Source organism: Chironomus tepperi, unplaced genomic scaffold, assembly GCF_022539635.2.
Source record: "Chironomus tepperi strain 1889 unplaced genomic scaffold, CSIRO-AGI_Ctep_v1 contig_255, whole genome shotgun sequence".
Lineage (NCBI taxonomy): Eukaryota > Metazoa > Arthropoda > Insecta > Diptera > Chironomidae > Chironomus > Chironomus tepperi.
The window spans coordinates 1-138,271 of NW_027226377.1; the positions used below are offsets into that span (position 1 = coordinate 1).

General features: G+C 32.1%; 12 protein-coding genes and 1 long non-coding RNA gene across 21 annotated transcripts; 8 read left to right on the forward strand and 5 right to left on the reverse strand.

Moving 5' to 3' along the window:
• Nucleotides 1-22: 22 nt before the first annotated feature.
• On the reverse strand, nt 23-26,451 carry LOC139091565 (hemicentin-1-like; the record flags this gene model as incomplete). The annotated part of the gene is made up of 34 exons (XM_070641700.1): nt 26,385-26,451; nt 25,840-25,959; nt 24,561-25,571; nt 24,098-24,242; nt 23,553-23,817; nt 23,014-23,410; nt 21,826-22,650; nt 20,328-21,312; nt 19,699-19,899; nt 18,499-19,549; nt 18,106-18,321; nt 17,952-18,042; nt 16,825-17,613; nt 15,180-15,320; nt 14,968-15,084; nt 13,673-14,671; nt 13,368-13,512; nt 13,034-13,298; nt 12,581-12,977; nt 11,654-12,466; nt 10,499-11,483; nt 9,848-10,048; nt 8,640-9,690; nt 8,258-8,473; nt 8,104-8,194; nt 6,886-7,674; nt 6,338-6,372; nt 5,297-5,405; nt 3,913-4,920; nt 3,709-3,853; nt 3,293-3,560; nt 2,376-2,769; nt 1,212-2,036; nt 23-574 (listed from the first exon to the last, which is right to left on the reverse strand). Coding segments are annotated over exons 1-34 (15,709 nt in total), but the record flags the coding sequence as incomplete, so codon positions are not given.
• A 2,677-nt stretch (nt 26,452-29,128) lies between these two features.
• On the reverse strand, nt 29,129-55,294 carry gw (trinucleotide repeat containing adaptor protein gawky). 2 transcript variants are annotated; one of them, XM_070641704.1, is made up of 7 exons: nt 55,137-55,294; nt 42,285-42,592; nt 33,213-34,761; nt 32,546-33,151; nt 31,098-32,482; nt 30,201-31,032; nt 29,129-29,938 (listed from the first exon to the last, which is right to left on the reverse strand). In XM_070641704.1, exons 3-7 carry the CDS (start codon nt 34,747-34,749, stop codon nt 29,925-29,927), a joined length of 4,374 nt encoding a protein of 1,457 aa, XP_070497805.1. In that variant the 5' UTR covers nt 34,750-34,761; nt 42,285-42,592; nt 55,137-55,294; the 3' UTR covers nt 29,129-29,924. The 2 variants fall into 2 exon arrangements, with proteins under 2 accessions (XP_070497805.1, XP_070497804.1); XM_070641703.1 differs by lacking the exons at nt 42,285-42,592; nt 55,137-55,294 and having other exon boundaries at nt 33,213-36,155.
• A 228-nt stretch (nt 55,295-55,522) lies between these two features.
• Nucleotides 55,523-59,230, forward strand: LOC139091573 (zinc finger protein 271-like). Of its 2 annotated transcripts, XM_070641710.1 has the most exons (9): nt 55,523-55,836; nt 55,959-56,562; nt 56,784-57,902; nt 57,968-58,015; nt 58,129-58,236; nt 58,296-58,347; nt 58,439-58,460; nt 58,525-58,627; nt 58,699-58,906. In XM_070641710.1, the coding sequence occupies exons 1-9, from the start codon at nt 55,678-55,680 to the stop codon at nt 58,770-58,772; spliced, it is 2,289 nt and encodes a 762-aa protein (XP_070497811.1). In that variant the 5' UTR covers nt 55,523-55,677; the 3' UTR covers nt 58,773-58,906. The 2 variants fall into 2 exon arrangements, with proteins under 2 accessions (XP_070497811.1, XP_070497810.1); XM_070641709.1 differs by having other exon boundaries at nt 55,526-55,836; nt 58,525-59,230.
• Nucleotides 59,231-59,497: 267 nt separating this feature from the next.
• On the forward strand, nt 59,498-60,780 carry RpL6 (ribosomal protein L6). Its single transcript, XM_070641705.1, has 2 exons — nt 59,498-59,595; nt 59,840-60,780. Exon 2 carries the CDS (start codon nt 59,863-59,865, stop codon nt 60,655-60,657), a length of 795 nt encoding a protein of 264 aa, XP_070497806.1. The 5' UTR covers nt 59,498-59,595; nt 59,840-59,862; the 3' UTR covers nt 60,658-60,780.
• Nucleotides 60,781-61,349: 569 nt separating this feature from the next.
• Nucleotides 61,350-64,823, reverse strand: ort (ora transientless). Its single transcript, XM_070641707.1, has 9 exons — nt 64,637-64,823; nt 64,182-64,326; nt 62,987-63,296; nt 62,808-62,929; nt 62,631-62,744; nt 62,281-62,410; nt 62,141-62,221; nt 61,874-61,968; nt 61,350-61,616 (listed from the first exon to the last, which is right to left on the reverse strand). The coding sequence occupies exons 1-9, from the start codon at nt 64,702-64,704 to the stop codon at nt 61,350-61,352; spliced, it is 1,332 nt and encodes a 443-aa protein (XP_070497808.1). The 5' UTR covers nt 64,705-64,823.
• Nucleotides 64,824-67,267: 2,444 nt separating this feature from the next.
• Nucleotides 67,268-68,821, reverse strand: nmdyn-D7 (nucleoside diphosphate kinase homolog 7). The gene is made up of 3 exons (XM_070641712.1): nt 68,536-68,821; nt 68,210-68,478; nt 67,268-68,133 (listed from the first exon to the last, which is right to left on the reverse strand). The coding sequence occupies exons 1-3, from the start codon at nt 68,539-68,541 to the stop codon at nt 67,278-67,280; spliced, it is 1,131 nt and encodes a 376-aa protein (XP_070497813.1). The 5' UTR covers nt 68,542-68,821; the 3' UTR covers nt 67,268-67,277.
• Nucleotides 68,822-69,156: 335 nt separating this feature from the next.
• On the reverse strand, nt 69,157-71,629 carry dup (double parked). Of its 2 annotated transcripts, XM_070641702.1 has the most exons (3): nt 71,458-71,629; nt 70,793-71,367; nt 69,157-70,639 (listed from the first exon to the last, which is right to left on the reverse strand). In XM_070641702.1, the coding sequence occupies exons 1-3, from the start codon at nt 71,536-71,538 to the stop codon at nt 69,319-69,321; spliced, it is 1,977 nt and encodes a 658-aa protein (XP_070497803.1). In that variant the 5' UTR covers nt 71,539-71,629; the 3' UTR covers nt 69,157-69,318. The 2 variants fall into 2 exon arrangements, with proteins under 2 accessions (XP_070497803.1, XP_070497802.1); XM_070641701.1 differs by having other exon boundaries at nt 70,793-71,629.
• A 110-nt stretch (nt 71,630-71,739) lies between these two features.
• On the forward strand, nt 71,740-72,409 carry LOC139091574 (U3 small nucleolar ribonucleoprotein protein IMP3). Its single transcript, XM_070641711.1, has 2 exons — nt 71,740-71,944; nt 71,998-72,409. Exons 1-2 carry the CDS (start codon nt 71,808-71,810, stop codon nt 72,407-72,409), a joined length of 549 nt encoding a protein of 182 aa, XP_070497812.1. The 5' UTR covers nt 71,740-71,807.
• Nucleotides 72,410-72,519: 110 nt separating this feature from the next.
• dome (cytokine receptor domeless) lies at nt 72,520-100,705 on the forward strand. Of its 6 annotated transcripts, none has more exons than XM_070641716.1 (8): nt 72,520-72,831; nt 74,133-74,410; nt 89,850-89,929; nt 90,008-90,135; nt 90,208-90,453; nt 90,531-91,647; nt 91,720-92,046; nt 92,123-94,431. In XM_070641716.1, exons 2-8 carry the CDS (start codon nt 74,343-74,345, stop codon nt 93,505-93,507), a joined length of 3,351 nt encoding a protein of 1,116 aa, XP_070497817.1. In that variant the 5' UTR covers nt 72,520-72,831; nt 74,133-74,342; the 3' UTR covers nt 93,508-94,431. The 6 variants fall into 6 exon arrangements, with proteins under 6 accessions (XP_070497817.1, XP_070497816.1, XP_070497819.1 ...); XM_070641719.1 differs by lacking the exons at nt 72,520-72,831; nt 74,133-74,410 and adding exons at nt 86,468-87,394; nt 88,686-88,773; XM_070641715.1 differs by lacking the exons at nt 89,850-89,929; nt 90,008-90,135; nt 90,208-90,453; ... (1 more) ...; nt 91,720-92,046; nt 92,123-94,431 and adding exons at nt 94,805-96,732; nt 97,072-98,240; nt 98,300-98,503; nt 98,580-98,715; nt 99,832-100,705.
• An 11,554-nt stretch (nt 100,706-112,259) lies between these two features.
• LOC139091564 (calpain-A-like) lies at nt 112,260-116,750 on the forward strand. The gene is made up of 7 exons (XM_070641699.1): nt 112,260-112,440; nt 112,495-112,862; nt 114,127-114,574; nt 114,910-115,602; nt 115,654-115,795; nt 115,853-116,211; nt 116,360-116,750. The coding sequence occupies exons 1-7, from the start codon at nt 112,393-112,395 to the stop codon at nt 116,633-116,635; spliced, it is 2,334 nt and encodes a 777-aa protein (XP_070497800.1). The 5' UTR covers nt 112,260-112,392; the 3' UTR covers nt 116,636-116,750.
• A 133-nt stretch (nt 116,751-116,883) lies between these two features.
• On the forward strand, nt 116,884-120,472 carry LOC139091576 (calpain-A-like). The gene is made up of 8 exons (XM_070641713.1): nt 116,884-117,029; nt 117,087-117,448; nt 117,510-117,957; nt 118,079-118,786; nt 118,838-118,979; nt 119,331-119,495; nt 119,552-119,679; nt 119,825-120,472. The coding sequence occupies exons 1-8, from the start codon at nt 116,967-116,969 to the stop codon at nt 120,104-120,106; spliced, it is 2,298 nt and encodes a 765-aa protein (XP_070497814.1). The 5' UTR covers nt 116,884-116,966; the 3' UTR covers nt 120,107-120,472.
• Nucleotides 120,473-121,334: 862 nt separating this feature from the next.
• On the forward strand, nt 121,335-124,533 carry LOC139091577 (calpain-B-like). Its single transcript, XM_070641714.1, has 6 exons — nt 121,335-121,415; nt 121,471-121,838; nt 122,598-123,045; nt 123,100-123,807; nt 124,047-124,188; nt 124,325-124,533. The coding sequence occupies exons 1-6, from the start codon at nt 121,368-121,370 to the stop codon at nt 124,531-124,533; spliced, it is 1,923 nt and encodes a 640-aa protein (XP_070497815.1). The 5' UTR covers nt 121,335-121,367.
• A 47-nt stretch (nt 124,534-124,580) lies between these two features.
• On the forward strand, nt 124,581-125,148 carry LOC139091569 (uncharacterized). The gene is made up of 2 exons (XR_011544524.1): nt 124,581-124,709; nt 124,768-125,148. It is a non-coding gene; the product is annotated as an uncharacterized lncRNA (long non-coding RNA).
• Nucleotides 125,149-138,271: the final 13,123 nt, after the last annotated feature.

A 138,271-nucleotide genomic window follows, 5' to 3' on the forward strand; every position in this document is an offset into this window, starting at 1 on the left:
CATAACAGCTCTAAATCATCACCTTCACGAATTGTGATATTTGTTTGTAGCTCTTTAGCCAGTGAATGCAACTTTGGCATAACCACAACTTCCAGGTGGAAATGACGTTCGTCAGTTCCTTCAGAATTTTCAGCAATGCATGATATTTTGCCATTTTTAGAATCAGAATCTAAATTGATGGAGTTTCCACTGCTGAGCAATTCCATATTATTCAACTTCCATTTAAATGTTGGTTCCGGAATTCCTGTAGCCAAACAAGTCAAGCTTTTTGTTCGATTTGAATAAAGTGTAATGTTGTCAAAATTTGATGATATTACTGGCTTCTGTACCACTGTGACATAAAATATTTTCTCTTCGGATCCAACTTCATTGTCTGCATAACAATGATAACTTCCAGCATCAGAGAGTGTAACTGATTCAATTGTTAATGCTGACTTATTTGAGATTTCTGTATTGTTTTTAACAAATTTAATTTGAGGAACTGGATATCCAGATGCATCACATGAGAGTTTTAGTTGAGTGTTGATTTCTGCTTTGATTGATTCTTCATCTGGAGATAGAATTCGTGGAAATGCTGGAAAAAGAATTGAATTTTTAGTAAAGAAGACAAAAGGGATTCTGCACTCAGATCAGGAGCGTATTCAGGGAGGAGAAGGATGAGTTAGGGGTCACAAAACCATCTCCCTCAAAAAATTTCTGGCTACGCTACTGACCATTGACTTAGATGCTAGAAATCTATATGAGTTCTATGAAAAAGCGTCCCGAAGAGTACAAGTCGGTTAGTCAATTTAAAATCCGGCCTAAGTTTATCGAGACTCTGGCATAATGTCGACGAGACTCTGGCATGATGCCAGCCAGAATTTAGCATGAGTTCGAAGAGACTCTGACATGATGCTGACGAGGCTTTGACATGATGCTGGCCAGAATCTAGCATGAATTTGGCGAACGAGACTAGCATAATTTTAACGAGAATCTGGCATGATGTCAGCTAGAATCTGGCATGATGTCAGCCAGAATCTGGCACGATCTAAGCCAGTATCTGGCATGAATTTGGTAAGACATGATGCCGAATTCAAATCAAGCCCAGCGCCAAGTCTAAATCACACCGGTCTAAGACCTGATTTTGGTTCTTATAACCGAATTGTACCATCCAGGCGAATTCAAAGGGAGGAACTTAAAAGGCTAAAATGACCTCATTATTTTAAACTTACTCTTTACTTTAAGGACGAAATCAACAGTAAAACTTCCATAATCATTAACTCCTTTACATTTGTATAATCCACTATCGTTAGGTTCTGCAATAAATTTCAATGAATCTCCATTTATGCTATACTTGTCACTTCCTTCAATTCGCTTAGAATCAATGTACCAAGATATTTCAGGTGACGGCTTTCCAATAAGCTCACATGGAAAATTGACTTCCTTTCCTTCAACAATTATTAATTCTGTGTTCGTTTCTCTTATACTTCTTGGTATGAAGTTGACATCCACTTGAATTGATCTGTTGGCCGCACGGACTATATTTTCAATAACACATTCATATTGTCCTTCGTCACTTAAAGTTGCACTGGTGATTTTAAGCACTGAATCATTGGATACTTCCTGATTATCTTTGAACCATGATATTTTAAGAGGCGGTTCCCCTGATCCTACACATTCAATAGTCACATCTTCTCCTTCAAGTATATTTAACTTTTCATTGATCTCTGCTTCATGTTCTCCTTTGACCAGAATTTTATCGACTTTAGAAGCTTTTTGAATTTTAACTTCGATTAATGCTTGATCCATGCCTAATGCATTCGTAATCTGACATTCAAAACTGCCTGCGTCAAACTCATCTGTGTTGCTAATGATGATGAAAGTGCTAAAGTAGTCTTCCTTCTCGTTTTGACCCATTTGAACTTCGTAGCTTCTTGAGTTATTGAATGTCCAGGAATAATTTGTTATCGGGAGGCAATTTTTGCATTCACAAAATATTTTGGCATTTTCTGTTTCATTTACCACAGCATTTTTGACAGGCGTAATTTTTGGAGGATCTAGGAATTATAAACAATTAAAATTAGAGTTCGGCCAGGAACTGCAGACTTGCATATGCTGGATTGTAAATACACAGGTCTGCAGTTTTTGGCTGAACCATTTAATTCGTCCAAAGCTGCAAGTCAACGTTTTTGTCAGCAGGCCTGCATTTTTGGACGAACATTAATTTAAAGCCAGTGGTGCGCAACCTTTAAGCTTTTACGGCACACAATATTGGTAATCCTAGACCGAAACCGCAAACGGCATGCGGTTCATAGCATTTCCACGAATTTATGTGTGCCGCGACACGCAGATAGTCCACCACTGCTTTAAGACTATAAATAAATTGCAAAAATTACCTTTTGGTGTCAGAGAAATTGTAAAATTTCTACTGACTTTTCCTAGTTCATTTTCTACTTCACACTCATAACTTCCTTCATCCTTTTCAAAAGCTTCTTGTATTTCAAAAATGCTGTCACTTTTTCCATCAATTAAAACTGGTTTTGTTGAATCATTTGTTTTATATGTCCACTTAACTGAATTTTTTGTAGGATTTTCTGTTGTTGAGCAATCAAGTATAACTTTAGATCCGTAAGTAATGGCATTTTCTGAATTATTAGTCAAAAACTTTGGTGCATAATTTATGTTTAATGTTATTGAGCTTTCAGTTGTGAATTCACTACAGTTTGCTTGACATTTGATGACTTTGTTGTTGTCTTTGGCGGTTGGAACGAATGAATATGGATGTCCATCCTTGAAAAAAAGAACCAAATATTAGGAATTCACTTTATGCAAATCAAGGTTTTCAATCTCGGAATTGGAATGCATTGAATCCCAAGATTGACCACAAGATAGTAAACCAGAGGTCGAAGTCAAATTAAGTTCGACACAGTTCTCTAGGAACCGATTGAAATGTTATACTTCACAAGAAACAGCAGAAAAAATTCCATCCAAATTTTAATCAGTTATCCGAGCAGACAAAGAGCATGAGTATGTCTACATTACTGAGCATCTTCAATTATATTGATTGAATTTACTCATGAGCAGTGGTGGGCAACCTGTGTGCCACCAAAACCTTTTCGAAATGAAGTGAACCGTATGCCGTGTACGGTTTCAGTTGACGCTTGCCACCATGGTGTATTGCGAAAAATAAAAGGTTGCGCACCACTGCTCTTGAGCATGTTCATTTGAGTGAGCATGCTCATTGTCTGTTTAAGGTTTTTATCGAACTCAAGTCGACTTCAACCTCTTTAGAAAGCCACCAAGCAAATATTACATTTTGTAAAACATTCCCATCTCTGTCAAGCCATGAATACTCAATTTTCTGTCCTTTGATTATGCCATCATATTGACATGTTAACTCATAATTTGAATCTTCGATCATCTTACTGGATGAGCTTGTTATTATTAATTTCGGTATTTTTGTGACATCAACACGAACTTGTTCAGTTTTACTTCCAACTTGGTTGACTGCAACGCACTTGTAAGTACCACTTTTGTCGTAGCTGAGGTTTTGAATTCTAAGGATGAGTTCTTTGTTGTGGCTAGAATTGAGGTAAAATGTCAATTTTAGAGGAAGAAAGTCAAAATCAGCAGTCAGGTGCGATCATGGCAACTGCACGTCTTACCATTGATACGGCGACGCAGTAGTGCCATAATGAACACGCTGTGCTGTTCGGGTAAGCTACTTACATCGAATAATGACTTTCTAATATTTTCCCATTAAATGTCCATGATATATTGACTGGAACTAAGGAATCGACGTTGCATTGCAATTCCAAATTTTGCTTTTCATAAAATTCCAATTTTTCAGCTATGATTTCAACTTCAGGTGGAGCTATAAAGAAGAAAGAGCTTTTTTAAGGAATTTAGGATTTAAAGATCCGGATTACTTACGTCCAGCATCTTCATACAAAATAGAGGATATAGTTCTTGATATTTTATGATTGCTTCTATCCTCTCCTTCCAGATATAATTTAAATGGATTTTTTGGCAGTTTAAATGGACTTGATACATAAAGTTCCTCATTTTGCTTAAATAAATTAATTACAATTTCTGTAGCGTTCTCATTTAGTTCCATTGGAGCAACTAGCAATGACACATTCGACAATTTATCAATTTCTGACGAATCCTCAATAAAAATTGATAAAATATTGTCAACATCACTAATTGGCTGTGGAACTGTTTCTGATTTATCATCAACAACATCTGTACTGAATCCATAGTCGAATTTAAGATCACTTTTTACACTTATAGTAACAAAATCATCTGCAGCACTAAATTCCCATGTGCCTTTCATTGGATACTCAAATGTCATGATCTTTATTCCATCCATTGTGAGATGTTCCTTAGCCTTAACAACTGACTTTTCTGGATTTTTAATTTCATAACTTTGATCCTTTCCAGCTGTGGTAATTTTAAGTTCCATTACTGTATCATCAATATCAAAATAAATATTAATGCTTTGACCATTTTCAGACTTGAATGTCTTTAAGATTTTATGGTCAGATTGGATATCCTTTCTAATTGATTTCAAAATATCATCAAAGTTGTTTGCTTGAAAATCATAAGTCAATCCATTGACAAGATTAGTTATATTGGTAAACACATTGTACCTGTCATCCTCAAGACTACGCTGATCACAGCTGTCTGATATCAAGACATTGATGACAATATGCTTTTTCATAATAATTGTTGAGATATTTTCAAAAAACTCAACATCATTAGCTGGTGCATCAGTAAATAAGTAGATGATTGAATTTGGAAGTGCTGCATCTATCCCAACTGTTAATGCAGACAATGCATTTTCTGGACAATCGAAATTCGCACTTGAAACTACTTCAACAGTTTTTAATTCCTGAATAATTTCAGTCACATTTTCAGTAATAAATGGCGCGCTTACGTCTAGAAATGAAGAGAGGAAGGAATAAAAATATGAGAATATGCTTTGCATTAATGAGTAAGATGTTGATAAGGATTTCTTGACTTGAAGGTCGCATCCATATGTGTAATTAGAGTACACGACACATGGAACAATTATAATCAATTAGCAATAAAAGTCGGTCAAAAGCTGCAGATCTGGTTTTATTGCATGTTAGATGCACAGGCCTGCAGTTTTTGGCTGAATCTTGTAGTCCGTCCAAAACTGTAGGTCTGCACTTTGTGTCTGCAGGTCTGCAGTTTTAGACGGTCCTTATATCTTATAGTCCGCCCAAGGCTGTAGATCTACGTTTTTTTTATTTACACGCTTGCAGTTTAGGACGGTCTTTAATTGACATACCCGGATCACTGAAGCTCACTAAAATATAATTGACTATTCTATGACTGTCTTGTGATGAAAAGTATTTCGCAATTTCTTGAGCGCCTTTTTTAAATGTATCCAATTTATCCTGCATGGATCCTGAAAAGCAGAATTTTTTAAGGAAATTGGTAAATGATAAAAAAAAATTTAATGTCTACCCGAGGTGTCGAAAATAAATACGAGGCTATTTTGATCAAAATCATACTCGGTTTTATGGCTTGGCAAACTTGACACTGCCAGGACACTGAAATATACTAGTGACAATGCTATACCTAATATTTTTGGAGTAATCATTTCTGATCTCAAATCTAATTCATCTAACTGTAGATTCAATTCTTAAAATAAAAATATCACTTAAAAAAATAACAACAAAATCCAACGATTCAACTATCTCGACTTAAACTTATAAACTGTTTGCATTCAACGAATCATGATACTTTTTCTTAGAAGAGAAATTAAAAATCTCTGAGAGCTGATGATGCTCTGTTATTAATCAATGTTTGATTCGCGAATCATCTCTTTTCAAAATAATTCAGGGGTATGTTCCTTAGATCCTTAGATTCCTTAGATTCCTTACTAATTATTCTGTCAGATACAGTCTATTCAGTTCCGGTTAAAATCCTTACATGGGTAAATTTTCGGTTCTTGTATCTTTCTCGTCTATTAACTACATTATTCATTACCTGGTTCCAACATCTCACGTTACCCAATACTTACTTACTTAATGGAACCATGCTTCGACTTAGAGCCTTTTCCGATTACTCAATACTGAACTTTAACGCCATCTGATTAGTGAGATTTGACCCCCCCGTCCGAATTGCAAATCAAATTTTGTAACCTAGTCAATTGAGCTATCAAGACACTTTAGTTTATTGTTGGTTTAGGAAAGCAACTTGAAGTATATAACTCATAGAAACAGATCAATTGAAGAACAAGTCCACACATTTTGTTTATTTTAAAAAAAAAACTGCTGATAACGCTTGGGAAAATACGCTACAAAAATCACAATAATGTGATTACGTGAATTGCACCACTGAATAATCTCTCGGAATCACCTAAACAAGTAGAAAATTTTGAAAGATTTTTTTTATTAATCAGCATTATAATTTATTAAGTTCAATCTAATCTACACTTCCATTATCAAATATTTGCAAATTTTTATGACTAATCGTTGCTTTACCAGGATATCTGACTGTACAACTTTGTATTATATTTATTATTTAATTTTATTAAAAATTTAACATATAGAGCTACTTGATCTGCACATATTGAAATGTCGTCATCATGACGCTGAGGCGGTAAGACCTACCGCACTTACTAATACCAAGTGCCAGATGGAAATGACTGAAATCACCCCGAGTAGAACAGACTGCGAATAGTCGATCTGAAGTCTAGTTGTAAACATGACATTCTATGACAAGTTCCACATATGTCAAGTTCACTACAAGACTAATCGCAGCTTGCTCCACTCGGACACCAATCTCTACGACGTGGTGACAACATCTCAATATGTGACGGTCATACTTAAACTAAGCATTTTATATTAAGCAACTAATTATATCTCTCACATCGCCTCCTGTCTGGATTATATCTCAATCCTTGTCTGCAAGATCTTTGTGGTCTTGCCTGTCTTGATTCTGCATATCGATCAATTTCATCAATATTGATTTCTGGTTTCTGTTCTGAATTTTTCATATATACATTTATTACTAAGCCATTCTTGGCTGAACTTTCAGATTCATAGTCTCTTGTAGTTGATTCCTCACATGCTGCATTCATGCAGTATTTTGTTTCATAGTAATGGCCAGCACATGACTTTCCATTATGTGTCGGTTCTGGATTGTTACAATATCTGTAACGGACTTGAATACCTCGTTCACATGTCGTGCTGCACGCTGACCAGTCAGTCCAGTCACTCCATCCACCATCAATATTGCAAACACTTATTTCACATTCCCGTTCCTCCACATCATTTCCACGACAATGAACGCCACCATATGAAGGAGTTGGTGAATCACAGCTTCTTGTCCTTCTTTGAATTGGCTTATCACTATCCAGCACATCATAACATGATGGACATTCACTCCAATCTGACCATGAATTCCAACCGCCATTAATTGGACATGGAAACTCGTTACATGATTTTCGTTGAATAGTTTCACCAGAACAATTGTAAGAAGTTGATGCATCCTCTAAAATGCAGGATCTTTTACGATATTGGATGCCACCGGAACCACAAGGAATGTTACATTCTGACCATTTTGACCACGGTGTATATTGAATTGGTATTTCAATCTTGACATGGAAGGTCTTTTGGATTTGTCCAATGTCATTTGATGCTGTGCATGTGTACTTTCCTAAATGGAATTAAGGGCAAGAGAATAAGGATTAGTGAGAATTTTAAGAAATGTTGGACAGCATAATACGGCATTTTAAAGTAGTAATTACGAGTCGAATTCAGCCGTCGAATTCCAGTCAGAGTTGCGAAACAGGTGCCTGTGACAGGAAAAAACCTTACAAATTATTGATAATTTGTATGGTTTTTCTTTCAAAACTGTACAGATTATCATGAATTTGTACGGTTTTTGTTTATCACAGGCACTTTTTTTGCAACTCTCGTTCCAGTCTGTCCAGATCACTTCATGTCTTGCCGTTAATCCGACGACGTAGCGTTGCTCTAGCGCTTCAATGTAGTCGCTAGGGTATCGCAACATAACCGCATTAACAGCAACACATGGAAGTGCCTTAAAAGCAACGTTACGTTCGATTATTCAGGGTTATTTTACCTTGATGGTTCCTATTAGCATCAAAGACTTTTAATGTTTGATTATTAACCGACAAAAAGTATTTATTCTCATTATTAAGATCACTTGAATTCTAAAATAGTAAATTAAATTAATTACTTAAAAAATCAAGTTAACAAGATATGCTACAACTTACATAAGTCCAGTGTACACTAGCTTCAGGAGATGCTGTTACTTTACATTCTAAGTTAAAAGCGTGATGAAGTTTGACAGTTAAATATTCATCTGATTGTTCATTTTCTGGTAATTCTGGAGGATATTGAACATTTATATGGAATATCTTTTGTGTAAATCCAACGGAATTGTTGGCGTAGCACATGTAGTAGGTCGAATCTTCAACTTCAACAAGGCTCTGGAAAATTTCAAAAAAAAAAAATAATTTAGACCAAAAATTTAGTGTTTGGCCAAGAACTGCCGGCCTGCATTTCTTGCATTTTAGATGCTTAACCTTGTAGTTCATCCAAGGCTGCTGACCAGCAGTTTGGAACAAACCCTATAAACAATTTAACTTGACTTACCAAAATGCTGACATCTTCGTCCACCAACGTACTTTCCATCGACGTCTCATAATCATCAAGCTTAAGCCAATGAATTTTAGGTCTTGGTGATGCCTCAACTAAGCATTCTAGTTCAACATCATTACCTCTTGTAACATTTATTGCTTCTATTTTTCCATAACTCATATCAATAATCGGTGATCTTGATGTCCTTACTGGCTCTGTGATTTTTGGCGGTGACAAAATGACGACATTAAAGATAATTTCAAGCTTGCCATCGACATTTTCAGCCAAACATTTGTAAGATCCAGAGTCCCACATAAGAGTCTCTGATAAGGTAAGAATCCTACGATTGTCAATGAACTTGATTGTTTCATTATTATAAATCTCTTGACCGTCCTTAAACCATTTGACTTGAGGTTTTGGATATCCTTCAACTAAACAATGCAATTCCATTGGCATATGCTCGAGGATTTCTAAATCCTTTTGTTTAATCGTGTTTTCCTTTTCAATGTATGGCTTCTGTGTGACATTTATGTTGACTGACTTCTCATCCCTTCCAAGTGCATTAAATGTATAGCAATTAAATTGTCTCTGGTGTAATAAATCCTTTGGATTCTTATAAATCATATCAAGCTTTAGCGTCTTTGAATCGATCTTGGTAAGCATTGAATAATATTTTTCACTGGACGTGCTTAATTTAAATGGATCCAAAAAGTTGATTCCATTTCCAAATTTATCAAAATACACGACATTGTCTGTTAAGTTGGTAAATACTTCATCAATTTTAACTCGAGATGTTGTTGTGTAAATATGTCCATTAAATGTCCATGATACAATTGGAAGTGGATTTGCTCGAACAGTACAGCTCAATTTTACTGATTTATCATCTTTGGATATTCTGTCTTCTTCAACAGCTCTTAATATCTGAGCAGGTTCGTAGACATCAAGAATGTAGTTGATTTTTGCTGATCCTAATTCATTCCTGCCTATGCATGTATATTTGCCTTGATCTGATAGTTTGATCTTGTCTATTACCAGATGATCATCCACAGCATCTTCAATTAATTCACTGCAAAATAGTACATCATTTAATTAATTGAATAGAGCAGTGCTGTCCAAGCTCTGGTAAGCTTCAACCGAAACAGCACATAGTATACGGTTCATGACATTCCCAACACATACTTTGGACAGCACTGGAATAAAGTATTAATTCCAATTTATCTTACTTGTCAACAAGCCAAATAAATAAAGGCTTTGGATTTCCGTGTATAGAACTGCATCTCAAAATCTCTGTGTCATCAATGTAGCTGAGGAATTTAGTTTGTATATCTACCGACTTGTCAACATATGGAGCAGAACGTACATCAACTTTGAAATACTTTAATATAACACCTTGAGTATTTTCAGCTGAGCATGTGTAAATGTCACTATAAAAAAATATTAAGGTTAGGGTTTGTCCAATAATGCAGGCTTGCAGTCTTAGAGGAGGTAGTGCAGTGGTGGACAGCCTGTTATTGCTCATGGTACACACTAGTGAAACCGCATACGGATCATGACATTTCCAACAATTTATGGCTGCATACACTAGTATGTCACGTCACACAGGTTGTCCACCACTGAACTATAAGATACAGCTTAAAACTGCAGGCCTGCAGCATCGGACGAACTATAAGGTACAGTCGAAAACATCAAGCCAACGCATCTAAAATGCAGGAAAATGCTCGCCTGTGGTTCTTGGCCGAACCTTAAGTAAAGGCGTCACTCACTTATTATGTTCGCTTCTTAGAGGGAGATTGGATTTAGTTTTTGCGTAACGTAATAAGTCAACGACTTCAAAATGGAACTAATCATGTATATAATATAAATTTAAATTTTACCTGTGATGGAACTGCAACTTATTAATTGATAAAACCTCTCCTCTGCCAATCAAATCGATTCCTTTACGCCACTCAACATTTGGTAATGGACTTCCATCAACTGTACAGTTCATTGTTAAGTTATCTTCCATTTTGAAATGTCTTTCATCTAAATTAATTTTGTTATTTTCAAAGTCACTGATGTTCTTATTGAAGTTCCAACTTGCTAAAACTTTTGGTGCTGCAAGAACTTTGACATTGAATGAAAATGTTTTGTTGCCTTCGTTATTTGATGCCAAGCATGTCCATAAACCGCTGAATGATCTTTCTACGTTGAAGATGATTAATTTTTTGTCAGCCTTCTTGAAATCAGCTACTTTTAAGGCAGTGTCATTGAAGGTCCAGTCAATAATGTTGTAATTCTCAAATGGACATAAAAGATCTAAGTCATATCCCTCACGAATTGTAATATTTGTTTGTAAATCCTTCGCAATTGGAAGTAAATTTGGGACATTTATAGTTTCAAGGTAGAAGTGCTTCTCGTCAGTTCCTTCAGAATTCTCAGCAATGCACGAGACTTTTCCACTCTTTTGTGTCGAACTTAATGTCAGTAGCTCATTGGTACTGAGTAAGTCTGCATCATTAAATTTCCATTTAATTGTTGGTTCAGGAAGTCCAACAGCACCGCATGAAATTTCTTCAGTTTGATTCGTATAAAGTGTGACATTTTTGAGACATGTTGTAATCATTGGCTTCTTCACGACATAGACATAAAATATTTTCTCGTCAGTTCCAACTTCGTTTTCAGCAATACAATGATAATTTCCAGCATCTGATGGAGTTACTGATTTTATTAATAAAGGTGATATATTCGTCAGTTCTGTATTATTTAGGAGGAATTTGATGGATGGCTGTGGATATGCAGTCGCATCACATGGAAGTTCTAGGAATGTATTATTCTCAACTTTGACGATTTCATCACTGGACTTGAAAATTCGAGGGAATGCTGAAAGCAAATAAGAAGTAATGACAATATTAATAATTACAATGATAATGTTTTGAGAACTAAGACTTGTCAGCTGGAGGCAATGTGATTATTGATCTATGAGGAAGTCATAAGAGCTGATGTGCCTCGCAATGGAATGTGTCGAGTTTTACAACAAAAATATTACTTACTCTTGACAATCCCAGAAAATTCAATCGATGCGTTACCAAATGCATTAACTCCAATACACCCATAGATTCCACTATCATCAGGTTCAGCTACAAAATTTAAAGATCTTCCAATAATCTCAAACTTATCGTCTGCTTTAATTTGTTTGGAATTGAACTGCCACGTAATATTTGGAGAAGGTTTACCAATAAGGTCGCAATTCAAAGTGACTTTCTTTCCCTCAATAACTGTAAATGCAGTTTCAATATCGATTCCTTTCCTGGGAGGATAATTCACTTCAAGATGAAAAGGTAATCTCTCCGCACCATATAAACTTTTTGTTTCACATTCATAATCACCCTCATCACTGATCGTAACTTTAGGAATATTTAAAATTGGTTTGCCGTCTCTAAGCCATGATACTTCAGGAATAGGCCAACCATCAGCAACACATTCTATTGTCATATTTGCACCTTCTAATATTTCAAAGTTCTTTTTGATTTCAATTTCGACATCAGTTTTGAGTAGAATTTTTTTAATTTTTGGAGATTTATAGACAAACAATTCAATATCAAGTTTATCTGACCCTAACTCATTTTCTAATTCACAGTAAACTTGTCCAGCGTCTTCAATTGAAATCTCGTCAATTTTTACAAATGTTTTAAAATAATCCTTTACTTCATCCTTGATAGTTTGCACTTTATAGTTCTTAGAATTATCAAAAGTCCACGAAACATTGGTGATTGGCAGGCAGTCGTTGCACTCGCAATAAAGTTCAACACTTGCTTTTACATGTTGTCTAATGAGTTTGCTCGCTGTTGTAATTTTAGGTTTTCCTGAAAATTTTGTATTTTAGTAAATAAAAATTAGGGTTTTGCTAAGAACCGCAGGCTAAACCTGCGTTTTTGTTTCCAGGTTTGTCTTTTACACTGAAAAGTTTAAACACTCACCTTTTGGACCTAAAGTAACGTTGAAGTTTTGTTTTACTTCCCCAACTGTGTTACTAACTACACATTCATATTCACCGGCATTGTTTCCAGAAAGCATTTCTATTTTAAATATTCCTTCATTTTGACCATCAATCAACTTCTTTTCTGTTGAGTCTTTTGCTTTCAAGAACCATTTTACTGGATTCCTTACTGGCTTTTCAACTGTTGTGCAGTCGAAACTTACACTTGATCCATACTTGAGATTATCAAGCGCTGATTCGTCTTTTAAGAATCTTGGAGAGTAATCCACATCTAATATTAAGGAATCCTCAAGTTCAAAGGCTTTGCTTATTGCTTTACATTTTACAAGTTGTTTGTCTTGGTCTAACTTAGCTGTGAATGTGTAGGTTTGGCCACTCTAAAAAATTCAAATTATTACTGAAAAGTTTAAATTTTTAATCATGTTGTCCTTACCTTCTGTAGAACATTATCATCTTTGTCAACCCAACTGTAGTCTATAGTCTGTCCTTTTGTGTCATCAAGCTGGCAAGTTAATGTGTAACTAGAATTCTCAACCATCTTAGCTGATGAACTTATGATCTTTAAATTTGGTGCTGCCAAAATATCAATTTTAATCTCTTGTGTTTCACAATGAACTTTGTTTACAGCTACGCACTTATAGACACCACTGTCCTTAAGTTTGGCATTTTTAATGTTGAGTTTTAGCTCATTGCTTTCACTAAAATGTGTAAAAATTAAATTTCGCTCGGAAAGGTAGTGCCTGACTCTTGATTGAAGTTTTACTCACCTTGATTCAATTTTCTCCAAAATATTTCCATTTAATGTCCATGCAATTTCAATAGGAATCTGTGATTTGACGACACATGATAGCTCAATACTGCCAGCTTCAAAAGCTTGAACTTTATTAGCTTTTACGGTCAATTCAGGAGCACCTATGAATAAAAGTTGAAAATAATATTGGGCGGAATAGAAAAGGAGTCGTTCACTAATTACGTAACGCACTTAGGGTTAGGGGGTTTCGAACTATCGCTACGCCTCAAGCAATAGAGGTCAAAAAGTTGCGTTACATAATAAATGAACCTATAAGCTTACTTCCAGTTGTTGCAACAATCGGAGATGGAAATGCCCTTTCAATTACATTCCCATTTGAGTCAGCTCCATATAATTTGATTGTGAATGTTTGATTTGGTACATCAAATGGATCGGATGCAAAAATATTGCCTTTTTGGTGCTTTAAAGGAACATTAATTGTAGTTGAGCTCAATGGGACAGTCACAATGTCTACACTTGTTAGTTCCTTAACTTGAGCCATGTTTGAAGCGGAAATAGATAAAATATTTTTTAAACCAGAAAGTGGTTGAAGATTTGTTTGTGATAATGTGTCAGCTGGTTTTAAACTAAATCCAAAATTGAATTTTAAGCTGCTTATTCCACTAATCACGACTGTATACGATGAACTTGCATATGTCTCAATTCGCCATTTACCTTGTTGAGGACTTGTAACTGTTAATAACTTTAAACTGCCCAAAGACAGTTCTGAACTTCCAGTTACTAAATTATTCGATGGATCGTAAATAGACAGGGTTGGACTTGGTCCTTTTACACTGACTTTAACCTGTTCAAGACTCATATCAACATCAAAATTTATGGTTTTAGTTTCAGCAGACTCAATTTTGATCGATTTCAAAATTACGAAATTGGGATTTAAATCTTCCTTAATTGGTGTAAAGGCACTTTTTACTTCACTCCTGCCTATTTCGTACATTTGTCCACCACTCAAATGACTAAGTTTGAAATACACCTGGTACTTCTCGGTATCTCTTTCATCACAATTACCGGTCAAGAAAAAGTTGACAGTGATTTGCTTCTTTCTAACCAAATCCTCAACTTCATTATAAAGATGAATATCTTCGGCACTAGCATCGGTGAAAACATAAACAATTGAATTTGGAAGTGCTGCAGTTATTCCTTTCTTTAACCCCATCATTGACATTTCAGCACAAGAGCCACTAGTTTCTTGTTTATTTTCAATTTTTTCAATATTTTTCAATGCATCATCTTTATTTCTGGCAATAACTGCTTCATCCACAACTAAAATTAGGATTAAAAAGAAGTCAAATTTGATGAGCTTTTTGTACGATTGTTGACAAAAATAATATTTTTTCCTTATCAATTCATGTAGTATGTTTTTTTTTTTTTTTTTGATGCAGATTAGAGAGGAAAAAGTTATTATCAGTAAACAATTTTTTAAAATATATATATATATAAAACTCAAAATATCAATTGTATTATTATTGTACCTATAAAGTATTATTTTTTTATAAATGACATTTGCTAACTAAGGTAAATGACATTTTGAAAGTTATGAAATTTATACTTCTACTTACCAGGATTATTAAAAGCAACTAATATATAGTTATAAATTTGATCACTATTAGCTGCCATTGCTTTAACAACTTCCTGTGCACTTTCTTTGAATTGCTGTAGTTCAGGCCTCATTGATTCTTAATTTAAAAAACGATAATATTATTTAATTAAATTAACACGACAAAAATAATTAAGAACTATAGCGTATAATTTATGTTTATTCTTATTTTACCTGTTGTATCAAAAGCTATTACCAAACTTCTTTGATCAGGTCTTGGTTGATCATTTGGTAGTATATCCTTTTTTATACTGGGAGGTTTATTGATACACGTAGATCCAATATCACAATTGCAAAATTGTATAACAAAAACCACTATGAAAAATAAAATAATTTTGTTCTGTGCCATATTTAGACCACTAATGACACTCATCAAAAACGAGTACTATACACTCTATTAAAAATAATACAATTTTCTTCAATTTAAATTTTTGTTATTTTGAGACTGATGCTTTCAAATGCACGACTCTAACTGAGACACCCAGATTATTGATTTGTCTTTATATTGAGATTAATTCTCTTTCATGCATTAATACATTTTGGCAACGTGTTATCATTTTTTGTTCTTTTATTAGTATTAAATTAATGACAATATTTAGACTAATCCTCTTTAGACCTCTAAGATCCTTAATTAAAAGATATGTTATACAGAATGAACGCATTACACAGGATCCTCATGTCCATAAAGACTTTTTTCTCATTGTTAAAAACTGATTTGTTGTTAACTTTCATTCGAATTTCACAACAAAGCACAATTCAACTAGACTTAATTTATTAAATTAATTTTATGTGATGGTTCGTAAAATATTTGTATATAATTAACATGAACATATTTGTATCAAATTAGGTATTTTAGAAATCTTAAAATATTTCCAAAATATTGACCACGTGTTGCGGAAAAAGATGTTTTTGGTCACTCTGTTGTTAAACTTTAGAGCATAATCGAAATTTTTGTGTATCACAGATATTCTTAAAAAAGAATTTGAGTGAAATAAAAACGACGCGTGTAGAATCCTACTAAATAAAGATTGTTTCTGTAGCAGAAAAGATTTAAACAGCATTAAAGTCCTTCCTGTCGTAACCATTTGTAATGTCAGTCTGCATGCATGTATTTAAAATAATATCGAATATGGTGAAAATTAATATACATCATCATCAAACAAGAAATCTACAAAATTTTCTAGTTCTGTATCATCAAACGCTACTTGGCCATCAAGACTTCTATGTTAAAGCACTCGATCTCTTTAATTCTTTGCCGATATCTGTAAAGATCAAATTTTCCCTAAATTTATTCAAGTCTAGGCTTAGAGAGCATTTCTATGAATCATATTGTGAGGTGAATAAACATGTTATTCATAAAAATTGAACATTGTATTACAGTTTCAAAATTTCATACATATAAACTAAACAAAAAAATATAATATTTAAAATTGAACGAATTATAAGGTGCAGAGGAAAACGACAGGCATTCTCATCTTAAACTGAGACTTGCGGTTCCTAGCCGAACCTTACAATTATTTATTTTATTCATCTTTCCTTTCTTAAATCGAGCTTATAAACTTAGGTCATAATTTACATCAGTATTTATTAATCTAAATTTTTTTAAACATTTTTACGTATGAAGCTACTCGATCTTCACATATTGAAATATCGACACTACAGCGGTGAGACGGCTTAATATGAAGTGGGAGTCAAGTGATAAAAATTACTAAAACTATCAATTCCGGCACCGTAGTGGCAACACCTCAATGTGTGACGATCAGGTTATCTCATAAATGAACTAGGCATTTTATATTAAGTTACTAATTTTATCTCTCACATCGCCTCTTGGCTGGATTATATCTTAGTCCCTGTCTGCAAGCTCTTTGTGGTCTTGCCTGTCTTGATTCTGCATATCGATCAATTTCATCAATATTTACTTCCGGTTTCTGTTCGGAATTTTTCATATACACATTTATTACTAAGCCATTCTTGGCTGAACTTTCAGTTTCATAGTCTCTCGTAGTTGATTCCTCACATGCTGCATTCATGCAATATTTTGTTTCATAGTAATGGCCAGCACATGACTTTCCATTATGTGTAGGTTCTGGATTGTTACAATATCTATAACGAACTTGAATTCCTCGTTCACATGTCGTACTACATGCTGACCAGTCAGTCCAATCACTCCATCCACCATCAATATTACAAACACTTATTTCACATTCCCGTTCCTCTACATCATTTCCACGACAATGAACGCCACCATATGAAGGAGCTGGTGAATCACAGCTTCTTGTTCTTCTTTGTATTGGCTTATCACTATCCAGCACATCATAACATGATGGACATTCACTCCAATCTGACCATGAATTCCAACCACCATTAATTGGACATGGAAACTCGTTACATGATTTTCTTTGAATAGTTTCACCAGAACAATTGTAAGATGTTGATGCATCCTCTAAAATGCAGGATCTTTTACGATATTGGATACCACCGGAACCACAAGGAATATTACATTCCGACCATTTTGACCACGGTGTATATTGAATTGGAATTTCAATCTTGACGTGGAAGGTCTTCTGGATTTGTCCAATGTCATTGAAGGCTGTACATGTATACATTCCTAAATGGGAATGAGATTAAGAGAATAAGGATAAGTGAAGAGTTTTAATAATGAGTCGAATTCAGCCGTTCCAGTCAGAGTTGCAAACAGGTGCCAGTGACAGGCAAAACCCGTAAAAATTATTGATAATTTGTACGGTTTTTGTTTGTCACAGGCATCTGTTTTGCAACTTCTGGTTCCTGTATCATCATTTCATGTCTTGCCGTTAATACGACGACGTAGCGTTGCTCTAGCGCTTCAATGTAGTCGCTAGAGTACCGTAAAATTATCGCGTCGATGACAAGACATTGAAGTTCCTTAAGAGCAACGTTACATTCATTCTTTCAGGGTTATTTTACCTTGATGTTTCCTATTGGCATCAGTGACTCTGAATGTTTGATTATTAACCGACAAAAAGTATTTATTCTCATTATTCAGATCACTTGAATTCTAAAATAGGAAATTGTATTAATAGCTTAAAATATCAAATTACCAAAATATGCTACAACTTACATAAGTCCAGTGTACATTAGCTTCAGGAGATGCTGTTACTTTACATTCGAGGTTAAAAGCATGATGAAGTTTAACAGTTAGATATTCATCTGATTCTTCATTTTCTGCAAATTTTGGAGGATACTGAACATTTATATGGAATATCTTTTGAGTAAATCCAACGGAATTGTTGGCATAGCACATGTAGTATGTCGAATCCTCTACTTCAATAAGACTCTGGAAAATTTCAAAAAAAAAAATAATTTTTGAATTAGTTTGGACATAAATTTTGGGTTCGGCCTAAAACTGCAGTCCAGCATTTCCTTCATTATAGATGCTTGACCTTGTAGTTAATCCAAGCCTGCTCACCAGCAGTTTGGAACAAACCCTAAAAACAAATTTAACTTGACTTACCAAAATGCTGACATCTTCGTCCACCAACGAACTTTCCATCGATGTCTCATAATCATCAAGTTTAAGCCAATGAATTTTAGGTCTTGGTGATGCCTCAACTGAACATTCTAGCTCAACATCATTTCCTCTTGTAACATTTATTGTTTCTATTTTTCCAAAACTCATATCAATAATCGGTGATCTTGATGTCCTTACAGGTTCTGTGATTTTTGGAGGTGACAATATGACGACATTAAAGATAATTTCAAGCTTGCCATCAGCATTTTCAGCCAAACATTTATAAGATCCAGAGTCCCACATAAGAGTTTCTGATAAGGTCAGAATCCTACGATTGTCAATAAACTTGATTGTTTCATTATTATAAATCTCATGGCCATCCTTAAACCATTTGACTTGAGGTTTTGGATATCCTTCAACTAAACAATGCAATTCCATTGGCATATGCTCGAGGATTTCTAAATCCTTTTGTTTAATCATGTTTTCCTTTTCAATGTATGGCTTCTGTGTGACATTTATGTTGACTGACTTCTCATCCCTTCCAAGTGCATTAAATGTGTAGCAATTAAATTGTCTTTGGTGTAATAAATCCTTTGGATTCTTATAAATCATATCAAGCTTTAATGTCTTTGAATCGATCTTGGTAAGCATTGAATAATACTTTTCACTGGACGTGCTTAATTTAAATGGATCCAAAAAGTTGATTCCATTTCCAAATTTATCAAAATACACGACATTGCCTGTTAAGTTCGTAAATACTTCATCAATTTTGACTCGAGATGTTGTTGTGTAAATATGTCCATTAAATGTCCATGATACAATTGGAAGTGGATTTGCTCGGACTGTACAGCTTAACTTTACTGATTTATCATCTTTGGAGATTCTCTCTTCTTCAACAGCTCTTAATATCTGAGCAGGCTCATAAACATCGAGAATATAGTTGATTTTCGCAGATCCTAGTTCATTTCTGCCTATGCATGTATATTTGCCTTGATCTGATAACTTTATCTTGTCTATTACCAAATGATCATCCACAGCATCTTCAATCAATTCACTGCAAAATAGGAAATCAGTTAATAATTGAATAAAGCAACGCTGTCCAAAACTTGGTGTAAAGCTTCAATCCGGCATTCGGTTCATTGCATTTCCGAACACATAGTTTGGACAGCACTGGAATAAAGCATTAATTTCAATTTATCATACTTGTCAACAAGCCAAATAAATAAAGGTTTTGGATTTCCGTGTATAGAACTGCATCTCAAAATCTCTGTGTCATCAATGTAGCTGAGGAATTTAGTTTGTATATCTACCGACTTGTCAACATATGGAGCAGAACGTACATCTACTTTGAAATACTTTAATATAACACCTTGAGTATTTTCAGCCGAGCATGTGTAAATGTCACTGTATAGTTAAAATATTTAGGTTAGGGTTTGTCCGAAAATGCAGGTTTGCAGTCTTGGAGGAGGAAGTGCAGTGGTGGACATCCTTTTATTTTTCACGGTCCACTATAGTAGTAAGGCTAGACTAAAACCGCACACGACATACGTTTCATGACATTTTTGAAAAATTTTACCGGCTCACCCTAGTGTGTCACGTCACACAGGTTGTCCACCACTGAACTATAAGATACATCTTAAAACTGCAGGCCTGCAGCCTCGGACGAACTATAAGGTACAGCCGAAAACCTCAAGCCAACGCATCTAAAATGCAGGAAATGCTGTGCTTGTGGTTATTGGTCGAACCTTAATTAAAGCTGCCGTTCACGTGCAACTTAGGAAGTGACCGGCCCAAAAATGGAACTAGAAAATAAAAATAAATTTAAACTTTACCTGTGATGGAACTGCAACTTATTAATTGACAAAACCTCTCCTCTGCCAATCAAATCGATTCCTTTACGCCACTCAACATTTGGTAATGGACTTCCATCAACTGTACAGTTCATTGTTAAGTTATCTTCCATTTTGAAATGTCTTTCATCCAAATTAATTTTGTTATTTTCAAAGTCACTGATATTCTTATTAAAGTTCCAACTTGCAAGAACTTTTGGTGCAGCAAGAACTTTGACATTGAATGAAAATGTTTTGTTGCCTTCAGTATTTGATGCCAAACATGTCCATAAACCACTGAATGATCTTTCGACGTTGAAGATTATTAATTTTTTGTCAGCCTTTTTGAAATCAGCTACTTTTAATGCAGTGTCATTGAAAGTCCAGTCAATGATGTTATAATTCTCAAATGGACATAAAAGATCTAAGTCATATCCTTCACGAATTGTAATATTTGTTTGTAAATTCTTTGCAATCGGAAGTAAATTTGGAATATTTATAGTTTCAAGGTAAAAGTGCTTCTCGTCAGTTCCTGCAGAATTCTCAGCAATACACGAGACCTTTCCGCTCTTTTGTGTCGAACTTAATGTCAATAGCTCATTGGTACTGAGTATGTCTGCATCATTATACTTCCATTTAATTGTTGGTTCAGGAAGTCCAACAGCACCGCATGATATTTCTTTAGTTTGATTCGTATAAAGCGTGATATTTTTAAGACATGTTGTAATCATTGGCTTCTTCACGACATAAACATAAAATATTTTCTCGTCAGTTCCAACCTCATTTTCAGCAATACAATGATAATTTCCAGCATCTGATGAAGTTACTGATTTTATTAGCAAAGGCGATGTATTTGTCAGTTCTGTATTATTTAGGAGGAATTTGATGGATGGCTGTGGATATGCAGTTGCATCACATGGAAGTTCTAGGAAGGTATTGTTCTCAACTTTGACGATTTCATCGCTGGACTTGAAAATTCGTGGGAATGCTGAAAATAAATGGGAATTTATTAAAAATGTTGATACTGATAATTGTAATTTTTGGAGGATCCAGCATTATGAGTTGGAGGCAATTCGATAAATGATCTTGTGTACCACACCCTTTAGACCTACAGGTTAAAGTGGGATCCGAATCAATTACAATCTCTACACATTTCAAGGACACGACTATATCATAAGAATTTATGTTCCTTGCAATGTATCAAATTATAATTCAAATGAGCAAGATTCTTAAGGAAAAATATCCAGAAACTAATATATCTTATGGATGTACCTAATACTTGAGACACATTATATGCCAGAGACTGTAAAACTGCAGCCAACACAGCAACTGAGTCAAGCTTTGTAATGAGAACAGTAAAAATTAAAGAAAGCTTCGAAAATTGACATGACCTGAAATCGAACTCAAGACCCTTAGCGCATAAGTCCAAAGCTCTATTATTTAGGCCACTTATGCCATTTTACCGCAAAAACATTAATCAAGTAACTTTACTTTTACTTACTCTTAACAATTCCAGAAAATTCAACTGATGCATTTCCAAATGCATTAACTCCAACACACCCATATATTCCACTATCATCTGGTCCAGCTACAAAATTCAGAGTTCTTCCAACAATCTCAAACTTATCATTTGCTTCAATTAGTTTGGAATTGAACTGCCACGTAATATCTGGATCAGGCTTTCCAATAAGGTTGCAATCCAATGAGACTTTCTTTTTCTCAACAACTGTAAATGCAGTTTCAACATCCTTTTCTCTTCTAGGCGGGAAGTTCACGTCAAGATGGACAATTTTTCTCACAGCACCAAGTAAATTTTTTGCTTCACATTCAAAGTCACCCTCATCAGTGATTGCAACATTCGGAATATTTAAAACTGACTTGCTGCCTTTATTCCAGGATACTTCAGGAATCGGCAAACCATCTGCAACACATTCAATTGTCATGTTTGCTCCTTCTAATATTTCAAAGGTTTCTTTGATTTCAATTTCGACATCATTTTTGAGTAGAATTTTTTCAATTTTTGGAGGCTTTTGGATGTGTAGCTCAATTTTTAGAGTATCTTGGCCTAACTCATTTTCTAATGTACATTTAAAAAATGGAGAATCTTCTATTGAAACCTCATCAACTTTAACAAATGTTTTATAATAATCCTTTTCTTCATCCTTAATAGTTTCCATTAAATAGCTTCTGGTTTCAGTGCTTTTTGTCTCAACATACCAAACAGCGTGTGTGATGGGCAGACAATCGTTGCATTCGCAATAAAATTCAACACTTTCTGTTACATTTTTAACAATGACTTTGCTCGCTGTTGTTATTTTTGGTATTCCTGAAAATATTTGTATTTTAGAATATTAAAATTAAGGTTCTACCAACAGATGTGGATGCCTGCAGTTTTTGGCTGCACTTTATAGTTCGTAACAGAGTATGGCCGTTTCAAAATCGAGTTCTTCGACATTAGACTGTCGAAAAAATTCGAACATTTCAAACTCAACTTATTTTAAAATACAAATTTCCGTTACGAAGAAAAATAAAAGTAACGGTCAAAAAAAATTTGAATATTAACGACAAAAAATATTTTTTTGAAAAAAATTAACGGTCGTTTTTGAGAAAGCCACACTCTGGTTCGTCCAAGGCAGAAGATCTGCAGGTTTGCAATTTTGGACGAACCTTTTTAATTTTAAAGACTCACCTTTTGGACCTAGAGTAACATTGAATTTTCGATTTACTTCCCCAACTGTGTTACAGACTGCACATTCATATTCACCGGCATTGTTTCCAGAAAGCTTTTCTATTTTCAATGTTCCTTCATTTTGTCCATCAATTAACTTTTTTTCTGTTGAGTATTTTCCTTTGAAGAACCATTTGACTGGATTCCTAATTGGCTTTTCAACTGTTGTGCAGTCAAAACTTACACTGGATCCATACTTGAGATTATCAAGCGCTGATTCGTCTTTTAAGAATCTTGGAGAGTAATCCACGTCTAAAATTAAGGAATCTTCAAGTTCAAATGCTTTGCTTATTGCTTTACATTTCACAAGTTGTTTGTCTTGTTCTAGTTTGGCTGTGAATGTGTATGTCTGTCCCCTCTAAAGGATTCAAAATATTTCTCAATTGTTTATATTATTAATCAGAATCCCTAATAGGCAAGGAGACAGCTTTATGGTATTGGGGTATTATTGCTGTACCATCAAAGCATGCTCTTTGCCTATTAAGAATTATTGTCCTTACCTTCTGTAGAACATTATCATCTTTATCAAACCAACTATACTCTATAGTCTGTCCTTTAGTGTCATCAAGCTGGCAAGTTAATGTGTAACTTGAATTCTCAACCATCTTAGCTGATGAACTGATTATTTTAATATTTGGTGCAGCCAAAACATCAATTTTAATCTCTTGTGTTTCACAATTCACTTTGTTGATAGTTACACATTTATAGACACCACTGTCCTTGAGTTTGGCATTTTTAATACTTAGCTTTAACTCGTTGCTTTCACTAGAATGTAAAAAAAAATAAAATTTCAATTCTAAAGATTTACAAGAAATATTGTTAGGCAAGGTCAGACGCCACCAGATAGAAGGTTCAACCACGAAGCATTTAAGGCTTTGTTAAACCTCTTTAATACTCCTTTTGGCGTCTATAAGGCGTCTTCTATTTGGTGTAAATGAAAAGAGGTTTAGAGGAGCCTTAAAAGATTCATGGCAGAGCCTTCTTAATCTGTGTTGCTCTTTACGCAATAATCCCTGACCCTTGATTGAATGTTTCAATTATTTACCTTGATTCAATCTTTTCCAAAATTTTTCCATTCAATGTCCATCCAATTTCAACGGGAATCTGTGATTTCACGATACATGATAGCTCAATACTGCCAGTTTCATAAGCTTGAACTTTATCAGCCTTAATGCTCAACTCAGGAGCGCCTGTAAATAAAGATTTAAAGGAATATTTAGCAAAATAGGAATTGGTGTCGTTTGCTTATTACATAACGCTCTTAGGGGTGGGGGTAGGGTCTAAGGATTCCCGATGACTTGGTAGTCTTGGTCTCGGTTTCGGGAATTTGTCGAGTCTTTAACTTCGGCTAATTAGCCATGGATCACACTTGATCTGTACTACCGCCGAAGTCAGTTAGTAAGTAAGTGAGACTTCGGGAAACCTTACAAGGGCCGGACGTTTACTACAAAAAGTTAATTTTTCGTGCTACGTAATAATTGAACGATCTCAAATATCTATAAACTTACTTCCAGATGTTGCAACAATCGGAGATGGAAAAGATCTTTCAATTACATTTCCATCTGAATCAGGTCCATTTAATTTGATTGTGAATGTCTGATTTGGTACATCAAATGGATCGGATGCAAAAATATTGCCCTTTTGATGCTTTAAAGGTACATTAATTGTAGTTGAGGTTTCTGTTGAGCTTAATGGCACAGTCACAATTTCTACACTTGAAAGTTCCTTAACTTGTGCCATGTTTGAAACGGAAATAGATAAAATATTTTTGAAGCCAGAAAGAGGCTGAAGATTTGTTTGGGATAATGATTCTGCAGGCTTTAAACTAAATCCAAAATTAAATTTTAAGCTGCTCATGCCACTAATTACGATGGTATACGCTGAACTTGCATATGTCACAATTCGCCATTTTCCTTGCTTTGGACTTTTTACAGTAGATAACTTTAAACTGCCTAAAGACAGTTCTGAGCTTCCAGTCACCAAATTATTCGATGGATCGTAAATAGACAACGTTGGACTTGATCCTATTACACTGACTTTAAGCTGTTCAAGGCTTATATCAACATCAAAATTAATGTTTTTAGTTTCAGCTGATTCGGTTTTAATGGTCTTTAAAACTACAAAATTAGGACTTAAGTCTTCCTTAATTGGCATAAAGACACTCTTCACGTTACTCCTTTCAATTTCGTAGACTTGTCCACCACTAACACGACTAATTTTAAAATACACCTGATACTTTTCGGTATGCTTTTCACCACAATCGCCAGTCAACAAAAAATTTACAGTAATTTGCTTCTTCCTTATCAAATCCTCAACTTCACTTAAGAGATGAAGATCAGCGGCACTAGCATCGGTGAAAACATAAACAATTGAATTTGGAAGTGCTGCAGTTAATCCTTTCTTCAATCCAAGCATTGCCATTTCTGCACATCCATGACCGTATTTACTTTGGATTCCAATTTGTTTAATATTATTTAATGCGTCATCCTTATTTCTGGTGATAACTGCTTCATCCACATCTAAAATAAAATAAGTCAAATTTAATGAGATTTTTGGGACTTTCGAGATTAATCATTAAAGTATTATACATTGTCTTATCAGTTCATAATTAATGCAAAAAGAAGAAAATGTTATTATCAGTAAATTATTGTTGTGCATATTTTGGTACTCAAAATATACATTCCTAAAAGTAATATTAATTGGAGATGACTAAATGTGTTTTTTTGAATTTAAATTGCACGTCACGTGCTGGGAAAGTTATGAATATAGCATGAAGGTAATACTTACTAGGATTGTTGAAAGCAACCAAGATATAGTTATATATAGGACTTTCAGCTTTAGCTGCCATTTCTTGAACAATTTCCTGAGCACTTGACTTTACCTGCTCCAGTTCCGAACCCATTGATCCTTTATTAAAAGAAAAAAATTAAGTCAATAAATTATCATGATAAATAAGATCAGTTAACAGCGTAGAAATAGCCAAAGATACGATTTCAGGCAAATTCCATGAAATTCAGCTTCAGACCAGTGTTAAGTCAATCTGTGGTCGGCTTTTTGGTATTTTCTTTTAATTTTCGGCTAAAATCAATTTTTGTATTTTTTGGTAATTGAAGTAATTCAAAAAAATCACTCAGGTTTAAATTTAGTTCTCCAATTTAATTGAAATAACTCATTTAAAGTCATGTTAAGCCGAAAAAATTGCCAAAGGTAATTTTTATAAATTGGTCCCCCTCAAGTACACTTTAGCCTTTGTGCTTAATTCAAAGCTCGAAATCGACTCAAATTTTGTATGACAAAGTCGACTTTAAGCTCTGATTTGACCTTTTTATTACCTGTAGTATCAAAAGCCATCACCAAACTTTTCTGATCAGGTCTTGGTTGATCATTTGAAAAATCCATTTTTTTGCTTGGCGGTTTATTGATACACGTGGTACCAATGTCACATTTACAAAAATGTGCTATTAAAATCACTATGAGAATTAAAGGAATTTTGCTTTGTGCCATGCTTATGGACACTAATTACACTTATCAGTGACGAATATAATAAATAAAAAAATATGATTTTCTTAAATTTTGTTAATTATTTTGAGAGTGATGCTTTCAAATGCACGACTTTAACTGAGAGAATCAGTTAAATTTGACTAGTCTTTTATATTAAGTTTAACTCCTTATCGTGCATTAATACATTTTGATAATGCGTATAATAAGTATTTTTTATTCATTAGTATTAAATTAATGAAATTATTTAGATTTTGATAAGGTCATCAATCTCAAATTCTAGTTAAAATATTGTATATGTTATACATGGAAGCGAATAAAAGTAAACATGCTTTGATGAGATGGATACGTTATTAGATGACCTATGGAAGCTAACTATGGTTTTCTAATCTGACTCTCTAGATGGTAAGAGATGGATAAAAGAGCTCGTTGACGACCAAAGAACTGGAATTAGAAATTGGCAAATGGAAGCCAGCGATATAGTCATTTTCAGGCAACATCTATGCGAGGTCATGGATCACAATTGGTCTGGCCGTACACAGTGAAGAAGAAGTAATAATATGTTACACAGAAGAAACGCGTGAATCCTTAAAGTCCATTAAGGTTATCTTCTTATTACTAAAAACTGATATGCTGTTAACAATCATTAGAAATCCTCAACAAGGCAATTGATTCAACTAGATAGTTGGAATTTTTATTTTACTGGTCCATAAAACGTTGGGCTAAAATTACCACGAATCCTTAGAAATTTAAAAATATGTCTAAAAAAATTGACCACGTGTTGCAAAGATAGATGTTTTTGGTCACCCTGTTGTCAAACTTCAAAACATAATCGAAAAGTTTGAGTATCACAGAGATTTTTGAAGGAATATTCTTTGAAAGCATTTCTAGTAAATGATTAAATGTCGCTTGCACTCTTCTTTTGTGACTCTCTGCTCTGTTCCGTGTCATCTAGCTTTTTGGAACTGCAATAAACAAACTTGTGTTTCTATCTCAGCATTGAAATTTTTTGGGCATTTTTTTATGAACTGCTTGTCCTGTTCAACCGTATATCCTCATTTGAATCTCCTTATTGATGACTTGTTGACCTGCTAAATGAAGAAACCTTTTGTTTGATGGTCAATCTTCCAGACTTCTATTTTACAATATTCTAATAATCCGTCTAAATCAGCTCCTTATTTATAGTTTTCGTGACTAGACATTTCTCCTTCCTTGGCAAAGACGTACAAGGGCCCATTGCCGCCTTTAGAGTTCGTCGAAAGCTTGATCTGTCGTTAGATAATTTCTGCCAGTTTCTACTTAAACAGCATCATAAAGTTCATCATTATATCTGCTTCTTAATTCTTCGCTATTTTTGATGGGACCATAAATCGTTCTCAATACACATCTCTCGAAGACACTAAACGACACTTCATCTTCATATAATACAATTACTCTGATCAAAGTCTTATAAATATTTGTTTTTGGTCACGCGACATTCACGTCATAAAAATTTGACCAAAATGCAAAATAAGATTAAGATTAAACTCAATTTCAAGAAATCAACAGGAACAACTAAACAACGATGAAAGAAATCATCTGAAAACCTGAAAAACTAACAGCTGAAATTGTAAAAAGGCAACAAATTCAAATAAAACAAGACTTTTTTTTTGTTTCAAAATTCAAAATATTGTTTATGGTGATACAATGACTTAATTAACTTATTGATCATTCTTAACTGCTCAATTATTTTTTTTTTTTGAATGAAATTTTTAGTTTTTTTTAATTCTTTCATTTGTTTTACCATTGATATAAATTTTTCATCATTTTCTTTTTACTAAAAAATACCAACATAAAACAAGAAGCTCACAATGTCACAAAATGAACTAGCGAAAAGTCACAATTTTTTCCATTATCATCATCGTTTATAGTATTATCCTTATTATTCGAAACCTAAATTTCATTCAAAAATTCTTTAATATGTAACGTTCATTTTTTCGCAATAATAAATTCACAATTTTTTTATTTATTTTTTTTGTTTACTCTTTGTCTATAGTTCCATTATTCTCATAATTTAGTCTGTTTGTGTCATTTACCATTCTTGCGTAAAAAGAATGTAATTCACTTATTTTTTTTAAATTTAAAAAAAAATCATTTTTGCTCACAAATAATTTTTTTTTTTTCTTCTCATATATATGTTTTTGTATGTAGGTATGTGTTTTGTTTGTATATATATCATCTTCTTGAGAACCTAAAATACTTCTTTAAATCTTGTTTTTGCTCAGAATTGATTTGATTTCGTTCATTTTTATTTAATTCTTCTTTGTCATATCATTCGATTACTTTTTTTTGTGTTTTTTTTTTTTGCTTTTGTTTATTTGAACGTTTTTTTAAATTTTTTTTGTGAGTGTATTTTTGAATTTTTTCAACAGATTTTTATTCAGTACAGTATTTTTTTCATGATACGGACAAATTAAAATAGTATAAGTTTCATAATAATTAAGAGAACGAAGGCTGATCTCTTTAAATTGCACTAACTTTTAGTCCTAGACGTCAGCATGTGGCCAATCCTAACATTGTTGAATGTTATTCCTATCGAGTTATGTTTTGGGGTTGAAAATAAATTTTTTTTTTTGTATAATTGCTTGATTCTTTGCCTCATAAGTCACTTACTTCTGTCTTTTTGAATTATTTAATTATACTTTTTATTTTTAAATTATTATTGGATAGGAATATGATTCAAGTCTGTTAGGATTTCTTAAAAAATTCATTTTTTTATCACTATATAGTGTGTAGGAGTAAAAGTAGATAGGTTCAAAGATAAACCAACCCCTGATTTTTTTTATTTATTTAATTTCATGTGCATTTTTCATTTTATAAGAACTGGGTCTAGAAGTCTTGAATTTTGAATTACAGTTCATAACTAGAATTTGTTTTCATCATAAAGCAATTGAGTTTTTTGTTTTGTTTTTTTTAATTATAGTATTTTTTATTCTCATTTGATATCAATTTGTTGTTTTTTGAGGACGAAAAAAAATAATAATAAAAAGGTGATCCATGTCTTATAAAATATTATTCCATAATAGTTAAAATATAATATAATTAATTAAAATAAAAAAATGGATATCTTGTAATTAGTTTTACAATCATCAATTTTTTTCAAAATAAAACAATAAAACGGAAATCATATTATGTCGTCTTAAAACTTAAGTTTATCATTTTTTTCTGAAGTGAGTTATGCTTCTTCGTTCCTACTTTTCATTCTTTTTTAATGATAATTTATGATGTTTTTTTTGATATTGCATTTAACGTTTTTAAAATTCAAATAATAAGAAATTAAAAACAGCAGTTTATAGTCATGGGCAAAATACTGTAAAGTATTCTGTTTTGGCCTTTTACCAGTTTATAGCTATAAATAAAGAAAAAACATCCATTAGTTCCTCATAATTACTATATCCAACCAGAATATGGCCGTCTCAAAATCGAGTTCTTCGACATTTGATTGTCGAAAAAATTCGAAATTATTTTAAAATACAAATTTCCGTTACGAAGAAAATTAAAAGTAACGGTCAAAAAAAAATTTGAATATTAACGACAAAAAATATTTTTTTGAAGAAAATTAACGGTCGTTTTTGAGAAAGCCACACTCTTTTACCAACTATCAATCATACCTGAATTAGATGGTGGCCAATCAGATCCCCATGTTGATGTTGTATCTGATCCGGCACGTCCTTGTTGACTATTTGGACGCCATGTCGATGCATTTTGACCAGCTCCAACTGCAGCAGAGCTGTTACCATTACCGTTACCATTGTTGGATGGAACACCCAAGTGACTTAATATATTTTGAACTTCACTCTCACTTGGCGATTCAGCACAAATTGTTGTGTTACTTAAGACACAATTATTTAATGCTTGTTGAGCTTTGCTAGCCTCTTCACGTGTATTGTATTTGCATAAAGCTATGCCATGATTCAAATACAAATGGAAATGTTGTAATGGTCCATGTTGGACGCACAATGTACGTAAAGTTGATCCATCAATTTGAGCAGTTAAATTTTTAAGAAGTAACCATGTGGAATACCATTGACCATTTGAACTGTTACTTGGATTTGTTGCATTCCATCCTCCCATCCAGTCATTTGATTCACTTGTAACAGCAGTTGTACTGCCATTTTTAGTATTACCAGCACCAAGACCGGGAGGTGGACCAGACGTTTTACCCAATGTTGGTGCCGCCCACAAATCCGATGTTGAATCCGACCAGCTATTGGTCTTTGTATCCGCACCACCCAATTTAGACATTGTGCTGTTAAAGTTTTGTTGCGTTGTTGTGGATGGATTAAAACTCCATGTGGAAGACGATAGTATCTCATTGGGGGACGTTTTTGCTGTATTTGATGCAAATAATTCGGAATCTTTTGTGGCACCAATTGATAATGGATTTCTGGCTACACTGCCTGGAGTTATTGAAGGATCATCTTCAATATTCTTTTGTGTACCCTAAATAAATGTATACAGCACATGATTTAAAATATTAGAGAATCACACAAGTACGAATGACTTACCTTCCATGGCTTTCCTGGCTGAAATTCTGGAACTAAGTCAGTGAAAGCAGGCGATTGATTGCTTGATGGCCAATCCTTATTTTCGGTATCAATTGAACTGTCTGGCCAACCGCCATCATTACGACCAGATGACCAAGTACTTGGTTCGTTGTGAAGGCCAATTGAGCTAATGGAAGTTGGAGTTGTTGGTGGGAGAGATTGCTTTGATGATGTTGTGCCTGGAGCACGCGAGAAATCGGGTTCAGTTGATTTATTATCTTTAATCCATTGGTTTAAACGTGATTGCTGACTAGTTGTGTTACTTGCATAAGGAGTTGGATCTTGCTTTAATCCTAAGTTACTCAAATTTGTTTCAAGTGATGCAATTGGATCATTATGATTTCCGACACCCATTCCCATATTTCCTGAACTATTTTGACGGAGAAAATCGTTACCAGAGCCGATACCGCCACCGCCACCACCTGCTTGACTCTTAATATAAAGCGCTTGTTGTTGAGCTATTTGAGATTGCAATGTTGATATTTGTTGCTTTTGCTTTTGAATTGTCATTTGTAATTGAATGCTATTTACGCCTCCATTGCGTTGAATGCTTTGTTGTGTCATTTGTAATTGTTGAATTGCATTTAATAATGAGTTGAGTAATTGCAAAGTTTGAGGAGCTAATGGTTGATTTAAGATTTGATGGTTCAAATAACCAGCTTGTACGGCTTTTTGAATTTGCTGTACTAAGTTTCTTAAGTGATGAGCCGATGGCTGACCACTTTGACTAGCTGACACAGCTTGTTGAGAAAATGCGTTAGGTGCGCCACCTTGATGTGGTAAATGCTTATTAAATTGCATTGGTAAATTGTTCAATCCAATGTTAGCACCAGGTCCGGCATTGGTATTTGGCAATTGTGGATTATTGTTCGGTGGGAATGGCATTTTTGGACCTGGATAGCGATTTCCTGGGAATGGTGAATGATCAAATGATCCTGGTGCAGCATTATGATGCCATGGTTCAATATTTGCATTTCTTTGTTGCTGCTGTAACAATTCCATTGCTTCTTCAACATTCATATTTGTTGTTCTTAATGCAAGTTCAGCATCATCCTTCTTAAATCCACTCTCGGCTAATATACGGAATTGTTTAGAGCTTCTAATAATTTCACTTGATGTATTGCTCAATTTGTTAGCTTGTGGCCAATCGCTATTGATATCACTGCTATCAGGCCATGATGGCTTATTTTTATTCCATAATGGACCAGCGTTTGGACCCTCATTCCAAGGTGTTCCAATTCCACCAGCACCAATATGAGCTGCCTTATCATCCCAACTGGGTGTATGTGGATCATCCCATGTATTTCTGTTTCCTGCACCTGGATGAATTGAACCCCATGTGTTGGCTACAATAAACATGAAAATATTTTAACCTTTAAAATTTCAAACAAAAAAAAAAATTAAATTACCTTCATTAGGTTTCATTCCAGCACCAGGAAGACGATTTGGTGGGAGTCCAGTTGGAGCGGCACCACCACCAATTGGATTTCGTCCAAAGTTATTACGAGCCATTGGATCTTGAACTCCACCTCCACCTGGAACACGATTTTGTCCCCACAAGGAAGTACCATCGTCAAAGTTACCACCACCAAGTGGTCTACGAGATGCAGGTGGTGACGAATCCCATCCAGATGGCTTATTAATCTCGAGATCTTTTGGACCTTGCATGCCTGGCCATTGTGGATTATTTCCTGAATTGGCAGCACCAGCATTTGGTCCGACAGTTTTATTAATTCCAGGCATACCTGGCATACCACCTTGTTGCCACATTTCGGATGTAGCACCGTTTAAGCGTCCAGTAACTCCCCTCAAATTTCCTTGCATTTGATCACGTGCATCCATCATTCTCATATCTAATGTTCCAGGTGTTCTTGGATCAATATTACGAATATCCATTTGATTTGAAGCAGCTGCAGGTCCACGTGGATCCCAATTGGATGAGCCACCACCACCAACAGCATTAGCACCCCAATCATCTTTCTTTGGAACGTTTACATTAACTCCACTTCCTACACCTAAAATTATTAAGAAAAATTTTTAGATTCAGGACATTAATGTTAAGTATAATTAAATTACCTTGAGCAGCAGGCCACATTGTGCCACTATTTGTTGCTGATGTACTTTGATTTTGATTCCAACCGGGAGCTGGTTGATTATTTTGGCCGGCATTCCATACATTAGCATTTTCAGTATTGTCATCATCCTCTTCACCCCATGTACCACCGATATTTGTTGTCGGTGTATGATTCCACGGTGTTTTCTGGACAGGCTGTGGTGGTGGTTGACCACCATTACGCAAATTTGCCTCCCATAATTCAGTACCATTATTGATTGTATGACTTTTCCATTGAGTTGCACCGCCGGCACTTGCTGATGAATCACCTCTCGGGCCGGGTTCTGGAGATCCTGGTACATCCCAATTTGTATCTTGATTAACATTTTGACATCCCCAACCGTCTTGAGAAAAGAGAGCTTCACGCATTGAATTTAATTGCTCCAATTGATTCTTTGCGGCAACAGCAGATGTTCCTCCTCCAACAATTCCAGCACCATTACCTGGCTGCACGGGTGGCGGTTGTCCAACTTGATTTGGATTTGGTGGTTGATTCCAACCACCGGATGGAGTCAAAGGCTTTTGAACTTGTGCACCAGCTTGTGGTGGCTGACCAACGGGAGGATTTTGTTGTTGTGGAACTTGTTGTGATGGTGGTTGACCGGATGCTTGTCCACCACTTGCCTGTTGTGCTGCTTGATTCCAACTTTGTTGGGGTGGTGCTTGTTGTGCTGCTGCACCCCATTGTCCAGCACTAGCATTATTTGATGTAGCCGTATTTGATGGCGGTGATCCCCATCCACTTGCACCGGATAAGGAATCTCCAGCACCACCACATAATCGCAATCGTCGTCCACCCATAGCTTCATATTGTTTTATCAACGATTTTTCACGTTGTTGGCACTCAATCAACATGTCAATTTGTGTCATTGCTTGATATTTGCTTGTGGTGGCATTTTCGGTGGTAATTTCATTTGCTGATTTTCTCATCATCGTCATCATTGAATTTTCATTATTATTATTGTAGTTTGTTGTATCCTTAAATCTAGTTTCATCATTATCCTTACGAATTTGGTCATTAATCTTATAATTATTATTATTTTTATCATTATCAGTATTACTAATAATATTATAATTCAGGTAATTGAAATCACATGTAATATTCACAGTATTATCAATTAATGTTTCATTCTTATCATTTATATGGCTGAATAATAATTCACTGATATTCATACGGTCATAATCAGCATCTGGCATGTGAATTGCTGCATTATTATCTGCTGCTGCTGCTACTACTGCTACCTCCATCATCACCTCAACTGGTTCAATGTGCTTATCATTAGCTCCATCATCATTAACTAATTTAATATTGTTACAGCTAATATTGGATACAATCCCTGATTGTTGATCAGACTCTTTATACGATTGTAACGATTTTTGACAATTTAATTGCATTTCAACATATGATATCATCTTTATATAGCCTGCATCGTCTTTATCGTCGTAGAAATAATTGCGGATGATGTACGATTGAATGGATGATTTATTCTTGATCATCATCGGATACAATAACTGCATGAAGAATGAGAAGAAGTTAGAAGATAAGAAGAGCTTTGATGTAGATTCCATCATCGTCATTGACTTAAAACTAAAAATTTTCTTATCATTAGCTACATAAAACTTTTTATCATTATTAAGTGTTTTCTCAAAAGCGTATTCAGACTTGTTCGTGTTGGATTGAGAAGAAATAGAATAATTTTCATTACTTAATCTTATTATTATTATTTTCATGATTTTGCCATCATTATCATCATTATCATCATCATCATTTTCATCAGTAACAATAAAGCTTTGAATATGAGATTGCATCATAAACATTCTCATGATGCTGCTTTTCATAATATTCTTATTAATAATTTGCATAATGTCAAATTTTTGGGATAAAAATACACTCACATTAAATATTATTTCATAATATTCATCACAATAATAAGAAAAATTGATGTTTTCAGTGTTAATTTCAATTTTACAATTATTGGTAAGCTTCTTATTGTTGCTGTTCTGAATTATATCATTATCATTAAGAACTATGTGTAATATTGCCATCATTGTTTGTTTCATCAAATAAATATTATCATAATTAATTATTTTATTATCATTATCATTTAAAACACTGTCAATAGCAACAGCACCATCAATGTCAATAACACAATAATCGACATTAGACAATATGTGGCCAAATTTGAGCAATGGAATGTTCATATTGACTAATGTTGATTGTTGTGATAAAACCGTTATGATTTTTAAAATTTTTGACTTTAATTCATCGTCATCGTCGTTTAAATCGTCGATGGACACAAAGTTGTACGCAGTGATTTTAAGCAAATCATCATCATCATCATCATCATTGTTAATATCCATCATCAGTAAAACTTTTTCATTAACAAACATCAACACATTAAACTTCATCATCATCATTGAATTATTAGCGTCATCAATATTGTTATTATTATTATTATTATTATTATTATTATTATTATGTCTAAAAGTATCATCATTAATTAAAAGGACATCAAAATATTTAGAAAAATTATTTAACATTTGTGTTTGATTATTTATCTCCTGATTCATGCATCCAAACGTTTTGTAATCAACATTTATATGATGTTGTCTTACATCTAAATCACTTATCTGATTAAACATCGTCATATTTGGAAAAGCACCAATTGAATATTTTTTCATCAACTTCATTCTAGTTAGTTCGTTAATTGTTGTTGCAATTATAATTAATGTGGCCATTTTTTATTTAAATTTTAATTTTTACTCAAAATAAATTCTTAAATTTCTCTTTTTATTTTCTCTGATATTCAGATAGAAATAAATCACTGATCTTACAATGAAGATTAATGAGTACGAAAATATCGCAATGAGGAAAAATTGTTGAAGAAAAAAAAAACAAGTTTTTTAATCTAAAAAAAGGAATTCAATTCTTAAAAAAAACTTATTTAAATTAATTAATTATTATTATATAATAAGAGACCGTTTTTATGCAGCTTGGCAAAAAATGTACTATATATTATTGATTAGGTAGTAAAAATTTGTAATTTCACACGAGAAAAAAAAAATCTTATAAATTATAGAGATAAATCAACGTTTCTTTTCAGCTATCAATTAGAAATAAAAAACAAACAAAAAAACAAAAATATTTTGTGTACTATAAAAAAAAAAGTCAATTTTTAGTCAATTTAAAATTAAAGAAAATTTCGCACCCTTTTTTTTTGTTTTGACAACTGGCAATGAATATATACTTTTTTAAATAGATTATTTTAAATTAAAGAAAAGCGTTATTAAGTTCAACTCACTTTCCTTCTTGCACAAAAGTAAAATGTTTTTATTGGAGAATCCTCGTTTTTTTTAATAATTTGAACTTCAAGTAGAAGCACGAAAGTTTTTTTTTAATTTATTTTTTGTAAACCACTTTTTTCTTTTTTAAAGATTTAACAATAAGTCGTTTTTGTGGAACACATAGTTTTTTAATACAAAAAAATTTAGTACAATCCTTTCGTCCTTCCTTTTAAATTTTTGGATACTCTATGAAAAAAACTTCTAAGAATTTTATATATAATATATATTTAAGACGCTACGGTTTAATCAGATTTTTTTTTCACTTAGTTGGCTAAAATATAGGTTTTTTTTTATCCACCTTAAATAGTATGGTTTGTTGTAAGAATATATACTTTTCTATAATATATATTAATTAATAATATTTAGCATCAATTATGTTTATCGAAAAACCACAGATATAAGCAGACTAACGACGTATGTTCTTTTTTTTTTGTTTTTAAAATTCTTATTATTTACTGATCCTTTTGTCTCTAAAAATTTCTAATTTTTTCCCGTACAATTTTAGTTAAATCGATTCACTTTGTATGTTGTTCTCAATTAATATGACATGTATATAGAAAAAAAAGAGACTTGTCAAATCTACCACTTAAATATATAATTTTTTTTTCTTCGGTAATTCTTATTTATATTTACTATATATCAATTAATACACATTTAAAAACTCTTCAAACTCTTTTTTTTTTGTTGTCTTAAAAATCTATAATTTTTGAATAATTTTCTTGCATTAAATGGTTGTGTTTTCAATAGGCATATATTATATTCACAGATTTATTAACCCTTTTTTTTATTTATTTTTTCTTATATAAAAACTCTCACTTTAAATGTATTTTTTTGACTTTCAATCTTGCTGACCTATAGTAAAGATATATGTCTATAGTTTTTTATCCTTTTTCGATAAATTTAGCCAAAAAAAGTCTTTAATGATATATAAGAGTAAATATACACAGAATTAAGAGTTGTTTTGGAAAACTACTTCCTTTGATTAAATTTTTTTTTTTTTTTCAATTCGTTTAATTTCTTTAATGAATTGCCTCCGTTTATTTAATGGAATACGGATGATTTGACTTCTTTTTTTTTTTCAAAATTGTCCCTTAAAAAACTAGCAAATTTTTCTCAATCGAGATCTTGAAAAATTTTATCACAGAATATCAATATTGAATTAAATGTATGTATGCGTGTGTGTGTGTGTGTGTGTAAGTGTGAATTTTTGTGTATGTTTAGTCTATGCTTGAAATGTCCCTAAACTTATAGAAAAAAAAAAAGTTAAAAATGATATAGCTGTTGTTTTTATTACTATTATTGTGTAATATCTTTGTCACTTGAACAAATTTGAACAATGTAGGTAGTCGGTTATATTGTTATTACTTCTCTTAAGACAACAAACTAAAAAACAAAAACAATAATTGTGATTGTAAGATGCCAGAAATATTGATTCAATTGGAATAATAATTTAAAAAATTTGAGAAAATCTTCCACGTGTTTGTGTGACTTATTGTTTTTTTTTTTGGAATATTCTCACTAATTTAAATTTAAAGAAAAACAAAAACAATTACTTATAGTATATAAATTTCTTTTTCGAGTAGGAATTTGCTTTTTGAATGCTTGACTCTTCTGTCTATCTCTCAACTCTGACTTAATTTCTAATTATGGACTTGTTTTTTTGTTTGAACTTCCACGCGAGGATACGCTTGGATGTTAAGCAAAATGAAATATGTTATTGATAAAAACACGATTGGTGAGTAACGTATAAGATTGTGTTTTGGTGGTGTATGTTTACCTATATACTTTATCTAAATAGGCTACGTTTCTCTTTACTAACTTCCACGCGAATTTTTTCCTTTTTGCTTACTTAATTATTGTATGAAGTTAAATGATTACTTTTAGTAAATTTGTATTGTTATGCTTGAGGGACTGGATTTCTTCTTCACCTTCTTCTTATTTTTTTGCTTACGGTACTCTAATAACTATGAGTTGTGAATAATGCTTAATGTTAATATTATTTTATTTTATCTTTTTTTTTTCTTTTGGTTCCTAAACACGATTTCTTGCTGGGTCTTCTTCTTTCCCTACTAATATTTTGTTTTTTTCTTTGTTTTTAAAAACACTTAAAAATATAGAAATCTTATTAGCTTTGTGTCTGTGTACGTTTTCTTTTCATCAATCACTTATTATCCTATTAATTCTTAAAATTTTCTATTGGGACAGAGTCTCAATCGAGTTTTTTTACTTTTTTTTTTTTTGTATATCACAGCTTTTATAATGGGGGGCCTTATTAACTACTACAAATTGGGTCTCATTAACCGTTTTTTGCAAAGATATTGTTTTGTCTCCCACTTTACTTCACAATGAAATGTCCTAAAATCTAAGTTAAACAATTTTTTAGTTAGAAATTAAAGTAAAATTGTTTCTAAAAAGAATTTTTTTTTTCTTTTAAAATCACACAAAAGTAAAAAGAATTTTTTTATTTGTTTGCTTTTTACGCACAACGAGAATGACTTTTGAAAATGAAAATTTTCTTCTTCGTGAATACTCTAAATTTAAAATATTTAACTTTTAAATTTAGACTTTGTTTTTAATATCGAATGTTGGATTATATTTGTTTTTTTTCTTAAAAAATTGGTATAACTTTGATATTTTCACTTAATCTTCTTGATTCCTCTGCTAAGAGTTTTCGATTCAAGTCTCAAAAAATCACTTTTATTTTTTTAGTATTATGCAATGTTTTTGATTGATTTTGATTGGCAAATAGAACTTGCTTGTCCCTTTTTTTACTAAGATTATTATCAGCTACAAAAATATTTTTTTTTTATTCCTTTTTGTTAAGAAAAATTTCTTAAACACAAATGAGCTCTGTTTTTTTTGTTTCTAATGACTTGCGTTATTATTTAAATCTTCTCAGGATGTACTGGTGGCTGGATATATAATTATTATTAGTTTTACTTATTTGAATCTTATCAAGTCTAAGGAGATTTTTTATAACTCCCACCAATCTCAAAAAAATTAATAATATTAAATTTATCTTTTATTATATAAAATGAGGCATAAAAAGTAGAAATTTATTAGGACGACTTTTTTTAATTACTAGAAAACAAATGACTAAAAACACGGAAAGCAGCGCAATTCAGCACTTTTTTTTGTTGTATTTTTTTTGTTTATAAAAGCTAAATTTTGGACTTAAACGTAAAAATTTGTGTTTTGGAATTAAACTAAAATTGTAGATAAAAATTTTACTTTTTTTTTCACCTAAAAAACACGAGACACAAAAGTTTCTTTGAAGTATCTAAATTCACTTCACAGGCTTTGTAGAAATTGGTTAGGTTTTACCCTTTTAATTCGACTTAAAATATGTAACTAAAATTGTATTTTTTTCAAAAAAGTTTTAATGTTTTTGTATGCTCTGAGGCAAAAATATCAACTATCCGTGCGTAGGGCTCGGAAGTTATTTTTTTAGGTTAATAAATTCCCCTTAAAAATCTATTTTAGACACAAAATTCAGAAGACTTAGAATTAGCGATTTCACTTGTTTTTTTTAAATTTTTTTTTCTTATTCACTACGCAATTAAATTGTTATTGAAACGATATCTTTTTCTGTTCTTACAGTCTAACCAGCTTAAATTACTTATATGCAAAAAAATTTTTTTTTATATGATGCTTATTAAATCCAATAAGAATTACACTCTACTGTTTTTTTATTCTTCTTTTAAAAATATTTTTTTCAATCACAACCATATTACATCAACATTTTATCTCATAAGGACATATAAGGATTTGGTTTCGTATGAACAATATGCTGTCTTCTTAGTTAAACTTTCAAAATGCACGAAAGTTTTACTGTTTAATTTAGTTTAAGGAAAATTTTAAAATATATAACTTAATTTCTTTTAAGAATATGTGATAAAATAATCGCATTTGTTTTGTATTTTTTTGCAAATTAAAATGCGGTTAAAAAAAGAGAACTTTTAACTTCTTAAGACAGTGCAAAAATTATAAAATATAATTAAATATCTAATTGCATTTGGCAACAACAGAAAGAGAATAATAGAAAAAAATGTATTTTTTATCGTATATATGTCGTTTAGATAATATAATCTGGATGTGTGTTATTTAAGTTCGATTATTGTTTGTGTCGGTTAGTTCCTCTTTGAGAAAAAATCGTTAAATTTTTTTTTGTTTTGTAATGTTTTTTTTTTGCAAGGCAAAATGTGCTTGCAGCTTGTTATTTTTTGAAAAAATACTCTAAATATACTTCTTTTTTGACTTAATTATTAATTATCTGTTTTTCTCTTGCTTTGATCCGTTAATGTGTATCGTCGTTAAATTGTTAAATTACTAATTTTTTTTCTCATTAACACTATAAGTTTTTTTTATACTTAATATTAATTCAATAATAAGGAATTCCCATTAATTGTCTCGTGGCTTTAAAGATCACTCTCACCTACTTGGTTAATTACTTAAATTTTTTTCTTCACAGGCAATAGGCAGAATACGTCTAATTTTAATTTTTTTACTTTAATTCTTAAATTGTATGACAAAAAATCTCAATTTAACAATTAATAGGAATTTTTATGCACTTTTTGATTATAATTAATTAAATAATTAATTATTAAACATTTAATATTTTTTTTTAATATGATTCTTTGTTTTCTGGTTGTGTTTTTGTTGTAATGATTATGTTTAGCTTGTTTCTAATCACCTAAATATATATTCATATATATATTATGCACCCGTTCTGGAGATTTTACTTCTATCAACACTCTCCCGATAATTTTTTTTTTAATTTTCTTTAATTTTGTTAAACTTTTCGTCGGAAAGAATCCCTAAAAAAGTTGTAGTTAAATTAATTTAGATTATTGTATATAATTATAGTAGAGATGTCCACTGCTTTGGCGACAAGAAAAAATGTTTTTTTTTTTTTTATTATTTTGTGTGTGTGTTTGTAGTTTACTCTCACTTTTAAATGGAAATGTAAAAAGATTTATGTCGTCTTGAGGGGTTTCAGTTGTGTTTTTTGGTGGTTCCTTTCTTTTACTATATTTTTTTATTCTTTGAATAAAAAAAGAGACAAAAATGATGGAGTGATGTACACTTGCTTTTTATATTTTTCACTACAAAAATATCCTCTTAAATGATTGAATGAATGCAAAATTCACTAGAATAATTATTAATTAGTTATTATTACTTCCACTGATCGCTGCGTTATGAAATGTCCTTTTTTGTTATTTTTTTGTCTGATGATAAGATCTTCACTTATGAATTACGAGGGGTATTTATTATCAAAAATTAAATGATTTTCTGTTATTTTTTTCCCTTAAGTGTTTCTAGTTATGATTTATAACTTGGTATGCTTTCATCAAAGTAATATGTTAATATAAATATAAATATTTCTCGGCTTTCACAGTGCTTTCTTATTCTTCAGCAGATTAATGGCGAAAAATGGAAAAATTTAATTAAAGCTTTAAAATAAATATTTAATTAAATTTTGCAATTTTTTTTTTTTGTGATTTTTTTGATAATCTCTCTCAATAATTTTATAATTTGTACGAAGGCAATAATTTAGTTATAGCTTTTCATTGAGCCACCACCAAAAAAACGTGTATGCTTTTTACTATATCAAAATTTACTCGTAAGTAAATGTATAATATTAATAATTAATGCTGGTTATTTGGCGGTTTGTATTGAAAAACCCTTACAATCTTTTCTTAAAAATTCTTCTTTTTGGTAAATATCAAAATATCCTCCTGTCTCCGCTCGGTTCTCTGACCTCCTTTTTTTTTCTCCGTCGAGATGTTCTTAGGTTGGCAAAAAAAGAGAACGTCGTATGCTTCACTCTTGCTGATTCTCTCTTCACATATACACTTTTTTTTTTGCTTCACTGATATTATTTTTTTTTTTTTTGTTCTTTTTCAATTTTTTTTAAATACTTTAATTGTTTTCTTTTTACTTTTTAGATTTTTTTTTGTACACTTTTTCAAACGAGCAACTCTTTAGATACAAAACTCTGAAATGAGAAAGAATAAAAGAGAAACATGAGAAACATATTCAATGAGAAACTATACAATGTTCAGGTTGTGAAAAAAAGTTCACATATTTAAAAAAAAAGTATCTTATTTTAGGTACATGAAATTGTTGAGATTCTAGAAATAGTAAGGAATGGAATGAGATTCTGACGAGATTTTTTTGTGTTCTATCTGTGAAAAATTGTGAGTGAGGTAAAATCGATATATTGTCGAGTATAAAAGTTAATGCTGTCCCGAGCGACACTATTGATTCTTCGACATTAAAATGGATTGAAATTAGCAATCACAAGGTCTAACAATTCTAATGAAATTGGCGTGTTCATATGATTAGGTTTTGCAGGTCAAATGAAATATACACCTTTAACTTCCTCTTTTTTTAGTATTTTTGAATAATTTAATGTCTAGAACTAAGTCTATTTATGACTCCAGCCATTCTAATCAAAGGACATGAAGGGCGATTTTCTATCTCTTCGTCTTGACTTTCAAAACCACAACATGTGTTAAATTTTTGTATTTACTAGATATTTAATCAAAACAATGGTCAAAAGTTCTAAAAAAGTATTTCAAAATTTTATATTGGAAGATTTTCCGGAAAAATTTCATACTTTCTTTACATTTAACTCTTATATTGGTAGATACAAATTATTTGGTTTGAAAATACAAATTATTTGGTGACCCAAATAGTTTCAAAATAGACCAAATACCCAAATATTGGTATTTGTAATTGACAACCCTAGTCCCGAGCGACAGAATGCGATTTTTGTCATAAACATGGATCGAAATTAGCAATCACGAGGTCTTTTAGGGGCGTATTCAGGGGGTTTTTTGCAGGTCAAATCCAACAGCCCTGTCTTAATTTTAGCAATTCATACAAAAAAAGTCGACTCCTCCCCAAGATACACACGACTCGATTACCATTAAAATTCGAATACAGAAAACTACGAGATTTTTAGGAACAAGTCGTTAAAACTCGCAACATATCAATTCCTACGAGTTTTGGTTAAAACAGCCTCATATCAGTTCCCTCCCAAACACATCATGCTCTTCGTCTATTTTACTATTAAACTCATAAAGTAAATTCAATTTCAGATAAGTAACTCAAATATTAAGTTACAATTGCAAAAGCAATAAAGCTAATTTAATCATCTTAATATATATCAGAAGTAGATAAGTTGATTAGAGAATCTTTGCAAAAATAATTTAATCAATAACTTCAAGGCAATAAATCATATGAAAAATACTTAAAAGCTATAGGAAAAATGTTCTAGAAGCTCAGGACAAAAGGAAATGCAATTTTGCTAAAGTTTTAGTATATTGAAAAGGAGGAAGCTTATGGTTTAGAGCAGTGTTGTCTAAACTGTGTGTTGTGGCACATCAGATATGCTATAGATTGTATGTCGTAAATGGTTTCGGTCGAAGGTAACCATCAAGGTGTGCCCTGACTCAAAAACGTTGAACAGCCCTGATTTTACAATGATAAAGTTTCAACCGAACTTAATTCATCACAAGAAAGTTCTCAAAGGTTCCATCCTTTATTTGTTCCTTCACAATTTTCCTCAATTAAATGCATAAAAAATATCGAACTTTTTTTTTAAATCAATTAAAAAATATCAATAAATTATTTGCAAAAGTTATAAGCCCTTTTGTAAACAGCTTTCAAAAAAGTAAATACTAAGTACATGTAAAATATATATACAATATAGATGTGTATGAAGCCTCGAAAAGTTCAAGGATAAAGCGAAAAAAAAATTATTCAGTACTCATATTCAACAAAAAGCCACAATACTCTACATTCTGTCTCATTTTTCATCACTTACAAAGCATAAAAAATTTGCAATCAATGCGAGCAGAAAAAACAGAAAATTCCATTGCATTGCAGACATTCCCAGGATTCGGTTCTTTTTTTTCCTCAATTGATTTGAGAACAGAACAAAAAAATTGATATAAAAAACTTTTTTATTTTGTGTATTTCACTTTTAAAGGCCAATTTGTATCATTTTTTGATTATTTTTCTAAATTTAGTCAACATTTTTTCCAATTGTTTTGCACTTTTCGTCAAATTTCCTCAAATTCTCTTCTTTTTTTGCAATATTTTTTTACAGAAAACACACTCAAAAGCCCTCTTTTCAACTGCTTTTTTTCGTACACAAGACGCGAATGGCTGAAAGCTTTTTTAGCTCTAGTTTTTCTATAGATTCATAATAGTGAATACACAAACATACTTCAATACAATTAAATGAACAGAATGGGAATTTTCTTATCCACGATCATGCGCAGTGTAAAGAATCAACATTATAAGAGAAAATAACCTTGTAGAAGTTTTATCAGGAATTACAGTATGTCGATTGAAAAAATAAATGCTTGTAGATGAAAATATCAATTTTGAGTTATGTGATTGTTTTATTGCCAAGATATAAATTGAAGTAAAATAAGTTGAAAGATATCCAAATAAATTATTTATGGATTTAAAATATTTCATGTGCAATTTCTTTAATAGAAATATAATTTAGGTCATTTGTCTTTCTGTCATTCCCAGATGTCCTTGTAGATCAGTGGTGGGTAACCTGTGGGTCGCGGCACATTAGTGTGTGGCCAAAAAATGTTTGAAAATGCCATGAGACGTATGCCATGTGAGATTTCGGTCGAGGTTAATGACCAAGGTGTGCCATAAAATATAAAATGTTGCCCCCTACTTTTGTAGATATAACTTCATGATTTTGAAGACGATAGAATCCCAACTCTGCACATTACATGACCCAGAGTATATCAATGCAATGTACCTAACCACAATTTGTGTGTCGCGAACCAAACAAACTGAGTTGACGGAGCTAGAACAGCGAAAAAATATCCAAATTCAACCATGCATTCCTGAGATTGAGCCCAGGTCATTAAAATTGATTTCGCTTAACTGAGATTGAACACAAAGATTGATTTGACACTCTAAGTACTACAACACTATTACTACTACCTTGCAGTGCAGACACATTTTGTGCCAGAACTCAATTCTACAAACATAGAAGCCCTGATAGCCAATAAATTAAAGCCTTCTAATCAAGCTTGATGGGATTATTCTCTAGTTTTTATATAATATTGCCTAACAAAAATACAAGGGTCAAGATAGAAAAAAAAGGGATTGAGTTTGATTTAATATTTCAAGACTTTTTCAAAGTTTTACAGAGTTAAGGACAGAAAATGATGGGAAAACTTTGTAAATAAAAAAAAATTGTTGTTTGTCTTTTTTTCATCGTACCTTAACCCGATATATAAAGCGATTAAGAGGAAAATTTGAAACGAAAATTGGCCCACGCATGAGGGAACATTGAAAAGATATAAAAACTTTAAAGTATAGCGACACCCAGTGTAAGACAACATTTTAAATTTTCACATATAAGATAAAATTCTTTTGTAAAAATAGCAACAAGATGATAAAAAATGAATAAACGCAAGGAGAAAATGTGATTCTCTTGCTTCTTCGCGTACGCTCCCATACACGACTCATACGACGGTGAAAAAAAAACAAACACAAATGTGAAAAAATAAGAAAAAAATTGTCAATTTGTATGTTTTTGTTTTTCTCATTGCAGATTTATTTCTCAAATGACACCCACTCGCTGCTACTGTGCTTGAAAATCTCTCGGCAATATTATTTTTATCAAAAAAAATGCTCGCATAGTAATTTGTAATTTTTTCCTTTGGTAGCTCTTTCTTGATAACGTTCTTATCAAAAATAAATTATTAAATTAATGCCTTCTTTATTCTCTTTTTATTTCTAATTTTAAACTTGAACTTCGCCAGACTTGAATATGATAATCTCATCTTACATTATGGTATGGCGACTCGTGCGAAAATGTGGCACGTTTTGAAAAAAAAGGCTGCTTTTTTAAAATTGATTTATTGAGGATTATAACGCATTTATTGGGTTCATGCTGTAAAAAGTCTTATTGGATTTGCGATGACGATAAATTTGATATATGTATATGCTAATATTGCTTTTTATATAAATCATCGTGCTGTAATGATGTTTTGATTTGCAAAGTTCAAATTATTATTCAAATTGAATTTTAAAAATTCAGAAGTTTCTAATCCCAAAATTAAGCATGAAAACCTTCAACAACAACAACAAAAATATTCAGACAATATTCTTGTTTTCTTTACCTAAAATTGTTTTTAAAACAAAAAATATTGTAAAACATCAATGTTTTTTTTTACAAAAAATTGTTATGTCTGTGTGCTTAACTTAACTATTTTGTTTTCACAAAATAAACATTGCAGCAATTTTTTTAATTATGAGAAAATTTCAAAACTTCTCTTTTTGTTAATAAAGTCTTGTCGAAATATTGAAATACCTGTATTGAGAAACATTAGAACTCTGTGCTAAATAAACAAGTCAGTTTGCTTTAAACATGTTGACTTTTAAGTTTTTGAAGTGAATTTTTTCAGGTTTTTGATTTGCAAATCTTTGAGTTTTCAAGGACATTAAATGAAATCGCTGACTGATTAGAATAATTTTTTTGTTCATTTTTAAATATTCGTCTAATCAAAAATTAAGACAGTGACGAATAGAAATGACATTGAAAATAAAACTTTTCAAACTTATCAAAAATATATAAAACAGCCAGCCATGTTATCAATTTCTATACACAATTTTTTATGAAAGCAAAACCAATCTTTTTTTTTCTTTTAATATCGATAACGAGCAAGTTGGAACGAAAATTTATTTTTCTTTGTCAACAGAAACAGGCATGAGAAATGAAATAAAAAAAAAAACAAAATTCGAAATATGAGACTTATAAATTACTTATATTATTCTGATTGATATTCATACATTTTGTATACTTTACTTTTTTTTTCATCATTTCATTTCTTGGTAGACAATACGAAGTGAAATAAAAATCAATAACGGAAATACGTACACACAAGGTTCACGAAGAACTTCTTCTTTTTTTTGCACACTTATCAAGCAATAAAAAATATTTTACAAATATTTATAGTCGCATTGAAAAAAATAAATGTGACCAAATTTTATACAATCGTATTGATATGAAAGCAGTTTTTATTGGCTTTATGATAAAGAAAATAATACAAAAGTAATTGACTTTATCGGGCGACTTCAGCGCATTTTTGACGTAATGATCAGTAATTGGTTAGTAATACTTAAGCCCAAATCAATTTCCGAATCTTGAAAACTATCAGACCTACAAAACATAATCAAGCTAATTTAATAAACGCAATCTTAACTTAAAAATCTAAGATCCAGTAAATTCTAAATCTCTTCTGACTTTTCATTTTAAGTCTGATTTTGTGGATGACAAAAGATCACGTGAGCGTCCAAAGAACTCATAGAAGGAAGATGTCGATAGAGACTGTATTACTCTTGAAATCGTGAATTGACAGCGATAGAGCTGGCTTTAGAATTTAATTTTTATAACGGTTGCTAAATATTTAAATTAATTGAAAGCATCGCTTTAAAAATGTTTTTCTTTTGTTTATGAAATGAAAAATCATTAATTAACGTGTATAGAGATAGTTTTGCGCTTCTAGATCAATTGATATCGGAAAAACTCGATGGCACAAACCAAATGCTTCAAACTAGAGCTTACTAAGTGGTCTGGCTGCTGAGATCTCAACTCTTATCCAGCCATCCAGCCGGTGAGCCTGTTAGCCAGCCGACCAACCAGTTAGCCATGCGGTCAGCCAGTTAGCCAGTAGACTAGTCAATTAGCCACCCAGTCGAACAAAGTGAGTAACCATCAAGCCGCAATTTGATCAAAAATTCGCTTAAAAAGATTGATATTCTCCACATCATCAGCCACAAGTGGAAATGAAAAGGAATTAAGTAATGTATATTTTTATCATATTTTTTTTCTTGCTGATTAAATTTCTTAATTTTTGTGTTTTTGTTTATCAATGATCAAAAAATGACTGTAAAAATTACTCCACAAATGCCCACGAAATGTCTTGTTGTTTATTTTCGTGTAAATAACATTGAGATGTGAGAGAAAAATATTGAAAATTTAAGGCAATAAAAATGAACTGTACACGATGACACGTTATACAGTATGAGTAATTTATGTGTCGATAAAAATAGTCAGATAAAAACCAAAAAATTCACAAAAATTAAAAATAAATAAATTAAGCCGTATTTTTCGTATTCATTAAAAAAGAAGTATTTTCCTCGATTGTAATTACATAAAATAAAGAGTTCAACGCAACTGACCAAAGAGATCAAGAAAAAACTTAATTAAAACAAACTATTTTTTTTAAAAAAAAAAAAACCTCCGACTTCGACTACGAAGAATGTTAACGGGGTGATTTACTATATATATATTTCGTTATTTTTTATGACTTTTTATCTACATTCAAGCTTATGAATATTTACTTCATATGAATTAATGCTCTCCTTTATGCTACATTTTCTTTTCCACCTGTGATCTTTGCAATGCTTTACTGAACATATAATTTCTTCAGTCAGTCTTTTTCTTTATATTATGCAATATAAAAAAACAGAAAAAGAAAACACATAAGCAATATAAAATGAATATATATATACTTATATGAAAGAGATAGAGAACAAAAATAAAATGCCACCTCATCAACAACAAAGTTTTTTTAACAACGCGAACAGTAACATACAGCTCAAATGTGTGTATAAAGCTTAGTATGAGAAATTGAGATTCTTAAATCAGTTTTTTTGGGATGTTTACAATAATAATATCAAGTCTTGGTGATTCACAGATTCTTTTTAGTCATTTGATGATAAATTTTTCAGTTTCAAAATTGATCAGATTAAATGTAAAATTTTAAAGATTCGCTCTAATGCCTTCTAATAGCATTCAAACTTTACATACATTAGCTACCAAGAAAATGAATTATTTTCGGAGGTATTTGATACGGTTAAGGTTTTCTACATCGCTAACAAATAATAGCAAAAACGAGAGTAATGTAAAGAGAGCATACCCGAGAGAATCACAGCAGATGTTGCAAATACATCAACTCAAATTGTAATAATAATATCGAATTGAACTAAAAGATTGAAAAATAATGAAAATAATGTTTGTGTGTGTATTTAAGAGTCGAGAGAAGAGAGTAAAATGCCGGCACATATTACTTTATCTGCTGTCTAAATATGTCTCTGTTGCAGACTCTGAGAATAAAATAAGAAGAAAATAATAATAATAAGATGAAGAAAAACGTGTTTCAGAATTCAGAAGTAGTTTTGCCACGACGGTTTTCAAGTTTTTTTTTTTTTTATACTTCTATTTCCAATCTTCTCTCTTTTATCCATTCAATAATTTTTCTTACTTCATACAGTATATTTTTATATATATAAATTCACATATCGCAAGACCTTTTTAGCTTCATTCAATTTATAAGTGAGTTCAACATGTATAAAGAAGGAATCTTATAGAGTTATGACTACAACAGATCTCATGAAGCGCATTTTAACGATTGACTTAAGGTGCAAATTGGCATTACTCGATATCCAATTTAATGGATATTAAGATATATTCTAATAATAAATTCGTGACAATACGAATGATGTCTAATAATAATTATAACACCTTTCTCGAAAAATCAAGCTACAGCCATAAATTTATTCGTATTTCATATCAGCAGACTAATGTAAAGATCACATAGCAGACAGAAACATTTATGCCCTAAGGGAATAAACAAGCTTCAAAGGAGCAGAATATTGGATAAAGATAGAATAAAAGGAGAAGAAAAATCAATTAAATGAATATTATTATACTCTTACTTCCCTAAGCACAATCTACATGAACACCAAGTTCTATTAGGAAAAAGAATAAGAACTAATTCTCATTCATGAGTTGCCTTTTTATTTTCATGCTGATGCTGTTGCCTTTTCGATAAAACCGTAAGTAGAGCGGGTAGAGCAGTGGCTTTGTTTAACAACTAACATATTTTTTTTTGCCTTCTTTCTCCTCTACTCGAACTACATTAACATCGTGTTCATATTATTTCTCTCTTTTTCCTAGCAAATAAACAATAATGACTTCGTTTTTTTTTGTATATTTCTTGTGCTTGTTGTTCCACAATATTTGCGTCTTACTGACTAATTATCAATTGATATTTTTTTTTTCGAGTCATTATATTCTCTGTTTGGACATAATGATTCTTATTTCAAATAGACTCTATTGTTCTTCTTATTATTTACTTTTTCATACACCTATACACAGCTAAAAAAAAGCCAAGACGCAATAAAATTAAGAATTCTTGAGTGCAAAACTCGCGATATTTTTTTTTTTTCGATCAGCTTATGACTTTTTTACACACATAAGCTATATTTTAAGATATATATCAAGAATATTTTTCATCTCTGCTTAATTTTTTTTTTATTTCTTATTGAAGGCAAAAAGAAACCATTTAGCTAAAGTTGTTTGTGTATTCTCAAATATCAAAAATAAAGAAGTGAAAAAAATATATAAAAAAAAAATATTTTTCGCTCATATTAGCATGGTGAGATGCTAGTGTATTTACTTTGTCTGATTGGGTGGGTGTGTTGGAAATAAAATCGAGAAACTCATAAGTCATGTGTTACTCGTGGATGTTCTTATTAGAGTATTATTATTATTACTCATTGAATTTTGGGACTTGTGGCTTTAATGACGCATTTTAGATAATTAAGAGCTGCAGAATGTGACTCTTATGGATGAATAATTGAGTTTTAAGCAAAAAATTTAATGAAATTACAAATTAATCACTCAAAAAATTCAGAGAAATTTTCAGCAACAACGTAATTTGAATTTACATCAAAAAGCCAAAGATTAATTTAAAATTTTCCACTGTCATGAAACCTTACAAAGGTTGATAACGTATTACTCTACTTTTTACACTTCAATACAACGACATTATGTGAAGTGCATCATGTAAGGCTTACAAATATTGACACAATTTTTTGCAAACTAACACAAACAAAAATTTTTCATTCATAGAATTTTAAATGATTTTTTTTCATAACAAATCAGTTTTTATTATTGAATCATTCATGTCTTTTAAAAGATATATGCATGACAAGCAATATGAGGAGTGCAACGAGAATAATCTTTGATATTTAAACAATAATAATTCAACATTTGAATTGTGAAAACACAAGTCAATCCCCCAAAAAAACAAAAATCATATCCAATTTGTTCTCAATAATCGTGATTTTGTGAAGGTCAAATTTTCGTGACTGCCCACATTCACATCCATGAATAATCAAATTAAACTGTAACAAAAAATGCGTCTAACCTAATTCTTATTCATAATTTGAATGACTTAATAACTTGTTTATAAAGCAATATTTGCGTGTAGATGAAAATAAAGGTAAGCTAAGAATGGTGTGTCTCATAGCTAAAATGTATGGGTATATACCCATTTTCTAAAGTACTTTGATGTAAATAGTCGGTATGTAGACAACCGAGCAAGCAAGCAAGAAAAAAATGAAATGTTGCTGCTTTCTGCTTATTATTCTTTATATATTTTTTTGCTAGATATTTCACTATAGTCAAATAGATTCTGTTTTATTCTTCATTTTCTTTCTCTCCGTCTCTTCATTCTGCTTTTTTTTTTTGATCGAACATACAAAAAAGGCATCTCTTATTATTGTTATTACTACTCATGCTTCTTTCATCTAACAATACTTCTTCTTATTATTCTCATTTCTGTGTGCGAATATTTATCTACATTTTTGAAATCTTCTTGAGATCCGAGAGACCAGTATAGCTCAGAATATACTTTGATATTTCATCACCGATTTTGCGAATCGTGAAAAATAATTATGTAATTTTATTATATCTTCATATACAATTTTTTATTTAGATATAGAGCAAAAGGTGTTTATTGGAACAAAACAAGAAGAGTATGAATATTTCATACAATGTGGTCCGTATGTATGCAAAAAATGAGAGGATGATGAATTTCAGAGACACTAACTAACTGGCAGAGACAAATGTAAAAAAAATTTTTCTTGCTTTCTTGCTCGTGAATGTGAATTTATATTATAATTAACTCACATTGTATGTCATTTAAATCTTTCTTGTGCGATACAAAATTGCACATTATTGCTAGTTTAAAGAAATGCAAACGTTACGTGTTGTAAAAAACCGTATAAAAAAAAATTATGTGACACAGTAAAATCGATTTAGAACGAACAGCATAACAAATCATCATCAATTGCAGAGTTGGACGAACTTTTTTGATTTATGGGACGCTTTGGTTGTATAGAAATGTTGGGAGAAAAATACAATTTTGCTGGACCACCCCTAGATTCGAATTCGCGAAAGAGTAAAGGAACTCTAAAAGTTACATGACTCAGAACAGTGATGAAGCAATGTCAGCTCAACGTATAAACAGAGAATTTGTACAAACTAGGTGACAGAACCAGCAACAGAGTCAAGTGGAAAGCATTGTGCAGAGCATTTTGTTGTAAACTAAGTTCCACATATATAAGAGCATGGTTACAGTAAGTAAGAACACTTTGGTAGCAGAGAAATTTTTGGTAGCACTGAATCTAATCTTATCAAATTTACGGTACAGCAATTAAGTAAAAATGCTCAAAATTGTGTTGAATTAGAATGAAATCTTAGCGATAGGCGAAAATACTTAAGAACATAGCTTGATATTTTGAGTTCTTTGGGCATTCATTAAGCTTATGTGGAAAAAATCTTAAACATTTTCTAAAAAACAACCTATTTTTGGTATCCTTGGCATACCAGAGCTTGCTCTATGGTTCACCCGAGCTTGCTCTACGGCAAACCAGAGCATACTCTACGGCACACCAGAGTTTGTTCTACGGTACACAAGAACTTACTCTGTGGCACACCCAAACTTGCTCTACGGTTCATCCGAGCTTGCTCTATGGCAAACTGAAGTATGCTCTAAGGCACACCAGAGCTTGCTCTACGATACACTAGAGCTTGTTCTATGATGCAACTGAGCATGCTCTACGTCACATCATAATTTGCTCTACGACACATCAGTGCTCGCTCTACGGCACACTAGAGCTTGCTCTATTGCGCACCAGAGTATGCTCGACGGCACACAGCAGAATACCGCAAAAAACAGTTTGAACAACACTGATTATATTGCCATTTATAGCCCATAAAGTCGAATGTCATAAAATTTCTTTCAACACCTACAGTCATCTGGAATACTTCACGTGTTCACTCCATACGTCGACTATTCTTAACTTTGAAGCTCTTTTTTTATCTAATCTCATTCACATCAACCGTCACGCTTGACGAGCGATAATTCTATTATGAAAATATTTTTTTTTTTTGTTGCTTATTTAAAATAAAATTCATACATACAGAAGCGAAACGATGATAAAAAAAATAATATATTGTATATACTTTACTTATTATATGTGTATAAAAATTATATATATATCAGTGATATGTACCCTATTTTTTTTTTTTGAAGTATCCAATAACAATACAATTGCAGCATAGAATTGCTATATTTTTTCGTTTTACTTCATCAACTTTATGTGTTTTAATGCACACATACACTCTCACAGTATTTTTTTTATATTTTTTTCTTCAATAATATTATTATTTTTTTTTTTTTCATATGTATAATTTTTTTCTAAAATGCATTTAAAATTTTTTTCAAATTTTTTATTTTCTTTTTTCAGCACAATGGATTTAAATTTTGGTAATTAAATAAATATTTGGGATCACTTTATCTACCGCGATTTAATTTCTTTTTTTTTTTCAACTGCCTTTTTTTGTCCTAGCCCCGAAAAAAAAAATATATAAATTTTCAGATCACGAAGCTTAACACATCTTGTTTCAAGATGTACATAAAATGTACTGATGTATAGTTGGCTCATGTATAGGTGGAACATTTCAAAATACATGTCATGGGTTAGGTAGATTGGGGATGTAAAAGAGAATGAGAGACACAAAAAAAAAATAATAATAATAAAATTTATGAGGCAATAAAGAAAAGTTTCAGGACTTGATTTTTTTTGTTGTTGTGAATAATTCAAATTTATGAAAAAAAAATTTTGTTTGTTTTTATGATTTAATTATAATCGAATTGACGTTATTTGGAGATCTATCCAAATCAGCCATTTGCTTTTTAACGTCCTCTACTGGATATCTATGCAACTATGTTTTCAATTCTTTTTTTTCTATGCGCATTTTATATACGTCTCTATTTTTTCATTCTTAATTTTACCTTTAAATTTTTCATGTACTTTAATTAATTTCCATTCTGGACAGCAATATGAGGAATTTGAATTTAAAACTTTTATAATTTAATTAATTATCAACCACTTAATTATCAACATTAAGAACGGTTAGGACGGTGAATTGAAAATTTAATTTTTATCAACATTCGATGGTTCTTAATGCCTTAATATTTCATGATGAAATTGGAAAAATATTCTCAAATTAAATTTTTTCACTCAATTGATATTTTTCTTCAGACATTTGCATCCAAAAAAAAAAAAATTTTTTTTTCGTGCGCTTCAATTTTATCAATTTTTATGAAAAATACCCTAAAATTCACTCTTACCTTTATATCGATGAGTTTTATCAACGTAATCACACTCGATTCAAGTCATTTTGCAGTTCTTTTGTCGAATAATTCGCGTTTAAAGATTTTAAAAACACAATTAAATTTTTTTTTTCGCGTACGATTCGCTCTCTTGATTAAGAACTTTTCACGGCGGGTCTGTACATTATATTTCTTTTTTTACATTTTTTTTTATTTCACAGGGCTTTCAACTACAGTATGAATTGAAAAATAATACAAGTTTCATGGGACATCTAGAAAAACTTGTTGTTTATAAAAAATTTAATTGAAATTTTTCGTTAATTTAATCAATTTAAATTGAAATTTTAAACAAATTTTAAAATTCTTTGTGAAAATCTTTAAAATTAATAAATTAAATTATTGTATTATTTGTTAAAAATTGAAATATCCATCAATAACAATAACGACCCATGAGCTCCATCTACATCATAATATGTGAATTAAGTTTTGTAAGCAAAACACAATAAAAATAGTTAAAAAGAGTATTGAAATTAAAAAAAAAAATTAAAAATTAAATGAGATGGAGGAGCATATAAAACGTGATTTTAATATAAATCGTATGTGCAGATCGTGCCTGACTGAAGCAGGCGATGATATGAGTGAAATATTTGGACATCAGGACACACCAGATACTTTAAATTTGCATCAAATTTTAATGCAATTAACAACAAATATTCAAGTAATTTTTACTTTTTAAATTAATTAAATGAAAGAATTTTCAATAATTGGAATGCCTGCACTTTAATAATTGACAACAAAATTAATCAATGAAGTTTTTAATCAATTTTCTTTCCTTACTAGTTTGAACCAAACGATGGAATGCCCGACAAATTGTGCAAAGATTGTACAGAGAAGGCGTTTTTAGCATACAATTTCAAAGTTGTATTAGAGCAAAGTGATACAACACTCAGAAATGTCTTTAGGGATCAAATACAGAACATAAAGAAAGATACAGTATTCGACGCAAATCACGCATATCTCGGTTTGGGAATTAAAACCGAAATTGCGTTTGTTGATGCGGATCCATTTATCGACGATGATGGTGATTTTGACTACGTTCAAGCACCACCGCAAAGTTCAGTTCAAGGAAATCAACAAATGGTTAACCACAATGTATACCAGCATAATGATGAAGAGATATTAGATTCAGATGATGAGAATGACGATGACGATGATGATGATGAGGATGATGACATATCCGAAGACAGATCACCAAAGGAAAAAGTCATTAAAAAGAAATTAGTATCACCAAAAAGTACAGAAACTGTTGATTATATTAAGGATGAGGAAGGAAAGTTTGTTTGTCAAATATGCAACAAGAAACTGGTCGATAAGAAAGGATTCAATTTACATCTTCGCCTACACACCGGCGAGAACTTGAAACGATGTAATATATGTAATCGAGGTAATTAAGCTAATTACAAGCTGTTAATTTTTATGCAAGCGTGTTCATTTGTGCCTACATAGTGTCAATTAGTGTTTCAAAAAAATATAATGTTTGTGAGATAAACACATTGATTGAGATATATCCAATTATAGTTGTGTACAATATTTTTCATTCTATTGTAATCAATTTGTCTCTTTTTTTATGACAACTAATTTAATAATTTAATATGCTTTTTTAAGGTTTCATCAAGAGCGATCACCTCAAAAGACATTTACTGATACACGAGAAATCAGTCAATTGTGACTATTGTGATGAATCATTTGTGTCGCGTGCAGACTACAAGATTCATTTAAAAGAAGAGCATGAAGATGACATAATACAGGAGTCTGATAAGATACCAAAAATTCAAAAGCCACGTCCAAATTTTATGAATGCAATCTGTAAGATATGCGATAAAAAATTCCAAAAAATATCAGCACTAAGAACGCATTTAAATCAGCATCTCTTATCGACATCATTTGATGATGCCGACATAAGAAATAAAATTTTCCTTTTTAATCCACTCGAAATTGATTTGGAAAAGTCAACAAATGAGGATCTACATTTGTATGTAAAAAATAAATTAAATGAAAATGAATGTGAAAAATTTTATCAAATTGTTACACGTGATGGCCATGAACTCTTATTAAGCGATTCCGAGACCGAGGATGAAAATGAAATGTGTCATCCGGATGATAGAATTGAGCTATCAATTGAGAATTCGACAATGTCAACAAAAATACCATACACGTGCTCAAGATGCACAAAAACATTTAAAAGAAGTAAAGATTCAATGACACACATGATGACCGAACATTTGCATGAGCTTAATGAATTTATTGATAGATGTAATACATGCAATAAAGTTTATCCTAATAATTATATGCTTCAAAAACATTTAAAATCTCAATGTGAGAACAAATCAAAGAAATTAAGTTGTAGTACGTGTAATAAGAAGTTTATGTGGCTTGACTCGATGGTTAAGCATTGTGAAACAGAGCATCCAGGGACAGATAAAATTAAGATTTATACATGTGAATTGTGTGGAAAAGCATTTTCACGATCCGAGCATCTCGAGAGACATCGAAAGACACACAATCCATCGGAGAAGAAGTTCGAATGTACAGTCTGTCAGAAGAAGTTTAATCGTAAAGACAATTTACGATCTCATATGAAAATTCATAAGGACAATCGTGACGATGAGGATAAACATTTATGTATCTATTGTGGACGAGCATTCAGTAATTCGTCTAATTTAATTGTGCATATGAGACGACACACGGGAGAGAAGCCTTACAAGTGTGATTTATGCGAGAAAGGTAGACACTAATTGTAATTAAATTAATATTAATTTTAGTCTAATGACTGTGTGACTTTTTTCCAGGCTTTCCACGATCATCTGATCTACAATGTCACCGAAGAACGCATACAGGTTTATAAATTGATAAATTTTATTCTCAGCCCATTAAATTAACATTAAAACTTATCACTGCATCATCTTAATTACTGTGAATATTTCAAGTACTAAATTATTTATAATTATAGGTGAAAAGCCATGTTTATGCACGATCTGCGGAAAAGGATTCTCAAGATCCAACAAACTTGTCCGACATATGAGAATACATACAGGCATTCGTCCTTACCAATGTACCTGTAAGTTGTGAATCTATTAAGATTTGACTAAATTTAATATTCTCTATTCCTAATTTTAGATTGCGACCGTGCCTTTACGCAGTCGAATGATCTGACTCTTCATATACGAAGGTAAGTTCTACTTCTACTACTCCACCTTATTTATAATTCACAATAATTCATTTGGATGTTTTGGTATTAATTTGATTCAATATATTTACAGACATACAGGAGAAAAGCCATACGTGAGTATCAGAATATAAATTCTTATTAGACAACAAGTTCATAACAAATTGCAAATAATTTTAGGTATGCGGAGTGTGTGGAGACAGATTCATCCAAGGTACAGCGCTTAAACAGCACCAAAGAATGCAGGGTCACTCGGAAGGAAGCCAACCGAGTCCATACGCAAGTATAAGTGTCAATAATCCAAGTAGATTTACAAACTCTAATTTAGTCAATCGACGTTACATGGAGCAACAGGCGCAACAACAGAGCCAACAAAATTCCCAAATGCCAATCAAACCAGTGATCCCAAGAAGACGAACAGCAAATAGTCAGCTTTCCACAAACGTTAATCCAGTACAAAATCAAATGATTCAACATACTACTTCATCAATGCTAAATCAGTCTCAAATGAGTCAAGAACCTACAACAAATGATATAAATCGATCACCTTCACCTCATACTGGATCACAGCATTCGACTGGATCTCAAACACCGAATCCAGCATCGCAAGATATAAAGCCAAATTTACAGAATCTAAATTTGCCACAGTATAATGGAAGCATGCCTGCTGTAGCTAACAATATGGAGATAGCCATGTTTACCATGTCTTTTAATCAGAATTTTCAAAATCACTCAAATTAAATGTCTTTTTTTCATGATTTAATTATTTTACACAAATTGACAACTTACCTTAAGTATTTTACACAAAACAGAGAATAATGTTTATAATGTTTTAAAACTGTAACACTGTGAAATGTTGAATAAAAATTAATTATTTAATAAATCACTTCAAAGTCAAACACAAATTTTACTAGTCAACCGTCATTTTATAAATTTGAAAAATATTATTGGAAAACACTGGAATGTTTACTGGAAATTTTTGGAAAAATGAAGCGACGATTCAAAGATTTTTAATTTCTAATATTTTAAGTTAACTTAATCAACACGCAGTTAACTATGTTAAAATAAAACATTTAACATGTTAAAATAACATTGTTTTCATTTTTCTATTTAATCTTTGAGTCTATTCCTTGTTTCTTTGAAGAACATAGTTTAACGGTCGGAAAAAATTCAAACTGCGATTATTGAAAGGGGGCTCCGGGCAAAAAACTACGATCTCATTCTTTTCTGCCAAGATTTTTTAAATTACATGTGAGTATTTTTAAAAAATTAATTATTTTACATAGAAATCCACATAAATAAATGGTGAATTAAAGTGAATCGATTAACTAAGATGTCAATGTAATGTTTAAACATGAATGTACATAAATTTGTGCAATAATTATTGAAAAAATGACATTTGTTTTCGTGGATTTTGTGGACATTAAAAAAAATGATTTTCAGGTTATGAGAAAACAACACAAAATAATTTAATTAATCTTCTTTCTCATTTTAGACTCAGAATTCTCAGAGTATACAATGGCACCAACTGTTGCAAAGAAAGCAGCCAAGGGTAAGAAGGTTGCAAAAGTCGTCAAAAACCGCGATTTAGGAAGTGGTATCCTTAGATGGTCACGATACAAGCTTAAACAAAAGAATTCATACCGTTTGAAGAATGTTAAAGCCGCCAAGCCAGTAAAGGCAAAGAAAGATCCATCAAAGAAAGTCGTTGTGACAGTCACAAAGGACATTGGTGGAGCTAAAAACGGAGGCAAGCGCGTCGTTAAAGTTATCAAGAACCGTGCATCTTATGCTACAAAAGCAAAGGTCACATCACGTCCAACAAGAAATTACTTCGGTAAGCACGTTCATCATACACGCCGTACATTAGTACCAGGCAAAGTATTGATCCTCTTGGCCGGTCGTCATAAGGGCAAGCGCGTTGTGTTATTGAAAGTCTTAAAGTCTGGTTTATTGCTCGTCAACGGACCATTCTACTTGAACAGCTGCCCATTACGTCGCATTTCCCAACGTTATGTGATCTGCACAAAGACCCGCGTCAACTTGAAGGGTGTTGCCATTCCAGAACACATCAATGACGCATACTTCAAGCGCGCTGACAAGAAGAAGGCACGCAAGACCGAAGGTGATATCTTTGCTAAACAAGAAGAGAAATACACACCATCAGAGCAACGCAAAAAGGATCAAATTGTTGTTGACAAACTTGTACGTGGTGCTCTCAAGAAGACAAATCAAGGATTATTGGTCAGCAAATACCTTAAATCATTCTTTGCATTGAGAAACCATCAATATCCACATCGCTTGCGTTTCTAAGCTAAATTCTTTATGATTTAACAACATTTTCCTCCTTTTCGCGTGCGATGAAAATATGTAAGAACAGTTTTTGAAATGCTGAAATAAATGGAAAATTTATTATAATGGAAAATGATAATGAAATTTTTGTGAATTTATTATGGACCACCTTACTTTTTGCAGGAATCATTTTAGCTGACAAGCTTACCATTTGTGGATTTATTAATAATTTCTAAGTTTACTATGAATAATTTTACCATATGTGATTTGATTAAAACATGTTATTTGTTTACTGGATCAACATACTTTATCATACCTTAAAGATCCAGTAGAAGCAATTTAAGAGTCGATAAAGTAGATTTTGGAATGAATGAATTGACCTAAATTCTGGATTCTGAAAAAACGGTGTAAAATGTTTTTGAATTCTTTAGGTCAATTTGAATATTTTTTGGTCGTTAAATTTTCAAATTTATTTTTAACGGTTTTATGGAAATTCTTTTAGTCTGCAACATCAATCAAGTTTGCAGTTAAACTTTTCTCAATCTAGTAAGCAGCTAGATGTCAATATAAAACCCATTTTCAATCACGTTTCAAATCAAATTTTATTACTTTTCTCTAGAATTTATCAAGCATTTTCATTACTACTTTACAGCATAACTAGAATAAATTCATTTCATTATTAATTAATTAATTCCTAAATTTTTCGACACATCTTAAATGTATTCATAAAACATATACCAGTATGTGCAATTGAGAAGTGTAAATGTTAACGGAAATGCTACACGACTAAATTTATCGACATGAATGGCTCGTCTTAGTCGAACTTGTGCTGGTGTGAGCTTTGCAGCTGGACGAGGTGGTGGTGGAATTGGTGGTAGACTTAAGTCATCAATTTGACAGCTTCGACGTTGATTTAAGAACGGATGTGGTGAGTCTGATGGATCTTCTTGTTGACTGCATCGGGTTTCTCGTCTGGATGACTGTAAAATTGTTGAGGAATTAGATATTAAGTATGAGAAGTCGTTGACTAATGACGTCTGATATTGAGGAGGTCTATGGCTATATACTGCATATTTTAGGTAGGAATTCGGTTCTAAACATTCAATTCTTTAATGGACGTCATTTGTCAACGACCCCTGATCAATAAATAAGGTATGGGATCTAAAAAGGAACTTACAAAGGACTTTTGTTCTATTATTAATCCTACCTTTCCAGAAGGTATTGAATTTTTAGCTGCCTTTCCTGTTGCTAGTTCAAAAAATTTCTCAAACTTATTTTCAGGTGGAACTGGTTTGGGCGGATGTGGTATTGGTTTTGGAAGCGATGAATCTCCTAAAAATAAGAATTGTCAATTTTGATGTCAATGTCAAGTAAAGGTCGTTCAAAATTGCAGGAATGCAGACACAAAATGTAGGTCTGCAGTCTTGGACGAGCTGTAAGGTACAGCTCAAAACTGCAGGCCTGCGATTCTTAGCCGAACCTTAATACCAATTCATATTCTTACCCAGCACAATATTCACCAAACAATATTCCATTAAAGCCATAAACACAAAGACTGTACATACAGACATAAAAGCATCAACAGCTGAAAAGACAGGCAGAAGATTAATTAGAGTTTTTTTAAGGATTTTGAGAGTTACATACCTTTCAAATAAGATACAGGCGGCAAACTAGCTTGTGATTTTGCATGCTGTGTCGATAGTGTCAGCAGTGAAGTAACTCCTAAAGTTACTCTGGCTGGTGCTGCTTCTGGCTTGATCCAAAATGACACCCACTGGAAATATTGGAAATAAGGTTAGTTAGGAGATTTTAAGATCCAGTTAGGTCTATGTCATGCAGATTTTGATTCCTATACTTCAAGAATGCCTGAATATTCCTGATTAATGAGACTTTTATAGAATTTTGTCAGATTAAAGCTCATGGCTCAACCTTAACCCGATCTCAATATACCTCAGGCTTTAACTGCTAAAACTCAACAAAGCACATCAACTTACCGACATAATGACGATCAAGCATGTCGGAATATATGTATGAAATAAATAGTATCCTAAACGACGTTTTAAGACAAATACAACTTCTAAGCATGTGAAATTACCCGTTGAATAAACCTGAAGAGATGATATTCATAAGGATTAAATATGTCAAGAGCCATAACTGTCAAGACTACTCACTTGCGTACAATCAGCTGTGTAATTCTTAATTAATGCCAATTGTGGCAATTCTATATGTTCATCTACTACTAAGGGCACCTCTGGATCCCAAGCAAATTTCATGTCTTCTGTTGTGTGAGATACTGTCAAATGGACATCCATTATTATCAAGAATCACCAGAAAATCCAGTCAAACTTACAACTTTCCATTTGCAATTTACATTCTTGTGTGTCGTGTGGATAAATGACAAAATTCATAGCACACGATAATCTAAGTGTTAATTTAACCATATACAATATCGTTTTATCCTTATAAAGCCACATATAGTGATTTGGTATCGTCATTGTTTGAAATGTCACGGATTTTGCATTTTTAAAGAACGAATCAGGCCTCCACATGTTCTTCAACCACTCAACTTCAAGTAATCGATATTCTGATGTCATATTTTCCGGAAGTCTTAAGCGATGATCTTTCCATGTTTGTGCGAAAAAGATGTCAGCGGCGTATGTCTGGATGGGAAATTTAATAACTTATTAATAATTTATTTTGTGAATTAAGCGGTCCTAACAGGCAAAGAGACCGTTGTGATCTTTCTGCACCATGGAAGCATGCTCTTCGCCTATTAGGGTTGGATTATTAGATGTCACTGGATCTTTTTGAATTGTTCAAATTTTTGGATTTAGACCATTATAAGTCATAAAATCGATAGAATATCAATAAAGTGCTTTAAAAGGATCAAGTAAAGGATAATTTTAAAGATCCAGCAGCATAAATAAAGAATTCCATGCTTTTTTCGGAAAAACAAAAGCAATGATTCAATTGAAAATTATCGCTTGTTAAAGAACATCATCAACCTAAATCAAGTTGTACTTATACATATAATTAGTGTTTTTATGATAAAAGTATGTATTCAGATATTATCCGTAGCAAAATTGAGTTTTAATTCCAGAAAATTTAGGTCAACAATTTTGTTTTTGTTTACATTTTGACTATCAAATTAAAAATTGAAATTTTTGAGTTTTTCTAGCAATAATCAGAAGCTGAACTTGATTAATCACTTATGTGTGATTCAAATATTCTTAATAAGTCATTTCAAACTATGCTTTGTGCCTTAAATAGTTGAAAATAGATGCTTTAAAAATCTGTGGTGGATTTTTCATCAAATTTTCACCATTTTGGTGAGATTGTGTATTATTTCCACCATTTTATCAAATCCTCAGTTATTTTTCACCAAACTTCACTGTCACATGTAATCAATGCCCGAGTGAACAAAAATACGTTAGAATTAGTCATCGATTGGACATTAACTTGCCATTAGTTAGTTATTACGTATTTTTGTCTATTTGGGATGTGTAAATAAGTCACCCAAAAATAACCAATAACCAATCAATTACCATTGAAGTTTCATCAATCGAATCAAGTCCCATAACAGTTACATGAAAGAACACAGTCGTCGCCTGTCCATCCTTTTTCGGTGGTCTCATTTTATCATAAGTTTTCGGATCCTCCGGTAAGAGATCATTGAAAGTGAGACTTGTTCTGAAAATAGAAAAGAAAATCAAGAGCAAAAATTTAATGATTAACATTAAAGTTATTTATGATGCAGGATGAAAAGGGTGAAACGGAAGAAAAGTCAGTCGAGAATCAATTGAGAAATAGAGCATGTAAGAATAAGAGCAAAAAAATACTTAAGAAGATTGTGGAACAAGAGAGTATTTTATATTTACATGGGGGTAGGTGGGGGGTGGTGGGTATGTTGAAAATGGAGTGTGGGGGTGGTGGGTATGTTGAAAATGCGGATGACGGATATGGAATGGGAAAATTACATGAAAAACATTTTTTCACTCACTGATATTCACCAGAAACCTTTGTTTGACTTATAATTGCTGTGATGACAAGAACTATTATAATCATCATTTTGGTGCTGCTTCTCGGTCGCTTTCTTTTTTTATTGATTTCAAATTTTCATGACACGGACGAAATTATGTCAATCACTAACTTTTTTTTCGTGATGCTTATTCTTCCTTTTTGCTACCTTTATATCAGTTCCCATCAAACTGATTTCATTATGATAAACTTAAAACCACTTAATGGTGATGGGAAATGGATGGAAGGAAAAAAATATGCAAGCCTTTGCATAAAAACTTATTATATATCCACAATTTTTATACTATTATCCTCCATGTGACGTCATTTTATTAATGTCGATGATGATGATGGTTGGATGTAAAATCGTGTCTAATCGCGTCAATCTCGTTCACATTGTTTAAAATGAAGCAATTCTTCGATTTTTTATTATTATTAATTCCTTTTAGATCACTTATTGGTATGTTCTATTTATTATTTTTTGTAGGCTTGTGATTTGAAGATTATTGCTATTATTAAACCTAGATGATCATCTAAAATATTAGTAGACACAAGTGGGAGTAGATTTACTATAAGCCAAAATTAGCTTCAAGTGCAATGAGATTAAGATTTGGAATTAGAAAAAGAAGTTCCAATCTCAAATGACATTGATCAAAATAGAATTTCAATAAAGGGGCGTTCACTTAGGACGTCCAGGGAGGAGGGTAAAACAGATATACGCAATAGAAATTCCGACCATTCCATTGAAGAAAGTTCGTTATTCTTAAAACCCCTCCTTTTAAAATAAGGATGTCAAATATGATTCCAGAAAATTGGGACTTATTTAATCTAGAAATAAATCAAATGGGGCAGTTTTCACTAAAATGATTGTGGACCAGGAATTGGGGTCTGGATCCTGAAACAGCAACATTTATAATAAAGTAGCAGAAATAGCTGGTTTAGCCAGGAACCTGTTCAATTGCTATATGAAAAGGCACTAGAGCTCGAAGTCGAGCCGATTCGAGTAAACTTTTCTCTATAAAATCTGAGTCGACTTTAAGCTATGATAGGAACTAATCATATTCAGTAAATAGGATTTGGGTTATAGGATATGGATCGTAAAATTACTACATCTCTTAGCAAAAGTGATTTTCTAAAATAAATTTAGCATTAGTTAGAAGCATCCGATCTTATGAAACATTGCTGCATCGTTCGATTTATTTCTAAATTTATTAAATCCCAAATTTTTTGAGGAATTGGAATATATTTCAGTCATTTGGCTTTGACACCCCGATCCGGACTGTTTCACAGAACTGGAAATATCTTAAATATTTTAAGAAACAAAGGTATCCAGTCATGAGTATTGTTATTTTAGATTCCTTAGATCATTTAGACACACTCTTTCTTTAATTCCAGTACATGCTGAGTTTACAAGAACTTCAAATTTTCACACCAAATTTCAGATTGATATCACTTTATTCCTGAATTTAATTAACCAGAATTAATAGCTGTTAATTTATTTTCACAGTTTTTGTGTTTTAGATCCTACTGGGTTATGAATTGAGAGCAAGGACGGTACTTAAAACTAGAACAATTTTACTGACACTTTAAAATTCCATATTTATTAACTTAAATTGACTATAAAGCTACTTAGTCATTTATTCACAATTTAACTTGACTACTTTAGTCCTTGAATTGCACTTTCTTAATCCTTGAAAGTAAAACTTTTTAGCACACACACTTTAAATCCATAAAAAAGTGCCACTGTACAAATTACATAACGCAAAATTATCCTTTTAATTGCACTTGATAATGCCTATTGTCTGTATGACAATTAATCTACACAATGTAATATTATATCCAGTATTACAGTTCAACTTTACAGCACAACGGTTAAAAGGAAACTCAAAAATCCTCAAAGACTGTCGATGCCTTAAATAGTCACAAATTGTTGTTGTTGTCATTTATTCACTCATAAGAGAGTTATTATGATAGAATGTCATATGAATGGGGGGATACAAAAATCTCTTGCAATATTATAATGAGGGGAAGGACGAACAGAAGGAAAATGATGAAGAAAAGCTTGCTGTACCTATACAAGTATTTTATTCTCATTTTTTTTCCATTCCATACCGATGATGATATCTGTAAATTGAACGAATGGATGTTAAGAGGACCCGAGTTTTGTGTGTTAATATTCATTGTTAGTGTTGAAATAAAAATTGAAAGTTGTCTGGATGATGTTTTGCTTGTTAAAAATATTCAATGCATTATAATGTAATTTAGATGATTTCAAGTGATTTAGGATGGGTTAGTGCATTTGATTGCATTGAAATAACATTTTTGAGGATGTTCGTCTTCAAAATGTGTCAAGTTTAAGCAAATTACAGACAATTTGTGGATGCAGAAAATTTGAATTTTTTTGATTGCTTCAATTTGCTGTTGTATGGTTTTGAAAATCATCAAGCTATTGAATGGTTTTTGGACACTCAATTTGTTCACATTTGAAACCATACAATTTCCTATTTTTTGAAACATTTGAATGGTTTTCAACATAATTTTCAAATATTAAATGACCGTTAAAATTTATTCTTCAATACAAAACTTACTAACTAAAAATCTTGGAACTACATCCACAAAAACATTCATTCAAAGTGCTTAAAAATATATTCCAACTCCAATAATGTATCCTCACTCAAATCTGTGCAATGTACGGCATTTAAAATTTTATCGACTCCAAAATGAGCACGTATTGTATTTGGACGTAAGATTTTAGCGATTTCAGGATCTGAAGGTCCACAAAGACTCCTGAATTTCAATTGAACATCGTCATCGTTACTTTGAATTTCCATAGCTAAGCAGATTCCACTTTGTAACTGTGTGACCATTAAGGAATAATCGTCAACGACTCCTTTGTAAATCTCATAAAATGTCTCGCATTGTTTACGGCTTAGTGAGATCATTTTCATGGCTGATATTGTAAATCCATTTTCCATGATCATTTTAATAATGTCGCCGATCTTGCCTTCCTTAACAGCATGTGGCTTGATGATACACAAAGTTGTTTTGTAGAATTTAGCAAGAACTTTCAACTGATCATTCTGACGTGGAAAGAAGAAGTCCAGATCATGCTGATTTGAGTCAAACTTTTCAGAAATTAAGACTCCATTCCGAATATTGTCATATCCATAAAGTGCTCTTAGTGACAGTGGCTGATTATTTTTAGCTTCATCGTAATTTTCAGATCCACAAATGTGTTTTAACTGTTCGTATGCATTCTCGCCTATTATTTCCAGAACAGTAACTAAGCCTGATGTTAAGTTCTCCATATTGGCTGTGACACCGTCTTCAGATGTCTTATGCTGATTTAGAAACTGAACTGCTGATAATGCTTGTAATTTAACAGTTTTCAAGTTTCTTATGTGAAGTTTATGCTTTTCGAGTTTAGATATTATTTCTCCTACAAACTGCCGTGCTTCTGGCTTTATCATAAAGAATGTTCTAGAATTAATTAACAAAATTTTAAATAAGTCTCACTGGATGTCACTTAAGTGACTTTAAAAGATCTCAAAAATACCTCTGTTTCATTTTGCTCATTTTCTGTTCAGTCATTTGATTCCCGTACTTCCTTACAATAATTTTCTTTCCATAAATCATCAATTTCGCTCCAATATAAATGTCGTTTAATGAAACTTCAGTTATTGTTCTCTTCAACAAGATTCTTTTCATGCCAACATCATACAGTTCTAAGCTGTTGTCACGTGGATAGAAGTAAAGATTCAATTTCCTTGTCGTTTCTGCTGTCTCAAAGTCACATGAAAATGTGAAATAGTCTACATAATCGTTCTGGAAGTTGACATTATATTAAATTGTTGTTAATTCTTGCATTGATCAGTAACTTACCATCATCGTCGTAGCTCAATAATTTAATTAATTTTTGAAAGATCCAGTTAACTTCGATTTGCGAGGAAATAAACAGTGAACTTATTCTGTGCAAAACAAAACACAAATGAACGTGTCGAATGCAAGATATTTAGTAGCAGTTGTATGCAGCAGACGGTCTATATCCTTAGTAACGGAATATTTTCTTGTTCTTCCATGCATGAAATTTCAAATTTATGTTGTATGCTCAACATTGATGTTCTTTTTGTTTTAATAGTCCTGTTTAGCTCACTTCTATTGGTTGAGCGAGTTTAGATCAGAAATTGCAAGGAACTTGCTTAATTATCTGTAAAAAATTAATAATCACACTTTTTCTTGGAAGTTATCAAAATTGAAAATTAACGTTAAATTTTATTTCGAAAAACTCAGAAATCATTGCATTTCAAATATTTTTCAACCGTTAATTTTTAAAAAGGACATTTTTCTGAAAAACAAAAACTGGTGATAAGACAGCCTGCATAGCCATGGAAGCAATAAAAAAGTCAGCAATTTTTCTTTAAAAATGATTTATTCAAAAAAATGATTTTCAGTAAATGAAATTTTTTAAACAAAATTATTAATGGATGAAAAAAAATTGGTAAATTTGAAGCTAAAGTTCGTAAAAAGGTTATTAATGATTGTATGTATGTATGTATGTAGTGGAACAAACTTTCCATTTTCTTATTATTCTAAGTAACAAACAAAACTGGTAAACTTTAAAAAGAATTCTTTTAAAAATTTGAAAATAAAAAAAAATTTAATTCGTCACTGAATTTGAGACTTTTGCGATGCTAATTCCTGAAGTTTTTGGACGACTTCGGTGAGATCACTTTCACGATTAAGCTTAATAAACATCATATTTCTAATTTCGTGAAATGTTATCCAACGTGGCATTTCCTTAGATAAAAGCTTTAATAATTCTTCTAGTTCCTTCATCGATGCACATGCTTTGTAGCTGTTTTGGATCTTAATCAGTACATTCTCTTGAGGTAGAACGCCTTTCTTTTCAGTCACAAAGACATTACGAACATGTCGAGCAAGTTCTGGCAATCGAGAATATTTGGCAGCATCACGTTCTTGTGATGGACGGCGAGTCATTGTGTCTAGTGCTTTTGCAGCCTGCTTAGCACGAATCTTATCCAATAGAGATTGAGGAACGCCTTTCAATAAAGCAGCTGATGAGTCTGGTATTGGTTGCTTCTTCTTTTCTTCAATTGCTGGACGAGGAGGTGTTGCAGCTTTGGTTGCTTCAACTTGTTGTCCATTTTGCAATTCCTTAGACTTTTCATCCTGCTTTTTAGCCTCAAGACGCTCCAAAGCTCTTTCCATTGCCGTACTGCAGTTAAACAAATTTCTAGCCGTACTCAAAATGTCCTTAGCAGATGAAAAACGCTCAACATTTGGCGGCAATGGTAATTCACCCTGCTCAATATCAGGAACAGATTCAATTGGGAAATCTGGATGCCAACGTTTTAATGCACCGCGAGTAACAGTCATTGGAATGTCCAATGTTTGTAGGAATTTCGCATGCTCTTCGAAAACTAAGTCAGTCAATAAATCAGTCATTTTACGATAACGTTGAATGAGAATTTGTGGGGACAAAACAAGTTCACTAACTTCATCATTATCACATTTAATGTTGGGTGTTATGACTAATTGATAATAATCTTGTTTGGATGTCGATCCATAATTTCTTGTCTTTTCCTGAACAAACTTAAAGGCATTTGGCATCAACTTTTGGATTTGAGCGAGATGAGTTTCATAAAAGTTCTTCCTTAAAATACGCTGAACGGCCGGCTTCATTTTCTTAAATGTAATTTTCTCTTTACGGTTGAAGAACATTGCACAAACCGTATCGACAGCTTTAAATACTTCCAATAAGTAACGATATTTAAATGGCAATTGTAAGGATGGTGCTCCAGCTTCAGTCAAATTCTGGAAACGCTCATAAGCTGGTGCCTTAACTGGTGACTTTGTTGGACTGAACAGCAACTTCTTCGGAGTCAATAGTTTTGGTGATCCGATTAATGTATTTTTCATCGGTGAATTCTTCAGCTTGATGGGTGAAGTAAAGCCTTTCTTTGGGCTGTAAAGGGATAATTTAAGAAAATAACGGTTAAAAATTGTTTGAAATGGATATAACGGCTGCTGATAATCGTAAGTAGCCTAACGCTTACGTATGCTACATTAGATAGTTCCAGCATAGGAAGTAAAATGCTCAAAAATGTAAATAAAGTACCTTAAAATCTCTAATTCAATATTCTTAAAAGGCTTCAAAGACTTTGCTTCGCCTTCACGCGACTGGAGTTTATCTTTGGCTGCTTTAGTCATCTCCTTTCTCTTGAGTTCCATTTGATCCAACTTGTCAAAGCCATTTCTAAGCTTGTTAAGTGATGTCTTGAGTTCAGTCAATTTGGCACTTTTACGAAGTTTCTTCTTTATTTCGTCAGTATTTAAGGTATTTGTTGGTATCATCAATGTCTTTTCTACACGATTAACTTCTGTGGTCAAGATGGGTTTCTTTGTTGGGGTTTGCATGCCATTATTTTGTTCTTTCAATTCATTATCTGATTTTGTCTTAATTATAGTCTCTTTTGGTGTCTCAATGGGATTAAGTTGAGTCTTGGATTTCTTCTGTGGTGACATACTACCACCAAGGAAGAAGTTAACAATCTTAGGTGCCTCAATTCCATCGACATTTTGCATCTGAACTCGTCTACTGGATCTTTTTCGTTGAGGAGTAATTCCTTGCCGAACCGACGGAAGTCCAATGCTTTTCGTAATTTTATCTTCTTTAATCTCTCCATTGTTAATCTTAGAAGATGATGGATAAACAATTTTATTAGAATTCTCTTCGGCATCATTTAATTCACATGATGCTGTATTTCTTTCAAGACAAATTACTTTTTTCTTACTAGCTACAATATCATCTTCAAGTGTACGCTTTCTCGTTATGAAATATGATGATATCGACGATTGAGCCATTTGTCTATCTGTTTAATGTCTTTATCTTAACTAGATTAAAAGAAAAATGTTTAATTAAAGGTTTATTGAATTTCCGTTTGTTGTTGTTACTTCAAAATCGCGGGAAACTAACTATGCAGGGAAAAAACTATGTCATTTAATGTAACGGAATTTTTCAAAACAAACAAGTTTGATGCCCCGTTCATGACAACAACTCTGTCTGAGTAAAAACATAAACAAACGCACGTTGAGTCTTTGAAAAAATATTTATTCATTAAAAATCGTCAAAAATGGTCCGAAAACTTAAGCATCATGAACAGAAGCTGTTGAAGAAGGTGGATTTCCTTAATTGGAGTGCAGATAACAATTTACATGAAGTAAAAGTGATGAGAAAATTTCATCTTCAAAAACGAGAGGATTATACAACGTAAGTAACTTAAATTAACATTTATTGATTATTTCTAATGACGATTCTTATAGATATAATGCATTGTCAAGGAAGATCAGAACATTGGCAGAGAAGATTTCAGCAGTTGACGCAAAACACCCATTCCGAACAGAAGTTAGTGGATTATTGCTTGAGAAACTTTATATTCTCGGTTTAATTCCAACAAAATGGGATTTAGAGCATGCAAGTAAAATATCAGCTAGTTCATTCTGCAGACGAAGACTTCCAGTTGTTATGGTACGAAATAAAATGTCGGAAACTATCAAGAATGCATCAAAACTTGTTGAACATGGACATGTAAGAATCGGTACTGAAGTTGTGAAAGATCCAGCATTTTTAATTACTCGAACAATGGAGGACTTCTTGACATGGAGTGATAGCAGTAAGATTCGTCAACATGTATTGGATTATAATGATGATAGAGATGATTTTGAATTACTTTAAGATTAAAATAAATGAAATATTTTTTAAGTCAAAAATAACGGTCGTTTAATATTTGAAACTAAACCGAATACAAAAAATAGATTCGTAGTTGAGTACCCCTTCTTGTTGAAAAGTTTAAAGAAATCTTTAATTAAAAACTTGAAATTCATGGTGTTAGAAGAGCTGAAAAAATATATATTTTAGCAAAATATATAAGAGAGACATTAAAGTTATTAAAATAAGTGTGATAACGATTTTTTGCATCAGAAAAGTCGATAAAATTAAAGAAATATTGTAATAATATAGGTATTACTTGTTTTTCTTGGAAATTCTCAAAAGTGTGTAGGTGTGTAAAAAACATACAGAAAAGAATATTGTTTAAAATTATCGGGAACTCTTTTGGATTTTATAATTCCACTAAATGAATTATCAGTAATTTATCGGTAAGTACTATAACTCATCAACTATTATAAATAGCTCGAATTTTGGTCTTCTTAAGAACAACGTCATTTTCTATGGAAATACAAATTCCGAGAAAAAGAAAAGAAACGAAAGAAATAGTGGGCAATTCTTTAAATGAGTTTAATTTGTGAAAATAGTGCTTTTACAATCTTAATTAATTTAATTAATTACCTGCTTAAAAATACTTTCTAAAAAAATCTTTCCAAAATTTCATAACTTAATTAACTTAGTCATCATTCAAAGAATTGCCCATAAACATCATTTTTTTCGAGTTTTTAACTTTGTATTTTTGCGTAAAAAAATACTTTTGTATCTGTTGTCGAGTTTATTTGCATTTTTTGCATTTATTATTTATCGGACTGAATAAATGAACAGCCTGAAAAATCAATGCGTACGAGTACTGGATGATGAGAATCAAATTTCCAAGAAAAATTGTTTATATGCCGACTTTTTTTGAAAAATCAAGTGAAATGTGGGGTCTTCGGTCTGAATAAATTATTCAAATTGTGAACTCCCCGTAAATTTGATGCTAACCGAATCATATGAGACTGTACGTAAGCAGAACAAAGGATTATAAAGAGCTTAGTGAATTAAAGTGAACAGAACAATAGGGATTTTCAAAACATCTAATGGAACGCAACAAAAGAATCCCTCATTCGTAAATTATTCACATTGTGAAGTGCACGTCGATAGTTGATTTGCTTATTTTATGTTTATTTACATTCTTTTGCCGGATGTTAAAGAATTTAGCAAAACAAGTTCATAAACTTTTTTAGACGTAGTGCAACGTTCTGTATCTCAAAAATTTCAAAGTAAGAGTGTATGTGTTTATGATCCCTGTCCACAAGCACTTTCCGAAATCACCAGACAGTTGCATCCTTCAAATTCGACTCCTACGTGCAACCAATCAGTATTAGTCGGTTAGACCCAAATTAATTCTATTAATTATGATAAAAATATTTTTAGTTCCAATTATCGGCTCCTGTCATGATGATCATTATAATGTCTTAATTATAATGCTTATCATCATCCAAACATACGTGAATCTGCGGTTTTAAAACACGCAAGGACATATAGGAACAATACAGCCAGTTCTTCAATTATCCACAATATCACATAATTTATATCAATCATTTAATCAATAATGAATTATTAAAGTCCATACACACATATGTCCTTTTTTTGAAATCATTCAAACACTATATAGACATTGAAGAGAAAGTAGACTGAACCAGAATGAATAATTTAGTAATTTTTATTTCCCTTTATTCTCTCTTTTCAGAACTGTTCGTAAATATGAAAGGTGATGTGATAGTTATGTTAAAAATGTTGGAAAGATGAAAAATAGTGTTAAAATGATATAGTTGTCGTATATCAATCGTAAACTTTTTGGTGCATAGACACGTTAATAGAGAAAATAATTGTGTTTTTAAAGGAAATTTATTACAACGAATTATACATATAGAGTAGATTTATATATAATTCTATAAACATGGACGAGTGTCGAAGAAGAACACGAAATGACCATCATCATCATCATCATCATTTTGAGTCTCATGGGTAAGTGAACAGATTTTTTGTACTGCCTTTTTTATATTCTGAAAAAAACTGATGCTTAGCTTCTGCCATGATGCAAAAAAATACATGAATATTGTTATCTATACTTTATGAATCTATACAAATTAATATAAAACCTTAACTGAATGAAATTGCCACATTGTGCAAGGATAGCCAAAAAGAGTGAGTTCCTCTATGAACGTATGACATAAGATATACTTTTGCACTTAACAATCTATCGATAATCATCCTACATGATCCTGCAAAAAAAATGATGTTCTAACTTTTGCATGTTTGCGCAAAACTTTTTCTTGTGGTTGCTATACTAATTCCAGTCAATAAATCAAATATACACAAATAAACAAAACATGCACACACAACAGTTCGAAGGATATAAAAATAGATAGAAAAATAATCAAATATTAATTTTTATTAATGTACAACTCTTACCAGTTTAATTATTTACTTTATCTCCGGTAATTTATTGAAATATTATGTCTTTTTGCGCAATGAGATAATGAATTTGAAACGTCAGTGTCTTAATGGAAAAACATGTCCATCAGTAATAAATATGAATTGTTTTGACAATCCATCCGTATAGAGTAAAATAATCACCGAATTTTGTGGGTCATAAAATAAAATCCGATGATCTGAAGCTATATTCTCAGAAAAAGACATGATTGATAATGTCATGCACATTTGTACGCTTTTGAATATAAATAATGTTGAATATTCACAAATTGGATTTTTTCTTATAAACAAATCTAAATCCTCAAACTTCAATTCCATTCACAAATATAGACATGGGTAATTTTTTTTTGGTAAAATAAATCTTGATGTGCTTCAAAAATATTTTTCAAATTGGCCTCGGGAAAATCTTGATTTTAAGGATATCATGTCAAATTGTGCTTTTTGGTTTAGGAGTGATTCGGATATGACGTCCTAAAGCTTGCTTTCTTGTTTTATCATAGAACAATTGAGATGATGTCATAGCTATGTATAGCTTAATGGTCATTTATCAACGTATTCATATATCCTTACTTACTTACTTACTAACTTCCTTCGCTGACCGTTCAGATCAACTGTGATCCATGGAAAATCTCTGTTACCGTCTAAAACTAGCTCTATCGCTAACTACCCTTTGTCAACTGTCAATCCCAAGTACTCTAGCTAGCTCCTCTAAGACGGAGCATGATTCCAGTAAATAAGCTAGTCATATCAAATGCTACATTGTGTCTATATATACCCTACAGTCCCTCCATATCCCATGTAATTCCAATTCTAATCTTGTGCTTCATGCTATATCCAAAATCCTTTATGTATGAATAATATTTTAAAATCATTTATCAAGCAAACATCCATTAAGCATTTTGTATATCTACTGATACCTGTTGCGCATTTTTGTACTAAACAATGGAGTCTATGGACTTGCTATATATGAAATGTAAAAAGTTATTCGTTAAAAAAAAAATCAATGAAATTTTCTTTTACTAGCTATGCTACATATTGTATTAGAATGAATTGCATTCCATGAATGAAAGTAGTTTCGTGGAAAAAGTGAACCGAACGTCTAGTGTGGCTTCCGTTCCGCATATCACGTTTCGATGATGAGCTGTTCATTCTATTACAAATAACACAAACAGAACTTGATTTAATAAAAACGAAATAATATTTTGTAATCTCATCTAATTATTCAATCAGGTACAACCCAAAATATACTAATTATTAAGTAAATATAAAATCTGATTCACATTCATTTTGTTGAATGGAAACAACACGCATTTTAAATAATAATAAAAAAATAATATTATTTTTTTATACATGTCTTCGGCCACGATATATTTTTTTGTTTTTTTCTCGGAATTCTATAAAGGCGAAAAAAATAACTGTGGGGAATATAAACAGCGATATCATTAACGTTTTTTTTTCGAATGAAGACAAAAATTAAACTTTTTATTTTTTACGGCAATTTTTCCTTCGAGTTTGTGTACTTTATTGATCATTTTGACTGTCTGACTGGCTTCATCTTGTTATGAAAGGTTTTAAAGTGTCGACTTGCTTTTTTATTGTGCGAAATTACCATTGCTTTTCACAGCTGCTTGTGCCTTAATTTGAATTTTAAATGTCTTGCTTTTTCAATTAAATTAAAGCTTGCATGCTTTAGATAGCGCTGAATTGCAATCGATTGCATCGTTATTTCACTTAAAAAGTAACGGATTCATGAAAGTTCCAGCTAAATATAATGAGATTGGAAGCTAAAAGGTCACCAATATTGACTGTCTATAAAGTATTATATTGTATAGACAATTTCAAGGAATGTTATAGACGTATTTAATCAGGGGTTCACCAAGATTCTAGAAATTTCTGAGTTGATTGTTGGTCATTTTGTCATGGAAATTAATTTAATCTACTTCTGGCTAGACACATTTCTCTTACTTTCATATTATGTATCAAATTTCAATAATTGCATTACACAATGAATGTTTATTGAAGTTGAAGTCGATTAAGATTCACATAATTTACCCTATATTAAGGAAATAGAACAATTACAATGTTGAGGATCCCGAACTGCGCAACATAGTCGTTGGTGCACCGCTAAGTCGCCGTATTAGAAGTAAGAAGTGTAGTTGCCTTGTTTAAATTAAAATATAAGTTGTAAAAGCCTGTGGCTTGGTCTCTTAAAATTGAAATTATTCTTATTAAATAAATAAGTTATTATTATTCATGTAATACATAAATAAGCCTTGTCGGCATTTACTGGAACCATGCTCCGATTTCGAGTCTAGGTTACCACAAAATGCCTTCTATCGGATTCTATTGCTGGTCACATCACAAAGCTCATACAAATTCTCTTTTTTTCCTTGACGGCACTGTCACTACTGATTTACACGAAAATATAAGATTCACAGCATTGTGTCGCTCGGGATAACCTTAAAATGTCTAAAAAGCGTCTTTAACAATTAAGTGCTAATTTATAACGATGACTGTTTTGTTGCTAGTCTTTTTTTTAATACGGGGAAATTGTTTCGTTAAAAAAAATATGTGATTCAGTTAATTCAGTTTATAGCGCTTCTTATTTCTGTTTTTTTGATTGCTAATAATTTATAATTTGACTTTATTGTGTATGTACATTTGAGGATTCTAAGAAGTAACATATGCTTCTTTTTTTTCTTAAGAAAACTAAGAGATTCATTGGAAGCATTCTTATATTTTTGAAACATATATTTATTTACTTTATTCTTTTTTATTTCTTCTCTTGCTTATGTCCTGTTTATACTTTTTTTTATGTACATGACAAAACACATTTCCAATTCCAGTTACATACATTCATGAGATTTATTTAAGCTCATTTTTCATGCCGCTATTGTGAATACTGAATTGAATGATTCTGGTCTATGCAGAAATATTATTACTAAGTTACGCAATCGGACTTTCTCGGAAATTTTCTTCACATGAGAACTGGATGGTTCTGTAGGCGGATATTCATTAAAAAAACTTTTTGTATTATGAAAGAAAAATTAAATTGAAAAATGCCAGATTTAAATTTTTTGCAATTTTGAATACATTTTGTGTATGAGTTTAATGATGAATAGTTGTGGAATTTAAATGGACATTTTAAACATTCGACTGAGTTTAAACAGAATTTAATTTTGCATCACGTTTTGAATGATTTTGTTGAACAATTTAAAATTAGCTGTTGTGGGTGGCCTGTGAATCTGTATTTACTTTGTGCTACAATACTCGATCTGACTTCATAGTTTAGACATTGTGAATCCTTTTTGGCACACTAAATGCTTTATCGAGAATCAAAACAATTAGCGAAATTTAGACTCAGTCCTTATTCGTGTCGGATTAATTTCAAGCTTTATCACTAAGATCAATCCCGCCATTTAATTCATTTTAATCCGGGTATTAAAGATTCTATTTATGACTCAGGAATATTTGATAATACTCAGACTTTATATTTTAAAAAGAATTTCATTTGAAGTACTTAATTTGAAAGTTCCTTAATGCATGAAGGATTTACAATTAAAGCTGATTCTGCATTTTCATATTCTTGAATAAAAATAATCTTTTGAGATTATTTTCTAGGAAGTATTTTTTTTTTTTTAAAGGAAAAGTCATTATTGCTTATTTTAAATGAAGTCAGTATAATGAGTTGCATGTGGATTAATTCAGATCAGCATGAAATATGAATGCTTGTTTACTTATGATGACAGTCAGAGGTGTAGTTCAGATGTATGGAGACAGGTGGGGTCTCCTGAAGATAACTAGGTGACAGAGCCAGCAACAGAGTCAGTTACAAAGCATTTTGTTGTAATCTAAGTTCCACATATAAACATGGTTACAGTAAATCCACCCCTGATGACAGCATCTTACTTCATATTGATCCAAACACATATGAAGCTTTTCCCAAGCTTTTCCTGTCAACTATTTTTGCAATTTCTTACGCAAATAAAATATACAAGGATTCCGGTTGTAAACATGAATATTTTATAAAAGATATTTATCTTTTGACTGCAATATGCTTATTTAAACAGATTCAGCACAAAGTAATGAAAAGTTGTGCATGTAGAGCTATATACTTATCACATCCAATTAAAGTGAAATTTTTAGCTTAGTATGTCACAAAATCTGGTGAAATTTTAGACGTCAAAAAGTAAGCTTCGTTCAAGAACCTTTTAAGATAAAAATAAATTCATTCGTAATTTGGTTTTATGAATATAACAGCATGAAGCAGTAAATCTAACCTAAATTCTGATATACTTATCCTTTCTTTGATATGATCAAAAATTCATTGAAATGTTTTTTCGTTGTAAATTTTTAATATACTTAAAATATATATACGCCTTGCCTTGTCTTTTTCAGTTGAATTTTGATAAGATTATAAAATTCACAGTAGTTTAATGAAAAAAAAGATTACAATGAATTGTTTGCTGCATTATTCTTCTCGGAAGGAGCTTGTGTGATTTACAATTATAATATTCGTAGAATTTTAAACCAAGCTATATGGCCGTTTACAGTTTTTCATTGAAAAAAGTTATCAGTTGTTGATATTTTTAAAATTGAAAATTCAATATTCATCGTGATTTTCACAATATTGTTTAATACAAAGCATGTATTGAAATTTTGTTGTTATGCTGTATATAGGACGAAGCCAGTTATTTCGGATAAAAGCATTTTTCAAGTATTTTTTGGTGCGATAAAGTCATCGAAAAACCATCCAGTTAACTGCAGTTATTAAAATTAATTTCTAGTCACTAACTAATTCTTGAACTAATTACAACGTATTCTTGTCTACTCGGGATATGAAATACTAGGACTTTTTGTCATAATTGCAAAACTTTAAGACATTAGAAGCACAAAAGTATTCTTTAGCTCAGTATTGTCCAAACTTTACTGTGCCACGGCTCACCTTGGGGGTAAATTACGATCGTACACGTCATGCAGTCCATGACATTTTCGAACTAAAGCTTTATTTCAAGCTTATTAAACCTACGACTTTAGCAAAAATATTTAGATTCCTGGAATACCTGAGTGGTATAATATGGTTAATCACGGCATCAAAATCGGTCGTCACAGTATCGTCAGGGCATTTTTGCATGTTCTTCAAACAAGTTGAAGAAGCAGTGCCCAAACGAACACGTTGCTCCTTTTTGGATAAAGAACAATTCAAATATTAGAAATGGTTTTTAGATGACGTTATCTTGCTACAAAATACAGAATACCCTGTAGCCCACAATATAGCAAATATTGAACTAAATAAATACTCACAAATGTATTTTATTGATCACGTTTTATTCTAATTCATATGCTTATTGTTCTCTAAATTCATTCTATTGAAAATAATGTTGTGGAAAGGATACAATGATGAATGAATTGTTGAAACTTCTTTTATCCACTGATAAAACAATGATTGATTATCCTTTATCTGAGGATTTGAGGATTTTCATGAAAAAAGGATATCATCACGTGAAGATGAAAAAGAAAATCTCAAGAGATGTTGTTTTCCAAAGAAATTAATCTGTAATCAATTTTTTATATTCTTCTGTGTATTTTACATGTTTGGGCGTTAAAAATTTTTTATGCAAATTCAAATAAGAGTTGTAGACTTTTAATAAGGAATTTTCTTAGAAGTAAAATGAATGACCTTTTGAGCTTCTATTAATTTTTAGAATTTAATGATATATCAAGAAATCAAAAAAGCGGCAAAATTGAAATCAAAACAAAAACATCTAAATTAAATCCATCAAAAATCAAAACAAAAAAAGCTTTAAAGTTGATTCAATTCTTCAAAAATCCATAAAAATATATCTAAATAGCAATTTCAAATCCTAGAAACAAATTGTCAGTTTAAGAATTTATCAAGAATTGAGCATGAAATTCGTTGCGCATGTGAAATATGTTAAAGCAACAGATTACTGTGATAAATCCTTTATAAGAGGAAAATAAACTTCATCGTTTCACTTTTGACATTCATATTTGTTGAGGTATGATGATATAAAGCTCAGTTATTTATGATGCACTTATATTTGAAAGCTTTTGAAATGTTGTACATCAAGTGGTGATATGTTATACAAATGTTAAAAAGCACTTTACTTTTTTGTGTACCGAAAATATGCAATAAATTAATTAATAACAGTGTCTGGATAGATTTATGGTGGGCAATCTTTTATTTCTCGCGGTACATACTGGTGATAAGTCTCGACCAAAACCGCACACGGCGTAGGGTTCATGGCTTTTCCAAAAATTTTCGGTACCCAAGCTGCCCATCTCCGATCTAGAATTATTTTGAGTTAGAAGATGAAATTCAGCTAAGAAACCGAATTTCCTGCATTTTAGATGCAAATACCTGCAGTTTTGGGATATACCTTTTAGTTCGTTCAAGGCTGCAGACCTGCAATTTCGGACGAACCCTAATTAGAGTACATCAATGCTCTTCTTTTTCATACACAATTTTATTCATTTATTTTTTTTTTCGAAAAACAGTCATTTATAATTAATGAAAGCACATATGCCTATAGAATTTTTCTCATAATATGTTAAATAAATATCAAAAGCAATGAAGTAAATAAGTCAGCAAAATGATCGATGAGTGACAAATTTATGTTTTACTTGATTTTTTCATTAGTAAAATGTGTTTGTTCTACTTTTGTGAGTTTGAAGCTTTATGATTAATTACCGACTCGTTAATAATCTGTATTATTTAAGAATTTAAAGAAATTAGGAGTTTGAGCTTTTGATATTGGATGATTTCTTAAAGTTTAAGGTAGGCCTTAAGGTGCTTCTTGATTTTTCTGGAAAACTCAAAATAATATCTGCTATAAATTAAAAACATCCTTTTGAATACATCAACCATTCGTCCGAAAATGTCCATTCAAGCAAATTTTAAAAAGGTTTATTATTTGTTGAACTAAAATATTTCATTTATTTGCTATCAACATGTCTGCAATGATCCATGTTATGCATGTAGCATTATGAATTATTTGCAAACAACTATATGTACCTGACTTGCGCATTTGACTCGATATTATAGGTATGAATCGAATGGAATTCCGAAGAGAATTAATTGTTATTGGATTTTTATGTCTTCATTCTCTATTAATGTGATACATCTTGATTCCCTTTAAAAACTTTGTTTTATTAAGATTAAAGCTTTTTGACTTATATTTGCTTCCAAATCTGTTTTTGTTGTTTTCTTGTCTTCTTCCGGCAATTTTCCTTATTACTGTGTTAATACACAGTACTTAATTTAGTAAAATCCACAATGTGCTCCCTAGGACATGGCTACGTGACCGTATTAACGGTAAGACGCGAAGTTCCCCTGACGACACGGTGACGGCTGATTTTGACCGACTTTTACTGCGAAAAATGAAGTTTTCCGCAAATGTCAGTCGGGTTTTTTGCAATTCGTGTTTCTTATCAGTTTCGAGGAAACCTCCTAAAATTTTATCGCTGATTGTCATTATCTCAAATTAGAAAATTATTAGAAACTATATTATTAATTGCCTTCCAACCCCATTCAATAATTAACCGATATTCGTAATAAAATTGCCATTAAACTTCATAATGACGACATAACTTGCAAAATTTGACCTTCTAATTAATCATTTGCTCTTAAATGTTTGTGGCCATTAGATATTAGCAATAGTTCCAAAATTAATCAACAGCCGAAAGTGTCATTAAATGAACTTAATGGTTCTATTGATTTTAATTTATTTCGCAGCTGGAAATATTAATAATTAGTAAATACTATAAAAAGATTCAATACTTTCTAGATGACTTTAATCAACTTTTTAAAGCTTTGCTAATAATTTATTCAAAAACATTCAATATAAACTTAAGTTCTTGATGAATAAGAAAAAAAAAGAAAGATTGAGAAACTCAATTTTATTCAGTTTGCATGACTGAATGTTTTGATTGTTGATCAAGACAATACTTGGAAAATACTGCTTCTGGTATGATTGCTGTTGCTTAAAAAAATTCAAATCAGTATAATGGTTCGTTTAAACGCTGTATAACATTATGTTACTACGTACTGTCAAAAAAAGCTCAGTTTCTTTTGGCGGGAATTTTGAAAAAGCTAGTGTGTAATCTTGAGATAGTATGAATGTGTAGTGGTAATATGAATGTTTTTGGTGCTGTGAATAGAATTCTCCCGAAGTCTCTGTTTCGAGAGCGAGATTGGGACTGGGAACAAGGAACAAGTCTCGATCGTCCAGTCATGGTCTTCCAAATAATTTAGTTACAAGTCTCGTTCGCGTAGTGTTGGTCTCGGTATCGAGAACTCTTAACTATGATTTCCCGAAATCCGGTATTTTTCGGTCTTGGTCCCTAGAAAGGATACTCATAACTATACAAGTGTGTTTTGAGTAACACCTTGTATGCAGACAATTATGGACAACAATATCAATAGAGGAAATCCTCTCTGTAGCACGAACGTAAAGGGTTTCATTTCCAATCGAAGACTTCTCTTAACCACTACATACATATGTATTGAAACCGCAACAATCAAAGACTTCTAATGAAATTCTTCTTTATTATTACACAATATCTTAGCAAATAGCTTGCATAATTGAAAAAGGATTGTTTTTAAACCCCAAAGATATTATTGTGATCTTTTCAATCAATTTTAAATGTAAATGTATTCATTCGTAAATAAACGAATAAAAAATTGTGTGTGGAACATTTATAAGGAAACAACGTGACTTTAATCAACATTTGTTTACCAACTGCATTTGACGATAAGAAGATAAATCAATTTATTAAATTGCCTGTTGGTGGGTACGGCAATAAAAAAAAAACCGAATAGATGACTCATCAGTATGTAATAAAAGTCGTGGAAATCTACGTGAAGACTAATAAAATTCGTATGTATGTATCAAAAAGTCTGAGTAAATATGAAGGAGAGATTTATACGTTAAAAAAGTGTCAAATGCACACTCTTTGGATTTCTATTGAAATTAAAGAGCTTCAGGTTGACTAAACATAAACAGTAAATAGTGAGAGTCACATTTCTGTTCTCTCATTCCTCTCAAACAAACCCAAATGTAAAAAAATATTTTAACTTCTGAATTTTTATCAATGAAAATTATTCTTTCGGCATGCCTTTTTCTTCTTATGTCCTAAAAAATGTAAACATTATAATACATTCAAAAAAATATTTGATAAAAAAAAAATTTACGAGCCGACACGATCCAAAATCCAACGCTTGCGTCGAATGTAGGGAAAATAACACTGAGTCAGATGAATATCTGTATGCGAAATAAAATTTGAAATATTATCGTTTGCGGATGTTTGAAGCGCAATTCTGGATATAATTAATGGGTAAACAAACTTTAAGATTAATTGTATTAGAGCTTTTGTATTGATTTTACTGATGGATTGTTTGATGTATTCTGAGTTCAGGGACTGAAATTTCTAGAATGTTGGACTTTGTATTGATGGGATTTGGAACGAGGTTTTAATGATTTGTTTAGTTTAGGGTCCGTCCAAGGTTGCAGGCTTGCTATAAGGTACAGCTGAAAATTGCAGATCTGTGTATCTAATACAAATGCAAGTCTGCTGCTCTTGACCGAACTCTATTTTAGTAACTATTATAGAACAGAGTAGACCTATATACTCGGACCTTTACTCAAAACATTGTAATTGACTGACAAGTCTCACCAACTCTTAAGATTCAAATACCAAACATCTAACCTTGGATGTGTTCTAAATTCTAAATAAACCAAAAAAAATTGATTTTATTAATTATAAAACTTTTTTTAATAAGTGACAAAAAGTTCAAAAAGTGTCAATTATTCAATTCTACGTACATTAAATATGGATGATAAGAAACCCGTATCAGTAATTCAACGGACATGTTCTATTCTTTTCACAATCGAAACTTAAATATTTTGTTAAATTAATCATTTGGTTAGAAGAACTTGATTTGAGAAGTTTAAAAAAAATTTTTGTCTTGTTAGACCTAAAAAAATTTCGTACATTTTTATCGAACATTTTTCCAGTTATTCAGTCAAAATAACAACATAAGCACATGCGCTTGAAAACAATACACAAAAAAATATGAACACACAAAATAGCAACGTTATCTAAGATAAAGAAGTATTGGTATAAATTTTTTTGCGATAGCAAGCAAAGTATCTTCGTATGAACAATTTTTTTTACTGCTGAAAATGGCCTAGGTAAGATATAGGAATGTAGTAACTAACACTTGAAGAAAATGATACGTGTTCAGTTACATCCTGACCGTCAAACGTTTAAGTATCATTGAAAAAATCGTTGCTTAACAGAAAAAAAACATTTTTCATTCCACGTGAAGCTGCAACTTGTTGCTTCCGATGATTACTTTTTGGATATAGTTAAATGTGTTCATTGAAAAAATAAACTCGAATCTATTTTTGTACCTCGAATCTCATTACGTTTTACTTTTTTTTAAAAAAAATAATATACAAATGATACATACAATAGTATGAAAAATGAAGTTGCCGGTGTCAAAGTGTATTCTATAGTAAAAATTACAAAAAAGAAAGAATTGAATTCAAGAAAAGGAATATTTACATTAAAATCGAAATCGTTAAAGGTAAGCAATTTTTAAAGCTATTTTTTATGTAGTTTGCATGCAAAAGTTTTTAAAATTAATTCAATAATAATTGTATTAAGGGAAAAAAACCTTTATTTGTATTAACACATTAGTATTACTTTTTCTAATGCACTAACATTATACTTTTGCGAACATCACGAGCTATTCGCTAGAATCAACAATTTTTCTGAGTATTCATTTAATCAAATATTGGCAAATGTTTTCTTATTTATTATTTAAATATTTAATTTCCATTTAACAATTTGATGTTGATAAGAATTGTCGCATTAACAACATTCATCTTATATATATTTTTAACCTTAAATATTATTTATTTTTAAAGAAGAGTAATGAGTCAAGTGCAAGCCGTCTTGCTTAGCAGTCTGTGAAAATAATAATGTGTCAAAAATTATCAATTTTAACAAAAAAAAAGAGATGAAAATCTCGTCGAGCACATAAATAATAAGAAAGAAAATGTAAATCATCTTTTTAAGAGATACCTATTAGCAACATATACTTTTTTGCTAAAGAATATTTCAAAGGAAAAGTTCGTTTCAATTTCAATTCCAAATAATCAATTTCAATTCTAATGAATAAATTTCACTTAAAGCCATTTCTTGATGTCGACTACGGTTTTGTGCGGAAAAAGTTGACTCGACTCATGACTGCAATTTTCATTCTTTATTATCAATCTTGTATAGCACGTGTTCCCTAAGGGATCGATGCGTTGTCGTTTTAACGATAAGAACATATTAACGAAGGCTGATTGTAATGTGCCGCACGGGAATGTAATTTAAATTCTTATCAAACTTAGTTAAATGTGGAACTTCTTGTTAGATTTTATTTTGAAAAGATGTAATTTGGTATAGGAAATTTAATTTTCACATATGTTTAACATTATTGTGCTAAATATTTATATTTCATTTAAGTTTTAATGCTAAAATATGTAGCGCCATTAGATAGTATCCAAAGAGTTTTATTGCCCATATGTTGATGCCGTACTATTCAGAAAATTTTATTAAGGGGGGTCGGTTGTTTTATTTTTTAAAATCTCAAAACTAGCTCTATCCATAGTGACATTACTATTTTTAATCATTCTCGGAAGGAGGGCCTAGTTATACTCCTAATGCACTTGTCCCTTAATGCCTCATAAATTTTAAATCCATTTAATCTTAAATGAATAAAAAAGAAAACTCTATTAAGATTAAGAATGTCCAAACCCCCTTCATGGTAACGCCTCTGCTATAACAACAATTCTTATTAGATAATGTTACAAGAAATAATAAGTTATTTTTATTTTCACGCAAACAAGCAGTTAGTTATTTGTTTTTTTTCTTCTTTTATAAGCATGAGTTTATGTGTTTCTTGAAAAGTAATACCCAGCAGGCAAAGAGCAAGGAAGCTGAGAGTAAGCTCAGCTAGAATATTAAAGTAAAGGAAGTTCTACTCGGTGCCTGCTTGCTAACTTTTCATAAATATGTTTATTGTTGCAATAGATTTATTATGCTAAAGTTAGTCAATATTTAGGGTATAATTCCGTCAAAGATGACGAATTGAAAATTATATACGCAGCATAATGTTGTTTTAATGGATTATTCCGAACACTACAATATGCCTCCGTATTAACGATAAGACGAGAAGTTTCCTTGACGCCCTTGATTTTACTTCAAAAAATGCGACCAGCTGCATTGTATTACTCGGGCATTATTTCTGATCAGACGATGAAGGATATAATACTCATGATTATATTTAGTCATTCCATTACTGTTTAATATCATTTTTCCATCAAGTTTGCTCAATGGAATTCGCTTTACTTCTTTATGGATGTCAGAGGACTGCTCGTCTTGTTTCATTTTAAAAAGGTTAAGATAGACTGAAGGCGTCAACTACATAAATTTGAACAGGTTAAAAATTTAGTTCTAGATGTTCTAAAATTTACATTAACCCTTTAACTTGTTGATTGACGCGAACAAACCAATATTTCATTGAATTAAAGAAAGTTCACCAAAATCCGGAAAAGATGTAAGCTTTAAAAAGTGAGCTTCAATTAATAATTCCTGTTATGATTTTAAAGGATTATGTTGTAATGAGAAACATCTCCAGTTGGATTTACTAAAGCTAAATTATTTAGGATGAAATAAAAATTCAGCCTTACTTTATGAACCATTTTTCCTCACTTATGTTGTCGTAACAAATTAATGAGCTTATTGGTTTAGCGTGTTTAAATTTACATTAATTAGCTTTTCTTGTATAATAGATACAGAAATGTTATAATTTGTTATATCCAAGTTATATCTGTCTCATACTTTTTTATGTACATAATAAGGGGACGTTTGAAAATTACGTAACGTTTATGGGAGAAGAGCAATTTTGTTCCTAACTTAATTCTCTGGATGTACAGATCGATTATGGTCCATGACCACATGTCGCTTGGAGCTGCCTCCCACTTGCCAAGTGCAACACTGTCTTTAACAACAGCTTCCTTCCAAGAGTTCTTTGATCGTACACAAGCTCTTTTGCATTCCAAAAAGGCAGATTTAAAAACTTTAATTAATGGAGATTTCAAAGGTATAATCTTGTTACGAAGTCTCCTACGGAGTACAAATTATGATTCAGGAGTTTGTTACAAAGCGTTACGACAAGGGTTCAAAAAAGCTATTTTCAACACTACGTAAATTCACAACGTTCCCAAACCACAATAATATTTATTTATTTTTAATCAAAATAAATAAAAATTGTGGTTATTTTGAGAACACGAGAATTACATCGAATTTCTAGTTAGCTATTTTTATTATTAGGATGAAAATAATATTTTCTGTGCCAATTAACATCAGATTTGTGGGAATAATATTTGGTTTTTCGAAATTAGCATCATAAAGGTTTTATTAGAGCTCGAAATTGACATGTATTTTTTATACGGAAAATTCGTATAAAATTAGAGTCGATTTCGAGTTCTGAAACCTTGAATGAATTGTTAAAGCAACTTGATAAAATTTACTTTAATATAATTTACATTAACGACTCTTATTGTTTAACTTCAATGTTATGATAAATCCTTTTCATCATTTGTTGGAATTTTTTTTATTATTATTCTTTATCATGCATAGAGATATGTTATTCAACAAGTTACAATGAATTTAATTTATTTTTTTTTTTTTTGATACAAAAGTGCATGTGGATATTTTTCTTTTGTAGTCATGATATTACATGTTGAAAACAGACCATTCACTAGGCAACCGGATGTTTCAATTTAGTTAAATCACCCAAGGATACTCTACATAAAGTAATACAATATTTTTTTTATTTCATTTTAAAACAAAATGGGTTTTTTTTTGTCCTAACGGCACTAGAAAAAAAAAATGTTGTCTGTAAAAATTTAAAGTGCTAATTTGTTAGGTCCTAAAATAAATTTTCTATTCACCCAATTACAAATGTTTACTCTAATTTAAATATTGTATTTCTTCATTGAAACCATCTAATTAGCATAATATATTTTTTGATTTGTTGCTTAATATTAAAAAAGGTCTTATAAATTATTTATTGTATCGTTGGGTTGTTCACTTGTTATGTAGCGCTCTTGTGATTGGACTCTCCCCAATTTGTGGAGGGTTGAGAGGGTTTGTTGGAATTTTGTTAAAGGAGAAGAGGGAGGGTGCCTGATCAGCTTATTTTGAAATTTTGCTACCACGGCGAAGAGGTGGCAGTATACTTAGAACCAAATGGCAGCCACTCGTTTTCTAGGCTTCAAGATGAAGAGAGGACAGTTCACTTAGAACCAAGTAGAAGACGAGTGGCTGCTATTTGGTTCTAAGTATACTGCCGCCTCTTCGCGTAGTAGCAACATTTCAATATCCGCCGATCGGGGTGGTTCAATCCTACCCGAAAATCGAATTTTTAATTTCCCTTCCCCACTAACAGCGTTACATAACAACTAAACGCCCCCTAAGGATGATCACATTTACATATTGCACGAACAATTTAAGTTTAATCATGATTTGCTTGTTGTTGACTGTAAATAATTTTTTTTATATTTTATTTGCTCGTGTTTGAAACTTTTCACAATAATTTTATATTTTTGCTATGCTACATCCACGTAATATTAATATGTTTATGGGTTTTGCTCCTTACATGCACCACTACTTACTTACTTAAAAATTTATGAACAACCCACAGTACTAACAGAAATATTAACTTGTTGCTTAGATATTAGAGCATTTTAATACTTTTTCCTCTTTGAAAAACACTTCTTCTGTAAATTAATAATTTAGCTAATTAATTAGTGATTAAGTTGGAGAGAGAAAAATTATGAACGGGAAGTAAAGCAAAAATGATTTTTAATAAATTTTTCCCTTTTTTCAGACCTAAAAGGATGTTGCACGTTGTTCTATTGGTATTTTTTATTTTCTTTTTGATATGCGGAATTGAGACCTATGGTATTGGTGAGAATTACAATTATTACAAATCTCACAGAACTCTTTTGCTCATTTTTTTTATACATTATAATTGCATGTTGCTAGGTGTGAATCCATCAGTAAAATATGCTCGAGTAAATGATACATTCGAAATCAGTTGTCTTGTTCCTCAGTCTGGCGGAAAATTAGATTTCTATGATGGTGATGATCTCGTACCTGAAAGCTATATTAAGGTACTGAAATACATAAATTTGTGTCTATTCATGACTAACGATGATTTTTTAAAAATAAAAACTCATTTACAGAGACTAAATGACACATGCATTGTCTATGTAAATTCAAGCACGAAGCCTACAAAGAAGAATATCACATGCAAAAGAGAACAAAATATAATTGGACTTAGTGAGATATATGTTGAGGATAAATTTGCTCCTGTTCATGATTTCAAATGTCGAACAAATGATTTAAAGAATCTAACATGTACATTTCAACAACCTTTCAGTTATCATCCAATAACATATCGTTTATCTTATACAATTAGCAACGAAGAGGTACTTTAACATTATTTCTCGAAAATTGTCTAAAAGGTTAAGTGAAAAAAGAAAACAAAATCTTGATTCTATTACAGAAATTCAATTGCAGACTAAAGCCAAATATGAAAGGTGGCTATTCCTGTAATATAACAGTAATCGAGGATTCTTTGAAGTCAGTTTTTAATTTCACACTTCGCGGGCACACCGAATTCTTCAAAAGGAGAGAAAACTTTGATATTCAGCTAATGGAAACACTGTTGCCTAAGCAAATTGAACATTTTGATGTGCAATTACCAAAACCTCATAATGGTACCATGTCAAATAAAGTCTTTGTCATGTTTTCGTTGCCAAAGTACTTAGAATCTGTTGCAAAGGAAATGATGTTTGAAGTTAAAATTAAAAGTGAATATGACGATGAGTGGGAAAGAGTAATCATTAAAAATTTCGAAAGTAACGGATACAATGAAAAGAAAATTCTAACTTTAACAAATATTAAATTCGCAAACACCATTTATCAATTACGGTTTCGTATTAAAACAAAAGTTTCAGAAGATACTGATGAGATGTGGTCACCATATATAGAAAAAACTTTTAAAACGCACCCAAAACTTCCAGAAAATATCCCAAGTGTGTGTAATAATTGCTTTAATGTAATGGAAAGTGGAAATATTTATTTGTACTGGACAGAAGTTCCAAGGTTCTATCAAAATGGTGACATGTTTTCCTATTTTATAAAACTTTTTGATTCGAAAACAAACGAACTGTTGAACGAAACTTTTACAACAAAAACATCTCTTATGATATCAAATAGAATAAGTTACAAAGTGCCACACATTATGGTTCATATTTATAGCTCAAATCACGAAGGTTTATCGAAGAAATATGTTTCTGTCAACGTGTATGGGCATAAATCGAAAAATTTTCTTCACATCAAAAAAGAATGGATAGATATGAACGTTGGATATAAATTGTCATGGAGACCATATGATAACATCATTGATATAAATAATTACACAGTCGTTTGGTGTCACCAAGTAAGCGAATTGTCGAATAAATGTGACGGACCAATCAAATTTTTGGATTTACCTGCGCTTGAAACACAATTTTATCTAAACACATCCATATCACATCAATTTGGTGTTGCAGTTAATACACAAGATGGAATAGCAAGGGGAATTCAATGGGCTAAATGTACCTCATCAAAACCGGATGGTATTATATACTTTTTGTAATATTTTTCTTAAAATTTTTCCATTACCTGAGGAAGTTTTATATTAATTTCAGAAATTGGAACATTACACTCAATATGGGCTACATATTTCAATGAAAATTCAATACTCTTCAATTGGGAACTGAATTGTGCTGATAAAGATATAGTTTCAGTTTATAAAATTAAATATTGCGTTGTTGCCGATTTTGATAAAAAATTGTGTTTAGAGGATGAAATTTATGAAATGTTTAAAGTAAACAATAATAACAAAAACACAAATCTATATCAAATTACGAATTTAAAACCATATAAAATTTACAACATATCAATTTCATTGATAAGCATAAGTGGGCGTTCTGGGGCCTTCTCAAAACCTATTATGATACGAACATTGGAAGGATGTGAGTAAACATCTCTAATTTATGAGTCTTATTACAAATATAACAAACTTTTTATTTATTTCGTGTATTTCTATAGCGCCTTCTGCTCCTCAAAATTTAAAAACAATCAATGTACATTCAAATTCTATTGATCTTCAATGGAATAGACCAGCCGAAGTTAATGGTCCATCACTAACTTATCAACTATGGTACAACGAACGTATGATACACATAGACAATAATGAGACAATGAACGATACTTTTAAATACCGTCTAAATGACTTGGAATCGTTTACAAATTATACAATTACAGTTGTAGCGTGTACAAGAAATTGTTCGCAATCAAGTGGCAGCATAAGTCAAAGAACGAGAGTAGGAAAACCAGGCCAAATTAACAATATTTATAGTCGATATAAAAATGGCAGCTTAGAGTTAATTTGGCAGAAACCAATTAATTTTGGCGGCTATTATAAATTTTATTTATTAATGGTATCAAGAAATGATAATTATGACGAAAAAAGTGTGTTTTTCAAAATATCTAGTAATAGAAATTCATGTATTATTCATGATCAAGACTGTGATAAAAGCTATTTAAACTTCTTTATGAGAGCTGTTAATGTAGATTATACTAAGTCAGGAATGCATTATTCAATTATTAATGATTCAGAAGATTGTTTTGCTAACAAAGCAGATGTTAATGAAGAAGGATTATTTTACGGAAATCCTTCGGTTCCATTGCCTCATCCATGTGAGAATTCAGGCATTCTTCTTAGTGTTATTAATAATCCTGCATTTAAAATTGTATTTGCTTTTCTTTTAGTGTTATTTATAGTTTGGATTAACGTGAAACTGTATAAATCTTATAAAAAGTTACAAGACATGAAAGACATTGAAATTGTGTGGCCTGATGGACTGGATCCTAAAGGCACGAAAGATCCAAAAGCTGAATCAATATTAACGAGCGTATTTGATTTAGATTTGATCAAAACTTGCAATTTAGAGAAAATTCGTGAAGAAAGTTTTAAGGAATTAGAACTTTATGAAAATGATCGAAATTCTAAAGAAATAGAAGAAAAGCTTTGTGATGAGAGTAATAGAGAGCTTTTAGCACCATTATTCACTAAAAGTCAAACACTTGATGTGATTAGTAATGCTTCAATAAACAAACCAAAATCTCATTCTGTTCCAACAACTCCATTAAAACAGAATCCTTTAATTGATAATAGTTCGGGTTATATGCAAATGCATCAACCCCAAAAATCACCAAATAAAGTATCAGTCGGAGGATATTTAGACATGTCCGGTAAATCATCAAATCCTTACATAAATCAAAGTCATATGTTAAATTCAAAGGACATTAAATCATTCATACAAGATTCTCAGATGAATAATGGCTACATACAAAGGAACTCGATAAAAAATTCAGTTCCTATAAAAAATTCAAGTGGCTATGTGGGGTTTGCAAGTTTTAACAAAAATTAGTATTGTACAGTTGTGTGTAGAGTTGTATAGATGGGAATTTCCATATTTTATGTATTTTTTTAAGTAATTTAATATTGAAACCCTAACTGACAATGAGGATTACTCACTTAAATGAGCGTGCTCATGAGTATACTCACCTATTTGAGCTTGGTCATGAGCGTGCTTGTGAGTAGACATAATCAATATAATTGATCCGTGCTCGTTATCTGTTTGGGTAACTTAGACTATAAAATGCAGTTAAAAAAGGCTATAAAATTAAGGCAGACTATTTTAAAATTTATAGATAACATATTTTTATACGATTACTAAAATTTGTGACTTCAAGCTTTAAATGTAAAAAAAAAGATAAACAATTTTTTTTATTATACATTAATATTGACACACTTTTGATAAAAAATAAGTATCTTGACTTTACTGTCCGTCAATCAGTTCCGGATAAATAATTCACACAAATTCCGATTTGCACAAGTGATTCATGGCAGGTTCGGCGACAGTCATGTGACATCCAAGTGACAGTCACATGGCATCCAAGTGACAGTCACATGGCATCCAAGTGACAGTCACATGGCATCCAAGTGACAGTCACATGGCATCTAAGTGACAGTCACATGGCATCCAAGTGACAGTCACATGGCATCTAAGTGACAGTCACATGGCATCCAAATGACAGTCACATGGCATCCAAGAGGCAAAATTTGGTAGTCAACATGAAAATTGTCACTTGGAAGTCACTTGTCTATCATGACTACTTGGTGCCGATCGGGAATATAATAGCATTTTCACATAATAATTCGATTTTAAAAACATGTCAATTTTAAATGTTATGTTTAAGAATTTCGAACAAGTACAAAATTTACAAAATGTATCGTCAGTCATTGTGAACAATCGTTACTGAACAAATGGAAATAAATTTTTAAACTTTAATTCTTTTATATTACTTCATTGGATTTACACATCTTTAACAAAATTTAAGAGTTTTAATTAAGGCTAAAATTAATTAATACAACATCTTGAATCATTTAAAAGCTCTTAAAGGTTCTAAGAACGAATATTTACGCAGTGTAAATTACTGTATAAAAATGGTCTACGCCTATATATTGCTTTAATTGAGAAAGTGCACTAAGCGTAGGGGTAAGAACAAAAGCATTAACATAATGAAAACATTTTTCTTTTATTTATCTATCATTTGTGAAGCTAAGCATCAGTTTTATATACACGAAATGTGTATGATTAATTGTTCTTTTTATCTTAATTTCCTTTATTAATTAATCATAAAACTTCTTTCTAATCATTTCAGAATGCATAATTCATGTCAACGAGTAAAAACGTGCCGAATAGGATTTTTTTTAGCCTGTGTTATTCTTATTAGTTTAATCAATACATCAGAATGTACTCAGAATGGACCAACGGGATGGACAGATCCCAAAGGTGACATAGTTCTTGAAAAAGGTACAAAATTAAGGATAAAATGTGTTGTTGAGAGTAATGAGACAGACGTTAGCTCGCAACTTACATTTAAGAATCAATCGATGCTGATAGATCCACAATATTTTCATCGAATAAATGATACAGCCATTGAATTGGTAATTCCAAAAGTGCCTGAACAAAATACAATGTTTATATGCTATCTTGGAAATAATGCAATTACATACAATGAAGTACGTGTTGGACGTAAACCAGATAGAATTGAGGATATAGAATGTACTTCAAAAAATTGGATTTACATGACGTGCACGTTCCGGAAACCAGTTAATCCTGTTGTTGTCAATTATGATCTTAAATATCGGATAAAAGATTCAAATCAAGTTCATGCATGCGTTCAACCAGCAACAAAAGATTCAACGTATTTTAAGTGCGATATATCTGCAGACGCTTATCGAAGGACTAATAGACAATTTGTATTTATGCTGTATGCTTCAAATTCCTTTGGTAGTGTTAATCAAACATTTGATATTGATAATTGGGCGAACGTAATACCAGATAAGCCAGAAAGATTTAACATAACTGCTACACATTCAGATAGAATTGAAGTTGCATGGAATGTACCATTAAAATTGTCAGTTTTCCCAGAAAAATTTGATTTTGAATTTCTCATAAACTCAACTGTTGAATGCGGTGAAAGTCGATCCATCTTATTGCCAGAATTCCAAGAAAAATATGAAATCGAAAAACGCAAAACATATGTTTACAGCATTCCAGTCCGATATAGTCACACATGGTATGACATTAGTATTAGAATGAAAGTGTCAGCAGCAAAAGATAATGAGAAAATGTGGAGCGCATGGGAAACAAAACAAACAACATCAGGATCACGAGCACCGGATGTACCACCAGAAGTTGATGAAGGAGCATTTAATATTCATCCAAATGGTGACTTGTATGTTTATTGGAAGCATCTACCGAAATGTCTTTGGAATGGAGAAAATTTCGGTTATGTTATTAAGTCTGATGATAAGATGCATGAATTGCCATTTGAGAATTCAACGATTCATGCTGTGTATCGACGTGGAACAATAAATAGACAAAAAGATACAAAAATAACAATCCGTAGTAAAAATGAAGTGGGTGTATCGATCAATGTAAGTGAAATTATCATTCCTGGAGAAACGCGACTACTTGAGGGTCGTGATGAAATAAAGTTCAATAAGAAATCAATCAACAATACGTATTATTTGTCATGGACACCGCCAGAGAGAATAAGAGATGGTATAAAATCGTATACAGTATTTTGGTGTCCGTCAAAGACAGAATTAATAAATCAATGTGAAAGTTCAATTGATTTTGTACGACTGTCCCCATCAAAAACAAGCTTTGAATTTAAGTCGGACCAGACAATTAATTTTGCAATTTCTGTAAACTCTCCTACGTCAACGACCGGTATGATATGGGCAAAATGTACAACTGCAAATAGTCAAGAAATTGGAAAAATTTCAACCGTCAGAATATCACATTTAACATCATCTGAAATCGGAATGGAATGGGGCTTAGATTGTACTGATTCGGGAATTGTTGCTGGATATCAAATTGAATATTGTCCAACAAATAAACCAAAAACGTTGGAATGTATGGAACCTGAAGTCATAAAGAATATAACAATTGAAGGCACACAGTATATTTTGGGTGGACTCACTCCATATACTACTTATAAAATCATCATCCGAATGTTTTCAAATTCAACAATGGGACCGCCAAGTGAACCATTAGCAAATACTACGCTCGAAGCTCGTAAGTACTTAATGAATTGTTTTTTATTTATCAATTAACTGGCATTCCCTGGCGATGACACAAATCGTTATTTGATTATTGCGAAAAACCTCCAAAATGCTTAGATTTTTGTAAAGGACGTAATGTCAAATTGAATGAATTTAATTTAAGACTCTACAAAAATCTTAATGGATTTTGTTATTCAAAAGATCTTTTTTTCATTCAAGAATAATATCAAGCATGATCCAAGGCTAATCATTTGAGAATTTCGTAACAAATCCCTCTTGACTTTTTCATTATTCATCATTTGCATAATATAACCCTTATCTTAACTCTTATTCTTTTCATTGCATAACTTAGCTCCATCACCAGTACAAAACTTGATAGCACGAAATGTTCGAAACACGACCGTGGATATACTTTGGGATCCTCCATTACATTTTAATGGTGTCTTAGTTGTTTATGAGATTTACATCAATGGAATACTTAAATATTCTCACAATACAACAGTCAGATCATTTACAGTTGACAATTTATTGCCAAATACAAAGTATGATATTGCTGTGCAAGCATGCACAAATAAATGCTCAGAATCGGCAAAGACAAATATACAGACGGCAATTGGTGCACCAGGACGATTTGAGAAGCAACCAGTAATTTTGAATAAAGGATCTACAAATTTATTCAACAACAGCTACACAAGTGGAATTATTCAATGGGATGTGCCGATTTATAAAGGTGGAAAACTTGACTTTTATGAGCTAAAGACAACATTCCGCGGTACAGACGATAGCATTCAAGAAAGTACGGTGCGATTGAAGTCTCAAGAATGTTTCATGGAAAAATTGTGTGTTAACAACGTGACTGGAGTTTATCAGTTTTCAGTACGTGCTGTAAATTTTGTTTTTACACCACATGCTCCCGTAAATAAGACATTCGACATAATCGGAAATTTAGGGTCGATAAATTGTGAAAATGATGAGATCTTATTGAGATCATTAAATGAAGCATATAGATTTGATCCATACGGTTACCTTTTATTTGGTGAATGGTCAGAACCGATTGGACATTCGTGCCATTTTACGACATTCGACTCAAAATTGACAGCATTCATTCTATTCTCGTTGATTGCGTCGCTCGTCTTTGTCGTCATGGTATTCTATTTGTATCGAAAGATAAAGGACATGAAAGATATTCTTATTCAAATGCCACCTGGTTTAGAAGACTTAACAAGTGACAAATTGAAAAAGGGTAAGGATATAAATTCGGAAAAAAATGGCAAACCAGATCTGTTGCACAATGTCGATAGTCAATTTATAACAAATGAGGATGAGCATGGACGGTTACTAAGAGGATCCTTAAATGGAAGTATTAATGGAAATGACTGTAGTAGTAGTATACGAAGTGAAAGTACAAGAAGTGATGGTGAGCCTGCTGATGCATTAGATGATATTGAATATGATGGCTTTGGACAGCATCCTGTTAATACAAATAGCAATAATCGTCATTTTGGAAGCGATAAGATTCCGGTAATTAAATATTTTATAAATTCTTGAAATTGCTTATTAATCTGTAATTTATTTCACAGAATTTCCTACTGAATACAGATGCACCAATCATGCCAATATTGATTTCACCAGAAGCAATTTCAGCATCAACGCCAATAGTTGAAAAATTCCCAAAACCAACAATTGCAATAAAGAGTAATAATAGTGGATATGTAGCACCACCAACAAGTCATAGAAATCCAGTTCCTATAAATAATGGCTATGTAACACATTCAATGATGAATGTAAGTTTTTGGCTTCAATTTGATAGATTTTGAAATATTAATTTGCAAAAATTCCTTTCATTCCTGTAATTTACAGCCAATGCAATCAAATGGATATACGCAAGTAAATCATGCATTCGGAAAGCCAAGCATCAAAAATGATTTCACAGATAAATTTAATGCAAAAACATTGCCGATGATTGTAGCAACAACAGATCAAGAAGGAATTTCTGGTAAGGATTAATCTCTAATTTCAAGTTTTTGAAATTTATTAGAGCATAATGTCAATAGAAATTGTAGTCTTGAAATGAGCCTCAAATTCTATTTAGACTAAAACCATAGCAAATATGCTTGTTTTCTTTGTAACTTTTTTGTGGAAAATCGAGTGATGAAAGATTTTTCGAGTCTGTTTGAGTTTTGTATTTCTGCACACAAACTTTTACATGTCGTTCATGGATTTCTGTTTTGTTAATCTGAGAATTTTTTGTGTCTCTAATGACAACACATTCTTGGATTAATTTTACGAGACATTTTGATTTAATTTATGACTGCTTACCACTGAATCTTGCTGATTTGAATGGCGGTGGCTTGTTATTGTGAATGTTTTGAGGTACTTCGACACACGCAGAGCTCGGAGTCGACATTCAAATCGAGGTTCATATTCGCTATGAGTGAATGGGTCGATTTATGAACGGACTCACAGAAAGGAAACTGCTACTTTTGCTCTTAACATACGGAAGCCTACTTTTGAATAGGGTTCGACAATTCCATGTAAGTGTTAGTACTTGCATGCAAGACTTGCATACAATATACTCATACTTGCATGCAATCCTACTTTTGAATCTTACAATTGGAATTTATAGGAACTCATTCGTACGTTTGCCCAAAAATGTTATCCTTATGCTGACATGATTCCCTAACAGACAATGAGCATGTCAACTTAAATGAGTGTGTATATACTCATGGGTGTCCTAAGTCAATGTAATTGAGCATGCTCACTTTTGTGGCCAGTACTCGTGTCCATTGTCTTTACTTATTTTACCATTAAAAACAATAAAGTTAAGGGTAATGAAGTCCATAAAACCAAAAGTGTTTACTACCACCTCTACGAATTTTGAGCTATTGAATGCAAAAACCCCAAAGTTCAAAGTGCTTCCCTTGTCAACACATTGCACTTCAATCTTATGAAGGAATATAATCAGGACAGTTTCGGTCTTCGTCTGGTCAAAATTAATGCTCAAGTATTATACAAAATTGACAATGCTTATGCCTTATTATTCAATTAAATAATTAAAAATCATAAATTAAACGTTTCTAATGATAAACTTCATATTTTCTATTATTTGCAGGATATGTGACACATAAACAGTTATCAGACTTTGGTCATCGTATGCAGTAAATAAGCATCATCAGCTGTGATGTATGGGAAATCTCGGAATAAAAATTTACATAATATTTAGCGGTAATTGTTCATTTCAAAGTAAAAACAAACATCCCCTCCACACCACACACACACAAAAATTTGCAAAAATCTTGCATGAAATGATCATAAAGAAATAAGAAAAAGAAAAAAAAATATTTTTTAATGTATAGAGACTCAGTATATTTATAATTAATAAGATTTAATAAGAATGATAGACGTGAGAAAAATTAATTATTTTTCATAATTAAAAATCGATGGATAATCTAAGATTGAGATGATTTGAAAAGAGAAGAAAAATACACAAAATGCTAAAGTTTTTGTTGCTCAAATTTTTCTTAATTAAAATATTGATATATATAGAGAGATATATAGATAAGTAATGCAGGAAAAAAGAGAGAAAATTAAGAAAATAAATAAAAAAAAGTTTTTGAAACCTTAGAACAAATAAATTAGTTGCTAAGGATATTGGTTTAATTAAATTAAATAAAAAAAAATTCATCAAAATATAAACATTTATGACATTTATTTTAGGTTGCTGGAAATTTTAAATTTTGGGCACGCGTTTATTTCCTTTAAAATCAAATGAGCTTAATTAGCATTCAGAAAATATTATTTGAATTAAGATATTAAGAGCTTTTGCATTAATAAGAGCAAAAATAAATATTTTTTTATATTTAAATTATTTTATATTCTTCAGACTGATTAATACAGTAGAAAATACAGCATGCAGTAAAGATGAAAGAGCACCTTTGAGCAATGTACAGGGGCTTATACATGGAGTTGGGAAAGGGTTGTTGTCAATCCTTAGGGCTCGACTGTTGCAGCAAGTATACGGGTTAAAAGTATTGGAAACAAGTGTTGGGATTTCATTGTAAATGCTCATAGCTCTTGATTGCAATAATTGCAAACACTATGTGCATACTTGCATGCAATTTATGAATCCTAAAAATCCCTCTTTTTGCAAAATATTCTTGAATTTTCTAGGGGTTTTCGTGTTAAAAATCTCAAATGTCCTCTTCTGACTACGCCACACCCCACAAGTACATGCTCTTTTTGAAACACGTGCCTAAAAAAAGTAATATTATTTATGATTTTTCAGAACTGTATATTTTAATTTCTTTTGATTAGCATCAATTTTAATTTTGAGAAAATGTCAAAGCCGAACAGACAAGGATCATGTTAATGAACAAGCTTTTGAGTATTTTTACTAAATTGAGAATTCTAACTTAAATTTATTGAGTATACTCATGAGATTGCTCATTTATGTGAGTGTACTCATTGTCTGTTACTCTAACAAGCAATGAGCATGGATACCACACTTATGCCTATTTAATAGCATATCGAGAAAGTTGTTGCTTTTTGCTTATCTTCAAAAATACCAAATTCATGATATAAGAATGCATTGCATGTCCGTTTTAAGCTTCGCATAAAAACCGTTAAAATTTTATTTCAAATTGAGTTCTCAGAATTACTTAATTACTTACTTCCTTGGCGAAAGCGCACGAGAGCCCATAGCCGCATTTAGAGTTCGTCGGAAGTTGGATCTGTCTTTAGATAACTTCTGCCAGTTTCTAATTCTTCTCAGAACGACTATTGCTTAATGGAAATTTCTTAACATTTTGCTTACCAAAACGTACTAAGCGAACGACTCCTTAGAGTATAGAAATAGGCTAAAGCTTGACATTTTCTGATTCTTTTCTGCTTATATTTATAGTAATCTCATATAAACCATTTATTAATCTTTATTTTGTAAATAAGTTACAGCTCTAAAATCAATAAAGATTCTGCCAGAATTTTAAAAATCCTGAAAAATTTAAATTAAATGAATTAAATCGCAAATGCTCTCATCCTTAAAATTCAAATTGTTTGTTGTTGTACGGAGCGGTTTTTATTGCTTCAGGACACACGAAAAACAAGATTTATTGTTTTAAAACAAACTTTTAATAAGCTTCGTATTATTAATTTCTTCTTTAGTTAAATTCTCAAATTCCGAATATTTCGAACGCCTACGAAAGAGAAAAAAAGCATTTTTATTTAATAAGTTTCATGCCATTTTTTTTATTTTTTTGTATATTTAATGAGCCATGCCTTGAATTTAAAATTTCCAGCAAAAGAAAAAAAAAAATGTTAAACAAGGTAAATATTGTACGAATAATAATTACTTAAGCATTTAAAAATTTGTTTGTTTTTAATGTAAAAATTTTGAAAAAAGAAGAAAGAAAAATTTTGAGCACATGCCAACCTTTCGTGACTCCATCTTGTTTCTTTAAAGTCCATCGAAAAAAAATTGTCAATTGCTTCAATTTGAAGTATTTTTTTACCTATATCTTATTGTGAATAATAAGCTTTATAAAAATCATTATGAATGATAACAATCTACACAGGACAAAGAGATAAATTTTTTGATTTTTTTTATTCTTAAAGTTAAATGCACGGTCTAAATGCCAGTGTTGTTCAAATTGTGTGTTGCGACATACTAGTGTTGCACCACACTGTGCCATGTCACACTATTGTTGCGTACTGTGTCACGTCACATTATTGTTGCATACTGTGTCATGTCACACTATTGTTGCACACTGTGTCATGTCACACTATTGTTGCACACTGTGTCACACACATGTCATATGCGATTTCAGTCGACAAACCACAAAAAAGCTTGAACAACACTGCTCTAAATGGAAGTTTTCCAATATTAATGCAATAAAGTTTTTAAATACTCTTATTTGTGAGGATGTTTCAAAAAGTTTGAATGCTTTAACATGACATTAATCCGTAATTTCTCAAGAATTATTGATATTTTATCAATAATGTGAGTGTTGCCATCGACTTCTTATCGAGTATTTATTTAAATTTCGGTATTAACTGATAAATTCCTTTCGTGAGCCTGTAAGCACTGCCTTAACAAAGGTATTGTTTAGACTAAGACTCTGTCTTAATCATAGAATTGTCTACAATGTAGACACAACTTTTTATAACACAAATTGTTGTTTTCCATTCAATTTAAAACTTTTCTCGATTTTCAATTGAATTTTTGGATTTGCAAAAGAAAACTAGGTTGCAATTTGCAAGTCTTTATGCTTTACCATTCGAGATTGTGTGACTGACAGTTGCAAACAATATTTCTGTTTCGGCTTCTTTAATATCAAATAATATTTTCTTTTGTTATTTCAAATTTTTGACAATGCTAATATTATATAAATTGAAAATGTCCATTTTAGCTTTATAAATGTGAATTGCCTGAATTTAAATTGAGTTTCAACTTAATTCATGCATGATCTCAAAGCTTTAAATGAAATGAAATGTAATTTTTTCATCATAATTGAGTAAAGAAAACAATTCAAAAATGGCAATTATGAAACATTTTGAAATGTTCATACCAAGTTTCATATCGATTCGAAAAAGGACATATGAAAATTTTCCCATGCCGAGTCTCAAACTCATGATGGGTCGATATGCAATGAGCTAAGTCCCGAATAATGAAGCCAAAATGTCACTGAGCCGCTTTGACTCTCATATTTGTCATAAAATCTACCAACTTATGTTTATAATCTAAATTTTGTTTGTCATTAGGCCTAAAATGATGCAAAGTTGCCAAACAGGCATCTGTGACACGCAAAAACCTTACAATTTCATGACATTGCCAATATTTGTCAATAAAACAGGCACTTGCAACTCTGAGATGAAGTTATCGAATCATGATTGCAATCTGTCAGTTGCCAGTAAAAAGACATTGCCTGTAAGCCAGCAAAAACTGGATGTGGTAGATCTGTCGTCTGTAACTGTGACACACGAATGTGCTCGTCACTCTAAATTGAAGACGTACCCGAGCGACACAATGCGGCGAACCACACCGAACCACAGTTGTTGTTAAATTGATGATTAGTTCTTATGTATTTTTGTCCACTTGGGACAATTTTGACCATAGAACCATCAATACAACTTCGCGACTAACCTTTAATAAGGTGACTTAGCATTGCCCTAGCGACAACATGCTGTGCTGTTCAGGTTAATTATCTTAAAGACTTTATTAGCATTTACAGTCGTGGACACTTTTGTAAAACTTAAAACGTGTAGCATTAGAGTACCATAGTAAAATATAATTTAAAAATGATCCGTTACGTCCACATTTTCAGAATTTCAGAGAAAATTTCTATAAGTATATTCCAAAAAAGTATACAAGAATTTGAATTTAGACCGAAATTAGTACAGAGAATATTGAAAAAATAAAAATAAAACTTTTCGCCTTAAAAAAATATTTGTGAATTGAAATAAAAAAAAAAAAAAAATTGTGAAAGGAAAATTTCCGTTGCAACGTCTTTATTATGTGCATAAATACAGTGCTTTAATACTTAAGAAAAATGAGATATATTAAAGAAAAAATAAAAGCAGAAAGAATATATTGTCAATGTTTCATGTTGATAGATACTTAAATTAAATATGAAGAGTTAAAAATAAGAATCTAAAGAATCTCGTTTACAAAGAAGAAAATAAGAATAATAAAAGCTGTACCTTTTTGGAAGATGATGCTATTGTAATAATAATTCTATAAAAGATTTTTCCTTTTGCAAAGCATATAAAATTACACTGTGTTTTTTGAATATCATGTTGTTGTATATGACTGTTTCACATGTTGCATTATGTTAAATCAATGTATTTTCTAAGCTATTGAAAATGGAAAAACAAAAGATTAAAGTAAATAATGTCTTAGAAGAATCTTCTCAAATTTTTGAGTTTTTATATGAAAATGAGTCGTTGACTTAGGGGCAGAGTTGCAAAACAGGTGCCTGTGACAGGCAAAAACCGTACAAATTCTTGATAATTTATATGGTTTTTCCTACAAATTTCTGTCACAGGCACTTGTTTTGCAACTCTGCTTAGGGGACGTTCGGAAATTACGTAACGTTGAAAATAGAATTTTTAGACCCTCTTTTCCTGCTCATTCCTGCCCTAGTAAAGATTTGATACAAAATCATGAACTTAAACTTGTATTCTGTAACAGAACGGTGTTACAGTTAGGCGTTACGTAATTATTTCCGAACTTTCTCATAAGGACCGTTCAGTTATTACGTAAATCTCTTAAAGAAAGAAATGGGAGATTTTGATATAGAGGGGACCCCTTAGTTATCGTTCACATAGGAGCTGTTCACCTGTTACGTCCGCTTTTTAGGGGGAAGGGGTCTAGGATTTTATAATAGCCTAAATATTTGCATGGTAATTTTGTAACGAAGGGGAGTGGGAGGTCCAGAAATTCATTTTTTTGGGTAACGTAATAAGTGAACGACCCCATATTGTATAACTCAATATTTTGTTCAAATCTCTTAAACTCCTTGTTACGTAATGAAAATACAATCCCAAATGTATTCATCATTTAGGACTAATAGAAAAATTTACGTGACACACTGGTTGTACACCACTGACTTAGGGGTTTTCAATGATCAATTTTTAATGGACGTTAATACATAGTACAAAAAACAAACACATTTATACCACCTCAGACACCCTTTCCTCCTCCTTTATACTTTTGAACATGTTTGTAATAAAAAATAACGACCTCTAATTACAACCCTTTATCAAGAGCTTGAGGTCGACTTGGATTTTGTATAGAAATCATATGAAATTTGAGTCGACTTCGTGCTTTGTTCCAACTTTGTTAAAAACACTGAAAATTCAAAATTAAACATAAACAACGAAAAAACATCCAAAAACCAATTAGATATTCTGCAAGATTGAAACAGGGATTGTTTTGATTTGAGAGCACCTTTAAATCATGTAAATTGGGATAATTTCCGTGATACAATTCATTTTAAAATAAGCTGTGTAGGAATTCAAAGGCGAATCAAATGACTGTCATATTATGATGAACTAGATCAAATATATTCTTTGAAGATTGCTTGGAATCTCACAAATTAGATATGAATTCTCTACACGACACTCAAAAAACATGTTGACATGTTTGTAGCCCCGAGCGACACAAAATGACGTTGTTGTTGTAGATGCACGTCGTCATGATATGTTATTTTTTGGCCTAGACGACGTCATGATGAGTTTTCGTCATGGAATCTTGTCGAAACTGTATTATTTCTGTTAAGTCATTATATTGTTTTGGTTGAAATGCTGTTCCTTAACAACTGCAAAAATATTGTCAAAAAAACATTGTTACCGAATTACAAGAAGCTCAACATGGGTGGATGTTTATGGCTTCAGAATTAAAGATACAAGGTATTAAGGAATAAGAATGTAAAGAAATTTATTGTAGATCAAGAGGATTATTCTAGAAATTTTTCTACATCCATGTTTAAAACTTGGAGATCGTTCATTTCGACGTCCAAAATCGGCGGAATCTCCCAAAACAGAGTAAATTGAGCAATAGACTCCCAACTCTTATGACACAAATCTTAGCCATAAACATTTTTGATAAAAGAAGAAGAAGTTTGTTGAAATTTTTCGACATGTTCAAACAATGTCCTTGCAGCAAAAGAGATTTTTCGAGACATGTTACGACTTATGAAGAACTTCAAGTTTCAATGATTCGCCTCTGGATAATGTTGCTTGCAAAGAAGATCGAAACTGATTTGTCTTACCAGGGATGTAGTCAGAATTTTATAAAGAATGGCCTCAAAAATTTAAATTCAAATATTCTTCAAGAAGGCACAAGCCCCAAGAGCTATTACTCGCCCCTCCTTTCAACCCCGCGCTACGTCATTTCTGTGTCTTAACCGTTTCAAGCCAACCACCCCTTTTTTGTACCCCCTTAGATACTCTTTTGTGTCTTACGTAGTACAATTTCAATATTATATAACCAAAAAGTTATTTTACATCCAAATATTTACATAAGACACCAGATGTATGTATGTATGTTATTTAGCATCTGAAAATGATACATGAAAATTCTCTTCTTTTTTTGTCATATCAAATTGCTGCTAAGAAAATAGAAGAATTAAAATGAAGATGAAAGAGTAAAATGAGTATCATATGAAAATAGAGTGAGATATACCTAATACTTTTGCAAACAAAGGGGTGACTTTATATGAAAAATTGTACCCAAATGAAATTAAGAGAAATGAGTTAAAAAACATCTATTAAATGACTATCCTTAAGGCTCATTTAAATGCTCTTTTGCATCAATATTGTGCTTAATATTGCTGATTCAACAGCACAGCTCGAATCTGATTCAGAAATTGTATGGAAAAGTCGACTTGACTCATAAGCGACATATCATGACTAAGGCTTCAATCCTTGGATGAATGAGGACTCAGTACATTCTAGGATCAATATCGGTCCTCAATACATTCCCAGGTTTAATATCAAGACTCATACTATTCGTAGAATTGAGACTAATCATGACGATGACGTTCCTATTCAAATAATGCTGATTATTCAAAAAATCGGTCATTTGACTGTCTTGAATAAGTCGTGATTGCTTTTGCATTGCCATGATGACGTGTCGCTGGGGGCTTCATACAATGTTTGAATCAACTTCGAGCACTGCTCAACAGTCATTTGCCCACCTAGATAAGCCTAAGCCACTAGAAGAATCAACCACAAATCTCCCCATCCCAATTTTCCATCCTAATTAAATGTGAAGGAAAATACAAAAAAAAAAACATAAATCTTTATATTGCGTCAATTAATGCAAAATTTTTTCTCAATGAGAAACTAATGAAATTATACATTATAAAAAAAAAGTATCAAGCATAAGATTTAATTCTTTTTTGGAGTAAGAAAATTTGCACTTGATTTAAAAAAAAATTTGATAAAAAAAGAGCACTAAGTGAATAATATTTTTTAAATTAATTCACAAAGACACATACACAGGATACTTTAAAGATGATGATTAGATAGATTTTTCCTAGAAATGTAAGTTACGTCCAATTCACGTGCAAAAAAATGAAATGAAAATATGACTGAATATTGAAAAAAAAAGTAGATAAAATTTTATATCCCGCAAGTGGGATGCGATGGGCGCATTTTTTGAGATATTGAATGTAATTTGAAGTATATTATGTGCTGTTTGTTGACTATAGAATATGAAATCTATAAGCAAGTCTATAGTTATTGAGATTTGAATCTTTAAATGTCTGTTATCTCAAAGACAGTGAGAATAGAAGGAAATGCGCTCATAAATCACTTAAGAATGAAGTTTATGGTCGATAAACACGATACTTATTTAGCATAAATGAGTTTGTTAGTCTTAAGAGACATAAATATCTGTTAAGTGGAATTTCTTCTTATTATTAATTGGTTCTTGTCATTGAAAATATAAATAAATATGAAAATTAATTGTAAACTTTTATGATAAATTATGAAAATGAAACATTTTCTTTCCTTTTTCATTGTGCCTATCCAATTAATTTTCCTTATATTTAAGTTTATATATAAAAAGTAAAATATGAATAATTTTTATTAGAAAATCTTTTTATTATTTTTTATAAAATGCCACAATGTATATGTAATTTAACTATCAGAAAAAAAAATAAAATGAAAATTTTGAGGATGCATCCTTTATTTTGTATATATCTTGTGCCGTTTCTGTGTTTGTAAATGTTTCATGTTATTGCAGCTGTGACTAGGTCAGTGTTGTTCAAACTGTGTGTTTCGGCACACTGGTGAGTCGTAGAACAAGCTCAACTGTGCCGCGAAAATCTCAAGGCATTGACACTCAAAAGTATTTTATCCGATACAAAGACAAACTTTCATCCAGAACTATAGAATCTTTCATACGGAACAAAATAAATTTTATCTGGATGAAATTCAGTGTCTATTCCTAGGAAAAGCTTTCTATATCCAAATTGTGCCTTGACTTAAAAAAGTTTGAACAACTCTGGACTAAGTCCTCTTTATCTCAACGAATGTCAATATTGCTGTACGCAAACATCCTAATAGACAAAGAGCATAATCATAAACTCATACTGTGGAAATCTGCTCACTGAATCATATTTGCTCAATGAGGATTTTATCGTATAATAACACACAATGGGCACCTTACGGTACCTAGTCAGAATGCTCAATAAGCACCTCATGGTCCCAATGAGCACCTTATAGTACCAATGAGTACTCTGACTAAGTACCATAAGGTGCTCATTCAGCAGTACTTTTAGTGAGGATTTTGTCATGATTTTAATCTGTCTGTTAAGTGGTGCTAAAAGACTTTCATTTGTATTCCTGCTTAAACGGAGGCCTGTCAACTCTACTATTTGGAATACTATCACTCATCAAATAGTCTGACGTCTAAGAGTATCAAGAAGAACCAAAATCACGTTGTACAAGACTTTGATAAGTCAGTCACGTTCAATTCTGCCAAAAAAAGTAAGTATTCAAATGAAAAACAAACAAATTTTAGCTTTAATTGGAAATTTTCTATTAAGGATGTGCTAAAGATGGAAAGATTTTTTTTTTCTTTCGATAAACGCCTTATTACGTTCACTTAGTAAGTTACGCAATAACGAAAGGCTTTCAAAAATGAACAGTAGAATTTTCGGAATTTCTAGTGAAACAACCCAAACTGAACGTAATAAGTGAACGACCCCTAAAAATTACCAAGAAACGATTGTATAATTTCAGTTCTATTGAAATAATTATGAGGAAATTCAGATTTTTCGAGGCAACAACACAAGAAACTAGCAGAAGTAGCCGTTCTTCAGGAACAGACAACCGCATTATTGATACCCCGGACGATTCACAGTGGATCAATAGGAACTAATCATCATTAAATTCGGATTTTTGACTCAAAATTCGAAGCCAGCGATTGAGCCAGCTTCAGACGACTCCTGTGGGAGGTCATGGATCACAACTGATCTATACGACCAGCGAAGTAAGTAAGTAAGTCTCAAAATACCCTAGCACTTTGAAGAGTCTTGCCACAAATGGGTGGTTAACCACAAACACTCCACCTAAGTAGCACTCCTGCTTGGCATTTCAGTATGTTAACGGCAATTAACTCCATTTATCATTCAAAAATACATTGGAAGGGAAGATCTTAAATTCAAATTTATTATTTAAGCCACATCAAAAAAATAAATTCTTTTGAAATTTTTATTTCATATTTTTTAACAGGCTTTTAAGACGAAAAATGAATAATTCTTTGGAATTAGCTTTAAGGATCCTTAAAATAAAGGCGAATGAATTATTTAACAATTTATAATTGGCAAACAAGTATTTTTAAGATTCGCCATGACAAAACAAACTCGGTATCTACATGGAAACAAAAAAAAAATAATGTTTTGGAGACATTAACATTGGAGATAATATAGGAGATAACATCGTCCTACATGGTAGAGTATTTTACATTCCATCCATTTGTATATTAACAAATTTTTTGTGACTTTTCTCGGGAAGTAAAAAAATTATTAAGAAGAAAATTTGATTTTGTTTCTTGTTCACAAAAAGAATTTTTCTTACTCTTTTTCCTTACGTTACAGAGATTCTATGCACAAAAAGAAGTAATATCCAGAGACGTATTTAAAAGGACTTTGGGGTTAAACTCTCTCTATCCCCTTCTTTTTTAAAGATCAAAATCTTCAATTTGCTAAGGTTTTTCGTGAAAAAATCATTGAATTCCAGAGCTGCGCTATGGCACTCGACAGCTAATGGTCGTTTAAAGAGTGAGGATGCTCCAGACCAACGCAATAGATAGACTTAACATTAATAGAAAAGTCGTTACAACAAATATTTTTTTAAAGAAATTTGTTACAAATTTCTTCAAAAATTGCTGATTTCAAAATATTTTTGACCGTTATTTTGAAGATAAATAAAAGTTATTTTGTGAAGCAAATTCATTTCTTTTATGAATTTGACGATAGACTAAATAAACAGTGTCTACTTGCAACTATTACAATTGGAAAAACAGCATTAAATATTTTCATTTCATTAAAAAACGGTTTTTATTCAAATATTTTGTTCAAAATTTAGTACTTAGTTCTACGTTTGTTCTAAGTATAATTAGTTCTAAGTATAAGGCCCTAAAATTTTCTCTTTGACATTAACCTTCATAATATTTAGGCAAATTATATTAGAAAATTGTTCGAATTCCAAAATTTGTATGGAATTTTTGACTTTAAAGGAGAAAAGTACAGCAGCGTCCTAGCAAAGATACAGCAAATGGCCGCAATAATAATTGGAGTTCTTTTGGATTGTTTTGAGTTTTATTATTTAATGCGCTAGTTTATTACGTTGAAATTGGCAATTAGTAAGCGGTAGCCAGCTTCAGGAGCCGACTGAGGGAGGCCATGGATCACACTCGATCTGTACGTAAGTTTATTAAGTTAGAAACTTGCAATAAAGTGCAAAAAATAATTTAAAAAACACAATAAATGTGTTCAGTCATGGGCTTGAATACTGTCTGCAGTCTACAAACGAAAGCTGTGAATCGCTTTTCCATCTACATATGACTCGAAAAAGGACATATGAAAAATTACTCCTGACGTCAATGTCTCGAATCTATGATTGTAAGGTTGATTGATGCAATAATTGAGTCTGCTAACATTATTGAAGATATTTTTGTCGAGAGTTGATTTGTCCCCTAAACTCCAAAAGCCTACTGATTCCGCCCCTGTCTACACCCGACTCAAATAAAAACAACGGTTGCATTTTGATTTACAATAAAAGAAGAAATAAATAAAAAAAAGGTTTAATATTCAAATTCAATGCAATGTTTTATTCATCTCTGTGCGTAATATGTATCTGTTCCTTTATCTACTGTAGATTGTAGAATATTCGTTTATAAATAATTCAAATAAAAAGCTCGCGAATCATATTTCTTCTTCTAAGCTTCTAAATAAGTTATTCAATTTTTTCTACTGCCGGTTGAGATTTGAAAATATTTTAGCCGTTATGGGAATTGTCAGGGGTTTTGGAGGAGGAACATTAGAAGACCATCAAATATTAACGCTGACTTGATTTATGGACCAAAAAATTTGCATTTTTTGAAATTATCAAAGAGACTGAAAATTAAAAATTGTGTAAAAATTAAGGTCAAATCGACCTTACATGCATGACACATAATTCGTTGCAGCACAACAGTAAATGCAATACTCATAATTGCTATTTATTTATTAAACACATAGATTAAAAACTGCACTCATGCACAGATTACTCATAAATAAATTTGATCACGATGTTTATCGGATACATGAGATGCAAGGTTTTATGATTCACATAAAGTTGCTGTAATTGCTGAAGAAAAAGAAGTAAAAAATTCTCTCGCTGAGAATCGCTATGGACTGAGAATAATCCTCCTATTGCGTCAAATTTTGATAACACATTAAATTTATTTTCATTATTAATTAGCCTCAAAATAGAGCGGCATATTCAATTCACAGATGTGTGCAAATCATCATTGAGAGTACTACACATGGCATAAAAAAAAATTTTCTCTCGATTTTATTTGTGCTGTGCTCTAGAGGAAACAAGTTATTTTTCAACTGATATCGCAGAATTCCGATTTCAGTTACGATTTATTTGTCGGAGGCAATATATTGCATTGACAGTAATGTCGCGTGAACGGCGATACACATTTGATGGACAATCAATATATTTGGTATATTATTAAGCCTTGATTCTGTTAATTTAATTAATTTGTGATTCTTTATAGCTCGGAGAAAATGGAACTGAATTTTATGGACAAATGAAAACTCAAGATTTCTATGCCTTAAGACAACAGTGTCTTGACTCAAATACATTATTTGAAGATCCAGAGTTTCCAGCATCAGATCAAAGCTTATTCTTCTCATCCAAGAATAAAGTTTCATACCAATGGCTTCGTCCATCAGAAATCTGTGAAAATCCTCAATTCTTCGTCAAAGGCTACTCACGATTTGATGTTAAGCAAGGAAGTCTCAACAATTGTTGGTTTATTGCAGCCGCAGCTAATCTTACTCTCAATCCAAAATTATTCTCAAGAGTTGTTTACGATGACAATAATTTTGATAAGAATCATTACGCTGGAATTTTTCATTTTTGGTGAGTGACATTTCTTCCGGTCTAAGACCTCAAAAAATATTTTGTGATAGTGTCATTAGCATGTTGATGCTAAATGAATTATAATTATTTTTAGATGTTTCGCAAGAACTAAGAATGTATTGCATTATTTATTAAGAATCTCGCTTAGTCACTCGGATATATTGTGATATCGTAAAGATTTTTAATGTTTTATTGTAGAACAAGTTCTTTACGAATAATGATGTATTATTCAGAGTTAATAAATGCTTTGTTCATTAGCGCAGTAAATCAGGGACGTAGCTAGAGGAGCTGTGAGTTGCAGATCAGTTTAGCAAGCTGTCTGTGATGTTCACACAGTTATCCGTGTTGTCCACACAGTTGTCTTTGTTGTTCACACAGTTGCCTGTGTTGTTCACACAGTTGCCTGTGTTGTCCACACAGTTGTCCGTGTTGTCCAAACAGTTGCCTGTGTTGTCCACACTGTTATCCGTGTTGTCCACATTTATCTGTGTTGTCTACACAGTTGTCTGTGTTATCCACATGTTTGTTGGAATTCCATGAACCGCATTTCGTGTGCGGTCGTGACTTACCACCAAGATGAGTCGTGACACAAAAAGTATGGACAACACTGATTTGAAGCAATAATGCAACAAAGTTCCCTGAAATTTTTTGAGGAAGTTTAGGAATGTATGACTCGATAAACCATAGCAAACTGAAGAATATTGCCTATATCTTGACCTCAACTTCCTTTCCTTGCATACATCTCTGATGCAATGACCGGCAAATTTAAATTATCAAAATATTTTAATACAACAAAGGTAGACCGCTTATGTCACATTTCCTGAAATGTTTTAAATTGACCTAAGTACTCTTAATTAGTTTAATTCTAATGCTGCTTCTAAAAGAGGTCATTTATAATTGAAGTTTAACTTTTAATGGACTTTTAAGTGGAGAAACTGCAGGGAAGTAGATATTGAGGAGTCATTCGAAATGGGTTACTGACCCGAGCGACACAGATGAAGAAGGCTTTTTAAGGCTTCGTTAAACTTAATTTATCAACACCAAATGGAAGCCTTAATAGCTCTGTGTCGGAGCCTTCATTTGTGTCGCTTGGGTAAGTTCCATACATTTTCCAGACGTGATTCATGAACGACCCTGATTTCAAAAACCTTAGAATGTAACATTTTAACTTAAATATTTAAACATCCAAACACGTGTCAACAACACTTAATATTTACACAGAATCAATTTACACAAATGCTAATATGAATAACAAATATTGCAGTTTCTGGAGGTTCGGCAAATGGATAGACGTTGTGATTGATGATCGATTACCGACAATAAATGGTAAATTAGCTTACAATTATTCAACAGATGACAATGAATTTTGGTCGGCATTACTTGAAAAGGCATATGCAAAATTACATGGAAGTTATCAAGCTTTAAATGATGGACATACAAGTGAAGCACTTGAAGATTTTACTGGTGGAATTACTGAGAGATTTAAGTTGAAGGAAGCACCGCCAAATCTTTTTAATATACTTGTTAAGGGATTTGAGATGAATTCGATGATGGGATGTTCTATTGACAATCTTGGGTCACAAACTATTAAGAAAGAGAAGCTGGGACTGTTTTCAGGTCATGCATATTCAATCACCAAAGTTACGTCTGTTGACATAGCTTATAATGATCAAATTAGAACTTTTAATTTGCTGCGTTTGAGAAATCCTGAGGTAAGTGTCTTATTTGAATTGTAAGCCTTATTGCTTGACATTGGTGAACAGTTGAGGTGTTTCTTTGGTTCTTTAACGTCTTGGATAGTGCCAGAATACCACAAGTCGTTTAATCGATCAAATATCCAGTCGCAGGCGGTCGTGACTGGTCGTGACTTTGGCATTATCGCGGTTTTAAATCAAATCTGTCACCTAGTCAGAGTCACGCCTGCCTGGGACTGGATTTTTGATCGATTAACCGATTTGTGCTATTCTTTAGTGATGTTGTGATGACTTCAGCATACTCAGCAATAACACCAACCTTTAACACTTTCTAAATTCACATCTAATTTTAGGGAAATGAACTAGAATGGAATGGTCCATGGAGTGATACATCACGTGAATGGCAATTTATTTCTGTAGAGACACGAGAGCAACTTGGATTGACCTTTGATTTTGACGGTGAATTTTGGATGTCCTATCAAGATTTTCTGAGGAATTTTGATCATCTAGAAATTTGCAACTTATCACCAAACTCATTAACAGATGAACAAAAGTCAGGCTGGAAAAATAATTGGAGTTTGAATGAATTTGAAGGTCAATGGGTCGCCGGTGTGTCTGCTGGTGGATGTAAGGATTTAGAGAAGTTTTATCGCAATCCACAGTATATGATACACTTGAAAAATCCTGATCAAGACAGTAAGGATGGAAGATGTTCAGTTGTTGTTGCATTGATGCAGAAACATCGAAGAAGTCAAAAGAACATTGGACTTAAATTGCTGACTATTGGCTTTAGAGTCTATGGCATATTCGACAGTGAACTGAATCAAAAACCATTCAAAAATGGACTTCTTATGAGGACATCCAACTTCATAGACTATCGTGAAATTACTGAGCGTTTAAGTCTTTTACCTGGACATTACATAATCATTCCAGCTACAGTCAAGCCTGATGAGGAAGGAGAATTCCTGATTCGTGTCTATTCGGAGAGTGAAAGTAAATTTGAGGAACATGATGTGACAGCTGAAGCAGTTGATGTTGATTCTAAAGTGAGTTGATGCTGGAAATTTTGAATTAAAGCTGAATATGCTTTTTTGTAGATTGCTGCTGATCTTCCAGATTTCAATTCCCCAACTGATGATTGGTTGGAACTTGAAGTATTATTCAATGTCATAGCTGATGAAAATAAAGAAATTGGTTGGGAAGAATTGATGCAGTTACTTAATAATCCAAGAAAAGACGGTAAGCATCAATACTAAGCAAGATCCATAAGTTACTAATTCCATTATTCTTTTCTAGAGCCTATAAAAGAAACAAAAGAAAATGACAACAATCAGACAATTTTAGAAGACTACGAAAAACAACAGATCTATCCAAAGAGAAGCTGTTTCCGAGCCATCTGGGATTTTTTGACATGTAACAGAAAGAGACATGATACAACTATCAATGCTCCACTGATAAATGGAAACAATACTCATAATGACTGTATAGCTATGCGAACATCAGAACCCAAAGTTAATCTAGTTAAGGAATCTGAAAATGCTGAATTCTCAGAAGAAGTTTGTCGTGCAATGGTTCAAATGCTTGATGCTAATAATTCTGGAAGATTAGGATTAGGAGAGTTCAAGATGTTGATGTTTGAGATTGCAAAATGGAAGGTAATTTGATGCTTTTGGGTATTGAGGTATTAGGGATCGGGGATAGGATTGAGACACAATGGCTGTCGATTCTATCATGAGCATTATCCTTGACTATTCAGTCTCGTTGTCCATTATTCTTATGTTCCTAAATTCTTTCATTCCACAGGCTGTCTTCAAACTATACGACAAAGACAAAAACAACAAATTGGACACTCTTGAATTCCGTGACGCTATAGAATCAGCTGGATACCTAATAAATAATAGAATTCTAATTTCACTTCTCCAACGTTATGGATCAGCCGATAAAACAATGTCAATGGATGTATTCATCATGTGTGCTGTAAAAGTAAAGACAATTATCGAGAAATTGAAAGAGAAAGTTGACGACATTAAAGATCAATTTTCTGTAGACGAATGGATCGCACAAGCTGCTCTTGCATAGATATTATGTATTGATCTATAATTAAGCATTAATATTATGTTATCATGGCTATAAAAGTCGTACATTTTTTATACAATTCAAAGAATTTCAAAATAAACACAATATTGATAATCCATGTGCTCTTTGAGAATGTTTATGAATGAGATTGCTTTCAGCAATTACGAGTATTGAGTCATATGTTGTGAGAGTATGAGTGTTTAGCTCATATTGTCATGTTTCTCTCATCTTTGTCTGTTTGAGTATAAACAAAAAATAAACAACAACTTTGTTTTTAATTCTTTGAGTCTGACTGAATATTGTTTAGTTACAATTCGTAAGTCGCTGACAGCATATGGTGTTGAGCGTGATGTCTCAAAATCAATGGTATATATATGATGAACATCCTATATATTCGGTAATTAACTTTATTTGAAGAATATTTAAATTATTTTAAATTATTTAATATTGTCAGCTCGGCGACTATGGAAGTGATCGTTATCGTCAAGTGAATAAGCAATATTTTTATGATTTACGGCAAAAATGTCTGGATTCAAAATTGCTTTTTGAGGATCCTGTATTTCCAGCAAGTGATGAAAGCTTGTTGCCAGATGCAAAAGATCAATATGAGTGGCTCCGTCCATCTGAAATCTGTGAGAATCCTCAGTTCTTCGTCGAAGGCTACTCACGGTTTGATGTCCAGCAAGGTGTACTTGGCAATTGCTGGTTTATTGCAGCTGTAGCTAATTTAACACTCAATCCAAAGCTATTCCTAAGAGTTGTATGCGAAGATAACACCTTCGATGATGATCTGTATGCCGGTATTTTTCATTTTCGGTCTGTGTGAATGAACTTTGTACATTTATTTTTAGTTCTCAAAAACACAATAATGTTACAGGTTTTGGCAATTCGGCAAATGGGTTGATGTTGTCATTGATGATCGCTTACCAACTAAAGACAAAAAATTAGTATACAACAGGTCAACAGAAGAAAATGAATTTTGGCCAGCACTTCTTGAGAAAGCATATGCAAAGCTACATGGGAGCTATGAGGCACTTGTTGCTGGACATGCAAGTGAAGCACATGAAAACTTTTCGGGTGGCATAACTGAATATTATAATTTAAATAATGATGCAGATAGTGCATTGAACTTGATGTACATCCTTAAAGGACTTGAAAAGAATTCAATGATGTCATGCTCAATTAGTCAATATGAGACAGATACTGGACCAATCAGAACATCGGAAGGTTTGGTGAGAGGTCATGCATATTCTGTCACAAAAGTACAGTATGTGAAGTTAAACGGCGGAGGTGAAATTTTGCTGCTGCGTTTAAGGAATCCTTGGGTAAGTATGGAATACTAGTGTAGTGACCCGTTAGGTATGACTTGTTGCTTAGCAATAGCTAAGCTCTAGTCATTAGCCTCACAAGCTTTTGTTGCAATATTGAACATCCTTATTCTTTTAGGGAAATGAAGTCGAATGGAATGGCCCATGGAGCGATAAATCGAAAGAATGGCAGCTCATACCCGAACATGAAAAGGAGGAAATTGGCTTAACCTTCGACTTTGATGGTGAATTTTGGATGTCTTATGATGATTTTGTGAAACATTTTGACATCCTAGAGATCTGTAATTTATCATTTGAGTTGCTTACTGATCAGCAGATTATTGGCTTAAAGAAGAAATTCAGTTTGAATCAGTTCCGTGGAGAGTGGGTAGCTGGCGTGTCTGCTGGAGGATGTGATGATCCAGAGAAATTTTATCGTAATCCACAGTACATAATTCATCTTAGAACGCCAGATCATGACAGCGAGGATGGAAAATGTTCAGTTGTTATTGCATTAATGCAAAATAATCGCAAGATTAAGAAGGAAGGCTTAGAACTGCTGTATATTGGATTTAATATGTATGCACTTTCTGAAAGTGATTTGAAGCAAAAGCCATTTAGGAAGGATTTCTTCGAACGGAAAGATAATCTTACGGACGGAATGAATTTTGTTGACTTACATGAAATGAGTGCTCGATTCCAACTAGCACCTGGATATTATCTGATTGTTCCAGCAACATTTGATGTCAATGAGGAAGGAGAATTTTTAATTCGTGTCTTTACTGAGCATGAAAGTAGATTTGAGGAGCATGATGATGCGGCTGAAATTGGAGAAGTTGACTCGATGGTAAGCTTTGTAATTTTCAATAGTATTGGATATTAAGTGATGTATTTGTAGATTGCAGACAACCTTCCAGATATCAACTTCCCATCAGATAATTGGCTGCAAATTGAGAAATTCTTCTATGATATTGCTGATGATCGAAAGGAAATTGGCTGGATGGAATTGAAGAAAATACTTGAATTTTCAATGAAAGAATGTAAGTAAGCATGACTCGGAGATTAATCTCGAGTGCAAAATTTATTAAGATGCATGGTCATTGACCTGAAAGACACACAAGCGTCATATGAATTTTATGTGATATTTGTCAAATTCATGAATGAAATTATCATGACGACTTGGAATGTGCTGGATATAATACATCCAGGAGTCGATTTTTTTGACAGTAGTATGGTACAGTACAGATATACCACTTTGCCATATCAGGTGTATCATTGTGTCGTAGCAGAGATGCCTGTTTACTTTACCGTACCGTACCACTAAATGTGAAATCGGTTCCAAGCTCACGAATATCACATTTGATAATGCATACAATTGTTTTTCGTTACAGCTAAGTCAATCTTTCCTACAAAATCAACTGCAGAAGTTAAACCTGAAGAGTCACGACTCCAGAGGAATTTTCTGCAAATCATCTGGGATTCTATGTCTTATAAAGAGATATTGGAACCAAATGTTGAAAATGACAGAACTCTAATAGAAAACAGTCCTTTACAAGGTATGAAATTATTAAATATTTTGAACAATTTTTAAGTCAATCTTGTGTATTTAAAGATCCAACACGAGTGGAATTCTCAAAAGAAGTTTGCCGTTCAATGGTTGCAATGTTGGACTATGATCGGTCAGGCAAACTAGGAATGGATGAGTTCAAGAAGCTGATGTTTGAAATAGCCAAATGGACGGTAATTTGAGCATTTTTCTCTAACAGTCAAAGAGAATACTTCCAGGTTCCGGAGTTGTGCTACTGTACCATGAAAGCATGCTCCTCTTTGTCTGTTTGGGTTTAGATTCTTAATTTAACACTTTTATTCATTGTTTCCTGTATAGATTGTCTTCAAACTATACGACAAGGACCACAACAACAAACTAGACACTCTTGAGCTCCGTAATGCTCTAGAATCAGCTGGTTATCGATTAAATTATCGCATTTTAATTTCACTACTGTATCGTTATGGATCAGCCGACAAAACAATGACAATTGATGATTTTATCATGTGTGCTGTTAAAGTTAAGACAATGATTGAGAGATTTAAGGAAAAAGATTATTACAGAAGGAATCAAGCACTGTTCACTATTGAGGAATGGATTGAACAAGCTCTTTATTCTTGAATGTTATGTCTATATTTTGATACTTGATTCTTACAAACATAGATTTATTTTTATACGAACCTACAAAGAATTTTAAAGACTTTTTTATTAAACTAGCCTAAAGGCTTCATATTAGTCTTCCATTAATGACTGTATAACATTACCAAAATTATAGTAAAGAAGATGTGGATTGAGGTAGGTCTTTGAATTCAATGTCTTTGATTGACGTCACTTATGGATCTTTAATCGACCTTTGTTAAGGATTATGAACTTCATGAACCACAGGAGCATTGCAAACAATTACAAAAAGTATTACAGATATAAGCTAATTATATAAAATATTCCATGACCAATAAATAATACATCGACTACTGATGAATAATCTTATTTTTATTGCAACACTTTAATCACTTGAAAATTGGAGCTAATTGGGTATTTTTTTTTGCATAAAGTTCAATGAGTTGTTTGAAGTAAGAGAGCTGCGGATTGCAGGGATTGAAACTCGGTTGATTTTTTTATTGCGGCATACCAATTGTTCCGTGGTACACAGTTCAGACAACAGCATTCCATATGACAGATTGAGCGATCAGTTTCTTGTAGGAGTCGAACCAAAACACATACAACATATCCAGTATGCTACCTAATCCTTTGGTCATAGACAACTTACTATCGCCTATACATGACTATACATGACTCGATACCCCAGATCCCTTTATACCTAGGCATATTACATTAAGGACATATGCATTCTGTAGAGAATTTGTGATGATTTGACAGATCGTCGATCGCAGTGCTGATTTTGCTATAAGCAAACTAATATTCGATTCTATTCTATACCCAGACAGCAAAAATAATATTCCTATTTTGGTTACTCTTGCATTGAACATTAAGTATCAATAAAGTATCAAACCCTGTTTCTGAATGATTAATAATTTGATTGAGTTGGGGAAACGACTGCTGAATCATAACAGACTTGTCGAATTTCGCAAACTAAAGTAAATACTCTTTTTAATCAAAACAAAGTTTAGCTCTGAGATTTTAGCTCAAAAAATCCACTAAACTCAAATTTGATAACACATATGATTGACAAAAACAACTAAATCCGGCGTCTAATGTTCTCAGTTGTGTTAAAAATTGCCTAAATACAGTGTTAAGTTTCTCTCATCTCCGCGTGTCATGTTAAGTACAAAGAAAACAAGTTTTTATAGTGATACCGCGAAATGCTGCGAATTTTATTCAGTTGTGATCTATTTGTTCAAGAGACAGGATTGTATAGACCAAAATGTCACTTAAGCGGAGATATACCTTTGATGATCAGCCTATATATTTGGTAATTATTGCTTTAATATGGTGAAATTTATAAAATTGTGTAAAATAAATCATAGCTTGGCGAACCTGGGACGGAATTTTATGGTCAAATGAAAACTCAAGACTTCTATGCCTTAAGACAGCAGTGCCTCGATTCAAAAACATTATTTGAGGATTCAGAATTTCCAGCAACAGACCAAAGCCTTTTCTTCTCAAAAAATGCAAAAAGACAGTACAAATGGCTTAGACCGTCCGAAATATGCAAGAATCCACAGTTCTTCGTCAAAGGATATTCACGATTCGATGTTCAGCAAGGAAATTTATTTAACTGCTGGTTCGTCGCTGCTGCAGCCAATTTAACGCTTAATCCAAAATTATTCTCAAGAGTTGTATTTGACGATAATAGCTTTGATGAGAGTCTTTACGCGGGCATTTTTCATTTTTGGTAAGTGTGAATTATTTTTTTGTGCTTATCGAGTGACAAATAAGTGAGAAGAAGAAGACATTGTTAACATTCTATTGTTAACCGAATTATAATTACATTGAACTTAGTCAGATTTATTTACATTTTGTTGGCTGTTCTAAGAAATTTGGCTTTTTTAAAGTTCAAATGTAATGTGCGGATCTAACATGTCAAACTAGTTTTGTGATTTAGTTTTTTGGTCTTAATTACTTCCTAAATTGGTTTGAATAACTTGTTATACTTTTTTCTATGAAAGCGGTTTTGTTTAAAGTGTTATGAATTCGATCCGAATATCAACAATTGGTTAATCGGTACAAGATCCGGCGCTGTGGATAAACTCGAACACATGACCGCTTGGTCGGTATCACGATAATTAGGTACTGAAGTACAAAGTCATTCCGCCATCAAATCACCAAGGTTTAACTCTGAATTGGTACCAGAATCGGGTTAAGTCCAGAACCATGTCAGATTCACGCTGATTTGTGCAAGATTTGGGACCAATTAGCCGACTTGTGCTATTTGGAAACCCTAACAGAAAAAGATTTTAGGTACCCTAATAGTATTACTGTTTCAAAAGCATGCTCTTATATAATATAATGCTGGAAAGATCCCCAAGCTGGAGGTACTGCGATATTACTGTACCATGAAAGCATGCTCATAGTCTGTTTGAGGATATTGACTTCTTAATCACTTTACACATTCTCATCCTAATTCATGCCTAATCCCTATCTAATTCCCCAGTTTTTGGCGCTTTGGTAAATGGGTGGATGTTGTCGTAGACGACCGCCTGCCAACTGAAGATGGAAAATTAGTCTACAATCATTCCACCGACAACAATGAATTTTGGTCAGCATTACTTGAAAAAGCATACGCCAAATTAAATGGAAGCTATGAAGCATTAATTGATGGAAATACAAGTGAAGCACATGAAGATTTTACTGGTGGAATTACTGAAAGATTTCAGTTAAAAGAAGCACCGCCAAATCTCTTTGATATTCTCGTTAAAGGATTTGAAAGGGATTCAATGATGGGATGTTCAATACAAAGTCCAGATGGCGCTAGTAAGCAGGAGACTCCTGAGGGTTTGTATCTAGGACATGCATATTCAATCACGAAAGTAAAGTATGTCGATATAGCAGTAAGGGATAAAAAGGGAAAAATACCGTTGATGCGATTAAGGAATCCATGGGTAAGGAATGTCGATAATGATTTCAAGGCAGTTCTTATGGTTTGACATTTTCAGGGCAATGACTTAGAATGGAATGGCTCATGGAGCGATACATCACGTGAATGGCAACTCATTTCTGTAGAAACTAGAGAAGAACTTGGATTGACATTTGATTTCGACGGTGAATTTTGGATGTCCTACAATGACTTTTTGAAGCACTTTGATAATTTAGAGATTTGTAACTTGACGCCAGACTCATTAACAGATGAACACAGATCAGATGTGAAAAAGAAGTGGAATTTGAATATTTTTGAGGGTCAATGGGTAGCTGGAGTGTCTTCAGGTGGATGCAATGACCGTGAAAAGTTCTATCGAAATCCACAATATATTATTCATCTAGAAACTCCAGATTATGACAGTAAAGATGGAAAATGTTCAGTTGTGATTGCATTGATGCAAAAATATCGCAGATATAAGAAGAAAATGGGTTTGGATTCACTGGCAATTGGATTCAAAATTTATTCCTTAACAGAATCAAATTTAAAGGAAAAGCCATTTAAGACAGAATTTTTCAAGTACAATGCGTCTATTGAAATATCAACATTTGTAGATTATCGTGAAGTTAGTGCTCGATATAGGTTTGTGCCTGGATATTACTTGATTGTACCAGCTACATTTAATCCTGATGAGGAAGGAGAATTTTTAATTCGTGTGTTTTCGGAGAGTAAAAATAACTTTGAGGAGCATGATGAGAAGGTTGGATTGGGCGACATTGACTCTAGAGTGAGTATTTTGATTGTTTTGTCCATGATCCATGGCTCATGAGCATTGTACGAAATCTTATCATATCGATAACACTCTTTTCAATGATTGAGAGATCGGAATCGAACCCACGTCCTCACATCTGTTGCCTAGCTCGGTCACAGGAGCCTTACTCGCGTTCGAATTAGATAAATTCACCTGCATATGGCTCAATATTCCAAATTCTATATGTTTAAGATAACTAACTATTGTTTCTTTAGATTGCAGATAATCCTCCAGATGTTCGTTTCCCTGATGCTGATTGGTTGGCAGTTGAAAAAGTGTTCAATGATATTGTTAGCGAAGATAAGGAAATATGTTGGATTGGTTTGAAACAGATCCTTCACAAATTTTTCGGAGATGGTAAGAAGAACCCTAAATGAACAGGCAAAGAGCATGCTTTTATGGTACAGAAATAAATTTATGGTACCTAAAAGTGATCTCTTTGCCTGTTTTAGCTAAATTGATCAAAAAATTTATCAAAATCGTTTCATTTTAGGATCAGTAGAAGAGGATCGTCAAAATGGAAATACAGATCCAAATGTTAAAGAGAAAAAACATAGTCGATCCTACAGAGATATTTTGAAATCCACCTGGAATTGTTTGTCATGTAAAAAAGTTCAGAATGAAGGATCGAATATTCCTCTTTTGAATGGAGATGACAGCAAGAAAGTGATTGCTTTAACATCACAAAATGGTAAGGCTTAATTGCCTAAATATTGCCAATTCTTGTTGTGAATTCTCGAATATTTTCAGAACCAACAAGTCTAGAATTTTCAAAAGAAGTTTGTCGTTCAATGGTTGCAATGTTGGATTTTGATAAATCAGGCAAACTAGGATTAGATGAATTAAGGTGCTTGTTCAATGAGATAACAATGTGGAGGGTAAGTTCCTATATTTTAATTTCCTTAAGCTGTAATTCAAAAATATACATCCATCTAGTCTGTGTTCAAACTATATGATCAAGATCACAACAACAAACTTGACAATCATGAGCTACGCGATGCTCTTGGATCAGCTGGATATCGCCTTAACAATCATATTCTCTGTTCACTTCTCTACCGTTATGGATCTCCTGATAATACAATGTCAATTGATGACTTTATCATGTGTGCTGTTAAAGTTAAGACAATGATTGAGCGTTATAAAGAAAATGACATCAATAAGGATAACCGGGCTGTGTTCTCAGTTGATGAATGGATCTCTAGTGCTTTATATTCATAAATTAATCTTGAGCATTTTGACAATTATTAGCTTTACAAATTTTGTATTTTATGTAAATTTTAAGCCATTTTTTACTTAAATAAATATACAGCACCATCAGTTTAGTCCTTTATTTCTTTTAAATTCAACTTCATATTAAGCATAAAGCAATTACACTATTTATAAAAAACCAGCGTAAACGAATAGAAAAACTGACCGTTAATTTTTACGGTTTTAGAATTTGTAAGGTTTTTCAAAAATTTGAATAAAAATTTAACGGTAAAAGACACGAAATTTTTATTGTTAAAACTTATTCAATTGATATTTACTGAATTAACCATGTATATGGTATAATTTCTGCAAATTATCAACTAATTAACAATAATATTTAAACTGCTTAAGTTTTAAATTCATCGAAAAGTTATATTTTTCTAAAATTTTTCACGGTTTTCTAAATTTCAAACATAAGTGCTAAAACGAATTCTTGAATGCTAAAACGAATTCTTGATCCGTTCAGATAAAATGTATCAACAAATCGGGTAAAGAAATTTCAATCCGAGATGACAAAACGGAGAATTAAGGATGCAACAAGGAAAAAGCGCTTCTATATCCTGCGTTTATCCTACGTTTACGTAATGTATACGTAAAATCAAGTTGAAGAAACTTGTTGCTATAAAAAAGCGCGCTTCAAGAATAGTGCATCTCAGAACAATTTATAAATTCAAATTTTTTATGGCAGTTACGTCTTTTTTGAATTTGGATTAATGGGTACGTTAACTTATTACCAAAAATTTTTAAGAAAAGAGCGAATATACAATTTTGGAAGAGATTACACAAAGGAAAAAATCTTGTATGGAATTTGGATAACGAGGGGATCAAAATAATTGCCCAAACAGTACAACGTGATCGCTAGGACATTGATACGACGCCGTGTTATTGGCAAGATGCGACCGGAAAGTGTCGATTTTATGGCGAAGAATGTGTTCACCGCATCGTGACTTTTGGGTTAAGTATTTGAATAATTTAATAAGTTAATGACCCCTTATGTATCCTTTAACATTCGAGAAGACAACACATGTTAAGGAAAAAATAAGAAGCTGAGCAAAATATCAGAAATATATGTTTTTCTTTGAGGAAAGTGAAATGTTATTTATGAGCAAACATTTCCGAATGTCACTAATTTTTAAAAAAGTCTCAATTTTCAACCAATACTCAATGAATATTTATTTACATCACATTGCGTCCTTCAATGCCACTTCATGTGTGCCTTCCTAAATTTATCAAACATATTTATGAATCAAATTTAAAAGCCAACCAATTTAAGAAAATTCTTTTCTTGGACTTGAAATCTTATGGCTTTTAATACACTGGATGATCTTCGAAGAACCAAAAAGGTCACAAATTTCGAGTACTCTCAATTATCAAATGTTTGAAAAATTTCATTGAAATTTTTTTGTGTTGTCAAGATTAATTCAGTAACAAAGAAAAAAAAGGCAACATGATAAGAATGTTATTACAAAATATTCAGCAAGGACCAAAGGTCAACATCCTTAAAATTTTTCCTTTTATTTGCATTAATATATTTTGAAAATTGTTCAAGCATCAGTCAGTTGTTTGTCACACAAAATTAAATTTAGCAAAACTGTTTACAAAATTAAATTTTTCAGGTACGTGAAGATAATTAAGCGTAAATGTTACAACTGTTTGTGCTGTGACTTCAATTGTGAATTTGATTTTCTATTAAATTGCAATTAAATATGTATATTTTTAGCAACAGTAACTCATAACATGAGTACACTCATTACCGCAAATTATATTTAGCAAATACAAAATTTCAAACTCAAACAAATTTATGCCTCTGTAAGCTGGAATTAAATTTTGAGCTTTTTATAGGGCTATATAGATATGACGACTTGTCAAGGTCGATGGGGAGGAATCTCAAGGTTTTAGAATTTTCTCACGATATTATCCGAATAGCGCATGTTGGGTGATATTAAAGGATGAGTCAAAGTCAACAGGCTTCTATGGGCTGAGCATGTTATTATAAAAGCTGCAAACTATCCGACTGATAATATAAGACTTGACAAAAAGAACGGACTTTGATGGACTGGGCGTATTATTAGAACAACTGCCGAAATTTCATTAAAAATGGTCTTTAAAACCGACTTTTGAGATGAAAAAAGAGCTTGTGGATGACCAAATAACTCTTGGAATGAAGCTGTCGATAGAGACAGTATTGGACTTGGTATTGGAAATTAGTAGACTAAAATTAGCGATAGAGCCAGTTTTAGGAGCATCTGAGGGATTCCATTGATTACAATTGATCTATATCGTCAGTGAAGTAAGTGAGTAAGCAAGTAGGCACTAGGTTAATCGATCTAAAATCCAACGCCAGGCTGATATGATCCTGGCATTGTGTCGGATTCAATCCGAATCTGTCACTAAATCAGAGATGATGATTGGCCTTTAAAAGAGAAGCTCCTGCAAAATCAGCTAAGCAAAACATCAATTAAGAGATACAGATGGGTAATTATGACTGTATAGGGTATGCACTTCGAAACTAAAAATTTAAGATAAAATGTCATTGCTGAGACTGAATCACAAGTTTGCTTCACCGCCCTTGGATGGAATCAACAAGATAAACTGCATCCAGGAACGCTATTTGGCCCAGGACAGTGATGAATGTTGACTCAAGAGTGGAGAAAGACAATTTGTACAGACTGAGCCAGCACCAGAGTCAAAGTCAGATGGAAAGCTTTTCATTGCAACCTAAGCTTCATATTGGCAACATGGTTACTGTAAGTCAGTAAGTTAAATCAGAGTCACATTGACCTGAGGCCGAGTGCAAAAAATACTTACTTACTTACTTACACTGGCCGTAAGTAAGTAATGGCCTCCCTCAGATGTCGCCTATAAATGGTTCTATTTCTGGCTCCCGCCTGCCAATTGTCGAAAACAGAGTAATATTGAAGCCGGATAATATTTATAATTTGACAAATATACCTTCAAACATCAATTTTGATGTAAATCCACCAAATGCACCTCCTCATATCCACCAGAAAGTCAACAATCACATTACACCCATCACATTCAAACGTCACGAATCCTACACGTACTCCTCCAAATGTAAACAGATTCAATTTACGCAATGAATATGTATCTATGATAAAAGTCTATAAAAATTATCCTTAAGTATTATTGAAAAAAGATTGAAGTCAAAAATGCGCATAATGTTGTTGTTCAGTCGTGAAGCAAATAATAGTTGATGTTTATGTTAAACACAAAATTGAATTTCGGAAAGCATTCGATGGGAAATGAAAATCTTCTTTCTTTCATTCTTTTTTTTGCTTTATTCATCTCGAATCAATTCTTGAAGCTTTCAAGACGAGAAATTATTTTATTTTTATTTTTTTTTCATGCAAGCATTCTCTCTGTGCTTTTGTTACAGAGTTGCTATGCGAATATATATATATATTCATAATACAATGCTTACTATCCCTAGGGTGATGGAATGAATCAACATCAAGATATGAGATTTCGCATGCATTAAAATTATTTTATTTTTATTTTACTTAAATTCAAAATATTTTTTCAAGAATTTTTGTCTATTTTGAAGAGTAAATGTTGGCTGCAGGCATGCAATTCTAAGAGACTGGTCATTAGATTTAAGGAAATGTTGTAACAAACAAAGTCGTTGTAATAAGATTGCAAATAATTTGACCTAATTATTGTATTTAGGTTAGAGAATTTTAAAGGAAGTGTAGTAACGTAGCTATCTGGCTATGATATACTTACTAGAATAAAATGATACCAAGCATGATGGGAAGATATTGATTTAAGAATTATTGGGGTGTCTATGGGTGTTTATAAGGAAGTAGAAGGATTAGAGAAGCCAAAATCTGATTCGAAACTGACCAATTATCCAGTGCAAACCTTCTTGTCAAGAACGTAGCCATTTGCATTGTAAAAACGATTTTCCGATTTTTGAAGGAAAGATCTGTGCCTCCAAAGGTCCTCTGACTACGCTCTTCCTTCTTAGGGTATCCCCTGCTACCACTAAATGTACTAAATGCTGACCTAAATGATGAATTGGGATATGTCTTTGAAAGGACAGATTAAAAACCAATCCAAACAATCCAGCTTGAAGGATGACAGCCTGACAGTTATTCTCTGGTATTAATCAGAGTCGAATTCAAATTGAACCAAATGGAAAAAATTAAATCGTGTTGAGTTAACTCGAAAGCACTTAATTCGCCTTGAAATTCAATGAAAAAGCCAAATCTAATCTTGTAAGCTTTAGACAACCTCCTCTTTTTAGACACAAACCCAACTTCTTCACAAACCGCAAAAGCTTTCAATTTTGATGAATATTCACCAACCCTGACTAGCTTTTTCACAAAACAATTTTTTATTTTCAAAATTAAATCAAAAATCTTAATCTCCAGCAGAATGGAAGAGCGAGAGGGGTTTTTATTTCTAAACTATTGTTTTTAGTATCTACAATATATATGTATAAATATCTCTATATATTTTATACAAGATAAACGTACTAAAGAAATTCCTTTTCAAAGTCGAATTCAATGAAAAATTATTTTTTTTTTGTTCATTTCCGTCCTTTTTGTTTGTTTGTGGTGCTTCTTCTATTTCTTTGTGAAAAAATCTCCTTCACTCGCTTTCTCACAGAGATATTAAAATTTTATAGAAAAAAATTGCTAAAGTAGTTGGTCTTGTTGAGTGTCTTGAGCGCATTCTTGATCCAGCGATCAGAAATTGATTAAAATTTTAGAAGTAGACATGAATTTGACATTAACTTGTCCAAACTAGTTATGACGGATTTTTGTCCACTTGGGAATAATGCGAATCAGTTCAAAAATTTAGTATTCAAATCACTTCCTCGGTCAATAAAACTAGATCCAGTAGGCTTCAAGTCACTTCTTGAACTTACAAAACAAGATCGAGTAAAGTCCAAAGTTCCAGGACCTAAAAACAAGATCCAGTAAGATTCAAGTTACTTTCCTCGACTAAAAAAGTCAAGATCCAGTAAACGTTACTTTCTAAACCTAAAAATCAAGATCCAGTAAAGTTCAAGTCAAAATACAACAAATTTATGAATTTCATTATTTAACGGATTTTTACAATTCAAACCTTTTAACCATTGCGGCAAATTCAAAGTTTGTTCAGAAAACACTGAAAAAACATTGAAGAACATTGAAAACCACTGTACAACATTGAAAAAACGTGTTTTTGTTGACAAAAATGGAAAATTGTTAATTATAGTATTTATGCCTTGATTTTTAACTTTTGATTCACAATGCCAGGCGGGTCAATAATTCGATAGATCTAAGCTATTAAAACAAACTAGAATTATCTACGATGTCTTGTTAAAAAGATTTTAAACATCATCCGAACGAACTACCGAACGGACATTGTGTATTATCAAGCCAACCATTTTCAAAACAAACTTCAAATGTGCTAAAAAAGAAGCAAAAAATGAATACTTTATTCATAATGCTTTTAAGATGAAAAATATTTTCACGCTGTTTATGTCTTATTTATTTGAAGCGAACGCTTTCCACTTCTTCTATCTCGCGCTCCTCTCTCTGTTGTTAAGAGCTGCATTAAGCATAAAACTTTGTATGCAATTCGTTAAAACTCTATACTAAAGCTATTCACGTTCATTTTTGTGTGTGTGTGTGTTTGTGTCTGCATTGAATATCTTCCACACCTTTCTTCCTACTTTATTTGTACTTCTTCTATGAGTTTTCACCTTTTTCCTCTTTTATCGAGTTTATGTGAGACAATTCGTATTTATTATCTTTGCACTTTGACTGTGCCACATTTTTTGCGGTTTCTGGTTCTTTTTCTGTTTACTGAAAAATTAAAAAGGCTTCTTTATTATTTGTGGCTGTCACTAGGGCTAGCAATTGCTATGGATATAAAATAAAATATGTCATCCTCTTTATATCCGTGAACATTCTTCAAAAGCAATATATTCATGCTCTGAATTATCCCAATTAAAATGCTCAGTGGTGAAAATTTAATTTGGCAGATATTTATCAAATTTATTTGAATGACAGTTAATTGGTGCAAAGCATGTTTATCCGCACTCGCGACATATAACAAAAAAAAAAAAAAAATGTGGATGCTATGGCACAACCACATTATGACCTGAATCCAGTATCATTGATTAACTGTTGTGTGAAAGCAATATGGTATTCGGGTGGAGATTGGTGATGGTCTACGGGTATTATATATACATATAATGATCACGCTTTTTTAGTGTATGTCGGGATTTGCCGTTCAAAATTTATGATTTTTAGAGGTAAAATAAAAAATACGAGACATGGCAGTCTTATGAAGCCTTTGCAAAAGTTTATGAGCGGCAAGCTGCGGCATATCCTATTTTTGGAGTTAAATGAGTTGACATGCTGCTGAGTTGAAGGGTTTCTGACGTTTTGTATGGTTCTAAACGTTAACATTAGTCCACATTCTTGGCGTGTCTGATAGACTATTGGCACGTAAATAAATTAGAGCATGCGATCTAGCCGACAGTCTACGTCTGAAGCTAGTCAAATATCAAGTGTCTGACATTGCACGTGATATCTCTGATACCACCAAGTTATAACGTTTTTGTCCAGTTGTGCTGGGATCTTACTTCAGAGTGTAAACTATAGGCCTACTCAAACCCTAGCATGTCGCAAACTAGGGAACTAGGCTTACAACTTGATAATTCTGACACAAATGAGCATAAACTAAACTACGGAACTTTAAAGATTGAAATGTCCTCAGAAGACACTAATATGTTAGAACCAGGCATCAAATGGACATTGTCCTGACATCAAATGAGCCATGACGGTTCTTATACACTTCCATTGTGGTCTTCTTCGGTGGTCCGAAAATTACCGGTAATTGGGATTTGACCATAACGGATATCTTACTGGCTTTTGAAGATTACCGGCTGATTGACCGGTAATATCCGTATAGTAATTAGGATAAAAATTTTTTTAGGGATACTTTTGTGCTTCCAAAAAAAGCCATTTAAAATCGTTCTTTCAGAGGATCCCATTGTATAGAAGTTGTAAAACATCCAAAAGGGCAACTTTGGCATTAAAACTTTCCTCACAGTTTAGGGATTTCAAAAGTAGGCTTGAACAACTTGACTGTCGAAATATGACCAGTTTTACCCAACTTGTTCAGCTTGCGCTTGCAAGCTAAATAAATGAAATGTTCTTCAGAAGACAATAATACCTGTAAGTTACCTAGGCATCAATCTATAACTCCTGATATTACCTTTTGCAAATAATTAACACTTCTTGACGATTAAATTATACAAAATTTGATTTTCAGATGTAATTTTCAAAGCTTTTTTGATCAACTTAAGCAAATTTCAATGCTGTCGACAAAATGTGACCAAAAATAACATTTTTTTGATCAAAAGTTACATTTTTTCATTTATATGTGTTGAATTGACAATGATCCTATTCTTAGTTGGCTATTGAAGTTTTCAAAAATGAAAAATGTCTAAAAATAATTGATACTTCTAAATTGTTACCGTTGGATATCCATGTAAATGAACGGTAACGGTCTGGATATTACCGGTAATTGTAACCTCCGGTACGGATATTTCTAGTCATTCGGACCCCTAGTATTAAAAGAGGTTCATTTTTATCGCTCAAAATTCCTTGTAATGAATAAGTCATTAGGGTCTGGATTGAAATGAACCTCCAAGATTCCTGATCCATTGATGGCTTGATTCCCACTATCTCATTCTGTTCAGAATCCCCCAAATGTTGATTTTGTACTGAAATCCAGACAATGAAAATCCAAATCTGATAATCCATTCCCTGAGAGACCAATCCAAAATCGTTAACATAAAATCTGCTGTTCATCTTGGATTCTCCTTACAAAAGTCAAAAATCCTCCTCAGAAAAGTCAAATAGTTTGCATATCGAATTACTTCCACGAAGTGACAAAACAAACTTGTTTACAAGATCTTTTTAAACTTGATATTCTTCCAGTTGCATGTAAATACATCATTTCAAGTACACTTTTTTATATCTATTCTTATTCATGCTCTTACATTCACTATCAACGTTGTTGGAGAGTTGTGCTGATCATAAAAACAAGAAGAATCCTGATTGTGTTACAAACAATTGGAGGAAAATTAATTTCGTACTCACAATTTAAATGAATGAAGCTTTATAAAAATGCATAAAAGGAATGTCTGATTATAGAAGCGACAGAATAATAAATCACTTGAAAATCATAAACATGAAATGCAATTCTGACGAAAATATAGCTTTTCTTGAGGTTTGTACTGCTGACTACTTTTTTTACCCGTCTCGTCTCTCTTTCCTATTCTTGTCCTCTATATTTGGTATAACTGCACAAAAAAAAATAAATAAAAATTTCACACTATAGAAAATAATTCGAAATGAATGTTTTCAATTGAATTGATTCCATTTTTACGCTACAGTAAACTTTTTAGATTTATTTCTGTTATTTAAAGTATCTAGCTGTTGTATTTTATTTATTATTTATCATTTTATTTCTGAATTGAAGTTTCTATTTTTTATTTATTTTTTATCCTGCATATATTGTAGAATTTTATTTAAAGTTAGGATGTCCATATATTTTTGTCTCTTTGAAATTTCGTTGATAGTTTACACGATGTTATGCTGGTTCTGGAATATTCTCTAATAAAGGAATATTCAGCCTAAGGCTCAAATAACTCTAGCTTCCAGAAACCAGATTCTGGGTCAGATTCGATTAATAAGAGTTAACGCAAGTGTAAAGTCTTTGTGGTCTTGTTGTTAGACAGCATTTCGATTAATAGCTAAAGTTAACTCTGGATTTGGGTTCGATTCTTATGTAGAAAACTCTCGAATCTGTCACCGTAAAAGTGAAACATTACAATATTCAGGTTTTGTAGTTAGAGCTCATATCGACTATATAGCTTAACGATTTTCAAAGAGATTGGAATTCAGTAAATTCTTATGAATGGATGCAACTCATATCGTAGATTGCAATGCTTTTTGTCTTCGATGGAACCTAAATTTTTATTCTATTTATCTTACAATCTATTGCTATCAAAAGTTATTCTTTTTTTAACTCTGACTAGACTTCCCTAGGAATTGAACCCGGCTCGTTAGAACGGTAGCACAACACTCTAACCACTACGCCACTGCTGCTTTTTCGCTGCCAAGAGCTATTCAAAAGACTTTAAAATTCGATTAATTTTCGGAATCTTACTAATTCTAAGGTTCTAGAGAAGAAAGTACACTTATCAATAATAAGTGTAGTACGAGGAGGAATCGAACTAACGTCCAACGACTTCCGGTACTTCTACCACTGAGCTATCGAGGTTTGTTAGGAGATGTGATACAAAGCTCACTTAAACCTCCTTTCTCTATCCAGTATACATTACAGTTCTTATCATTGTTGCATTAGCGAAAAGCATAAATCTAACATATTTATCCATGAGACTTAAAACACTTGCTGATTCTCACAAATTCTCACAATCTTAAATTGTATCAGTTGGACATCCTATTTTATATAAATAATGTCAGATTCTTATTTTGTTCACAGTACAAAAATATACTTCCAGTTCGTTTAACTTATTATTGTCGACATTCAACAAATATCACAGCAATTATTCTGTAAAAACAGGTCAATAATCAGTACTGTAAAAAATGTGTCATCATACATGGAACTGTATAAAGTAAGTTGGAAGTGTGATGACTTCCTACAATGTTAGAAACTACTATGGATATAACAGCATATTCAAATTCCAAAATGCCCAATAACATGAAAATAATAGAAAAAAACAAAATTAATTGTTTAGGGTTGGAATAGCTATACATTTTTTTTGTGAATGGATAAACAATGACTTGACAATATTTGATAAGCTTTATTGAGTTGTATTCACAAATATTACCTCCGGATATGACAAAGTATCTAATTTCAAAAGGGCTAGTTGAATTTTTTAAACAATCTAAATATCCTAAAGATTATCATATTCCGAAGAATTATGGCTATATTTAGTTGATTCCTTACAAAGAATTTAATATGATTTATTATTAAATTCTGAATCACTGATCTCAACCATGGCAGCCATACCGAATAATATCTTTTAAATTTGTGTGGGATAAAAAAAAATCCTGCCTGCAAAAAATCCTGTTTCTGGGAAATAGTCTTGAGACAATAACAACAAAGTCCTACGGAATATTTTTCAAATGCTCTTAATTTAACGTTGATATAGTACTTGAATACAACCCCAAGAAGCATGGTGGGAAGATATTAAGTTTACAGTTGTTCGGAGTTCCTTTGGAATTTATATAACAAACTAGTTACGCCTCTAGCTCTTTTAGAGTTGAATTGGATTTTGTAATTGAGTATGGTTGGAGTCAATCTTGGATTGTACTTGTTTGGATTGAAAAGGGTTAAGTAATGCTCAATTTGTTACTCTAAAGTGAGTGTGCTCTGGAGTATAAGTACTTGAATTAGCTAATGCAAGGACAAAGCATCTGTGGACAAGTAGATAAGCAACAGACTGAACGTTAGTAACCGTCTCTTTTGTAAGGACTAGAGTTCGATTCTCATTATGTTCGATCTTTCAATTGCCATACAGAACCAGAGCTTGAAAGATTTAGCACGGAAACGTCAACATAAGCCAATTCACTTACTTGTGTCCTAAGGCAGGTTGCTCATTATTGACTTGGATTCCTGAATAGCACAAATCGATTAATAGATCTAAAATCCGGTATCAGGCTAGTGTGGCTCTGATGGTCATCATCATCTGGAATCATGCTCCGACTTGTAGTATAAGTTGCTACAAAAGGCCTTCCATCTGACTCTTTTGCTGGCCGAATCACAAAGATTGTGAAAATTTTCAGTTTTGACGTCTAACTAGCAATCCTTCAATATCGTCCTACGTCATCTGGACTCAATCAAGTGGGTCACACCCTTAAAAATTCCTCTGACCAGATTTTAACCGAATCCGTACCAAGTGTGAGTCACATCGACATTGATCCGTGATTTCATGAATTTTTGATCGATTAACCGATTTGTACTGTTGGATATTATAGTTGATCCGACAAGGCATTCACTCAATACTCAAGTCAAGTATGTAGTTTCAATCTAAAAATTAAAAAGCAATTTTCATAACATTACGTGCGTTAAACTTAATTCCTCAAGCACACATTATACATCCGTTGCTCGCCTACTTAAAATATGAGCAAGGTTAAAGACATACTAGATAGTCATAACATATCTCACAGATGTAATATTACACGTGTAGTCTAATATCTAAAACTGATGAAACTGAAGGATATATTTTAATTTAAAGTAAATCTCAAATGTCTCAAAAGGTCTCAAAAGAATCTTACAGCTATTTTCGTAAGCTGAAGTATGTGAAAAAGAACAAAAATTTTATGGATTTTTTGAGTTAAAAACGACGAAAAATCTTAACATTTATTATTACAGTCAATATTAGACGAAAGTTGATATAAATCTCAAAAGAAAATAAATATTTCAAGTCTTACTTTATTTATTTTTTGAAGATATAAATTAGACACGCTTTCGATAACATTAAAGAAGAGAATAGCAAGACTAGAAAAGCATAATTTATTGATTTATGAAATATTACTTGAGCGAAATTTCATCTTGAAATCACTTTCACTTTTACAGACTCGGCTTCTTTTTAGGGTACATAAATAAACTTCAATGTAGATAAAAGTGAATAAATATTTTAAGAAACGACCCTAAAAAGGAAAGGATATTTGTCTTAAATATTTTTTGTAGTAGCCCTGCTGTAGTAAATTGAAAAATGTGCGGTAATTTAGGTAAATTTTTTTTTTGGACGAGAATTTTTCTTAAATGAATCGGAACTTGATGAATTTTTAATCAGCGGAATGCTTTAAAAAGATGACTGAGATTCCTTTTTTTGTTAATTAAAAAAATTATCTTATCATCATACTGTTGATTAGATTGGCACTGAGCAACATGCTAAGAAAACTCATTTAATATTAAGTAATATCCTCTCGGAAGATGCCGAACCTTACTTCTCAATTTTAGACACAATTCTTAAATTATACCGAGCGACATAAGACAGCGAGCTGCACATTTCGGCGTAAAAATGGGAAGAGTTGCAAAACAGGCACCTGCGACAGACAAAAACAGTACAATTTCTAATAATGTTTTTCTTACAAAACCATACATATTATACAGTTTTTGCCTGTGACAGGTTCCTGTTTTGCAACTCTGAAAATGGATATAAATCAGGCTAGTACAGAGTTGCAAAACAGGTGCCTGTGACAGAAGAAAACTGTACAAATGATTGATTATTTTTTATGGTTTTTCCTACAAAGCCATACAAATTATCAAGAATTTGTACGGTTTTCGCCTGTCACAGACACCTGTTTTGCAACCCTAGTCACTAAGGTAACTTCATATGTTACTGTTAATTACGGTGACGTAGCCGTACCCTATCGACCACGTTGTACTGTTTGGGCCTATTTTCTAACATTCTAGCAGCCATGCAGACCTCCGATTCTTAACCGAACTCAAGAAAATTTCCTTCAAACTTTTAATGACACTGAAAAATTCATGACATTTGCAAATTACAGAAGCACTGACACCCAATATTCCAATATCATGTTATGATACTTAACAAGTCTTACGTTTCGAAGGCGAGAATATTATGTCTTTGTTATCTAAAATTCAAAAGATTAAAAGACTGTGCAAGTAATTGGAGATTATAACAAAAGTTTGAGGTAGAAAAATCAATGAAGTATGTTAAAATGTCATAGCACCATTTACATAGGCATTGTTCAACACTTTTTTTTTGTTAATCTGGTTTTTAAGAATTAATGGCGGGGAAAGGAAAGGGTGATCGAGTTTGTAGCTCACTGTGTGTCAAGCTTTTTGACTGCGAAGCACTAATTTGGTATTGATTTTCACATCTGGAAGTTTAGTGTAAATATTAAAAATGCAGACATGACAGGCATGAATTTAGTCTGCAACCGGGTTTTACCAGATGTGTCTTGGTCAGAATCATGTCAACCCGAGGCTCATGTCACATAGTATGATACTCTTTAGGGTCTTAAACCCATATTACTCTGAGCTTCAATTATGTCATTGATCAGTAAAGAGATGAAGTCTCCAGGGGAGCTAAAACTCGGAAATGGCAAGACTCAAACCGGCGACCTTCAAATTTAAGCGTCCTGCATCAAATTTAAGCCAA

Coding starts and splice junctions, on each gene's coding strand:
- dome (XM_070641715.1), top strand. CDS start 74,343: ATGGACGAGTGTCGAAGAAGAACACGAAATGACCATCATCATCATCAT. Junction 96,733..97,071: donor AAATACTACGCTCGAAGCTC/GTAAGTACTTAA, acceptor TGCATAACTTAG/CTCCATCACCAGTACAAAAC. Junction 98,241..98,299: donor TTGGAAGCGATAAGATTCCG/GTAATTAAATAT, acceptor TTTATTTCACAG/AATTTCCTACTGAATACAGA.
- LOC139091564 (XM_070641699.1), top strand. CDS start 112,393: ATGTCGCGTGAACGGCGATACACATTTGATGGACAATCAATATATTTG. Junction 112,441..112,494: donor ATGGACAATCAATATATTTG/GTATATTATTAA, acceptor GATTCTTTATAG/CTCGGAGAAAATGGAACTGA. Junction 115,603..115,653: donor CAGTTGATGTTGATTCTAAA/GTGAGTTGATGC, acceptor GCTTTTTTGTAG/ATTGCTGCTGATCTTCCAGA.
- LOC139091576 (XM_070641713.1), top strand. CDS start 116,967: ATGGTGTTGAGCGTGATGTCTCAAAATCAATGGTATATATATGATGAA. Junction 118,980..119,330: donor TGAATTTTCAATGAAAGAAT/GTAAGTAAGCAT, acceptor TTTTCGTTACAG/CTAAGTCAATCTTTCCTACA. Junction 119,496..119,551: donor AGAAAACAGTCCTTTACAAG/GTATGAAATTAT, acceptor GTGTATTTAAAG/ATCCAACACGAGTGGAATTC.
- RpL6 (XM_070641705.1), top strand. CDS start 59,863: ATGGCACCAACTGTTGCAAAGAAAGCAGCCAAGGGTAAGAAGGTTGCA.
- LOC139091574 (XM_070641711.1), top strand. CDS start 71,808: ATGGTCCGAAAACTTAAGCATCATGAACAGAAGCTGTTGAAGAAGGTG. Junction 71,945..71,997: donor AAACGAGAGGATTATACAAC/GTAAGTAACTTA, acceptor CGATTCTTATAG/ATATAATGCATTGTCAAGGA.
- LOC139091573 (XM_070641709.1), top strand. CDS start 55,678: ATGGAGGAGCATATAAAACGTGATTTTAATATAAATCGTATGTGCAGA. Junction 55,837..55,958: donor AATTAACAACAAATATTCAA/GTAATTTTTACT, acceptor TTTCCTTACTAG/TTTGAACCAAACGATGGAAT. Junction 58,237..58,295: donor TCGTCCTTACCAATGTACCT/GTAAGTTGTGAA, acceptor TCCTAATTTTAG/ATTGCGACCGTGCCTTTACG.
- LOC139091577 (XM_070641714.1), top strand. CDS start 121,368: ATGTCACTTAAGCGGAGATATACCTTTGATGATCAGCCTATATATTTG. Junction 121,416..121,470: donor ATGATCAGCCTATATATTTG/GTAATTATTGCT, acceptor AATAAATCATAG/CTTGGCGAACCTGGGACGGA. Junction 123,046..123,099: donor TGCGATTAAGGAATCCATGG/GTAAGGAATGTC, acceptor TGACATTTTCAG/GGCAATGACTTAGAATGGAA.
- dup (XM_070641701.1), bottom strand. CDS start 71,538: ATGGCTCAATCGTCGATATCATCATATTTCATAACGAGAAAGCGTACA. Junction 70,640..70,792: donor ATTGAATTAGAGATTTTAAG/GTACTTTATTTA, acceptor ATCCCTTTACAG/CCCAAAGAAAGGCTTTACTT.
- gw (XM_070641703.1), bottom strand. CDS start 35,988: ATGGCCACATTAATTATAATTGCAACAACAATTAACGAACTAACTAGA. Junction 33,152..33,212: donor AATGTGGCCTGCTGCTCAAG/GTAATTTAATTA, acceptor TAATAATTTTAG/GTGTAGGAAGTGGAGTTAAT. Junction 31,033..31,097: donor AGCCAGGAAAGCCATGGAAG/GTAAGTCATTCG, acceptor ACATTTATTTAG/GGTACACAAAAGAATATTGA.
- nmdyn-D7 (XM_070641712.1), bottom strand. Junction 68,134..68,209: donor ATGAGCAAAATGAAACAGAG/GTATTTTTGAGA, acceptor AATTAATTCTAG/AACATTCTTTATGATAAAGC.
- ort (XM_070641707.1), bottom strand. CDS start 64,704: ATGATGATTATAATAGTTCTTGTCATCACAGCAATTATAAGTCAAACA. Junction 63,297..64,181: donor CGATTGATGAAACTTCAATG/GTAATTGATTGG, acceptor TTTCCCATCCAG/ACATACGCCGCTGACATCTT. Junction 61,969..62,140: donor TTTGGTGAATATTGTGCTGG/GTAAGAATATGA, acceptor TCTTATTTTTAG/GAGATTCATCGCTTCCAAAA.